We start from the raw sequence: 144,179 nt of genomic DNA, 5'->3' as shown, positions 1-144,179 counted from the left end.
CAGGAGTCGGGCTGGAGGGACGGCTTAGGTGTTTTGCTCACCCCTTAGGTGTGCTGTATACAGGGGACATTCTCAGCAGCTTGCCTTTGCTTCCTGACATCTTGCTTTTGTTCCACGCTCCTCAAAAGGGGCTCCTGTGTTCTCTGGTCTCTCTGTATCTATAGGGTTCAGAATTTGCCCAAACTGCCATGCACGCAGCCATTCCTAGTCCCATGCAGTTTCCCAGTATTCTGCCACTCCAGGAGAGGTGTGTTCAGGTGCAAATAAAGGGACCCAGGTCCCAGGCCTGTCTCATACGTAGCCTCTGTGTACATGCATGCTCAGTCGCTCAGTTGTGTCTGACTCTTTGCGACCCCATCGACTGTAGCCCCCCAGGTTCACCTGCCCTTGGAATTTTCCAGGCAAAAATACTGGAGTGGGTTGCCCTTTCCTTCTCCAAGGGATCTTCCCCACCCAGGGATTGAACTCGAGTCTATTGCATCATCTGCATTGGCAGGTAGACTATTTACCACTAATACCACATGGGAAGCCTCGTGATTACGTTGTTATATTCTATATAAGGCAGATCTTGATATTAACAGAAATCAGACCACTAATTATTTAAGGCAATGGAAGAATATCTTTAGAATAATTAAAGGAGATAACTTTCCATGGTGAATTCTTTAAAAGCAATAACAGTCACCTGAATCTTCAGACTCTGCATTGTTTAAAATACATATATTCTCACTTGTTCAAAATATATCAAATTTGGAAGTAGCTAACTGATTTCATATCCCACCTAAATCAGTAATTGTGTGATTTTAAGCAATCCTATGGGGCTTCCCCAGTGGCTCAAGCAGTAAAGAATACTCCCGCATTGCAGGAGACACAAGAGACGAAAGTTTCAGCCTTGGGTCAGGAAGATCCCCTGAAAGAGGAGATGGCAACCCACTCCAGTATTCTTGCCTGAGAAATCCCATGGACAGAGGAGGGTGGTGGGCTAAAGTTCATGGGGTCACAAAGAGTTGGACACCACTGACCCCGCAAGCAAGCAAGACTATATCATCGCTGAGACTCACTTTTGTTAGAGTTAATTGTGTGATAATATAATGTCTTTCATAAAGGCATGATGTGAGGATTATGAATATAATTTATTAAAAGCACAAAGCCTGACACAGTGAAACTGTTCTTCACATGGTAGTTATTTTATTTGTTCCATTGTATTTGGTATCGAAAGAACCAAAGTAAGAGCGAACGTAAAGGAATTATCATTCCACTCACATTGTACTATTTTCAATTTTGTGTATCAGTCAATTTGAAGCTTTTAAAGAATAGGGCTTATGCATCTTCCATAGAACCTAGATGCATAATGAGTATGGAAGTTATTCAATAAACTTTACTCATTTCCTATTTTGCTATTGGGCACTTACTGCGCTCATGTGCGTGTGTTAGTCAGTCAAGTCGGACTCTTTTGCGACCCCATGGACTGTAGCTCTCCAGGCTCCTCTGTCCATGGGATTCTCCAGACAAGAATCCTGGAGTGGGTTGCCATTCCCTTCTCCAGGGGATCTTCCCAACCCAGGACCAAACCTGGGTCTCCCACATTGCAGGCAGATTTTTTACCATCTGAGCCATCAAGGAAAAGTAAAGCTGAGTGTTTGGGTCTGTCTTGGGGCTTCACAGGTGGCACAGTAGTAAAGAGTCCACCTGCCAATTCAGGGACCTTAGAGACCTGGGGTCGGTCCTTTGGTCAGAAAGATTCCCCTGGAGGAGGAAACGGCAAGCCACTCCAGTATTCTTGCCTGGAGAATCCCATAAACAACGGAGCCTGGCAGGATACAGTCTATGGGGTCACACAGAGTCAGATAGGACTGAAGCAATTTACGCACGCGCGCGCACACACACACACACACACACACACACACACACGCGCACGCACACAGATCTTGTCTTGGTGTGTCACAGAAAGATTTGACCACTAGGGGGCAACAGCATACAGGGAAGAACATTAAAGACCTGACTTTCTCATATAAATTAGCTGGCCTGTGTAGGCTTAAAGAGCCTGTCAGCTTCCCTGTCGTTGGTAATGGCCTGAGTTACTTTCTAATGGTCACTATGAATGCATTTCACATCTGGTGTTAATGAAGAAAAGCCATAGTTTCCTTTTGGGACCACCTCAACAGGATAGAGTGATATTTGGGAATTACATTTTTTTTAATAGTGAAGAGTATTGCTAAATAAACAATATTCTCCAAAAATGCTCCCACAGCAGTTGGTACCTACCTCTCTTTCAGCTCAGACCAGCTTGTCCTCCATTTTTTTCTGTAGCTGTGTCGCAAGCTCCTGGTGACAATATACATATATATTTTTACCTTTATAGGCTTCCCTGGAGGCTCAGTCTTAAAGAACCCACCTGCCAATGCAGGAGATGTGCCTTTGATTCCAGGGTCAAGAAGATCCCCTGAAGGAGGAAATGACAACCAAGTCCAGTATTCTTGCCTGGGAAATCCCATGAACAGAGGAGCCTGGTGGGCTACCGTTCATCGGGTCACAGAAGAGTCAGACACAACTGAAGCCACACAATGACAGGCATGGAGCCCTCTATCAAGGTCACAGGCGCAAGGCCTTGTACCAGGCCATGGGTGTAGAGCCCCACAACAATGTCACCTCTGGAACTGACCAAGCCTCACTGTAACAACTGCCAAAATCTCCCCGCCTGCGATCCTTTCCAACCAGCTTCCTTGGCAAAAATACTTACCCTGGTGGTCACCATATAGTGCCTTAACCAATCACCTAATGCCACGCTTCCAGCAGGCATTTTCTTTGTCTTGAGACTATAAAATCTGGCTACTAGCCCATGAAAAGCGTTGGCTCTCCCACGAGCCTATCTGCTGTTCTAACAGCGTCTCCTGCTCTAGTAACCTCTACTCTCCCTTCAGGTGGCTCTCCCTGGTCTGTCAGGAGTGCTTGCAGTGTCTGCATTGGCTCTCTTCCTTGTTCTTAATGAACACACTCCCTCTGTAATGCTCTGTATCTTAAAATTCTTTTCCTGCCGTTCTTGGGCCACTAAAACAGCAGGCAATATTCCATTCCTCAGTTTCAGTCATATGCCAATGTCCTGATGAAACCTGCATCTAGTCACTGTCCAGAGAAATCCACCGATTAAGAGGCACCCTTGTTTGCCCAAGACTTTAAACCAAGTTGTCCCTTACTACCATTTCCAAACTCCTTTCATAGCTGCCTGTGTGTGTGTGCGTGCATGCTAAGTCACTTCAGTCGTGTCCGACTCCTTGCGATTCTATGGACTGTAGTCTACTAGGCTCCTCTGTCCATGGGATTCTCCAGGCAAGAATACTGGAGTGGGTTGCTATTTCCTAACCCAGGGGATCTTCCTGACCCAGGGATCAAACCCACGTCTCTTATATCTCCTGCATTGGCAGGTGGGGTCTTACCACTAGCACCACCTGGGTAGTCCTTTCATACCTGCCTATTTGCATTTTCTTCCCAATTCTCAAATGATTTTAATGTAGTTACTCTTTACTGCAAACTTTATGAATAGATGCAATAGGCATCACTCTGTCAAGTTTACAGATCTTTGCATTTTTACAGATCACTAGAGAGACAGTTAGAGAGTTTAACGACATTAGACCTAAATCAGTGTAGGAATTTATACCTAAGAGTTTGATGTTACTATTCTATCTTCTCTACCTCGTTGCTTTTACCTCTGTAGACATATAACAGATTTGTATGTGTGTGTGCTCAGTCGTGTCTGACTCTTTGCAACCTCATGGACTGTAGCCCACAAGTGTCCATGGGATTTCCAAGGCGAGAATACTGAAGTGGGTTGCCATTTCCTCCTCCAGGGAATCTTGCTAACCTAGGGATCAAATTCACGTCTCCTGCATCTTCTGCATTGACAGGTGGATTCTTTTACCATTGAGTCATGTGAGAAACCCTTAGAGACCATTGCTACTGCTGCTGCTGCTAAGTCGCTTCAGTCGTGTCCGACTCTGTGTGACCCCATAGACGGCAGCCCACCAGGCTCCCCCGTCCCTGGGATTCTCTAGGCAAGAACAATGGAGTGGGTTGCCATTTCCTTCTCCAATGCACGGAAGTGAAAAGTGAAAGTGAAGTCGCTCAGTCATGTCCAACTCTTTGTGACCCCATGGACTGCAGCCCACCAGGCTCCTCCATCCATGGGATTTTCCAGGCAAGAGTACTGGAGTGGGGTGCCATTGCCTTCTCCCTTAGAGACCACAGGGGCTGCTAAAAATTCTACAATGCAAAGGGCAGCCCCGGACAGCAAAAAATTATTTACCTCTACTGAAAAGTATCATTGTAGAGTATGGGACAAAAAAAAATATTTTTACCCTTCTTAGTGGATCATATCCTATAATCTGTGAGATTTGATGAGTGTCCTTCAGAAGGGGTGTGTGTGTGTATGTGTGTGTGGTGTGTGTTTGAGTGAACAGTTAACTACTGATTAACCAGGAGGATAAAGAGGTATGTTACCTAGGGCTAGACTGCATTGGATTTGGAATGTCACTGGCTTCTAGTTCCTTAATTTCGCTCTCTCTCTGTTTTTTTTCTGTTAAGTTCTCTCATAGAAAAGGTTGAAGATCTTAACCAATACTTTCATGTGCTTTGTCACTCAAGAATTTCTAAATACAATTAAGGTTAGAATAATTGTAGTTCTTGAGAGAGGGACAGGTATTGAGGGAAAAGTGGTGAGCCACATAGCAGAAGGTGAAGAGTCACATAGCAGAACTTAGAATAAGTAGACAGTTTCACCGACAAGCACAAACAGAAGGACTATGGATGGGGGGCCATACATACTGGAGGGGGTTGCCATTTCCTTCTCCAGGGGGTCTCCCTGACCCAGGGATTGAATCTGGGTCTCTTGCTTCCTTCAGGTGGCTTCTTTACCACTGAGTCACCGGGGAAGTTTTTGCAGAACTGCCTAGTTACAAAAAGGCTGAGAGCTCAGATTTTACCCTTGTTATCCTGATAACTATGAAAAATAGAGCTCCTTTTCATCCTCACCATGGAGCGAGTTGGGCCCCAGAGTGAACACGTGCAGAGTTCATTCAGGGAAGGACTTTGCTCCTTGGGTGCTTTGCCATTACACTCATATAGAAGTCAAATTTTAAGGGTTTATACATCTCCTGTATTGCAATTCTTTTTTTATTTTCCCTAACCTTTTAATAAAATCATTTATTTGTAAAGCTGTGTCAGGAAACCAAAGAAACAGTCCTGTCGGTCTCACCCTCTTTGGCAACCAGGAGCCAAGTAGAGAGGTCCAGTGACCATAGGGTCATCAGAGGCTGAGCTGGGAGAACAGGCCAATTGGGGAACGGTAACCTGGGAAAATCAAAAGGATTTAGTTCTTATGAATTGAGTTTTTTTTAAATTTTTTAACTAGGGACTTGAAAAACTGATTTAGTTATCAGAGTTTTTGTGGGTTTTTTTCTTTTTTTTTTTGCACTTTAACCTCATTCTCAGCACACAGCTTGGCTCCATTTTATTAACTTATTTATTCATTCATTCATTCACTCACACATTCATTCATTTATTATGTAGTTTTCATTTCCTGTAAAATTCCCATTTATGCTGCATGAATATTGGATGCTGTCTCTCCCCTCAGGCTGCTCTGACGTCTTTGTTCCTGCTTATCAACCAGGCATCTCATCCACTCTTCATCTAGTTTTTGGATTTAAATTTGTTCCATGACCTGACTTTTAGGTTATTCATCAACTCATGATTCAACATACTCACATTTCTGCTGATGTTTCTCCTTGACATAGGAAAAAAATAAAAGTAGAGTCTTATATCAGTGTGGCTGGTACAAGAGAGAAAGTAATACTTGTTGGCTGGCCAAATTCTTGGCTTTCTCAGCCTCCCGGAGACAAATGAAAAATACAGGGACAGAGTTTGGAGGAAGTAGAAAGGTAGCTTTAATTCTCAGCCAGCTGAGAGGTGAACTCAGTAGGATCACACCTCAAGAACTGTGTTTCCTCCTCCACCCCACTCCAACTAGGGGCTTATATAAGATGAGGGCTCACAGTCAGGAGTTAATGATGAGGAACAAAGGTGCAAGTCTCTTGATTTCTTCCTCTTGCACTGTTTCAGAGTTATAGGCTGGTGTCAGTAACCCAGTAGTTGAGTCTGGCAGTTTGGGTGGCTCTAAGTCCTTCTTAGGCTCTGAAGCCTAACTGAAGCAGAAGATATTAAGAAGAGGTGGCAAGAATACACAGAAGAACTATACAAAAAAGATCTTCACGAAGCAGATAATCATGATGGTGTGATCACTCACCTAGAGTCAGACATCCTGGAATGGGAAATCAAGTGCGCCTTAGGAAGCATCACTAAAAACAAAGCTAGTGGAAATGATGGAATTCCAGTTGAGCTATTTCAAATCCTAAAAGATGATGCTGTGAAAGTGCTGCACTCAATATGCCTGCAAATTCGGAAAACACAGCAGTGGCCCCAGGACTGGAAAAGGTCAGTTTTCATTGCAATCCCAAAGAAAGTCAATGTCAAAGAATGTCCAAACTACAGCACAATTCCACTCATCTCACACACTAGCAAAGTAATGCTCAAAATTCTCCAAGCCAGGCTTCAACAGTACATGAACCATGAACTTCCAGATGTTCAAGCTGGATTTAGGAAAAACAGAGGAACCAGAGATCAAATTGCCAACATCCACTGGATCATCGAAAAAGCAAGAGAGTTCCAGAAAAACATCTATTTCTGCTTTATTGTCTATGCCAAAGCCTTTGACTGTGTGGAACACAACAAACTGTGGAAAATTCTGAAAGAGATGGGAATACCAGACCGGTCATCTGACCTGCCTCTTGTGAAATCTGTATGCAGGTCAGGAAGCAACAGTTAGAACTGGACATGGAACAACAGACTGGTTCCAAATAGGGAAAGGAGTACGTCAAGGCTGTATATTGTCACCCTGCTTATTTAACTTATACGCAGAGTACATCATGAGAAACGCTGGGCTGGATGAAGCACCAGTTGGAATCAAATTGCTGGGAGAACAATCAATCACCTCAGATATGCAGATGACACCACCCCTATGGTAGAAAGCGAAGAAGAACTAAAGAGCCTCTTGATGAAAGTGAAAGAGGAGAGTGACAAAGTTGACTTAAAGCTCAACAATCAGAAAAGTAAGATTATGGCATCCGGTCCCATCACTTCATGGCAAATAGATGGGGAAACAGTGGCTAATTTTATTTTGGGGGGCTCCAAAATCACTGCAGATGGTGAGTGCAGCCATGAAATTAAAAGATGCTTGCTCCTTGGAAGAAAGTTATAACCAACCTAGACAGCCTATTAAAAAGCAGAGACAAACAAAGTACTTTGCCAACAAAGTAATAGTCTAGTCAAAGCTATGGTTTTTCCAGTAATCATGTATGGATGTGAGAGTTAGACCATAAAGAAAGTGGAGACCTGAAGAATTTATGCTTTTGAACTGTGATTTTGGAGAAGACTCTTGAGAGTCCCTTGGACTGCAAGGAGATCCAACCAGTCCATCCTACAGGAAATCAGTCCTGAATATTCATTGGAAGGACTGATGCTGAAGCTGAAACTCCAATACTTTGGCCACCTCATGCAAAGAACTGATTCATTTGCAAAGACCCTGATGCCGGGAGAAAGATTGAAGGCAGGAGGAGAAGGGGATGACAGAGGATGAGATAGTTGGATGACATCACTGACTCAATGGACATGAGTTTGAGTAAACTCTGGGAGTTGTTGATGGACAGGGAGACCTGTTGTGCTGCAGTCCATGGGGTTGCAAAGAGTTGGACACAACTGAGTGACTGAACTGACTGACTGAGGCCTTCTTTCTGATATGTAACTACAAAGGGATGGGTGTTGTAAAGGTAAACACCAGATACAGGATGTATTTAGCGTAGAGTCAAAGGAAAATAGGTGTAGCTCAGGGAGAGTTAGGCGGAAGAAAAGCAAACTTACTTACAGACTTGCAGAATTAGAGCAGTTAAAGTTAAAAAAAAAAAAACAAAAACAAAAACTAGGAATGTTCAGGCCTGCTCACTCTTCTCTTTGTTGTCAGAAAAGGAAAAGGAAAAAAAAAATTCACTCCTCTTTTTTTTCTTTTTCACTGCAACAGATTTACATTTCTAGATTGATCCAAGGTCTGGAAAGCAGACCTGAGGATCGAGGTGCACCAGGCATTAGGAGAAAGAAAGCCAAATATATGGAAGTCCAAAGAACAGATCTGGGGTTGAAGACCTTAAGGCAGTATGCTCTCACATCTGGCTGGTCATTACCTGTAAAATTTATAAAACCTACATGTCATGCCCCACCACAGATCTGATCAGTGAGAAGCATCCATATTGAGATTCAAGGATCTCAATTGATCTCAAGGATGTGTATTTTTGGAAAGCATCCCAGGTGATTCTGAAGACTGATCAAGTTTAAGAAATTGGGTTCTGTGGATTTCAGGTGAAGAGCTGCCTTGCAAGTATGACTACATTTGTGGATCCTGCGATACTGAGGTGAGGCTTACAGAGTTTGTGAGATGCAATATTGTTAGCCCCAGAGTTCTGACTGGGCCCAGCCTAATTTTTGTCATGCACTCTCCTGTACTCCAATCTTGGGCCAGGTCCTCACTGCCTGTGTTCCTGAATTTAGGTGGAGCACTGCTTTATTGTACAGATTCCATCAGTTTGGACTGGACCTTACTGTATTTCTCTTGGCTTACACTCATGGCATAAAAAAGAGATGAGAATAATTTGTTAGATTAGCCACAATTCCTATATATATTATTTTTCCATAAAATCCATGCCACAAAGAAGGAGTCATTTCTAGACCTGGGCAGCCTCTAACAGTTGGCATATGTGTTTCTGGTACTGAATTCTAGTACTGCTCCTTCTGAGTGCTTTGGCTCATCTCACTGCTTGCTGTTGGAGATTTTTAAGTTACACGATATTAGTGTATGATTTGCAGGGAATTGGCACAGTTATGCACAATGGGACCTCCTATTATAAAAGATCCTGCCCCCATAGAGTATGTCCCCTAATCTTACACTCAGGACTTCTTTTAAAAATTTAAACATCTCATTTGTTTTTCTGTTTACCACACCTTCCTGTTTTTTAACTATCATAAGATTAAGAACACTTTCCTGTTATTAAAAAAAAGTCAATGATTACAGTAATGTATGACTTAAAAGTACAGTCCTCCCACAGTCTCTTCTGATTTAGACATGTTTAATATTCTTCATTTGGGACCCTGTTGTATAAGTGTCATGTTGCCTGGAGAATCCCATGGACAGAGAAGCCTGGCAGGCTACAGTCCATAGAGTTGCAAAGAGTCAGACGCAAGTGAAGTGACTTAGCACGCATGCACATATACAATGTTTGGGATTCCCAGGTGACCCTAGTGGTAAAGAACCCATCCGTCAATGCAGGAGATATAAGAGATGTGAGTTAGATCTCTGGGTTAGGAAGATCGCCTGGAAGAGGGCATGGCAACCCACTCCAGCATTTTTGCCTGGAGAATTCCATGGACAGAAGAGCCTGGCAGGCTGCAGTCCATTAGGTCACAAAGAGTTGGTTGCAATTGAAGTGACTTAGCACTCACACGCATGTACATATGTTTACAAAAACACAGAGACTCATAATTTGAAAACGTAAAAATAAAAGCTAACATGATAAAAAGAAGACTTAGAGTAGGTATCATTGAATGGGTTCTAGGATGATATGTGTCAACAAGTAAAAGGATTAGCTTACCCGCAACATCTCAGTATTGTATCTTTGGAGTTTGGTATAAAAAACTAAGATTATATGAGATTACAAAGAAACTCAGGGATTCTGATAGTATTTTATATTTGGTGAATTAGTGTCTTTATAAAAGAAGCCCCAGAGAGCTTGTACCCACCAGTCTAGCAACCTGAAACAGGGCCCTCACACTACCTGGCTGGCCCCTGATCAAGAATTCCAGCCTCGAGAACTTTGAGAAGTACGATCTATTGTTTATAAGCCACCCAATCTGCTACTTTCTTGTAGCAACCAGAAGGGAGTAAGACACTTAATACAGTGGTCAGTGCCTGGTCCTTATTGTGTTTTTATATCATGTCCTTGCTCCACCACCGTCTTTAGTTACTCGTCATCCATGGGCAAAAATTAAAATTATCTAGTTTCATGTTCTCAATAATTTCAAACATCTGGCTATAATTAATCCAAGTCCCATTTTCATCCAATTTTCTCTAAGAATCTTCTATTTCACCCAGACTACACAATTTCCTCATTCTTAGGGAAAATATCTTTGTTCAAGATTTCCTACTCTTCAGAAAGGTCAGTCTAACTTTTCCCATATGTCTGAGTCCTACTTAGAATTTAACAGCTAGTTTGCATTGGACCCCAAACAAAAGGCCTTTTGACATCCCAAGACCAAAATATTCTTTTCTACCTTTGAAGGCTCATTTCATTCTTCTGGCCGTTAAAATATGCTGTCCTGCACTGTCAGAGAAATTTAAAGCTATGTTTTTATGTTGTAATCTTAGTTATGTTGAAAGTCCCCAAGGATAGAAATTTGGAGATGTCTTCTTTGTAATCTCTCATAGCATACAGAACAGTGCCTCTCATATTGCATTCAAATACATATTTAATTATTAATATACCCAACCAAAGTAGGTATAAGTGCTATTGAATTTCTAACTACTTGTTTATAACAGTATTTTTCCTATCTATGAAAAATGTGTTAGTATTCCTTCCAATCACTTATTTTTTTATTTTCATAATATCTTTGGATAGCATGTGAGTTTCTTTTTCAGTTGTTTTCGACAACTCCTAATTTTAAATGTTTAAGCACAATCTTTAAAGATGTTAAATGGTAATTCTGGCTAAAAATAATTCTCATCGAATGGGTCTGCTTTTGGACCAAAGTTTGAAAGGAAGAAAAATCCATGTTTTTTCCTTAGAGTTTCTTTTTAAAAGGATAATACACATTCCCAGAATTGTGGAGAAGTTATAGCACAGTTCAGTTTATTTGCCTGGAAGCCAAAAATTCAAAAGAACATATGTTTGGCAAGTTAGTGGGCTGTCAGAAGATGAGTTTAAGTAATCATAGGATAATTCTGTAGCTAAGTTTTTCAGGATTTGGACATTTTAGATGAGTGCCATTGGGACTGGGGGACTGCGGGAATGAGCAGAGCCTGTAATTGTGGTCATTTATTTTATATTTTATTACACTTACCATGATTATGTGTGCCTTTGCCACAGCAAATAGATGTCTGTTCTGTAATATTCCATTACTCAGTTGGAAAGTAGAAAGCTCCATATTTCCAGGTTTGTTCAGTAATGCACTATATCAGGGCCAACCACCCCAGCTCGTTCTGTCTTCAGAGATAATTACCATCATGAGACCATTGTATACATCACCAATTCAACACACTGAAAATGACTGAGCTGTTTTTCCAGCTATTCATACCTCACCTAATAACCTGAGAGAACCAAATAGAAATAAGGGGACTTGACTTTCTTGTTCAAGTCTTCAGAGAGTAACTTGGCATTTACTTGTTTCACTCTCAGAAGAAAAAAAAGGAAAAACCCCACAGCTTATTTTAAAATCTAATACAGACTCATAATAGATAATTTGGAAACAGAAGACTAGAGAACAAAGAAAAGAAAATTTTCTTGTATTTTCATCCATCTGTCATGATCCACTGAGAGCATTTTGTTGCATTTTCTGTTTGTTCTTGGAATATACATCATATTTTTAAATAAAATTAGAATCACACCACACTATTTTACAATTTTCTTTTAAATTTCACAATATGATGTTCATGTTATATCATTATATACATTATTTGTCTTCTATAGTGTCATTTAACATGTCATTTAAATATTTTTGTAAGTGCAAGCACTTTTCTTCTAAATACAGGACAATTTCTCAAGCTTGCTTTCTAATTCTCTCTAGTATCCAATCTAATGTATTCTGCCTCTTCTACACAGTAGTAGATATTATATTTTCCACCCCTAGAATTTTCCTTATTTGAGCTTTTCTCCTCCCATAAAGGTCTGGCCTAATTTCAAGATGTAATATTTTCTCAGATAACTTGATGAGCAAAAGTCAAATATTTACTAACATTTCTTCTATTTCACAATTTATCTGTTTCCTTGAAGGCTATTTGTTAACATCTTAATCAACTCCTTTCTTTGAATATCTGCCTTTTCATATGTAGCTAATTCTTTCCCACATGATGATCCTGTGTACTAAGCCATAAAATGACACATGATCTGAAAAAATAGTTTGATACAACTGCTGGTGACAAAAAGCATGTTAAGAGGTATACCCTAAATGTGAGAATATCTGCAAGGTCTGGTCTCTACTATAGAGACTGTCTATCAAATAGTATTCTGATAATAATGTTTTTCCTAAAAAATGGACAGGGTTAAAGTTTATAGAGGAGACCACTGAAATTGTTACAGCAGGAAGGTAGGTGAGTATGAGCAGAGAACTGGGGGCAGGGGCCAGAAGGCAGGAAAACAAGCATCTTGTAAAAAACAGGATTCCACAGGGCTTCGCATGGAGGCTCAGTGGTTAAGAATCTGCCAGCCAGTGCAGGAAACCCAGATTCGATTCCTGGGTAGGGAAGATGCCCTGGAGAAGGTAACAGCAACCCACTCCAGTATTCTTGCCTGGGAAATCTCATGGGCAGAGGAGCCTGGTGGGCTGCAACCCACGGAGTACCCGAAGAGTTGGATACAGCTTTGAGATTAAACAGCAACATAACAACAACAACACAGGCAGACAAGGGGAGCAGAAGAGGAAACCTCCAGACTGGCAAGAAATTGGGAGGTAGAGGTCTGAGTAGAAAACAAGGAAACGTGGGGAAAGGCAAGAATCTTCTGCATCCAAATGTAATGTCTTGCTCATGATATTCTCACTGCTGTGAAGTTCCTTAGAGATAAGAAGTACTCATCATACACTGATGCCTTGACATTTCTGATCCAAGCTAAATAGGGACAGAAATCCCCCCTTCTTTTTGGAGCTGGGAGGAAAAATCAGAGAAGTTGACCCCTGGGCTCCTCCTTCCCCAGTGAGTATTCCTCCCCTTCATTTGTACATCCCTCATAACAGCCTTGACAAAGAAACTCAGAACACGGCTCCTAACCTGCCTGCCAGCTCTTCCTCCTCCTAATCTTTGCTTGAATAAACTCTCACTTTACTTTCTTAACCTCTCTGCTTTGTCTCCGAATTGTTTCCCGATGAAGAAAGAATCTCAAATTCACTGGCAACAAAATCAATAAAAGGAAACATAATTGTTAATGCATGCTGCTAATTACATCAGCAAATTTTTGTGAAGTTTTTTATTAACATGGCTCGTAAATACGACATTAGGGATATTTCCAAGAGGCAGAGCTTCTTACAGAAGCAAGGTAGAAATCCATGGTTTATCATGTTAGGAGAATTTTTTTTTCTGGTTTCAATTCTGTCTTCTCTTAATCTCAAGACAGTGCTTTTTTATTTTTTAATTGGAAGATAATTGCTTTACAAAGTTGTGTTAGTTCCTGGTGTACAACGTGAATCAGCTATACGTACACATAAATTCCCTCCCTCTTGAGCTTCTTTCTTCCCTCCATCCCATTCCTCTAAATCAGCGCAGAGCACCAAGCTGAGCTCCCCGTGCTGTCGAACACGGGATATTCCCTCCCTTCCCTTGGAGGGAAGCTCCTCCGCAGGATCTTCTCAACCTACACATTAAACCCGCATCTCTTATGTCTCCCACATTGGCATCCAGGTCTTTACCACTAGTGCCACCTGGGAAGCCCAATTCTAACTTTAGGTGCAGGGCAAAAAATCTCATTAATGGCTATTTCTCATTGGCTGCAAATTTTTGTTTTGTTTTTAATGTTTTGGAGGAAAGGGGTCAGAGGGTGTGTGTTTTTGTGTGTGGGAGTGGGTGTGCTTGCACAACCTTAGGAGGCAGTAGAAGAGAGAAAGAGAGATGGGGGGATTGTTAAGAGATGCTCTAATAGGATCAATAAAAGACGCTTTGCATTGAAATCACCAGGAATGGTACCATCTAAAACAAGTGAATAAAGAGAATAAGAAGTGACTTGGCTAGCATTTGTAAGAGAATGAACACTCATCAAATTATAACCTTTGAGGGAGGGTGGATTTGATGCAGAGAACTGGAGAGGCATGTTATGCTGAGGCACTAGATGACTGCTGACAGTTTATGACTTAACAATGACAAAATTATTTTCAAATTCTATTAAAACTGATTTGAGAAAAACAAACATTATCTCTCTATGTTACCATAGTATTGTGTTATCATATTACAAGTTGTCAGGGCAAGAAATAATTGCTTTATTTGGAGACCAAGAATTTTTTAGTGGACTAGGATCCCAGAAAACCATTTTGCCTAGGTTTGGATGTTATTATACATAGTTTCTCTTACAGAACAAAGAACGGGAGATAAGGAGGTAAAGTTTGGAAAAAAAAAAAAAGGTGATAAGGTGTTGCAAATATTTCCTGGTTCTGCTAGGAGAAACACACTGATCGAAACCACCCCCCCCCCCCACCCCCTTGCCGGGCACCACAGAAACAATTTGCATGAGCTGTTCTATGATAGGAGGTCCTGGTAAGGAACACAGAACTAACAAGCCACAACCATTGGGAAGAGTTCGGGAAAAGTCAAAAGGAGACGCCACATATCCTACCATTTCCCAGAATCCTTCTCCCTGGCACCCATCCTGGCTGAGCAATGTATGTGCCACCAGGAAGGACCTTGAGTCAGAATAATTGGCCAAAGACATCCAGAAACTAACCCCATCGCCATAAAACCCAAGACTGTGACCCATGAGGCAGAGTAGTCTTCCTGGGTTCCCTTACGTCCTGCTCTCCACCCGGGTGCCCCTTCCCAATAAAGTCTCTTACTTTATCAGTACATGTGTCTCCTTAGACCATTCATATCTGAGTGTCAGACAAGAGCCCACTCCTGGGCTCTGGAAGGGGTCTCCTTTCTTACAACAGTTCCAGACAGACTTTGGTGGGAATGTGTTCATTTCTTTCTTGAAGCCATCCACAATTTGGCCTGGTCAGGATACTTTCTGTGGCATTAAAGAAGGGTATTTTAGCTTAAGGCTCAGGCCTGGAAGGTAGAATTCCCATAGATGGACCACTATATATACTTTAAGTTATAGGCAACCTTCCTTTCAGTTAAGTTCAGTCATTCAGTTGTGTCCGACTCTTTGTGGCCTCATGGACTACAGCACACCAGGATTCCCTGTCCGTCACCAACTCCCAGAGTTTACTCAAACTCATGTCCATCGAGTTGGTGATGCCATCCAGCCATCTCATCCTCTGTCGTTCCCTTCTTCCACTTTCAATCTTTCCCAGTAGCAGGGTCTTTTCAGTCAGTCGGTTCTTGGCATCAGGTGGCCAAATTATTGGAGCTTCAGCTTCAACATCAGTCCTTCCACTGAATATTCAGGAATGATTTCCTTTAGGATTGATGGGTTTGATCTCCTTGCAGCCCAAGGAACTCTCAAGAGTCTTCTCCAACACCACAGTTCAAAAGCATCTATTCTTTGATACTCAGCTTTCTTTGTAGTCCAACTCTCACATCCAAACATTACTACTGGAAAAACCATAGCTTTGACTAGACAGACTTTTGTTGGTAAAGTAATGTCTCTGCTTTTTAATAGGCTGTCTAGGTTGGTCATTGCTTTTCTTCCAAGGAGCAAGCATCTTTTAATTTCATGGCTTTAGTCACCATCTGCATTGATTTGGGAGCCCCCAAAAATAAAGCCCTTCACTGTTTCCATTGTTTCCCCATCGATTTGCCATGAAGTGATGGGACCAGATGCCATGATCTTAGTTTTTTGAATGTTGAGTTTTAAGCCAAGTTTTTCACTCTCCTCTTTCACTTTCATCAAGAGGCTCTTTAGTTCTTCTTCACTTTCTGACATAAGGGTGGTGTCATCTGCATATCTGATGTGATTGATATTTCTCCTAGCAATCTTGATTCCAGCTTGTGCTTCACCCAGCCCAGAATTCCTCATGATGTACTCTGCATAGAAGTTAAATAAGCAAGGTGACAATATACAGCCTTGATGTACTCCTTTCCCTATTTGGAACCAGTCTCTTGTTCCATGTCCAGTTCTAATTTTTGCTTCTTGACCTGCATACAGATTTCTCTGGAGGCAGGTAAGGTGGTCTGGTATTCCATCTCTTTCAGAATTTTCCACAGTTTATTGTGTTCCACACAGTCAAAGGCTTTGGCATAGTCAATAAAGCAGAAGTAGATGTTTTTCTGGAACTCTCTTCTTTTATTGATGATCCAACAGATGTTGGCAATTCCTTTAGTGAACAATTTACAGCAAAAGGTATGGAATACAAATGTTAAAGTAAAAGAAACAAAACCAATATGGAATCAGATTTGTTCTTCCCTATTACAATAGTAAGAAATATATATGTTGATCTTTATCCTTGGCCCCTGGCCAGACCTCTCCAAACCCCTGTAATTTCTTAAATAATAAGAGCAAAAGAAGCATCTTTAGTTGCATTTCCTTTTTGTCCCTAGTTCTTGAAATAGCTTTGGAGCTATAAATGTGAAATTTCAGCTATTTAATTCATAATAGGCCCATTTCAACCTTTATTATGTTAATAGGGTGACTTTTATAAAGCCTCTCAGGATACAGAGCTGGTTGCCAGGAGAATCAACCACATGATTAGAGGATTGGAGGTTTTAGTCCCACTCCCTGACACCTGGGGAAGAAAGAAGGGCTTGAAGTTGATTTAATCACTAGATCAAAAAATAGGCAGATGACCTGAATAGACCTTTTTCAAGAGAAGATATGTAAGTGCATGAAAATGTTCATCAAGGAGATGGAAATCAAAACCACTGTGAGATATCACCTCACACCTGTTAAGATGATTATTGTTGAAAAGAGAAGAAGTAACAAGTATTAGCAAGGGTATGGAAAAAATGGAAACCTTGTACATGTTCACAGGAATGTAAATTAGTGCAGCCTCTATGGAAGACAGCATGGAAGTAAGTTCCTCAAAGAATTAAAAACAAACTACCATATTATCCAGCAACTCCACTCTGGGAATATATCCACAGTAAATGAAACAATTATCTTGAAGAGATATCTGTATTTCCCTGCTCATTGCTGCATTATCAATAATAACCAAGTTATGGATATAATCTAAATGATCATCAATGAAATGGAAAAGCAAATCATACATATTATTATAATATATACATACATATGTATATATACCCAATGAAATATTACTCAGCCTTAAAAAGGGAAGAAATTTTGTCATTTGTGACATCTAAGAGGTTGGAGGACGTTAAACTTAGTGAGATAAGCCAGACTGAGAGCAAATACTACATTGTGTTACTTATATATGAAATCTAAACCCCCCAAAAGTCAAACTCAATGCAATAGAGAATAGAAAAATGGTTGCCAGGGTGGGAGAAATAGGGAGAGATTAGTAGAAGGGTACAAAGTTATAAGATGAATAATGTCTGATGGTCCAATATATAACCTGATGACTATAATTTATAGCTTTGTATTAGGTAGTTCTATTTGCTAAGAGAGTAGAATTTAAATGTTCTTACCAAAGATAATAATTATAATAATAATGAAGTAAATATGTGGGATGATGGGCAGGTTAATCAGCTCAATGAAGGCAACCCTTTTACAATGTATACGTACATATATCAACTCATCAAGTTGTATACCTTAAATATCTTATAATTTTGTCAATTACACCTCAATAAAGCTGGGTGAAAACACCCTTAATGACCAATGAGGTAATCATTCATGCCCATGTAATGAAGCTCTTTATAAAAACTTTAAAGGAATTCGGAAACCTTCTGGGTTGATAAACACATCAATGTCATGGAGGGTGGGGTGACACATTCAGAGAGGATATGGGAGCTCTGGGGTCCTTCCCTACACCTTGCCCTATGCATCTCTTCCTTTTGGCTGTTCTGAGTTATATCTTTTGGGAACTTCCCTGGTGGCCCACTGGTTAAGACTCCATGCTTCCACTGCAGAGGGCACAGTTTCAATCCTTGGCCAGGGAACTTCCCTGTGCAGCATGGTGAAAAAAAGGAAAAAATGAAGTACAAACTCTGAGTTCCATCATTTATAATAAACAGGTAATAATAAGTAAACTTCTTTCTCTGAGCCATTCCAAGAATTTCTTTGAACCTGAGGAGTGGTTAAACCGATGTCTATTTATAGCTGATTGGTCTAAAGTATGGGAAACCTCAACCTGTGGATGGGATCTGAAATGAGAGTCGTTTTGTGAACTGAGCCCTTAGTCTGTGGGATTTGAAGCTAACTCCAGGTAGATAGTGTCAGGATTGAATTGTAGGACACCCAGCTGCTGTCAGAGAATTGGTCAGTGTCAGAGGAAAAAAACCCATGTGTGGTGTTAGAAGTATTGTGAGATGAAGAAAGATTTTTTTTTCTGTGTAAATCTGCAAATATGCATTAGTTATCCACACATGGGCTCCCGGGTGGCTCAATGGTAAAGACTCTGCCCACAATGCAGGAGACACAGGAGATGTGGGTTTGATCCCTGGGTCGGGAGGATCCCATGGAGGAGGAAATGGCAACCAACTCCAGTAGTCTTGCCTGAAAAATACCCTGGCCAGAGAAGCCTGGCGGCTTAAGAGGAGTCAGACACAAGTTGGTGACTGAGCATGCATGCATACCTCCACACTGTAATAATCTCTATGGCTTGATGTAATCTCTTTAAGAGCATTCAGTCTGAAATACTGCCACTACTATCACTGCTAGGATGGTGTGTGTCAAGCTCTATGCGCCAGACACTGTTTTGAAAGCTTGACATATATTAAGTCATTTAATTTTCACAATAATCTAGTAAGATAGGTAACATTATTACATCTAAGACAGGCAAAGAGAAGTGCCATAAGCATAACTTGTATGTGGTGGAGCTGAAATAAGACACACAGTGGAAAAATTATTGATGTTAAAAAAAGAAAAAGAAATTTCACTAAATGTCACATCAATGTTAAAGGCAGTAAGTACAATAGGTGTTCAGTGGAGCAAGAAATCAGCGTGGGTTCTGTATGGTCAGAGAATGTGTCTTGGAAGGTACAGGATCATAAAAGATAAAAGTATCTTTTAAGTATACTCTGAGCTTACTGGAGCATAGTTAAGACAATGTCAAGCTCCATGATTTTTACCTAACCACATGTTTGCAGTGTGAGTTCAAAAACGAGGACAGAGGTGGACACCAGTGGTATTTGGTCACTTCCTGCATTTATCTATTCTGCTTTTTTCAGAGGCAATATTCTGTTTTGTGGTTTGGGTAATTTAAGAAAAATGTAGAGCAGAAATCAAGGTGAAATAGTTTAGGTTTGAACACTAGGAAATTGTTTATGACAATTGTTTTGTTTCTCTTCATTCTCTTTTTTTATTTTTTAAATTTATTTTGTAATTTTTAAAAAATTTTTTAATTGATGGATAATTGCTTTTTTTAAGCCACTAAATAAATCTGAAATAGCCACTAAATAAATCTGAAATAGCTTTACCCGGGTCTTTTATGATTACCTGAGATTAAAGTGACTGAGTCAACTTTGGAATACACTCAGTATGTGGACCATTTTCAGTCTTTACTGTTGTTACAATACTCTTTCTGTTTTATATTTTGTTTTGTTTTGTTTTTTTTTTTGGCTGGGAGGCATAATCCACAGCCCCTGCATTTGAAGGTGAAGACTTAACCACTAGACACCAGGGAGACACCAAGAATTATTATCCAATAATTCTTTTATTTAATTGTTGTGTTGTCTCTGTTGCATTATATAAAATGGCTGTTTCAAACTTTTTTCATTTCCCTCAAATCTCTTCTTCTGTCTCATTTCAGCTCCTGTGAGTAGCTGATAAAGACCATGATAAAGTCTGTAACTTCTTGCTGCTCTTGACTCTTATTATGATGGATGATTAGTTGTTCAGTTGTTAAGTCAGGTCTAACTCTTTGAGATCCCATGGACTGTAATATACCAGGCTTCCCTGTCCTTCCCTATCTCCTGGAGTTTGCTCAAACTCATGTCCATTGAGTCGGTGATGCCATGTTGGGTCCATCCAATCGGAAGTCCCTTGAATATTTTTGCATTTTATCTGGATATTTCCTTGGATTATCATATTTTCTGTCCCTCTTTGATCCTGCCCAAAATTCCTTCCAAAGATCAGGTTGACTGAAGCCCATCTTCTCCTTCTCCTACTAGGTCCTAAGCATCTCTCTGCCCAGCCTCTTCCCTCACTCCCTAGTCATTGACTTATCGCCTTCAGGCATGTTGAGGTCTTACCGCCTCAATACAAACTCTCCTTCATCCTAGATCTACTTATATTACCTAGATATCTTCCTCTTTCCTAGATCACAAATCTCCTAAATGAGCAATCTTTCCTCAGTTCAGTTCAGTCACTCAGTCGTGTCCGACTCTTTGCGACCCCATGGACTGCAGCACACCAGGCTTGCCTGTTCATCACTAACTCCCAGAGCTTGCTCGAACTCATATTCATTGAGTTGGTGATACAATCCAACCATCTCACCCTCTGTCGTCCCTTCTCCTCCTGCCTTCAATCTTTCCCAGCATCAGGGTTTTCTCCAATGAATCAATTCTTTACATCATATGGCCAAAGTATTGGAGTTGCAGTTTCAGCGTCCGTCCTTCCAATGAATATTCAGTACTGATTTCCTATAGGATGGACTGGTTGGATCTCCTTGCAGCCCAAGGGACTCTCAAGAGTCTTCTCCAACACCACAGTTCAAAAGCATCAATTCTTTGGCACTCAGCTTTCCTTATGGTCCAGCTCTCACATCCATACCTGACTCCTGGAAAAACCATAGCTTTGACTAGATGGACTTTTGTTGGTAAAACAATGTCTCTGCTTTTTAATATGCTGTCTAGATTTGTCACAGCTTTTCTTCCAAGGAGAAAACATCTTTTAGTTTCATGGCTGCAGTCACTATCTGCAGTGATTTTGAAGCTCAAGAAAAGAAAGTCTCTCACTGTTTCCATTGTTTCCCTATGTATTTGACATGAAGTGATGGGACCGAATGCTATGATCTTAGTTTTCTGAATGTTGACTTGTAAGCCAGCTTTTTCACTCTCCTCTTTCACTTTCATCAAGAGGCTCTTTAGTTCTTCACTTTCTGCCACAAGGGTGGTGTCATCTGCATATCTGAGGTTATTGATATTTCTCCCAGCAATCTTGATTCCAGCTTGTGCTTCATCCAGCCCAGCATTTTGCATGATGTACTCTGCATAGAACTTACATAAGCAAGGTGACAATATACAGACCTGATGTACTCCTTTCCCAATTTTGAACCAGTCCGTTGTTCCATGTTTGGTTCTAACTGTTGCTTGTTGACCTGCATACAGATTTCTCAAGAGGCAGGTCAGGCGATTGTTTACCATCTGAGCCACCAGGGAAGTCCAATAATAATAATAAAACCAAATCAAATACATGAATCTCTTTTACAATAACAAATGCACACTGCCTTTGGTGTATTTTAAAATTTGTCTCATTTTATATCCTCATTTGGAATGTTAAGTGACAGCAGAAAGTATATCCCATTCATCTCTGTTTTATCTGTGGTCCCTAGAATTTGCCCACATATAGTAGGCAATCAATAAACATTTACTAAATTTACAAAGATATTCACGAAGTTCTTGAGGTATACAATGCCAAAAGCTGTTCCAAATATAGGATGGTTGGTGGAGCAGTTGCAGACAACAGAGTAGAAAGGTTGCAAAAAGCAATCTTTGCATATTTGTGTATTTTTCCCTAGGTCCAGACGTTACTGTGACCTCTTCAGTAAGAAACAAGGGAAATTAATTTAAAAAATGGATACATTTCTACCCGTATAAACACTTTGTTCTTTTTTCATGTAACTCCATGGCTGATTCATGTCAATGTATGACAAAACCCACTGCAATGTTGTGAAGTAATTAGCCTCCAACTAATAAAAATAAATGAAAAAAAAAAAGAAATAACAACACTGATAAAATAAAAAATAAAAATAAAAACAAACAAACAAACAAAAAAAACACTTTGTTCTTTTTAAATCCCTTCATTTTCTTTGTGATTGGGGAGCCCTACATATTTAGATTAATGTTCAGTCTGGGTATACGTCCAGAAATATTATGGGATTAGTTCATGTATGAAACTTAAGAAATTTTTGTATATGATTATTACTACTATAATAATAATTAGTTAATAAAGAGAACATTGATTCAAGACCAACAGAGCTCTAAAAACCATTCAGTGTTTGACAGCCAACTAGAGGTGGTACTTGAAGAGTCAATGAGTGTGAGCCAAGAATTACAGAAACATAAACCTTAGGGAAACTAGCTTCCAACTTCATAAATTTCCTCTTTAAGTTTCAAAGTTGCTTTTTTTAAAAAAAATTATAAAATACCAGCACTTTCCATTTTATTTTGGAACTAAACTCTCAGAATCAAGCCACTGCTGTTCTCTGGGTTTTGGTTGGTTTAATCCTGCCTTTTCATTAGTGTGTCTGGCGCTGGCTCTAGCATTATTCCTAAAAGTGTGGGCTCGTCAACAAAATTCAGTTTTTTGTTTTTGTTGCCAACATGTTATTTGTATCCTCACTGAATACTTACTGGGTAAATGGAGTAGTCTCCATTCTCTGTGGTAATAGGAATTATTTTTGAAAGAGTCATTTGCTGTAAATGAATTTGCTGATGTGGTCTTATACCAGCAGTATGTAAAATTAGAAACATATTTTCAAAGAAACCTTTATATAAGGATATGATTTAAATCTTGGAAAGGTTTTAGATTGATATTTGATTTCTTAGACTAACACATGATGTATGGAGTATTTACCAGGGAAGAAATAAGGAACAGAAAGAAAAAAGGCCCACAAAAACCTTTTCTTTGACTTTTATTTTTTCTTTTAGCCTATACAGACACAAGAAAGTTCAGAATTTACTGCTAAGCACTTGTCCCACGAGTTCAAGTCAAATTAAATGAAGACTAGTTAAAAAGAGCACTTTGTAAAGTGATAATTAACTAAATAAATGAAAGGTATTATTATATTGCAGATCATTTAAAGTAATATTAGACAATATGGAGCAGTTTAGGAAAGATTTGAATTTATGAAAGATTGTAAAGTCTTCAATGCTAGGAAAGAAATTCTGCTTCATTTTTGCATCTATTCAGAAAAGTGGTATATTTTAAATGAAGATATACATGTGAATGTATTAATATAGGATTTTATATGTGTATATAAAATATATCAATATTTTATTATTATCAAATATTTAATTAATATTGCAAAATATAATATGCAGATATGATATATATGCAGAATCACAAGCATATGTTTCTATTGCTTTATGGAAACATAAAAAGTTAAATTCAGGAAAGTAAGAGAAAGAAGAAGCCCAGAATTCTGCAATGTGACACATTAGAAATATTCCCACAAAACAGAAATGTCTATGGATTGATGGCCTGATCTGAGAATATGGCCCTACAAAGATAATAGGATGAAGAAAACAGTTTGTTGACTTATCTGTTTTCAATAGATGTTCCTACGTAGTATGGTGGATGAAAGGCATTCCCACTCCAAAATAACACACCCAGACTCATTCAATAAAGTCAACTTCATATGTCCATTTCTTTAGAGAAAATTATAAAGCCAATTGTTAACACACTTTGGAGACCTAGTAAAGATTCACTTAAAGCATAGAATTGGCTCAGATGGTAAAGAATCTGCCTGCAATGCAGGAGACCTAGGTCGGGAAGATCCCCTGGAGAAGGGAATGTCAACCCCTTCTAGTATTCTTGCCTGGGAAATCCCATGGACAGAGGAGCCTGATGGGGGCAGAGGAACTTGTGTCTATGTGGTCACAAAAAATCAGACATGACTGAGCAATTAACATTTTCACTTTTGTCTGTTCATTAATCCTAACAGACCCTCCAATCCCAGGTCTCACCAATGGAGACACCCACTCTGCAGAAAGGAAAATTAAAAGCCATCTTATTTGACTGTGTTATTTTACAGGCTAGAGGACTGAGGTGGGGAGAGGTGAAGTGAATTGCCTAAAGTCACAGTCTGTTGTTCTAAAGCCAGAATGCAAATCTTCAAGTCCAAGTCAACTTCATTTTCCTCACTTCCTCACCATCTTTAGTGAATTTCTCAGGCTTTGAAAACGACCAATAAATACAGCTTAGGGATGTTGTGTTCTCGGAAATGGGTAAAATGTTTCAGGGCCAGCTCCCTAGAGGGTGTCATCCTGACAAAGGAAATAGATATAAGAGGCTTCTTAGAGGCCAAACCTCACTTTTTCCTGGCTGATGAGTTTGAGTGGGTGATGATGGCAATTGTAACAGAGTTGGGGCAACCTCCTTGCCAACGTTATTACAGCTTATCTTTGATATCAGGAACTGGTGTACGTTCTAGAACACTGACTTTGAAAATGAATCTATCAATGGACTTCACAAGCTCAGTACCTCTCCTGAAAATCTATGCCAAATTTTGTTAATTTTTTTTGCACTTATCAAGGGTAAAGTCCAGAGATTTCCTCATATCATCTAAGGATTTTGTGAACCGAAGAAGATATAAAAATTACTGACCTAGATTGTCAAAGAAACTAAATCTCACTCTAAAACTGCGAAGTTGATGCTTTTATGTTTCGTGTTTCCAGCCTCTTTTTTTTCTGTAATATTTTGCCTTCATTAACAATATTCTGTTCCAGTCATTCTCTGCTGTTTCAGTACTCTGTTCTTATGGTACTCCACCCCCCGCCCCCCCACTTTCAAAGACTGTCTTTAAGGAAAAAAAATTCAAAACTCTTTACTCCCCACTGTGATGTTTGTAACCATAAGGTTAGCATTCATCCACTCTCTCCTGTTTAGTTACTGGAGGTTTAAGGGTGTCCAGCCACTTTCTGCTTTGGTAATGAGAGGATGTCCTCGACATTCCTTGGCTATTTGCCATCCTCTTTGTCAGACCAACTTTAATGGTTCTGCTGCTGCTGCTGCTAAGTCGCTTCAGTCATGTCCAACTCTGTGTGACCCCATAGACGGCAGCCCACCAGGCTCCCCAGTCCCTGGGATTCTCCAGGCAAGAACACTGGAGTGGGTTGCCATTTCCTTCTCCAATGCATGAAAGTGAAAAGTGAAAGTGAAGTCGCTCAGTCGTGTCCGACTCTTTGTGACCCCATGGACTGCAGCCTACCAGGCTCCTCCATCCATGGGATTTTCCAGGCAAGAGGACTGGAGTGGGGTGCCATTGCCTTCTCCTTAATGGTTCTAGGTGGGATATAATTCTTTTCTTGTGTTTATCAATTTAATCTTCTAAAGAACATGGAGTTTTTTGTGAAATGATTACCAAAATCAAACTCATTAATATATCCAATCATCTTCCATAGTTATCATTCTCTGTGTGTGTGAGGTCTGCTATCTTGGCAAATCTAAAGTATACAATAATGATGTATTGTTAATCATTTCAAGAACAAAACTCCATGTTCTTGAGGAGACTTGCAAGGAGATTTGCAATACCAAGACAGAGACACAGATGTAGAGGACAGACATATGTGTACCAAAAGAGGGGTGGGAGAGGAGGATGGGGTGGATTGGGAGATTGGGATTGGCATGTATGTACTACAGTGTATAAAACAGACAGCTAATGAAAACCTTCTGGATACCACAAGGAACTCCACTCCATGCTCTGCGGTGACCTAAACGGGAAGAAAATCCAAAAAAGAGGGGACATCTGTATGTGCACAGTGGAGTCCTGCTGCTGGACAGCAGAAACTAACACAGCATTGTAAAGCAACTCTATTTCAAAAAGGATTTAAAAAAAAAAAAGCATACAAGGCATCAGGGTTCCCAGGTGGCCCTAGTGATAAAGAACCAGCCTGTAAATTCAGGAGACATAAGAGAAGCAGGTTCAATCCCTGGGTCAGGAAGATCCCTTGGAGGAGGCAGTGGCAACTCCCTCCAGTATTATTGCCAGGAGAATCCCACGGCAAAGAATCCTGACGGGCTACAGTCTATAGAGTCGGACATGACCGAAATGACTTAGCATACAGGCACACATTCATCAATATTAACTCTGACTACCATGTTTTACCTCAGATCTCCAGAATGTATTCATTTTATAGCTGACAGTACCATTTGATGAATTTTTCCCCTCTTCCCTTTCACCCCCATTCTCTGTTTTCTATCATTCTATTCTCTACTACTCTGAGTTTGACTTGCTTTTTTAAAGATTCCATTTATACTTGAAGAAAGGACTGCTGGGCTAGCCTAAAGAGAAAGGATTTGCTTTGGGAATTATAGGAAGTAAGGCTGAGCACCTACCAGAAGATAACTTATATCGGGTTTTCTATTCTATGAGGAATTTGAATAGTAGTATCTTTACAGATTTAGTATGGAACATGTTCTCTTTGTGGGGACTTATGGCAAAAAAAAAAAGATGCTCAGGAAAGTGACTTACCTGCAAGAGTGACCCTACAGGTGCAGATGGGTGGAGGGGACAGTGTAAGATTTGGAAAATAATTTAGGTGACCAGTGAATCAGGTATTCAGAACAAAACAGTAGGGAATTTAGGCAGAGGTTAGTTTTCAGATTTCAGCAGGAAGGTCACGAAGTAGTTGCTATTTGTGAGAATTCTTCATGGATGGTGAGGTTCTTCACACTGACTTGGGTTGAGTATAGAGCTCAAAACTTAAGGTGGGACTATGAGCCACATCAGGATCTCTCTCTACAAACACAATTGTGCACACACATACACACACTTGCACATTCACAAACTTGAATGGACACAGCCCTAGATCTAAGACACAGAATAATAGGCTAGGTCAACATTTTGGTCAGACTGGAGAAGGAATTATATCAATCGTACAACTTGTATCCAGAACTTTTTCCTGGGATTGCAAAGCTCTGCATTAACAAAAGGGTTGCAGAGGAAATGGCAACCCACTCCAGTATTCTTGCCTGGGAAATCCCATGGACAGAGGAACCTTGCAGACTCTCAAAGAGTCAGACACAACTTAGTGACTGAACAACAACAACAAATATTACAGAAGTTCAGGTGTGGTAATGGTAATTGAGAAGGGGATGGTAAACATGATATAAAAACTGCAGGTGATTGAAAGTCTAGCAGGTACCAGATTGAGGGCTTGGTTATAGGCAAGTTAGTATGGGATTTATCATCCAAATCAAGACATATCTGAGAGTGAAAGAGCAATAGTTAGGCTAGAACAACAGGAGTAAACTAGGGTTGTCCCAGGCAAGCTGAGATGGACGGTCACCTTGGGTATGGAATCCAGGCAAAAGAAGGAGTCCAAGTGAATTCTCAGATTTGATCAGCCCAAGGGAAACTTCCACTCAGCCTACAGGGAAGTTCAGTTCAGTTCAGTCACTCAGTCGTGTCCGACTCTTTGCGACCCCATGAATCGCAGCACACCAGGCCTCCCTGTCCATCACCAACTCCCGGAGTTTACTCAAACTCATGTCCATTGAGTCAGTGATGCCATCCAGACATCTCATCCTCTGTCGTCCCCTTCTCCTCCTGCCCCCAATGCCTCCCAGCATCAGGATCTTTTCCAATGAGTCAACTCTTTGCATGAGGTGGCCAAAGTATTGGAGTTTCAGCTTCAACATCAGTCCTTCCAATGAACACCCAGGACTGATCTCCTTTAGTACGGACTGGTTGGATCTCCTTGCAGCCCAAGGGACTCTCAAGAGTCTTCTCCAACACCACAGTTCAAAGGCATCAATTTTTCGGTGCTCAGCTTTCTTCACAGTCCAACTCTCACATCCATACATGACCACTGGAAAAACCATAGCCTTGACTAGATGAAACTTTGTTGGCAAAGTAATGTCTCTGCTTTTTAATATGCTATCTAGGTTCGTCATAATTTTCCTTCCAAGGAATAAGCGTCTTTTAATTTCATGGCTGCAATCACCATTTGCAGTGATTTTGGAGCCCCCCAAAATAAAGTCAGTCACTGTTTCCACTGTTTGCCCATCATATTTCCCATGAAGTGATGGGACCAGGTGCCATGATCTTAGTTTTCTGAATGTTGAGCTTTTTCACTCTCCTCTTTCACTTTCATCAAGAGGCTTTTTAGTTCCTCCTCACTTTCTGCCATAAGGGTGGTGTCATCTGCATATCTGAAGTTATTGATATTTTTCCCAGCAATCTTGATTCCAGCTTGTGCTTCTTCTAGCCCAGTGTTTCTCCTGATGTACTCTGCATATAAGCTAAATAAGCAAGGTGACAATATACAGCCTTGACATACTCCTTTTCCTATTTGGAACCAATCTGTTGTTTCATGTCCAGTTCTAACTGTTGCTTCCTGACCTGTATATAGGTTTCTCAAGAGGCAGGTCAGGTGGTCTGATATTCCTATCTCTTTAAGAATTTCCCACAGTTTATTATGATCCACACAGGCAAAGGCTTTGGCATAGTCAATAAAGCAGAAATAGATGTTTTTCTGGAACTCTCTTGCTTTATTTTTTTGGAACTCTCTTGCTTTTTTTACAATCCAGGGGATGTTGGCAATTTGATTTCTGGTTCCTCTGCCTTTTCTAAAACCAGTTTGAACATCTAGAAGTTCACTATTGAAGCCTGGCTTGGAGAATTTTAAGCATTACTTTGCTAGCATGTGAGATGAGTGCAGTTGTGCGGTAGTTTGAGAATTCTTTGGCATTGCCTTTCTTTGGGATTGGAATGAAAACTGACCTTTTCCAGTCCTGTGGCCATTGCTGAGCTTTCCAAATTTGCTGGCATACTGAATGCAGCACTTTCACAGCATCATCTTTCAGGATTTGAAGTAGCTCAACTGCAATTCCATCACTTCTATTAGCTTTGTTCATAGTGATGCTTTCTAAGGCCCACTTGACTTCATATTCAAGGATGTCTGGCTTTAAGTGAGTGAGCACATCTTCATGATTATCTGGGTCATGAAGATCTTTTTTGTACAGTTCTTCTGTGTATTCTTGCCACCTCTGCTTAATATCTTCTGCTTCTGTTAGGTCCATAGCATTTCTGTCCTTTATCAAGCCCATCTTTGCATTAAATGTTCCCTTGGTATCTCTAATTTTCTTGAAGAGATCTCTAGTCTTTCCCATTCTGTTGTTTTCCTCTATCGCTTTTACGTTGATCACTGAGGAAGGCTTTTTTATCTCTCCTGGCTATTCTTTGGAACTCTGCATTCAAATGGGAATATCTTTTCTTTTCTCCTTTGCTTTTCACTTCTCTTCTTTTCACAGCTATTTGTAAGCCCTCCTCAGACAACCATTTTGCTTTTTTGCATTTCTTTTCCATGGGGATGATCTTGATCCCTGTCTCCTGTACAATGTCACCAACCTCCATGCATAGTTCATCAGGCACTCTGTCTATCAGATTTAGTCCCTTAAATCTATTTCTCACTTCCACTGTATAATCATAAGGGATTTGAATAGGTCATACCTGAATGGTCTATTGGTTTTCCCTACTTTTTTCAATTTAAGTGTCAATTTGGCAATAAGGAGTTCATGATCTGAGCCACAGTGAGCTCCCGGTCTTGTTCTTGCTGACTGTATAGAACTCCTCCGTCTTTGGCTGCAAAGCATCTAATCAATCTGATTTTGGTGTTGACCATCTGGTGATGTCCATGTGTAGAGTCTTCTCTTGTGTTATTGGAAGAGGGTGTTTGCTATGACCAGTGCATTCTCTTGGCAAAACTCTATTAACCTTTGCCCTGCTTCATTCCATACTCCAAGGTCAAATTTGCCTGTTACTCCAGGTGTTTCTTGATTTTTGCATTCCAGTCCCCTATAATGAAAAGGACTACAGGGAAGTAGCTCTTTGCTTTCATTCACTCTTTGTATGATATGAGATTACAGGGTGTAATAAATCTTCTGTTGTTGTTGTTTAATCAGTAAGTCATGTCTGACTCTTTGCAACCCATGGACTGAAGCCTGTCTGATTCCTCTGTTCATGGGATTCTCCAGGTAAGAAGACTGGAGGAGGCTGCTGGTCTCTTCTCCAGGGGATTTTCCCCACCCAGGGATTGAACCCAGGTCTTCTGCATTGCAGGCAGATTCTTTACCACTGAGCCATCAAAGAAGGCCAAAAAATCTTCAAATACATGCTATTTTCTCCTTTTTCAGACTCATTTTGTTTTAACAATTTTTATGTCTAGTATGTGATGTCCTCAGTATGGTAATGCTCCAGGCTTTGGATGCATCAAAACTAGCTCAGGAAATATCTAAAAGACAGTTTCCCAAACCATATTCTAAGAAACATTGCTTGAAATAATGTGATGGTTTTAAAACTTGTCCTCAGATGATTCTCCTTCCATGAAGAGAAATCTAATTCTCCTCCCCTTAGTGACTTGTTTCTAATGATTAGAAGTTGGTGGAAATTGTTCTGTGTGATTTTTAAGGCTAGATTTTTGAACTTCCACCTCCTGAGGCTCTCTTGGGACACTTGTTTTTGTTCTGTTTTGGAACTGAGATGACTTGCTCTGAGGGGTGCCTAGTCATGTGGAGAGACCATATGACTGATCAGTTGCTGTCTGGTTTGGATCCTGTGCAAAGCCAGTGCTCACCTCCAGGCACATGAAAGGATGTATCTCCAGGTGTCTCAAGATCCAGCCACTGACAGATATCTCAAGAACAACCTAGCCCAGGCAAATTCCAGAAATAGGAGAAATATTTGTCTATGGTTTGAAAAGATTTGTCTATGGTAGTTTTACAAGTACTAAAACGTGTGGGGTGATAAGGTATGCATCAACTGGGCTTCCCAGGTGGCTCAGTGGTAAAAAGCCTGCTTGCCAATGCAATAGATGCAGGAGACATGTGTTCCACCCCTGGGTAGGAAGGATCCGCTGGAGGAGGGAAATGGCAACCCACTTCAGTAACCTTGCCTGGAAATCCCATGGACAGAGGAGCCTGGCGGGTTACAGTCCATGGGGTCACAAAAGAGTCAGACACAACTTAGCAACTGAACAACAAACAAATTACTAGAACAGATAGTAATCATTCTTCCACCAAAACTATCTCAGTGATAAATATCTTCTGGCAATTCTACAGTGTCTCGTCATGTCATCAGGGGTGGTATGGTTTCTGATACGTCTTACAGTAAGAATAGTTTGTCATTGCCTAACCCGTGAAGTCAACGAACATCCCCACCCCACTTCTTTTTATTTTATCCAACATTTTATTGATTTATTTATTCATTTTTATTTTTGGCTCTGCGGGTCTTCTTTGCTGTGCTGGTTGTGATGAGTCGCGGCTACTCTCTGGTCTCAGCGTGTGTGCTTCTCATTGAAGGGGCTCCTCTTGTGGCGGAACACTGGCTTTAGAGCACTCGGGCTTTGGTCCTTGAGGCACCTGGACTCAGTAGCTGCTGTTCCCCGGCTCTAAGGCGCAAGCTCTGTAGTTCTGGCTCACAGGCTCAGTTGCTCCACAGCTTGTGGGATCTTCCCAGATCACCAATCGAATCCATGTCACTTGCACTGGCAGGCACATTTTTTACCACTGAGCCACAAGGAAACCCTGCATCCCCACTTTTTCTGATAGAAATAGCTTTTAATATCTAAAAAAAATTCACAGTGTATCAGAGACTGTATTGAGAGTATCAAAAACCACCTAGAAAACTCTGTATTTCTACTAGATATTTTAAGTTGTTGCTGAAGTGTCTCACTAGGAGCTAAATTTTTGCTTTTAGGTGCATTGCTATCTTTCTAATTTTGCTAAAATGAATTCTGTGCAATTGAATAAAACCTTTTGCTCCAAGCTATCCAATGTCCTTTCTGGCCAGTAAAGATCATCATTTCAAGAATGGGCTAGACAATAAAAAAGAATGAAACAATGTCGTCTGCAGCAACATGGATGGGCCTAGAGATGATCATACTAAGTGAAGTAAGTCAGACAGAGAAAGACAAATATCATATGATATCACTTATATGTGGAATCCAAAAAGGAAAATGATATTTGAGAACTTGTGTACAAAACAGAAACAGAGTCACAGACTTAGAAAACAAATTTATGATTACCAAAAGGGAAAGGTGGAAGAGAGGGGTAAATTAGGAGGTTGAGGTTAACATATGCACATTGCCATATATAAAACAGATAACTAATAAAGACCTACTGTACTCAGGCACTACTCAGTACTTAGTGTACTAAGGCACTCTACTCAATACTCTGTAATAGCCTATATGGATAAAGAATCTGAAAAAGAATAGACACTTCTTTGCTATACACCTGAACTAACACAACAGTGTGAATCAACTATACTTCAATATGAAAACAAATGGGCTAGACAGAACCCAGGGATGATAAAACAGCTTATTAGGCTGGAATGGAATAAAACTCAGGTTTCTTGGTAAACTGAGCTCAAATTTTGTTGTTGTTTAGTAGCTGAGTTGTGTCTAACTTATTGTGATCTCATGGATAGTAGAATGCCAGGCTCCTCTGTTCTCCACTATCTCCGAGAGTTTGCTCAGATTCATGTCCATTGAGTTGGAGATGTTATTTAACCATCCTATCCTCTGTTGTCCCCTTCTCCTCTTGCCTTCAATCTTTCCCATCCTTTCCCATCATCAAAATGTTGGCGCTTCAGCATCACTCTTTCCTGTGAATATTCAGGGTTGATTTCCTTTAGGATTGACTAGTTTGTTCTCCTTGCAGTCCAAGGGACTCTCAAGAGTCTTCTCCAACACCACAATTTGAAAGCGCCAGTTCTTCGGTGCTCAGCCTTCTTTACAGTCAAACTCTCACATTCATTCATGATTATTGGAAAAACCATAGCTTTAATTATAGGGACCTTTCTCAGCAAAGTGATGTCACTCTGCTTTTCAATACACTGTCCAGGTTTGTCATATCTTTCCTTCCAAGGAGCAAGCGTCTCTTAATTTCATGGCTTCAGTCATGATCAGCGGTGAGTTTTTGGAGCCCAAGAAGATAAAATCTGTCACTGCTTCCACTTTTGCCATAAAATGATGAGACTGGATGCCACAATTTTAATTTTTTTTTTAATGTCGAGTTGTTTCAAGCCCCTTTGCCACGACAAGGCTGTGATCCATGAAAGAGGAGCTCAAATTACCTACCTTGTATCTCCTGAGTGTCTCATTCTGATCTAGAAGATCATGTTTGCTTAAATTCCATCTGAAGTTTTCCTGAAGTAAACATGAACGGGTTGAGAAAAACTAGTGCAACAGTAAAGAGCGCAGAGCCGAGATTAATATGCGCATAGGGCTTTGGGGTAAGACTTAAGTGTTACACCATTTACTCAGGGATCAAGTATTAATGGGACATGATAAAGAGAAGGAGAAAGTAATTATGACTCACTTTGTCATTTGGTACAAAACACATCCTCTGGTGTGCAAACAGGTCCCTGTTCACCTCCAGAAATGGTAGAAAAAATGGCTTTGGAAAAATCTGTTTTGCAAGATGAGTTTCTGAAGGGCCTAGTGGGTTTTTTTTTTTTTTTTTCACGATCCTCACCTCCAAACACAAGGTCATCAAGTTCTTTATTTTTTATCAGACTGTGGAGAATGCCAGCTTCTCTCAGTTCATGCTAACAAATCTCTTGCCCTGGCACTGGTCCATTTCTGCCTAAATGAATTCACGAGAAATGCTGTAACTGGAGACAAGGTTTGCAGCCAAAACAACATTTGACTGAGAGAGAGAACTAACTTTATTTCCCACTTTGGTATGAAGTGATACTGGGATTGTTCTTAAAAAGTGACTTAGTCTTGTTGATCCCAGCTTTCTTTTTCTTTTGTTGTTGTTGTTTTAATGTTTATTTATTTATTTGACTTTGCTGAGTCTTAGTTTCAGCATGTGGGGTCTTTTATTTGCAGCTTTTGGGATCTAGTTCTCTGACCAGAGGTCAAATCTGAGTCCTCTGCATTGGGACATGGAGTTTTAGCCACTGGGCCACCAGGGAAGTCTTGATCCCAGCTTTCTTATGAGGAATGGAATGTTTGAGTAGAGGTAGGTTTGGGTAGAAGGCCCATCTAATAAGATCTTCTGTAGCTCAGATCCCTGATGCATTCAGTTTCATTTGTGTTAGGGTTAAGAATGGTGTGTTGTGTAAGCAGGGTTGATTTTCACAGCTCAGTCTTTCCTTTGTCTGGTTCTGTTTTCTCCCTCTTCTTCAAATTAATCTTCTCACCACGAACATTATCCATTCACTGATAATGAATGGATGCCTCAGATAGCATCCCCAGCCTTCCTGTCCCTTATACCTTCCATTAGTTCAAATTCTAGATGTCTTCTCCTCATTTCCTCCCAGACTCCTCTCTCTCAGCCTTCACTCTCATATCCAAGTCATTAACAATCATTGCAATTGTTCCCTTTATGTGTTCCAGTTTCTTCCTCTCTGCATGCATGCATACTCAGTCACCTCAGTCCTGTCTGCCTCTTTGTGACCCCATGAACTGTAGCCCGCCAGACTTCTCTGTCCATGGAATTCCCCAGGCAAGAATACTAGAGTGGGTTGCCATTTCCTCCTCCAGGGGATCTTTTCCCCGACCCAGGGATCGAACCCACATCTCCTGTGTCTCTTGCATTGCAGGTGGATTCTTTACCCACTGAGCCACCTGGGAAGTCTAGTTTATCCTTACAAGAAGTTGTTCTGCCTGGACAGAAAGAATAAATAAACCAAGACCAGTGAAATTTCCGCCTCTTCCCTGCCATCTTCTCTTATATGCTGTGTGCTATTTAGCCATTGATTTCATGATATTCAGGTCTCCAGTTCTTGATTATAAATTCTCAAAGAAGAAACTGTTCTGTACTTGAGCAGTGGGGATGGGAGAACAAAATTCTCATGCTTATTTTATTTGCTGTGTGATCTTTGGCAAGGGACTGCTGTGTGATAAATGCAAGTTCATGTTAAGACCTATCTCATGATCTCAGCATGTCATCATGCAGTAAATGAATTGCTTTCTTCCTTTGCTCTACTTTTTTTTTTTTCTCAGAAATGCTCCCATTAGGAGCTTATGTGAGCCTTCTGCAGGTACTTTCTTTAGTGTCTGCTGTGTGTGTGTCTGTGACAGAGAGAGAGTGAGTGGAAATGTGAATATATAAAGAAGGTAATGATTAGTCACTTATGGAATGAATGAATGAAAGTAGTTAAAATAAATCAATGGGTTGTCATTTCTATTAGTAAATATAACAGAGAAACACATGCACTTACTAAGTGCATTATACTTAAGAAGGAAAAGCCAAAGTTTTAAAAAATTCAATGAGATTTTTTTGGTAGCTCCCATTTTTCATGTCCAACTCTTTGCAACCCCATGGACTGTAGCTTACTAGTACTGGAGTGGGTTGCCATTTCCTTCGACCTGGAGATCAAACCTGGATCTCCTGCATTGTAGGCAGACGCTTTACCGTCTGAACCACCAGGGAAGTCCCAATTTATTTCAGAATTTTCCAAGCTCCACATCTTCTTAGAAGGTGTAGTTTAAGGTCTTTAAATGTAAATAAAATAAAGCATGTTTCCAGGAAAATGCCCCTGTGTGAACAATTAGTTGTTCAAATTTTCAAGTGACTATGACTATTAATTCTTAGTTGATAGAGACTTTGTGAACACACTATACTCAATAGCGTAGATTTGCCAAGAGCAGGTTTATTTTTGTTTCCAGTGAAAGGCGTTGCCCATTTTGGCAAAAGTAGAACAAATTAATAAATCACTAATTTCTGTTATGTATTTACATACGGGTGACTCAGTGGTAAAAAACCCACCTGCAATGGAGGAGACATGGATTCAATCCCTGGGTCAGGAAGATCCCCTGGGGAAGGAAATGGCAATCCACTCCAGTATTCTTGCCTGGAAAATCCCATGGACAGAGGAGCCTGGTGGGCTACATACCACAGGGTTGCAAAAGTGTAAGACACAACTGAAAGACTAAACAGCAATATACTCTCCCAATAAATAGCCCAGTTATTCAAGCCTGCATTCCGATTTGCCAGTATTAAAAAAAAATGGCTGAAATACCAAAAGATGTTCTAATAAACTTGTATATCTACCTGCAAACTGTGAGAATATTCACATGTTTCTGCGTGGGTATGTTCTATAACTCTGTGAGAAAAAAATATTAGAAGCAATCCCAACAAAAGTGCATTAGTTAAATTGTTGTATATCCATCCAGTGGGGTGCTGGGCAGCAATGCAAATGCTTCAAAACTGTACCTATTAATTTAAAAGATTTTCATGGCAAATTTTTAAATGAAAAGGAAAGCTATAAATCTTAATATCATGATCTCATTTTGGAAAAAGTAACACACATACAAATGTGTAGAAAATTTCCTAAATGATTATACCCTGGAGTGAGAACTTGTCTCTCTTGTGAGGAAGTTAGAAATTTAAAACTAGGTTTTTTTCCTTTGTTGCTTCTTGGTACTTTCTGCTTATCTATACTCAGCATGAGTTAACATGATAATAAGGAGAAACACTTTCAGGATGGCTATTTGGCCATATATATTAAAGCCCAAGAATCATCATGCCCTCAGCATAAGAAAATTTTTATACTTTGGAATATAACGTATGAAAATGATTAGCAATGTATACAACGTATTCAAATATTGGACTAATTTCCCTGCCCTTCAGCAGTGGTATTTTTGGCAATATTAAGCAATATCATTTAAAAAATTTATGCCAATTTGATGGGTGATAAGAGGTGTTTATTTATATTTATATTTTATATATTAATTTTTAAGCAATGTGGAATTAATATATCAGACAGGCATTCTAAGTTGATTTTTTTCTATGTAATTAATTAGACTTACTAATTAGTAAACCTACTAATTATTACCATGTATTAGAGGACCATAAGCTGGTATGAAAATTTAACCTTATTATATACTAAATTTTATAGATATATTTCTGTCTATTTCTGGATTACCTAGTTTATCTCATTTAACAGTCTATTACTCTGCCTGGACAAGACCTTTAAGTATTGTAGCTTCATGATTTAACTCTGGTGAAAATTTGCCCCTCCTTGTCATCAATTTAATGAAAGTTTGTTTACTAAAATAGAGAACTATTAATCAAGAAGCTCAAGAACATGAATAGGAAGGACTATTTGGGGGCCCTTTACAAAGTGCTTTGTTTTGTTTTTGTTATTTTGGCTTTTTTTTTTTTTTGGTTATGCTGGATCTTCCCTGCAGCAGGCCACTTTCTCTAGTTGCATCTCGATCTTTTAGTTGCTTTGTAGTATGTGGGATCTTAGTTCCCTGACCAGAGATTGAATCCTCATCCCCTGAATTGGAAGATGGATTCTCAACCACTGGACCAGCAGGCAAGTCCCCCTTTACAAAGTTTTGACAGATAAATTGGTGGTATATTTCTCTAGATATCTGGGTAAGTGATTTCACTCTGACTTGTTTATATGCATAGACAGGTTTCATGTGCCCATCAGTACTTCTAATCAGCTTTTCTACTATAAATTTTCTTACTCCTTGCCACCCAGTTTCTTTCCTAGGGACAAGGAACAACAACGTAGAAACTTCATACAGCAACTTGAGTTCTGTGGGTCATATATCATTCTATTCATCCTACTCCCCTGACCCCATTCACAAGGGGTCACTGTTCCTGATAAATACCTTTCCTACATACAGTAAGGCACCTGCTAAGGTCTGTACCCAAGAGCTCTGGTAGGTCAAGCAACTCTGGCTGTGATTCATTAGATGATTATGCTGGAGACATTGGAGATTGTTTTTGTAAATCTCTGTGATCTATGAAGATAGTTCAAGACACTGTGCATGAAGGTCTCATCTCCCATTTCTGCATTCTTTTTATCCTTTCAAGTATTTTCTCCTAGAACTGTACCTTTTTAGAAAATTTTAGTTTTTGTTTTATAATGGAGTTGAGTTGACTTAGAATGTTGTATTACTTTCAGGTATACAGCAAAGAAATTCAGTTATACATACACATATATACTCTCCTTTTCATATTCTTTTCTCATGTAGGTAATTAGAGAATATTGAGTAGAGTTCCCTGTGGTATGCAGTAGGTCCTTGTTAATCATAGAACTGTAACTTTTTTCAAGTCCTGCCATCCTTGGACATCTTCCAAATGAAAACTACCCTGGTTGATTTTTTTCTATAGTCTCATCTCAGAATTTCTCTGTGCTTCCTTTGCCAGCTTGTCACCATAGCAGTGCTCTCTCTTTCAGACTTTCCATTGTGCCTTCCAGAATGACTGTTATTGTTTACAAAACCTGTGTCACTTTTAAAATCATTCAGCTTTAGCAAGGATAGTGCATATCTGTAGCTTTTTATTAGACAGTCTTCATTCAATTACCTCCTAAGAATGCAAGTAGTGTTTCGTTTTCCTAAGTTTCTCACTGTTCTTTGCATCTCTCCTCTTCTACATGTGTGACATCTTTTTTCCTATGAAGTTCTGTATTTGCTTAGCCTCCAAACTATTCCATTTTCATCTAGAAGTTAGTACACATTTCACAGGTTTTCCTCTTTCAAACCCTAGTTTCTGCCATAGTCCCAAGTAAACACATTCATAAGATCTGATAGAAGTATCTCAACTTATGTCTCAGTTCCTTGACATTCTGTTGTATTTATCTTCTCCTTATGTCATTCTCAGAAATAGCTTCATCCTCGACCTGTTTATTATCCTAAAATTTTCCGGTTTTGAAACATTAAAAGGTTTTTGATTTCTAATTTATTTTATTAAATTAATCATATGCTCTTTAGAAAAATTTTGAGAGATTTTAAGAATAAAAAAATATACAACTCACCAGTAAGCCCATGATATTGGTGATTTGTGTGTTACATATCTATCTCTGTATCTATCTATCTCCATATCTATCTATCTATCTATCATCCAGCTATCTATCTATCTATTTTTTGTCTATCATATGGACCTGATGCGAAGAGCTGACTCACTAGAAAAGACCCTGATGCTGGGAAAGATTGAGGGCAGAAGGAGAATGTCAACAGAGGATGAGGTGTTTGGATGACATTAGTGACTCAATGGACATGGGTTTGAGTAGACTCTGGGAGGTAGTGAAAGGCAGGGAAGTCTGACGTGCTGCGGTCCATAGGGTTGCAGAGAGTCAGACACAGCTGAGCAACTGAACAACAATAATATGCACGTTATCTAGCTAGCTAGTTCATCTAGTAGATAGTTATTGATCTATAATTCTCCCTCTTCAAACCCTTAGCCAGGGACTTCCCTGGTAGTCTAGTGGCTAAGAGTCCACCTTCCAGTGAGGGACACAAGTTCAATCCCTGGTCAAGGAACTAAGATTCCACATGCTGCGGGGTAACTAAGCCCGAGTGCCGCATCTAGAGAGGAGCCTGCGCACAGCAACTAGAGAAGCCTGTGCACTGCAATGAAAGACCCCGCATGCTGCAACAGAGACCCCACATGCCGAAGCTAAGATCCCACGCAGTCAAATACATAAATAAATATTTAAAAATTAATGAAAACCCTCAGCCACACAGCAACACTTAACACACAAGCTAATGCCAGTGTATATGTGTGTATATATATATATATATATATATGTATATGTATATATGTATATGTATATATATATATGTATATGTATATATGTATATGTGTATATATATATGTATATGTATATATGTATATGTATATATATATGTATATGTGTATATATATATATGTGTGTGTATGTATATATGTATATGTATATATGTATATGTATATATGCCGGGGTCCAGCCTCGACAGGATCCAGGGGGTACCCTCAGGATGGACGGCGTCGGCGAGAGAGAGAAGACACATGAGACTAGCCTTGATAGGGCCAAGTCTGTGTTTTACTTTTTGACAACCGGTCTTATACCCTTTCACAGAACGTTTTCAAAGTACAAGATGCTTACACATGATTACACAGGATTAGCATTACATCATTTTGATTTTTAGGAAAAGCAGGATTTTTTTGCTTTCTAATTCTATAGTAATTCTTAGCACATGATCTTCTGGCCTTGGGGCTATTAACATTTTATGCAGGTCAGGTGATTGTAAACCTATTTTCCGTTTTTATGGTGACCTTAACTGAAAGGTAACAGTCTCATAGGGAAATAGTACAGAGTAGAATTATATTCTTGTTAATACAAAAATTAATCTTTCTGCAAAAGTTGTCAGTTGCGTTTATCTAAGAAGTTTACCCCATACTGACTCTGCGACTTTGGTGAGGCAGCTTCTGCCTAGCACTCCTGACTGACAATTAACAACCATCTCATTGTTATCACACTAGGGCTAAGTTCTTATTTCTCTAGATCTTTAACTATATTAACAATGGTTTCTATAACACAACCTTAGCACATTAAAGGCAAAAATACAGCAAGCAAAAACACAGCAAGCAAATCACAACCCAATAACCACCTATAGAATAATTTTTCTTATGTTTTCTAATAGGACTCCTTTACCCCTTAAAAGGGCTCTATATCTATTAAGGCTTTTATATAATCAGGTTCTTTATGCTATTTGATGATTAGGATATTATAAGCAATCATGCATATTAGTACCAAGGGCATAAATGCATTTGGCTAACAAACTACCAGCAAAGGAGTTTAAATTAAAACACTCCTTTCACCCTGAATAATCTCATAAAATACCACCACCTGGGAAACTTATTGATTAAAGTTCTAAATTGATTCTTATTTGGGAAGAGATCGGGGAAGGCCTTCCTGCCTGTGTCAGAGAAATTAGGGAGTAGTCCATTGAGGCAGGCATCAGAAAGACAGATATCATCTTTAAGGTGAGTGCCGGGGGCAGCTTTTCGAAATCCCTGAAAACCTGGCCTGCCTTGCCTGTCAGGCTTTCTCCTCGTGACCTTGTCATGGGTGGGATCTCATGAGCTGGCCTTTTCGAAACCCCCGAAAACCTGATCCGCCTTGCCTGTCAGGTGTTCTCCCTTATGGCCTTGTCATGGGTACGGTCTCGTGTGTTGGCTCCCGGCATATATATATATTTTTTTCTATGTCTGCATGAATTGGCAAGTGAAACCCATTCTGGCTCAGACTGTTATGAATATGCACATGCCCTGAAAATATGTCTGTGTGGATGAATTCTCAAAGTCATCACATTGTGATTCAAGCCAATTTGAGCAAGAAGCAATACAGTTTCAGCCTTATTGCCTCTCCTCGTCTAAAGAGAAGACCTCTTTAACTCCCTATAGCTCTTAAATAATCGTGAATAATATGACCAACAACAGTGCAGCAACTGTCCTGCAAAACATGCAGGTTTCACTGTGTTCTGTGTATCTCCAGGGGACTTGTAGTTCCTGGAGCAGAAATATTAGATTCCTAAACTCACATGGCCATCTGATAGAGACATTCTTCTATATACTTTTTTGTTTGTTTGTTTTTTCATTACAGGTAGCTCTCTTTGCACATTAAGTGTGTTTCCTTTTCATGGCTTTCTTCACCTGTTATACGGAAATTAAAAATACATGTATTTTGTTGGGGGCAACATATGTCTCCTAAACGCCTAAATATACCCATGTCTACTGTGTCAGCAGGTGGATTCTTTACCACTGGGCCACCTGGGAATCCCAAAGTTTCAGTTATTGGAGGTAAATAAGTTCTAGAAATCTATTGTACAGAACAGTGCCTAGAGCTAATAATGCTGTATTATAAGCTTAAAATTTACTAAGAGCGTAGGTCTTAGGTTAAGTGGTTTTACCACACAAAATAATAATGATAGTGAAAGTAAAACAATAACTTAAAAAGAAGTGGGAGGAAGCCTTAGGAGAACTTAGATATATCTATGGCCTTGATAATGGTGATGGCTTCTTACTCCCAGACTAATCAGCTTATATACAGTGAGTTTGCACAGCCTTTTACTATCAATTGTACCTTAACAAAATGGTTTTAAAAAAGAGTTTGATGATTTAAATGTTAATCTCATCAAAATACCATCATAGAAACATCCAGAATAATATTTGATCAAATATCTGGGTAAGGTATCATGGCTTAGTCAGGTTGCATCATAACATTAATCATCATGAGTTATGTCAATTAAAAAGATGGTCAATGTGAGAATTGTCAGTTAAGTTTTATTTGGGGTGAAGTGAGGACTGCAGTCCAGGAGACAGCACCTCAGATAACTCTGAGAGACTGCTCCAAAGATGCAGTGAGGGAAGGTCAATATATAAGATTTCAGTGAAGGGGGTGCTCAATGTAATCAAGTACTTACTTTACAAAAGGTTTTCTGCTAGTCACGAGGAACTGATGTCACCATGAAGGGATTTAGTGCTTTTCTAGATATGAGGAGATGCAAGGATTGGGATCATAAAACTGGCTCCTGAAAATATCTAACTATCTAAAGACCTGTTCCACCACTTTCCCTAGAGCACAGAGTGCCTCACTGTCAACCCTGAATTCCAGGGTGATGTTGAAGGGGATGTTCAGGTCTGCAGCTGCAATAGCAGAGGGTTCAATCCCTGCAGGGGCAGATGACAAATGCCCTTGTTGTTCAGTCCCTGGCAAATGCTCTTGGCAAGCGCCAATTTGTAGTTGACAGTTAAATTCTAAATCTTAATTTCTTCAAGCTCTCTTTTCTCATTTCTTTAACATTCAGTTGCATTTATCTTTTCTTGAACCACACTCAGAAATGGTTTTATTCTTTACCTATTAAGCAGATCTGTTTAATACAATATTAATTTAATCTGTGAATAATTAGGTGATTTTCATTCATACATGTAGTGCCTAAGTGATCACACATTAATAAGAGCATGGGTTAGCAGCTTTGCTTGGTCAATCAGAAAGGATCATTCAATCATATATTTTTATCCTATCGACCTTCTGGATTGATAAGAGCACTTCTTATCAATCCAGAAACATGTGACACAGGACTAGAGTTTGTAGAATGACTCAGTTATAAATAAATTTGTTGAATGTTATTCCTGGAGAAGGAAATAGCAACCCACTCTAGTATTCTTGCCTGGAAAATCCCATGGACAGAGGAGCCTGGCAGGCTATAGTTCATGGGGTTGCAAGAGACGGTCACGACTGAGTGACTGAGCACACACACTCTCCTGGAACAATGTTTTTCCATGTAGTTTGTACGAAAGTAAGGTCAATGCCTTCAGTCTCGGGGAGGGGTTTTGGTTCTGGTTTATATCAGGTTAAAAGATGAACAAGTCTGAGAACATACTCAGAAGACATTTACTCAGAACTTGCAATCAGCTTTCACCTCCGGTTTTTAAGTTCATTCTAATTAACCTGTCACAGTTTTAGGCATTGTTACTTATGCGGGTATCCCTTCTTTGTCCAAGAAGTCCAAGATTTCTAATCCTGGGCTGATCTTCTTTGTCTGGCAAAGGATCCCTTGGAGAGCCTTCTTTGATATGCAGATAGAGGGCTAGCAGGAACACATTTTTTTCTGGGATTAGAGGATTAGTGTATAGCTAGTTCTGTTTTAAAAACAATAATAATAATTAAAAACCTGCAACACCCACTTGACATGCACAAATACATCTCTGTAGGTTTTTCTGGAAGGAAATAAATAAGTAAAATTTAAATTTAAAGCCCTGGATTCTCTGGAAGGAAAGAATCAAATTCCAATCTCTATGTTCAGCATATGGCCAGCAGGCTTGTGAAAAAGCCTCCTCCTGCCCTCAATCTTTACTAGCATCAGGGTCTTTACTAATGAATCAACTCTTTGTATCAGGTGTCCCAGTTATTGGAGCTTCAGCTTCAGCGTCAGTCTTTCCAATGAATATTCAGGATTGATTTCCTTTAGGATGGACTGGTTTGATTAGGGAACTCAGGGAATACTTCATGGTGAGTGTTGGACCATAAAGAAAGCTGAGCGCTGAAGAACTGATGCTTTTGAACTGTAGTGTTGGAGAAGACTCTTGAGAGTCCCTTGGACTGCAAGGAGATCAAACCAGTCCAACCTAAAGGAAATCAGTCCTGAATATCCATTGGAAGGACTGATGCTGAAGCTGAAACCCCAATATGTTGCCACCTGATGCAAAGAACTGACTTATTTGAAAAGCCCCTGATTCTGGGAAAGATTGAAGGCAGGAGAAAAAGGGAACCACAGAGGATGAGATGGTTGGATGGCATCACCAACTCAATGGACATGCGTTTGGGTAAACTCCGGGAGCTGGTGATGGACAGGGAGGCCTGGTGTGCTGCAGTCCATGGAGTCACACAGTCAGATACGACTGAGCCACTGAACTGAACTGATTCATGGTGAGAGGGGTATTGGCTGATTATAATAGTAAAGCCTAAGCAAGAAAATAAAATCCTCTGTAAATATAGTACCTGAAAAGAGATAACACAATCTCTTGGCTTTCTTATGTAAAGATATATTTACAGAGCTGAAAGCAAACGGCTTTCTTTCCTTTGAGCCACACTCTAGGTCACCACAAGTGGGAACATGATAAGTTAGAACAGGACACCTTTAAGGCTTTGGCTTTGTTCTGGTTTTGACAGACTAACAGCTTTTTTATCTCTTTTCTTCTAAGCCTCAGCTGCTCCTTACTTGTGGTTCAGGGGCTCTGCTTATTTTTTGAATGATCCTCCTTCAAATCCCTAATTAGGTATCAGTAGCTACTACTTTCCAAGCACTGTGTTGGGGTTTTGGAGGTGCAGTGATGACTAATGTGTATCCTAAAGGAGAGCTCAGTTTAGAGGAGAAAAGGTCTGTCTATGGTTTTTGGAAAATAATCTGATTTTTGTGTTTATTTTATGTAATTTTTAAATTACAAGAATAATAGTAAAAAAAAAAAAAACAATAATTTGAAAATACAAAAAAGAACAGTAGTAAAAACACTCACTTTCCCAGCATATACAGAAATGCCTCTCTAAATATTTGGGAATTTTTTTGCTTCTTTTTTTTTAAACTCCAAATAAGTTTTTAAAATTTTTATTTAGTTGTAACCATTTTGTATATACATTTATGGCCTCATTTTTATTCCAATATTATAATGTTAAGATTTCCCATAATATTAAATGTTGTTTTAAGTGGTTTAATAGTTCATTAATTAAGTATGTAAAAAAAGTTAAGTATGTCATTGACTATATACCTATCATTTTACTTTTGGATATTTAGTTTTAGTTTTATCCTTTATAGATACTGCAATTAGCATCTTGATGCATATATGAATTATATTTCAGGCAATTTTCTTAGAGTGATTCTCACTCTAAGAAATTATTTGTTTAAAATATAGAAAATATTTTAAAATCTTGAATTTGACGACCAAGCTGTCTAAACCTCTAAGCTTGTATTTTTGTTTGTTCTTTTCTAGAGATGTGATCTGATAAATTTTCAACATGTATGCAGTATACTTGCCTGAACAGTCCCATGGACAGAGGAGCCTGACGGGCTACAGTCCAAAGGGCGACAAAGAGTCGGACACGACTGAGTGAGTGAACAGCGTAGGTACAGCGTGTCTACAGAGCAGACACAAGGAATGCGTTCAGCCACCTTAAAACCTGAGTTCCTTATGCCCTACCACATACCTTTAATAGCATCTCTGGAAGCTATTTATTTACTCAGAGCCAAATCTGTGTAGTTCATTTCTGGGCACAGGGAAAACAAACGTGCCTCAGTGTTTGATGACCCTACAGTCTGTCTCTGGGTTAAAGGAATGGTACTTTTCTGTCTGTTCCAAAAGCAACTAACTGTAAGAGTGTAGAAGCTTAAGAATATTTTAATTAAATAAAAACACACTGAAGATCCTATACCCAGTGGTCCCAAGATCTGCCACACATGCTTAGAAAAGATCAGTGTCAGGTTTTTGATATTTTAATGACACTTCCTTCTCTAGGTTGTGATGAAGATGATACATTTGATATAAAGCAACTGGTGCATTCTAATCACCCAGGAAGTTTTTGCACCCTTCTCTCTTCCTACTAAGAAGACTTTGCATCCCCTTGAGTGGGGTCAAATAGGTGGTGACTAAATCATACTTTTTTCCCAGTTCCGATACTAACATCATTTGCTTTTCTTTTGATGTGATATTCTTTGAAATAATCAGTATGGAAAGCAGAAAGAATAGTGAGAATTCTGGACTGAAAGGATTTTTGTGAATTCGCTTTGAGGAAGAATACAGTCTTCCATGTGTACTATTTCTCTTTCACCCCAAAGTGAATAGGAACAAAGCTATAATGGTCCAGAGAGATGACACTGTGATGATAAGGTCCTCCTAGAGCTTCAGTGAGAACATGCCCACCTCAACTCTACCCAAGGGGACAGAGTTCAGGACATGATTTCTCATTCACATATCTTGATGGGCTTCCTACGTGGCGCTAGTGGTAAAGAACCCACCTGCCAATGCAGGAGATGCAGAAGACGTGGGTTCCATCCTTGGGTAGGGAGATCCCTTGGAGGAGGGCATGGCAATCTATTCCAGTGTTCTTGCCTGCAGAATCCCATGGAAGGAGAAGCCTGGTGGGCTAATCTTGATGGTTCTAAATAATTATTTTTGAAGATATTTTGAAGGCTTTGAATGACATAAGCATACAGAGAACACAGCACAACTATTATGATTATTTAATCAGATACAATCTTAAGAGTCTTAGTAACCTACCCATAATTGGGTCCTTATTTTCCCCATCATTCCACTCCCAGTTTTAGGTCCATCTACTCCTAAGAGGTAAGGATAAGATGTTTGAAACCTTGAACACCTCTCCAACCCATTTATCTGTGTCTGTTCCAGGAGTTTCTTTTTTGAGGTGTGCAGCAGGGATGGCGGAGCCTGGTAGGCTGCTGTCTATGGGGTTGCACAAAGTCGGACACGACTGAAGTGACTCAGCAGCAGCAGCAGCAGCAGGGTGGAGAATAAGAAGAAAGGGTATCCTACTATGATACAGATACTCTGCTCCAAAATACTCATCCAAAGCGCCAATGAAAAGCCAGAGCTCAAGACAGATGCTCCCTGGTGCATTGATCCTCACTGTTTCCTGCTTGGTGCTAGATCCTCTCACTATCGATCTGTTCCCAGCCAGCATGCCTAAAGGATTTTCTTTTTCTGGCATTCATCTCCCAGTGAACTGTGCTCCTGAGGGGCACACACTATTCTTTAAAATGATAATGAAACTATTACCTAGTCCATAGGAACAATGTGAAGATAAAAAGTGTTGATTCACATATGAAAGTTCAGTATATGTAATCTATTATTTTCTGAAATAGATCTCTAGTCTGAAATCTGAATCTATTTTTCGAATTAACAATTGGATATTCTGCGTCTGAGTTTCCCTGGTGGCTCAGACAGTAAAGCGTCTGCCTGCAGTGCAGGAGACATGGGTTCGATCCCTGGGTTGGGAAGATCCCCTGGAGAAAGAAATGGCAACCCATTCCAGTATTCTTGCCTGGAAAATCCCATGGATGGAGGAGCCTGGCAGGCTACCGTCCATGGGGTCGCAAAGAGTTGGACATGACTGAACTACTTTACTTTCACTAACATGTCTTAGTCACTTCGTAATTATTTCTTCTTCCATTTCCTGATGTCTTTCTGATTCCATTACTCTCTTTGCTGTATGAATAATCTTTTAGAAACGTGCAGTAACATATATTGCCCTCTGCTCAAACACCACCAAGATCTTCCCTTTGCACTTGAAATAAGATACTTAAAAGCCCAACATTATTTGGCCCTTGGCCCACATACCCAATTTCCTCTTTTCCCCTCTTTCGGTTCCTCCAGCTACGTCAGCTCACTTTTTTTCCTTGGATGTGTCAGCTGTGCTTCAGCTTGAATCCTTTTGCATTGTCTCTTCCTTCTGCCAAAATATTCTCCCCTCATATTTTTCCATACCTGGGTTCTCATCGTTATGTTACCTCCTGAATCAATTCCTGTAGGCTGGACTTTAAAATAGACCAGTGAGACTTCTGAGCCATCTGAGAAAGAAGGTAAAGCTAAGGCATATACAGACTAAAACAGCTTCTTTATAATTGATTAAAGTGAATAAGGTAAAGTGAAAGAAAGTGAAAGTGTTAGTCACTCAGTCATGTCTGACTCTTGTGACCCCATGAACTCTAGACCGCGAGGCTCCTCTGTCCATGGAATTTTCCAGGCAAGAATACTTGCGTGTGTAGCCATTCCCTTCTTCAGAGGATCGTCCTGATCTAGGGATTGAACCCACGTCTCCTTCACTGCAGGCAGATTCTTTACTGTCTGAGCCACCAGGGCAGCCCTGAAGGTAAAGGTGACATGTGGAATAAGCATGCTTGCCAGTGCTTATCCTGAGGATTCAGAAGACTCACCCCTGTCCCAGAAATTCCACAGGGCAAGCATCTTTTGAACCACATGAGGACTCATCTGCACAGCACCTGTACACTGAAGGTGTTGAGAACAGAGACTCCTAATCCTGATGGCTGACATATTCAATAACTAGATTCAAAAATTCCCTTATGGTGGGCTTCCCTGGTGACCTGATGGTCAAGAACCCACCTTACAATGCAGGGCATGTGGGTTCGATCACTGGTCGGGGAACTAGGATCCCACATGCCACAGAGCAACCAAGCCTGGGGATTGCAACTACTGAGTCCAAGGGCTCTGAAAGATCTCACAGGACACATGACATCTCACATCTCACAATTTACTGCAATTGAGATGCAGCACAGCCAAGTAAATAAGTTAAAAAAGAAAATCCCCTTATGGTTGCTAGCCAATAAGTGTATGATCATTTGGACATGTCTTTTTTCATTGCAATCACTAGTATAAGCATGTGCTTCAGAATCCATAAAATGATGTATATTTTTAGTGGACCAGAAATGGTTTTGTAATAATACTTCAGGATTTTTAAAAAATAGGAATTGTATATTTATTTCTCAACAGAAATATAACTGGGTGTTTAAATCAGTATAAGTCAGAAAGCATGTAAGTAAGTGATCAGACAACACAAGTTCAAATCCCACTTCTGCCCCTTACTAGATAGGTGACTTTGGGCAAGCTGCTTAATTAATCTTTTTATTCTATAAAGTAAGGAAAACTGAGTCTCAATCTCTTGAATTTTTAAACTTTTAAACCCCATTTTTTTTCTTATACAAAATAGAGGTAAGATATTTATTAAACAGGGATATTATAAAAATCAATATGATAATTAACATAAAGGACCTGGAATTTAGTAAGCGGCTCTAATAAGTGTTAGCTGTTTAATTAGCTATACAGTGTGAGAACTGGACATGCCAACTTGGACTCACTACCACCTGTGATAACTCCTGATATTTTTCTGGAAATTACATTCTTTGAGTCTTAAAGCCTTCCCCTAATCCCTCTTTCCTGGTTGTTATGGATGATATGAATACCCTTGGGGAGCTCAAAAGCCTTGAGCTTATAGAGTCACACATTCTTATTTCATGATAGTTTAAGTTCCCCGAGATCACTATTGTGGAAGAAGAGGCTAAGGATATTAGATAATGGAAAAGAGAATTTTACATAAATTCACACTGTAGGTGCTCCATGGTACCCTAAATGGGAAGGAAACTGCTATATCATGACCTACTTCTTTTTCATATTCTTGTCCCTTACAGGTTATTACAAAATATTGAGGAGAGTTCTCTGTCTGGTACAATAGGTCCTTGCTGGTTATCTATTTTATATATAGTAGAGTGTACTTATGAGTATATTTCTTATACAGGTAATAAATACACATATTTATCAATCTACATTGAAGCCGTTCTCCTGGTGGCTTCTGGGAATATAGAATTTTATTGGACATGGACGGCTTTTGAGTGGGGGACATGGGGAAGGACAGAGAAACAATAGCAGAGGATAAAGGGATCTTGGAGCCAGGCATCAGCCAGAACTTCCCCCTGCTGCGCCGTTGTCACAGAACCACAGCTCCAAGGTTGTGCAACACCTTTAATAAACACTTCCTGAAACGGAGACAAGAATGAACCCTGGGGTTTCGGTCTGTCTCACTTAAGAGGAGGAAGGGGCAGACCAGGAGGGCAGTCTGCTTGAGTGAGAAGAGTGGATCCCAGGCTCCTGGGAGCACCCAGCATGTGGCAACGGCTTCTTCTGACAGCTACCTTACTCCTTGCTCCACTTCCAGGTAGGCATTTAACTCCTTTACAGATTCTGTTAAATACCTGCCTGCTTTTCATCTTCTCCCAATAGTTTTTTTCACCAGCTTTACTAACAGTTTGGCAGGCTTCATCTGTTGTTTTGGGGGGCTCTGACCGATATAAATAGTATAAAGGAGAAACAAAGAGACTTCTTGACCACTATTTACACATCTGATCTAAGAATAGGGAAGTCAGAGGGGAGACTTCATTCACCATTATTTAACCAATGAATATGATCTTTGAGTCAAAGAATGGAAGGCCTCAAAATCAACCTTGTCATTTTTAGAGTAGTTAACGATGAGGCAGATTTGACTGGTTATTACAGTGCAGGAGGCTTCAGAAGGTATCTGTATTATTGTTGGGGCCGGTTTGACTCTATTCATTTTGATCACATTTTTGTATTTGTTGTTCAGTTGTTCAGTCATGTCCCCGACTCTTTGTGACCACATGGACTGCAGCAGGTCAGGCTTTCCTGTCCTTCACCATCTCCCAGGGTTTGCTCCAACTCATGTCCATTGAGTCAGTGAGGGCATCCAACCATCTCATTCTCTTTCGCCCCTTCTCCTCTTGCCTTCTTACCCCTTTTTATATTTAGTCCTCTCATTACTGGTGATAATAAAGACATTGAATTAGAAATAAATATAATGCATTAGAAATAAACATTTCATATTTATAAAGCACTATAATATTATTTGATCAAAACAATGTTGCCATTAAGCTTAAGTTGATCATTCACTTCCATTTTTCTGGTTAGATCAAACATTTGTTGATTGAAAAAAAGGCGCAATATGAAATTTGTGAATCAAGCTTAATTGGGACAAAATGAGGACTATAGTGTGGGAGACAGCCTCTCAGATAACTGAGGAATTGCTCTCAAGAGGTGGGGCAGGGAGATCAGCATATAAGTGATCTTGTTAAAGGGGATGCATGCAATCAACCATACATTTGGGCAGAAGGTTGATCACAAGAAAGTTGCTGCTGGATGTCTCCATTAATGATTTTAGTGCTTTTCTAGATATGGGAAAATGCAAGAAATTAGGCTTATAATATCTTCTCCTAAAAGTATCTAACTATCTGATGGTCTGTTCTGCTAGGTTCTCCCAGAGCCAAGTGTCTCATTTCTCAAGTTTGCCCTGAACTCTTGTTTCAAGCTGTGTATTGAAGATCAGTTACTACAGTGGCTAGTGACTTCGTTCTTGTAGTACCAGATGGCAAGCAACAATCTTTAGTTTAAGAATTCAAAAGTAGGGACTTCCCTGGTGGTACAGTGGCTAAGACTCTACACTCTCAACGTAGGGGACCCTGGTCAGGGAACTGGATCCCACATGCTAAAAGTAAGAAGTTGGGATGCTGCAACTAGAGATCCTGAGTGCTACAAATAGGACCTAGCACAGCCAAATAAATATATTTATAAATATATGTGCATGCATGCTAAGTTGCTTCAGTCCATGAGATTCTCCAGGCAAGAATACTGGAATGAGTTGCTGTGACCTCTTCCAGGGGATCTTCCTGACCCAGGGGTTGAGCCCAAGTCTCTTACATCTCTGGCATTGGCAGGCAGATTCTTTACCACTAGAACCACCTGGGAAGCCCTTGTATGTTAGGTTGGATAACACATTTCCTTTGATTATTTCTGCTTCTAGACCTTGTTGAAGTCAGCACATTAGCTTCAGTGCCTAAGACTCCTTCCCTGGTAAACATTTTCTTGGGTTTTAGAATGTTTGTTGGGACCTAGAAATGAGACTAACTTATCAACAAGAAGGATGAGGTTAGGAAGGGAAAGACTCTCTTACCCCTTGCACCCACTCAGTATTTGTCACTAAAAATGATTTTCCTTTTACCCTGGTTTCTGATTTCTTCTATAGACCTGGGAAGGTTTTATATTACATCTTTCAGTATACAACAGTGTTAGGCAAGGAAAAAAAAAAGAAGGAAAGAAATTTTAAAAAGAGGGCATATATTTATACATATAGCTGATTCACCTTGCTGTGAAGCAGAAGCTAACACATTATAAAGTAACTATGCTCCAATAAAAATTAATTTAAAAAAATAATTGTGCTAGATATTTAAATTATTGACTTAGAATTCCTATTTTTTAAAAATCAAACTTACTAGACACCTTCTTTTCCCACATTTTCTGAAAATACAATCACTAAAAACTCTCTGAGGCCCTTTGCTTGGTTGAAACATAAGAATTGTTTGTGTACTAGCCTTATCCAACAGCATAAAGTTCAAGCTGGATCCATTGACAGAATAGCATAGCTGAGACTGGGTGCCACCCACATTATAGCCTTTTTGATGAAATTGGGCGTACCAACCAGTTCTGTTCCCCTGTCTTTGCATTCACAACTATTGCCCCAAGAGAGACAATATTTTTAGAAGTTGTGTCTAAAAGTACGATATCTCTGAATGCTTGGTGGTGGGGGACCAAGGTTCTGAAGTGGCTTTTGTGAGGATGGGGAGGAGAGTCCTTACAGAAAGCTCACCTGCCCCCCATCTTCCATCTGGGACAGAAAGCTCCCTCTCTTCTTACCTTCCAATGTGTATTTTCAAGAGTGTTTCTATGGTCACTGAAATACCCTGATATCATTCCCATATTAATTTCTTTTCCAGCCAAATGTAAGAAGTAGAACAATTTTCACTTTCCCATCTCCCTTTTTTTTTTGTCTGCCCTCATCACCCAGAGAATAAACAAGAGCCACTCCCAGCATACTTTTGCCCAGTTCTTAAATATGTGAAATTTAAAAGATGAGATAAATCAGGCCAACTGTTTGTAATGAGCTTTACAATCCCTCAAGAAAAATAACTTATGAGATTTCCTTGTGGAAAGGGGGAAAAAATTTAAAGAATGTGGCAGGTGCTTGGGGGTGAAGAACTGAGACCAAGGAAAAAGGTCTTTATTTCATCAGAATACCCAGGGAATATAGTACCTTTTGAAATCACTTTACTTCAAATTAGCAATTTCTTATTGCTTTCATCAGGTAACTAGAAGACTAACAAGAATATCTGTATTTTAATCTTAATAACCAAAATGATAGACTTAATTAAGATGTGTTTTTTCCCTTAGTGTCTGTACTTTTTTTTTATTACATAAAGTTTAAAATCATCAGATAGTTTGATGGGGTACAGAGAATTCCAGAACTTAAGTCAATGTCATTGCATAAACCCTGATTTGGGGCTCAACATCATGTGTTTAGTTTGGAAAGATACTTCTTTAAACAGTATCTTTGAAAATAAAATGAAAATATCACTATTACATACAAAAGGGCTAAACTCCAAAATGCTCCATGCATATTAAAAAATAAAGTAGCCTTCCAGATTAATGTCAGTTTTATTAATCTTGTAAACAAGATTTAACTTTTTCTAGAGACAGAGAAGAGCTTCCCAGGCGGTGCTAGTGGTAAAGAACCAACCTGCAAGTGTAGGGGACAAGACGGGGCTTTGACCCCCGGGTTGGGAAGATCCCCGGGAGGAGGGTGTGGCAGTCCGCTTCAGTATTCTTGCTGGAGAATCCCATGGATAGAGGAGCCTGGCAGGCTACAGTCTATAGTGTGGAAAACACTCAGACATGACTGAAGTGACTTAGCATGCACACAAGTAAAGACAGAGAGAGGAAGTAAAAGAGAGACAGAAACAGGAAGGAAGAAGGAAGGGAGGGAAGATTCTAGATTAAAAAAGGTAGAGAGACACGAAAATTAAATAAAATACCTGATCCTACACTGGACCCTACAATGGAATGAATAAAATACCAAAAAGGATATGACTGGGTCAATTGAAAAAATTGAAATATAGATGGTAAAGTCTTGGGTCAGTGTTAAATTTCTTAAATTTGATTGCTGGGCTATGGTGGTATAAGAGAATATTCTTATACTTAGGAAATATTGAAGTTTGTAGGAGTAAAGAATTATGGTGTATCTAATGTAACTACTCATCCTCAAATGTTTAGAAAAAAAGTTGTGTGTATATGTATATGTACACACATGTATATAACATATTTATATACGTGAGAGACTGAGAATATGCAAAATTTCAGTAAGAACAACCTTAAAACATTGTTGTTTTACAACAATGTGGCTTACAAGAATACTTTATTTCTCCCTTATCAGGATGTTTCGAAAAGGGTGAATCTGTGAATCAGGTAAATCTGGGCAAAGGATATAAAGATGTTGTTTGTACTATTCCTATTCTTGCAACTCTCATGTACATTTGAATTTATTTCCAAATAAAAAGTGCTTAACAGTCCAAAAATAAAAGATTTAACTTTTCTAGAACTATTAAACACTGAAAATAATGATCCAATCCAAACCCAAATAACAATTTTCTTTTTTGATCCAGTTCTGCTAGTTAGAACTAATCTAGTTTGTGGGTTCTGTGGGGGAGAAAAAATCAAGTGTTGAAATGAATTGGTGGAAACATATTGTGTTTTGTCTCAGATTTGTGGACTCCCTGGATAGCAGTTAGTTGTGATCATTCCACAGGCTTCAGAGTAATTAGCCTGATGTTCTCCAGCTGGGAGGAGACTGCGGTATCTCCATCACACTTAAGTATGAATGAGCCAAATAGCATTTGGGTCCATTGGCTCTCTTTTCCTGCTGTATAATCAGTTATATCTCAAGTCTCATTCTTTCAGGGGCTTTCTGGGTTTCAGAAAAAGAAGGGCTGTTAAGGGAAATTCTATCTGTTTTCCTTAGAGCTGTCCTGTGTTCTAAGAGCATGAAGAGCTGGAAATCTGTTCACTTCAAACTGAAGAAAATACGAGAGGTTGCTGGAAGCTTTAGAAAAACTCAGCTAGTTTGGTTTATTCATTGATTTAATTTGGTTGTCCATTGGAAGTGTTTGGCCATCAAACAAAGAGTTGCAAAGACATTTCTCCACAGATTTACATATTTAGACTTCACATTTAAGAGTCAGTTGGTGATTTCTGATTTCATGAAATGTTAGAATTTGGATTATGAACTGGGTGCATGGAGATCAATGTGGACATCAGAGAAAACTTGTCTTGGGTGGATTTGCCTGTTTCCACTCACCACCTCTGGTGGGGAGCATGTGAGCATTATCACCCTCTGCTTTTATAAAATAAAATTAATTGAATAGTTATTTTTTTATGACCTGAGGGCAGCTTGGACTAATATTCCCCATCAGAATAATGTGTATTATGAATGAAAGCCATTTTTCATGCAGCATTTTTAGAAGAGTTACTTTGGTTGCAGCATTGGTGGAATGTATGGCTTCATGAGCTCCACGTTAATGGGACTAATTGTGTCTATTGGACACAATCACCAGATAGCACATGGGTGCCTTTGGTGTATTTATACACAGAGTAATGGGAGGCTATAGGGAATTGTGTTTCTACCATCATTTAATTTCTGAGCAGAGTAATGTCTCTGATTTTTAATAAGCTGTCTAGATTTGTCATAGATTTTCTTCCAAGGAACAAGCATATTAAAAAGCAGAGACATTACTTTGCTGACAAAGGTCCATATAGTCAAAGCTATGGTTTTTCTAGTCGTCATGTATGGATGTGAGAACTGGACCGTAAAGAAGAGTGAATGCCAGAGAACTGATGCCTTTGAATGTGGTGCTGGAGAAGATGCTCCAGAGTCCCTTGGACTGCAAGGAAATCAAACCTGCAAGGAGATCAATCCTAAAGGAAATAAGTCCTGAATATTCACTTGAAGGACTGATGCTGAAGTAGCCAATACTTTGGCCACCTGATGAGAAGAGCCGACTCATTAGAAACGACCCTGATGCTGGGAAAGATTGAAGGCAGGAGGAGAAGCGGACAACAGAGGACAAGATGGTTGGATGGCATCACTGACTCAATGGACATGAACTTGAACAAGCCTGGTGTTCTGCAGTCCTGGGGTCACAAAAAGTTGGATGTGACTTAGCGACTGAGGGACTGAACAACAACAACAATGACAGTTTTCACCAGATGGAAAGAAAATGATTGATTTAATATTCCTTTAAGATTTTGAACTTCAGTTATGAACTTTTAAAACTAATGCTATTATTTTCCTTTACCAAAAATTAACTAGATAAAAATAGAAGATGCCCAGACTGCTTGAACTGTCCTTAGAAATCATTTAATTTGACCACATTTTCTGAACAATTAAAAAACCCAAACTAAACCCAAAGTTAACGTAAGTGTTGATGTCATGGCTTTAAGTGTTTTGGGAATGTTTTTAAAGGTAAATCTTCAGTCAGTGAAAGAAAAGCCATTTTGTTACTTAAGCACTCCATTTTGAACCCAATGAGCTCTTTGACAATTTAATCACTTTTTCTATCCTTCAGAGTTAAATGCAAATGGCTGTAAGAATGGTCAGATGAATGAAAACCATCCTAAAATGATAAAACAAAATCAACATCATTAGGCAATTTTGGAAAGTTTCTACTTTAGTTTCTGAAGAAACTTTGAGAAAATAAACATTTTTGTTCTCTGTAGCATCGCTGGGACAGGTATACATTCATGCAAGTTGATTAATGAAAAATACTGTTTTCTTTGCTATAAGATCAACCACAGTCACATAAACTTGTATTATCATAGAATTTAGGTTTGCCTATTTTATTTATTTATTTTTATTATTATAATTTTTAAATTTCTGGCTGCCTTGGGTCTTTTTCCTAGTACACAGGCTCTCAGCACATGTGATCTTAGTTCCCAGGCCAGGGATGAAACCCTTGTCTCCTGCATTGGCAGGCTGATTCTTAACCACTGGATCACCAGGGAAGGCCCTAGATTTACCTATTTTAATAAGCTAAGAATACCCTCTAGTCATTTAAAGCCTTTGCAGTCACAGTTAGGACCTAACTCTGGGTTGGCCAGAAGTTTGAAACCAAGTTGTATACCTTTATTTCCCTGTGCCTACATTCTGTGATGAACCATATGGGCAAATAAAAAAGAAAATAGAAAATTCTTGTGTTAGCTTTGGGAAATCTGAATTTCTCCAAAAAAAACCAAAAAACATGAAAACTTCTAGAAGCAACATTGATATGAGATCTCAAGATGCAGATAGAAAGTTGAAGCCTTCCAATTCTCTTTCAACATAACTGCAGGCTCAAAAATTTCCCTTCCTGACCAGTCCTAGTGTTCCAATTGTCTCCTTCTCCAATTTTCTTTTTCTTTTTTGGTATTTGTTTGCAAAAACATGAAGGTTTGTCTGTACTGCAAAAGCTGGCCCAATCCATGGAGCTGGTACTGGAGACTTTTCCTACTGATTCAGTTTCTTTCACTAGTAAAAAAAATATTGCTGTTGGAAAACCCAACAGAGATATACTTGAATCTGAAATGGCATCCATTCATTATTTAATTTTTATAATACCGTGTAATTTCAGAGTGCTTCGATTTGATTATTCTGACACTGATTAGCTTTCTGGAGCATTAGTTTGATTCCTTCTCTCCTGTCCTGGTTTTTGTCTGTACTGTTTGCTCCATTCCTCTAGGGGATCTTAGCGACAAAGAGAAGTGGGGAAATTCCAAAGAAACATATTTACTAAGCTGAGAAATTATGCTAAACTTTCAGTGGAAAAAATATCTGAAGATATAGGTTAAAGATATGAGAAAAGGAGCGGGTTTCTGATTTTGTTGGTTGTTTCTAAGGGTGGCACTTGTATAACTCTCTCATATAACTCAGTTAAAGCCCCTGCATGTGGCATCATTCATCAGCAATGCCATCAGCAAGGCCATTACCAAGTAGCCTATGTTAGTTCTGCTTGGCTGAATCTTCTCCAACTTTTTTTTTTTTTTCAGTAAATTCTATAAAAGAGCTTCCAGGAATGAAAAACTATGAAGTTGTTTATCCCAAAAGACTTCATCCGCTACGTAAAAGAGAAGTCAAGGATCCAGGTCAACAGGTACAACTTTTGATTTAATAAAGAATTTTGAATATATGTATATATATATATATATAAGCACACACAAATATATGGGCTTCCCAGGTGTTTCAGAGGTGAAGAATCCACCTACCAATGCAGAAGATTCTGGTTCTAGCCCTGGGTTGGGAAGATCCCCGGAAGAGGAAATGGCACCCCACTCTAGTATTTTTGCCTGGGAAATTCCATGGACAGAAGAGCCTGGTGAGCTTTAGTCCATGGGGTTGCAAATAGTCAGATATGACTTAGCAACTGAGCATGCCCATGTATCTCTCTCTCTCTATAATATAGATATAGATATAGATATACACACTTCCCTGGTGGCTCAGAGGGTAAAGCGTCTGCCTGCAATATGGGAGATGTGGGTTCAATCCCCAGTACCCTTGCCTGGAAAATCCCATGGACGCAGAAACCTGGTAGGCTACAGCCCATGGGGTCACAAAGAGTCGGACATGACTGAGCAACTTCACTTTCACTTTCATATATATATAAATATATTTCATATATAAGTATATACATTTTTTCTAGATAGACATATACACATTTGTGTATGTTTTTGACCAATATCTTTATTAATCTTCATGATAACCCAACATTCTATTATTAGCTTTATTTTGATGCTAAAATTCTGACAGTTGAAATAAACTATCCAAGGTCACACAGAGAGTAAACTTTAATTACTTATGGCAATTCATAATTCAGTCTGTTACTTTTAAAGAATTTTATACAGTATTTTTTATCTCTATCTATCATCATCTTTAGATACACGGTGGTGGTGGTTTAGTCAGTAAGTTGTGTCCAACTCTTGCGACCCCATGGACCCCTGCCAGGCTCCACATAGAAACAAAACTGTGAACACTAAAATTTAAGTAAAAAAATAAAATATTGTGGGTGAATGCATGCATAGATATGTAGTAAATTAGTATTAATTACTGTAATTAAACACAAAACTTACCCTGCTTTTTTCAAAAGAAGTGGTTATTAAAGTTTGTAGAATTCTTAGCACTTGACGAAAAAACATTCTCAGTCAAAAAACGGAAGCTGAAACATGATGATTCACTCCACAGAAATTTTCTAATTACCTACACCTGCAATTCTTCTGCTGAGAGCCAGGAAAATACAAATATATGAGATGGAAATAACTTTTACATCTACCTACTGTAAGATGAAACTCATGGGAAGTTCCTATTCCCCAACTGGACAAAGTTCCTCACAGGTTATTCTTTCTGACGCAAGCACATGTATAACAACTGAAGTCAGAGAAGACTCTGTTTCCCAAAATAATAGTCTCTCAACAAAACATTTCTGCTAAATTTATATAGGACCCATATGTACTGGCTTTTGAGTCAATATTACTTTCTTCAAAAGCTCTCTGGCAGTATCTAAAAAAATGCCAGCTACCTTTCTTACTGAGTATTTTGAGGTGGAAACCAAGTTCTTGGAAATGATCTTGGTGATTTCTATATTGAGACTTTTGGTATTCCTTGTGCAAATAATTAATTAGCAACTACTTGAAACATTGAGAATTTCTAATGCCTGACTTAGGGGACCTACATAGATCTCAATCTGAACTGATCACTTCTAAAGGCAATCTGCCTGCAGTGCAGGAGACGCAGGAGACATGGGCTTGATCCTTGTGTCAAAATAATCCCCCAGAGGAGGAGATGGCAACCCAATTACAGTATTCTTGCCAGGAAAGTCTCACAGACAGAGGGGCCTCATGGGCTACGGTCTGTGACTTTGCAAAGAGTCAGACACAACTGAGCACTCACTCACTTAAGGTAAAATAGAGGACTCTTGTACTTATTATTATACAACTGTGCCCCCTGCTGGACCAGAGCACTAAGGCACGAGCATTACCTGTCAGGTGTGCCAAGAACATGGCCCCATCTCTCTGACTTCATCACACTTGTTCAAGTCACTTAAGATTTGAGCTGGAGTGAAGTAATCCTTTGAAAACTTTTCTGGAGGAGGCACTAATAGCCAAGGTAGAATTTTGAAGATTTTATTCATGATTGTATTCTTGATTGTATGTTACATACATGGCATAAAGAGGTTTGAATAAGCTTTTGTGGGATAAGTGAGCAAATAAGTAAACAAATAGATGAATGAATAAGTGGAATACATTTCCTATATACCTCCATAGATGCATATTCAGCAAATACTTAGTCAAGGTCCCTGATGTTGAAACTTACATTCTGAAGTTGATCACTATTCTTCCTAGGATTCTGCCTTCAGATCACATACTTCCTTAGAGGCCAAACCCATCCTGCTGTCAGCCTGTGACCCAGAGTAGGATATCTGGTTACCACACTGTGCTGTGCTTAGTCACTCAGGCGTGTCCCACTCTGCGTGACCCCGCGGACTGTAGCCCACCAGGCTCCTCTGTCCACGGGGATTCTCCAGGCAAGGGTACTGGAGTGGGTTGCCATGCCCTCCTCCAGGGGATCTTCCCTACCGGGATTGAACCCAGGTCTCCCGTATTGCAGGCGGATTCTTTACAAACTGAGCCTCCTGGGAAGCCTGGCACCACAATGCCTCCCCTACAGTGCAAACAATTTCAGACCTTAACTCGGTCCAACAGGGTTTCTAGAGCTAAGATTACCATATGTTGTGATCACAGTTGTGCTACTAGAATTAACTCCCTGGACTTCTGGAGTTTCCTTGGTGTGATCACTTGCCATCCCAGAAGCATCCAGAACCATGACCTTCCCAATCCACCCAGTAGTCCTTACCCATGGTGTTTCCTAGAGGGAAATTTTATTTATATATCCCTGGGCCCAGCTAATCTTACTCTGTGGGCTCCAAGTCATTTCCTTCTAGTAGAATCTCTCCAAATCAAGGTGCCCACTTCCTCTCCCAACTCCTAATTCAGACACACTTCTTACTAGCAGGCCTTGTCCTTCACCATGAACTTCTACTTGAGAAGTGCAGTTGCAATGTTGCCCAGTCCTCACCGTCTAGCGCTCAGTCAACTCAGTCGTGTCTGATTCTTTGCAACCCCATGGTTGGTAGCCCATCAGGCTCCTTTGTCCATGGGATTTTCCAGGCAAGAAAATGGAGTGGGTGCCATTTCCTTCTCTAGGGGATCTTCCTGACCCAGGGATCAAACCCGTGTCTACCGTGTCTTCTGCCTTGGCAGGTGATTCTTTACCACTGAACCACCAGGGAAGCCCTCTTTCTCATAGTCTCTGGTTTTCTTCTTTGCTGTTTCCTTTCATCCATACCCTTGATGCTAATGTCAGCTAAAACTTCCATTCCACAATTATCTTTTCTGAAATAACCTCCAACTAATATTGGGTTGGCCAAAAGGTTCTTTTGTGTTTATATCAGAAAAACCCAAACAAACATTTTGGTCAACCCAATATTTTAGCTTACTATCCACCACAAACCTTTCATGACAGAAAATAGATATTTGAGAAGGCTCTTTTGTATGGAAGGTCAAATCTAGCATTCTCCTGATATTTTCATTCTATCTGGCCTTTCTTAAACCTGAACAAAAAGTGGTGACAATAATTCCCCATGACATTTGTTTTCAACCTTCAAGCTTTTTGCAGCTCCTGTTATTCATGAAAATGAACTGAATAACAACAGCTTCCCCTCATTTAGACCCACAGTGTAGGATATTTATGGTCCTGGCTTTTTAACACCAGATGAGCCTTCAAAAGCTGATCGCTTAAAGGAAATTTGGGCTGAAATAACTGACTTTGGAGATGGCAAATCCCTGTACAATATTTTGAATGGATGGCCCTTTCTTTTTTTAAAAAAAGTTTTATTTATTTTATTTATTATTATTATTTTGGCTGCGCTCGGTCTTTGTTGCAGTGCACAGGTTTCTCACTGCAGTAGCTTCTCTTGTTGTAAAGCATGGGCTATAAGGCTTGTGAGCTTCAGGAGCTGTGACATCATGGGCTCAGTAGCTGTGACTCATGGGCATAGTTGCAGCTACAGCATATGGAAACTTCTCGAAGCAGGGATCGAACCTGCGTCCCCTGCATTGGCAGGTGGATTCTTATCCACTTTGCCACCAGGGAGGTCTAGATGGCTCTAACTTTCTGTTGTCCTTGGATGAGCTCAGGTCCTATTCCCTTTCTCAGGAGAGGGAAGAGACAGGAAAGCTTGACCTTAAGTGCAACACAGCAGTGGAAACAACTCTCAGCCATAAGTGGTGCTCCATTGCATTTGGTCTGCCGTATTGGATCTCTTTAATAATAACAGTGTCCTGGCACTTCCCAGAGAATTGGTAGATATTATATGCCACCATGGCTTATAACCCTGCTTTGTAGAACAAAGTAAGAATTCAGTACATGATAACATCTTTTTAAAATCCTTTGATAGACACCTCTCTACTCCTGTATATATAAATCTAAACTTAAAATAGTTCTTTTCTACACAGTGTACTGGAAGTGACATTGTCTTCTCTTTCTGAACACCTGAGACTGTATTTTCTTCCTGATGACCTCCTCCTGCCCTCAAGTACAAATTTGTGTTATTTTTCCCATATTCTGTCCTCCACTTAGCCTTGAGAAGACCTATAGACCACATTAGTGAGGACTTTCTTGGTGGTACAGTAAGAAGAATCTGCCTACCAACGCAGGAGATAGGGGTTCGTTCTATCCCTGGTTGGGATGGTTCCACATGCCATGTGCACCACAACTACTGATCCCATTCTCCAGAGCCCTTGGGCTGCAACTACTGAAGCCTAGGTGCCATAGAGCCCATGCTCCTCAACAAGAGAAATCACCCCAATGAGAATCTTGTGCACCGCAATGAAGAGTAGCCCCCACTCACCACAACTAGACAAAGCGTGCACAGCAACAAAGACACAGCACTATCAAGAAAAGACGTTAGTGAGAGGCTTGCAGCTCTTTGGGTCTGTGTGCGTACTAATTTTTCTTCTCAAACCACTTCCCCATGCCGCATCACCTGTTCAATTCATATCTTAGCTTTCATCATTTCCTCAGGAAAGCCTTTCCTGCCCTTAAGATATCAGACATCCTACCCTGCTTCCATATTTATGCCCCTTATCACAGGCAACTCACTTTTATTGTGTCTTTTTCACAAGGCTATAAGTTTTCTGATAGTAGGTACCAATTTTTCCTGCTTAGAAGCCCATTCCCAGAATCAAACAGTGTCTGGCATGTAAACTGCACTCAGTCTTTGTAGAATGAGCAACTGGATGGATGGATAGATGACTTGGCATAAAGATCTCAGATAATTTGTCTTTTCAATTGGCAGTCGTTTGATTTGTTCAAAGCAACAGAAGTAGACGTTTGGGATTACAGCAATTACTGGGGGAAAAAAGCAGGCATTGTTTCTAGTGATGAACATAGCCAAATGAATATGTGTATGTATGTTTTTAATTGCCAATAAATGTTTGTGTATTTTTGCAGGAAAATTTTGAAACTGAATTGAAGTATGAAATGACGGTTAATGGAAAAATTGCAGTGCTTTACTTGAAAAAAAACAAGTAAGTGCCTATACTTCTGATGTTATTCTCACTGACAACCAGTTAGCATATGGAAAGTGTGCTAATTGAGTCTGTTACTACCTTGGGGCTCCTGGAAATCTTGGATATTCAGCTTTTACTCTCAATTGACCCAATGGGTTCCTTGAATATTTGTTCCTACTGAAGTAGTAGAGACACATTGAGTAAAACCACAGTTGACTAGCGTTCTGATAGTTGGAGTCATAAAACACAATGCAAGCAGACATATATTTTAGCAATTTCTATGAAATAGCATAGAGTTTTAAATCTTCCCATGCATTATTGCATTTTGTCCTTTTAACACTGAAAGATTAGAAAAAAGACATATATGTGTTAAATTTTAGAGCCAAAATTCGAGTCAGTGGTAAAATCAAAATCGGGATCCCCTAATTGCAACACCAATTTGCTTTCTACCCACATCCACCAACCTTCCATCTTCTCAAACATTCCATTGTCTCTGATTCCTTCAGTCAGTTCATCTAAATTCAACATTGCTTTTCGAACTTCACTGCCTCAGCTCCCATCCAGATCTTGATCATCCTATGTCTACACTATTTCCAAAGTAGTTTTTCCTAGTCCTACTCCTTCAAGCTTTTTTAATCCCTAAACTGTTCAATATAGGAACAGTGAGATGCTTTTCCCCCCTCAAATATTTTACAAAAAGTCACAACTGACTAGAGTATGGAAATAGTTTGATGCAACGGAAATTATACAGGCTTTGAATTCAGGCAGACCTGGATAGATTCTTTGTCACTATTTAATCTCATCTGAAATATAAGGAAGGTAATACTTATCTTGTTCGACTGTTGAAATGATTAAACATTACACATAATTTATCTATTCCAGCAGCCAGGATAGAGACAGTATCTAATACATATTGGTTACTCCATTTTCTCCTTGCCCTGCCTCTTTAAAAAAAAATATTCAGACTCCTATTTGCTGGTGAGGCCTTGAAAGAATTTTAAGAAGCTCAGTGGAAATGTTGAAAGGTCCCTAACTGCCAAGTGCAAGTCAATTTTCAATACACTTTCCACTGCTGCAATTGTTAACTGTTACTGGTAACTGACAAGGACTGGGTGAAAAAGGCAGTCATCTGAAGCTGGTGGTGGGGTGAACCTTGCTCTTCTCAGTCATTTTTATCAACCTTACCCATTTCAGTTCTATTTCTTCCTCTAATCACCCCTCTGACAAGCATGCAAAGTTTGATGAGGAAACAGACATTTTTGCACACTACTAAGGAATTTTCCTGCCCTTCTCACTCCCTCCAGTTTAAGTACCTCTTTCATGTTGGATTTGTCTTGGGGGACTAGGAGGAAAAGCTCACCACATCCAGGAAAATCTCTCAGTTGAATCACTGGACTTCGCAGTTAGCATGAATAAAAATGACATTTCTTTTTCTCCCCCAGGAATCTCCTTGCACCAGGCTACACGGAAACATATTATAATTCCAGTGGAAAGGCAGTCACCACGAGCCCACAGATCATGGTAAAGCAGAGTATCCTAGATTCACTGTTAATTGGGGGTGTGACCCACATACCCAGAGGCAGTGTCTTTGCCAGACAAGTAGTGAAAGTGAAATATATGTTGCTTTTTTCAGCTGTAATAATTCATAATTTTTTAATTTTTTTTACTGGAGTAGAGTTGATTTAGAACATTGTAAAGTTGCACAGCAACTTTCAGGTGTATAACAGAAGTGATTCAGTCATTCATATACATGTATCTGTTGTTTTCCAGATTCTTTTCACATATAGGTTATTAAGTAGATTTATTAAGTAGAGATTATTAAGTAGAGTTCCCTGTGCTATAGTTGATTATTATTATATATATAGTAGTAGGTATAAGATGTGGTACATATATATAATGGAATATTACTCAACCATTAAAAGAATTAAATTATTCTAATTGCAGGATATGGATGGACCTAGAGATTAAGTGAAGTAAGGCAGACAAAGATAAATATCATATGATATCACTTTGTGGAATCTAAATAAAAATGATTCAAATGAACTTACAAAACAGAAGCAGTAGTAATTCTTAATAGATCCTCCAACATTTTTACAGTTGGACAAGAACAAACCCATCCCTTGACCACCTTGGTAAGGCTTTCCTGCCTTCAAGCACTCCCTATAGGAGAGCAGGCAGAAGGAGCCTCTTGTTTTCATTAGAAAAATAAAGAATTACGTGTGTCTGGTGTTTTCAGTCAACGCCAATCACCTCTCCGTGTCATGTAGCCTCTCAAACTCAATCCTATATCCTCAACGTTAGAATTGCAGAATTCTGTGTTTTCCCTAAATAATTTCCACTTTGGACTCTTATTCAGAGAAGACAGGATGGAGAGGTATGAGGGATGTTTTATCTTTGCCATCTTTTCTGAGAAAGCTCTTCAAGAATTCTCTTCCATAGCAATGCAGAGGTTTATGTTGGCCAACATGCTGCCTGTCCCAAAGTAGAAAGGTGAATTTGACTGGACATCCACATGAAAAAGCATTAAGGTTGAGCATTTGCTTCAAGTGGAGACAGAGTTGTTATGTTAATATTAATCCAGTTAGCCTGATGGCACTCTTTGGATAAATCAAGAAACAACAACACAATCTGAATAATCCATTCATTGGAAAGAGCTTGTTGGTGTTAGGAAAACTCAATGAACAATTAATTATCCAGGGAAAGAATGAATGTCTGGTATTTCAGGGACTCAGGTTTTAAACTTACAGCTATGAGTTTGTTTCTTCCCAGACCCTATTCATCCCTGGCTTTCTTCTTCTGCAACAATAAAATTTGCAACAAGGTATAGTTAATGCCTCCTAGGCATTTGGGATCATCAACTAAACGATGAAAATTTTATCCACAAAAGGCTGGTTAAAAAAATTTTTTTTACAGCTTTAATTGACTGTTGTTTAGCATAAAATGGTTTGAAAACAGTTTTGATCCCATTTCAAGATTTCAAATTCAAATTTAGTTGCTGGTCTAAAATACATGCACACTTGTCCTTTGTCAACCCCCTTTGCCCTTTTTCCTAGGATAACTGTTATTACCAAGGACACATCGTTAATGAAAAAGTTTCTGATGCTAGCATCAGCACATGTAGAGGTCTAAGGTAAGGAAGGCTTCATGATGGTTTGTATGTTCCTGTGATGATGATGATGATGATGATATGTGTGAATAATCTAAAGAATCTCAAATATAATGAATTGTACTATAGTTGAGTTTGAATTCTAAAGACACAAAAATTTTGAAATTTGAAGGAAACATGGCTTTTCTTGATAGCAGTTTATAAATTACATCCCTGAATTGCTTGCAGAGTTGTGTTTGTTTGCTTGCTTGCTTTCAAAATATAGGTTATGGAGTCCTAGTTTTAGGGTCAGAGCCTATAGGGAATGAAACCTCTCTTCACTCTAAACGCTTTCTAGTGTGTTCTATCCATTCCTATGTCATCCATTTCTTTCTGGATGTTTATGACTTGCCATGTATCTGTCTACAATAAGATATCTCTTCTGATGCCCAGACTTGATTTTCTCATTTCCTCTTCCATAACTCTATATCTCTCCACATCTGGAGATTTCAAGGAAATCGCAATCTTAATATACTACAAATGATTTTCTTCCTAATGTGGTATTTTTCCAGGGATTTCCATCTCAGTGAATGTTATAGTCAACCAACCGCTTGCCTAATCCGGAGACCTAGGTTCTTTGATGACTTCTTGCCTTTCAAATACACATTTTCAATTCATTCAATGAACCCTGTTGATTATATGTTCTAAATATTCCCTGAGATTATTCACTATAGTCTCTCTCTGCTGCCACATCCTAGTCCCAACTGCCATCATCCTTTATGCAGACCACTGCAAGAAACCACCGAAGTGGAGCTTCCCTGTTGGTCCAGTGCCTCAGATTCCCTGTTTCTAATGCAGGGCACCCAGGTTTGATCCTTGGTCAGTAAACTAGATCCCACAAGCCACAGCTAAAAATCTCATATGCCACAACTAAGACCTGGCACAGTCAAATCAACAAAGTGGATAAATATTGAAATCGTCTAACTTTTCTCTCTACACCCACTCTTCTAATTCCATGTACACTTAGTCCAGTCTCCCTACTACTGTATGTTCTTAGACTTTTCCTTCTTAGCAATTATCTGCTGTAATTGTATATATTACATATACATCATATAATTATGTGTATTTGTAGATCCAATGTGATCATTTGATTCACTTCTGTCTTCCTCATTTTAATATAAGCTCCTTGAGATAAGGGAGTATGACTCTTTTCCTTTTTACCTTTTGCCCTTGCTCCAATGTCTAGTGAATAATGGGTGCTCCCTAAATAATGGTTAAGTGAATCCTAGCTCAGGATTTCAGCAGAGAGAAGTGAGAAGAAAATGATAATATTCATTGACTGTGTGCTTTGCATCTTATCTCCTTCAGCCTTTACAACTGTACTCTTCAGTAGATATTATCATTCCCATTTTGTAGATGGAGAAACTGAGGTTATGTGACTTTAAGTCATAGACCCAGAATTTTAACCCTTGCTATAAGTCTCTTTCATTGTCAGTGTACCTCTAGAGCAGACAACGCATGGGAATTGGAAGACCATTGGACTGAGGGTCACAAAATTTCCTTATAGCACCAGCTCTGACAGAGCAGTCTGACTGCAGTAGTCACTTCTCCCCAACGGGTCCAATTTCCTCATAGAGAAAACAAGTTTAGGTGATCTCTAAGGGTGTCTTCAGCTGTAATGTTATACTATATTCTACTGCCCTGAGTTTGGAATCCTTTGGTGATAGTCATTTTTTAGAGTCTACAAGTCTTTAACACTCAAAACTGGAATATTTTTAGGAAGCTTAGACTCTTCTGTTTTTCAGGGGTTACTTCAGTCAGGGAGATCAAAAGTACTTCATCGAACCATTAAGCCTCACAAACCAGGATGAACAGGAACACGCACTCTTCAAGCACGATCCTGAAGAGCAGAAGACTAACAGCTCCTGTGGGATGACTGACACAATCTGGGCACCTGGGACTCATCTGAAGGCAATACCGTCTACCAGTCTGGCTGTATGCCTACTTTTATTTTTTATTTTCAGTGTTCTTATGTATCTCATCCTGGTTGCTCTGGGTTCCCGTCCTATTAAATCCAACTACTGAAACTTTATAGTCATTGTTGAAACTAGCAGGTTACAGAGACATTAAAACCTCATTATACATTGATGATTTATTTAATAGGTACATATGGATCTGGAGAAGGAAATGGCAACCCACTCCAGTATTGTTACCTGGGAAATCCCGTGGACAGAAGAGCCTGGTGGGCTACAGTTCATGGGGTCACAAAGAGTTGGACATGATTTAGCGAATAAACAACAAAAATGACTGTTATTAACAATCTGTTGTGTTCAAGGGTTAAAAAGATGCATAGATATAATGCTGGTCTCCTAGAAGCAGACAACTTTCACAATGCTGCATCATACAACAATGGGATAAAGTATTATTATTGCTTTGAGATAAAATACCCTGTTGTCTCCATGAATGAATTTATTCAACAGATCTTTCTTAAACTACTGCTGTAAGTCTTGGGGATATGGCAGTGAGCAAAATAAATATGGGATCTGCAGCTTAGAATATTCTGTTATACCTGGAATTCAGCTTCTGGTCACACAAGAAAATGAACGTGGCTTGTGTTGGAAGTGTTAGTTGCTCAGTTGTGTCCAGCTCTATTTGACCCTATGTACTATTGCCTGCCATGCTCTTCTGTCCATGGAATTCTCCAGGCAAAAATACTGGAGTGGGTAGTCAGTACCAGAGGATGAGTCCAACCCGGGGAATGAACTCGGGTTTCCCACTTTTCAGGCAGATTCTTTATCTTCTGAGTCACCATGAAGCCAGCATGGAAACTATAAAATGTATACACAAAAACTTTTTCATCATTACCTTCATTTTCTTCAGGATATATTTCACATCCAATCATCTCTTATACATGTTCTCAGAATCCGTAAGACCTGGACAGAAGAGGTCTGAATAAAATAGAATATCTGTTGGATTCAATTTTCTGTGGGTTTAAATTCTACCAGGCTTCCCAGGTGGTTCAGCAGTAAAGAATCCACCTGCTATTGCAGGAGACACGCGTTTGATCCCTGGGTTGGGAAGATCCCCTGGAGGAGAAAATGGCAACCCACTGCAGTATTCTTGCTTGAAAAACCCCATCGACAGAAGAGCCTGTTGGGCTGCAGTCCATGAGGTCACCAAAAGGACACGACTGAGAGACAGGGTACTGAGCACTACGTCCTACCAGTGCTATGATATCTAAGGGCCCAGGAGAATCACTCTGAGCCATAAATTTCCATGAACATTGATCTCCTGGTTAAGCTTGATACAGGTCCCTAGTCTTTCTGTCTCAATTCCTTGCTAATCATGTGCAAATATCCTCACTCTCATGACATTTTACTGTTTCATTTTGGTACTCCTCTTCAGGTCCTCTCACTGTTATCCCACCTCTGCTGGACCACTAAATATTAGAGGCCTCATGTAGCTCAATCCTGCATCCCATTCTTTGCTTTATCTACATATCCTTCCTGGATAATCTCATCCAGTGCTATGTCTTATTTAAATAGGAACTTTGCACTAATTACCATCAAATGCATATCTCTAGCTTTGGCCTTAAGAGGCCAGACTGTTACGAGTAACTGCCTACTTGTTGCATCTAACTCTTGTCTGAATTTTTCATCTGGCCTCTTATCAATTACTACTGATTAAAGAGTTCAAGGACTTCCCTGGTGGCCAGTGGTTAAGACTCCTTGCTCCCAAGACAAGGGGCATGGGTTCAACCCCTGGTCAGAGAATTAAGACACTGCATACTGCATACCATATACACACACACACACACACACACACACAGAGTTCAAGAACTCAGGTCAGTAACAAATCTACTGTGAAACATGGTTTTTACTTTGTTTTGTGGAGAGAAAGAAACTGAAATGAGGGAAGCTTGGAATGTGCAGAGATGCAGCTCTGTTTGAGAAGCAAAGGACAGACTAGGTGCTGTGGTGACTCCTGGCTTTGAACCCTTGGTAAAGGAGGGGCTACTTATTGGGATAGGAATACAAGGAAACCAAAACAAAACCAGGCCCTAAGAGAATGCTGAAGTTAACATGTCTATTTCATGGCAGACTAGTGGAGAAAGTCCACTGTTCAAAAAATCTGAAGACTTTAGTTTTATTTTTAGCATTTCTATTAATTATTGTGTGTGCGTATATAAGTGATAAGTGAAAGTCGCTCAGTCGTGTCTGACTTTTTGCCACCCCATGGACTATAGAGTCCATGGAATATTCCAGGCCAGAATACTGGACTGGGTAGCCTTTCCCTTTTCCGGGGGATCTTCCCAACCCAGGGATGAACCCAGGTCTACTGCATTGCAGGTGGATTCTTTACCAGATGAGCCAAAAGGGAAGCCTCATTTTAGAAAAGGCAGAGGAACCAGAACATTTCATGCAAAGATGGGCACAATAAAGGACAGAAATGGTATGGACCTCACAGAAGCAGAAGATATTAAGAAGAGGTGGCAAGAATACACAGAAGAACTATACAAAAAAGATCTTCATGACCCAGATAATCACGATGGTGTGATCACCAACCTAGAGCCAGACATTCTAGCATAGGAAGTCAAGTGGGTCTTAGGAAGCATCACCATGAACAAAGCTAGTGGAGGTGATGGAATTCAGTTGAGCTATTTCAAATCCTAAAAGATGATGCTGTGAAAGTGCTGCACTCAATATGCCAGCATATTTGGAAAACTCAGCAGTGGCCACAGGACTGGAAAAGATCAGTTTTCATTCCAATCCCAAAGAAAGGCAATGCCAAATAATGCTCAAACTACTGCACAATTGCACTTATCTCACATGATAGTCAAGAATGCTCAAAATTCTCCAAGCCAGGCTTCAATACTATGTGAACCGTGAACTTCTAGATGTTCAAGCTGGTTTTAGAAAAGGCAGAGGAACCAGAGATCAAATTGCCAACATCCACTGGATCATTGAAAAAGCAAGAAAGTTCCAGAAAAATATCTACTTCTGCTTTATTGACTATGCCAAAGCCTTTGACTGTATATCACAATAAACTGTGGAAAATTCTTAAAGAGATGGGAATACCAGACCACCTGACTTGCCTCTTGAGAAATCTGTATGTGGGTCAGGAAGCAACAGTTAGTCCTGGACATGGAACAACAGACTGGTTCCAAATAGGAAAAGGAGTACGTAAAGGCTGTATGTTGTCACTCTGCTTATTTAATTTATATGCAGAGTACATCATGCGAAATGCTGGGCTGGATGAAGCACAAGCTGGAATCAAGATTGCCAGGAGAAAAAAAAAAAAAAGATTGCCGGGAGAAATATCAATCACGTCAGAGATGTAGATGACACCACCCTTATGGCAGAAAGCAAGGAAGAGTCTCTTGATGAAAGTGAAAGAGGAGAGTGAAAAAGTTGGCTTAAAACCCTACATTTGGAAAATAACAACATGGTATCTGGTCCCATCACTTCATGGCAAATAGATGGTGAAACATTGGAAACAGTGACAGACTTTATTTTCTTGGGCTGCAAAATCACTGCAGGTGGTGATTGCAGCCATGAAATTAAAAGACATTTGCTCCTTGGAATAAAAACCAACCTAGACAGCATATTAAAAAGCAGAGACATTACTTTACCAACAAAAGTCCATCTAGTCAAAGCTATGATTTTTCCAGTGGTCATGTATAGATGTGAGAGTTGGATTATAAAGAAAGCAGAGTGCCAAAGAATTGATGCTTTTGAACTGTGGTATTGGAGAAGACTCTTGAGAGTACCCTGAACTGCAAGGAGATCCAACCAGTCCATCCTAAAGGAAATCAGTCCTGAATATTCAACAGAAGGACTGATGCTGTAGTTGAAGCTCCAATACCTTAGCCATCTGATGGGAAGAACTGACTCATTTGCAAAGATCCTGATGCTGGGAAAGATTTAAGGCAGGAGGAGAAGGGAACGACAGAGGATGACATAGTTGGATGGAGTCACTGGCTTGATGGGCATGAGTTTGAGCAAGCTCTGGGAGTTGGTGATGGACAGGGAAGCCTGGCATGCTGCAGTCCATGGGGTCACAGAGTCGGACACGACTGAGTGACTGAACTGAACTGATTAATTAGTTATGCAATCCTTTACACTCTGGTAAAAATGAAGGGCCCAGATTAGAATATCACCAATGTCTCTTTTACCTATGACATTCTGAGTCTAGTATAAGGTGATTTTGGTGGTTAGTTAGAGTCAAAATGGCAGTATTGTCTTCCTTCTTTCCCAGGTACCAACCAACTCTTATTAAATTACACATTTCAAATTTAAGAATGATTCTTGCAGAGAGAGACATTGCCTTAGTAATTTTCCTTTTTATTTATTTTTTTTTACAGACATCCAAAGACCAGAAAGCTTGGGAAAAAAAGAAATATGTAGAATATTATTTGGTCCTGGACCATGGTGAGGTAATTATATCAGATAAATGAGTCTTTTAAAATGCTATACTGCATAAGTTTATTATGCAAGATATTAAATAATGGATATGTTCTTAAAATAATGAATATGAGCTATTCTTTTTTATAAATTTAGAAATTTGACATGCATTTAGGCTGATATGATTTTGCCTTTTAAGGAATGAGTACCTAACGTAATATGCCTAAACTGATCTTTTTGCACTATAATGCTCCTTTCTTATTGTCTCAAGAACTCCAAACTTATTTTCTAATTAAATTCGTTAGTCACTTGTTTTATGTTAAATAGTTAAATCATTGGTAAATTGAAGTTTATGCTTATCAGGGAGTGGTAAATTTTTAAAAGAGCTAATAGAATTTTCTGAAAAAGGCACTTTTGGGTAATGTTCATTCTTAATCTTTTTTTAAAAAATTTGAAATAAAGCTTTATTTACAAAAGCATGTCATGGGCCACATTGGGTTCTTAGTTTGCAGATGCCTGACCTAAAAGCCAGAATCCAAAGTGAAAGTTAAAGCTATTCGTTTGGCAAAACTAGCCTATAAAAGAATTAGGACCACAAACTGAGAAAAATCATTTGTAGCATGTGTGACTGATAAAAGCCTAGATTCTTAACTTGGAAAAATGTTCATCACAAAGAAAAGAAGACAAGGACTCTGATAGAAAACTCTGTAAAGAATTTTTCATTTAGTTATATAACACATGGAGCTTTGGTTACAGTTTTGAATGCATTTTAATATATTGATTGTTCTAAACCTGAATTCCACATATGTGATCACAAAGGAAAACTTATGTTATGATAATATAAGTTAATTCATTTTTGACCTCTCTTTTTATATAAAGTTTGACCCCTTATTATATAAAGTTATATATATATATACTTATTACATAAAGTTTTGACCTTTCTTATTATACTAAATTCATTTACTGCTCATATTTCTTTAAATGAATAGACTCTTCCTTGCACTAATTCTACACAGTTTAAGAAGCCATGGTATTTAACTGAAAATACTTCAGGAATAGTTCCTTAGAGCTTTACACTGAGATAGTACTTTATGGGATGAAACATCATCTTCTAAAGTGCTTTCATTTAGCTAGAGAAATAAAGAAGTGTTTTGTTTTTAATGTTTAAGGGCTAGCTTTTATAATTGATCATTAACTATAATAAGTAAAATTAGTGAAATTGCTATTTTTAACCTTCTAATTTCATTCATTTCTATCAATGTCTGTATTTTGTCTGTGTTGTTTTTTAGTTTAAAAAATACAGTCAAGATCTAGAGGAAATAAGAAAGAAGGTATTTGAGATGGTCAATTACATCAACATGGTATGATATATTTTATTGAGTGTTGTTTTAACAATTTGTTAGGTGGTGTCACTGGTCATTTCATGAGACAGGGAAGAAAAACCAATGCTTCTAAGAATATGGCTAACTGTCTCTTGAAAACTGTCCATAACTTTGGCTACTTCATTGAATATTAATATTACATGATAGAGAAGTATGTCACCTACTTGCCACGTTATTCGTAGGTCCATCAAGATTTAGAAGGTGGTTTTGTTTCATGGTCTTTGTTTTTCTAAAGCCCAGTAAGAAAATGCTGACATACAAATCCCAATAGAAAACCAAATGGAAAAACCAACTAACCAACCAATGAGATAAGCCAAACTCTGGTACAATAGCAGCTTTTGATACATTATCTCATTTAAACCTTGAACAACTCTAACATATTATTAAATCTAATTTATAGCTAATGAATTAGCTTCTAAGACACAAAATAACTTGCCTAAAATCACAAAGTTAGATAACAATAGAGAGAAGATTTTATCTTAGATTGGTTAGATTTCCAAGCCTATTTTCATTGTACAACTGTTGATTCAGTCTTTAAACATGATTTTATCATCTAATTTCCATTAAAATTATATTTATATCCCTTCTATTCAAACCTTGTTAGTTGAACATATAGTTAGCCTACTTAGTTGAAATGGCGGAGTCACCTGTGGTCCTGCAATTACTGTAACAATAGAAATGAAATGAAGGCGGACTCAGTGACCAAGGTCATATCTCATTTTCTCACCACAGAGAGTATGCTGACTCCTCTTAAGAGACCTCAAGAAGTGGCCATGTTTATTGAGCACTTACTTTGTGCCAAGTATTTTTCTAGATTATGGAAATAAAAAGGGGAACAAAACTGACAAATATCTCTTTCTTCAAGGCATTATTCTTCCCTTCAGGAAGTTAGCATTCTTGTTCAAAGAGGCAAACAAGTCAAATAAAGAGTGTGTAAGATGATGATATGTACTATAAAGAATAATAAAACAGTCTTAAAAAAGAGAGAGAAAGAGAAAGGAAGAGAAAGATTTACGTGTATGCACTGTGGTTTGGTGGTTTTGTTTTGTTTTGTTTTTCTTCTTTTTTGGCTATGTTAATTCTTTGTTGCAGCACTTAGGTTCTTCGTCGTGGCATGCACCCTACTCTAGTTGCAATGCATGGGCCCTCTGGTTATGGTGTGAGGGCTTCGTTGCCCTGCAGCATGTGGGATCTTAGTTCCCTGATCAGGGATCAAACTCCAATCCCCCTACATTGGAAGATGGTTTCTTTACCAGAGAACCACCAGTGAAGTTCTGCAATGAGATGTCTTGGGTGCTGTGTTAATAGGGAAGTCATCTCAAATAGGGTAATATTTGAGCAGAGACTTGTAGAAAAGAGACAGATCTAACACTAGGAAGAAAAAATGACCTGAGTGTCGAACCTAGATTGCCTTGCTTGAGGAGTAAGTGGAAAGCCAGGGCCAAGAGAGGGAGATGACATCTAAAGGTAGTGGTGGCCAAAACTTGAAGGCCCTAGTGAGCCTGTGTAAGGACTTTGCTATTTTTTTTTTAATAAAACATAGTTGATTGACAATGTTGTATTAATTTCTGCTGTATAGCAGTGATTCAGTTATACATTTACGTACATTCTTTTATATTCTTTCTCATTATGTTATCACAGGATAAACCATTGCAAAGTATGTTCCTTGTGCTATACAGTAGGACCTTGTTGTTTATCCATCCTATAAATAATAGCTTGCATCAGCTCATCTCAAACTCCTAATCCATCCCCCCCACACCACCCTCTCCCCCTTGGCAACTACAGGTCAGTTCTCTATGTCTGAGAGTCTGTTTCTGTTTCATGAGTCAGTTCATTTATGTTATATTTTAGATCTCACAGATAAGTGATCACAGATGGTATTTAGGATTTTGTTTTTCTTAATGAGTGAGGAAGACATTAGAAAGCCTAACCTGAGATGTGATATGTTTAGATCTGGGTTCTTAAAAGATGACTTTGGCTGTTCTGTTGAAGATAAACTGAAGGAGCGCAAGAGCAGAAACAAGGCCAGGTAGAGGAATTGTGTCATAATTCAGGCTAAGAGATGGTGGTGGCTTGAGAGAAATCAGTGATGGGTGACCTACTGGGAAGGTCTGATCTCTGGATAGAGTGACTTGAGTTTATAAGGTGGATGGGATATGAGAAACATAAAAAAAGAAAGAAGTCAGGTGACATCAAGGGTTTTGACCTGAGCAACTTCAAGAATGTGAAGCAATGGTGGGGGAACAATGGGAATGTTTCAGAGAAGAGATTAGGCTTTCCATTTTGGACACATCAACTTTGAGGTATCTTTTTGTACAAAGACTTCTAGGTGGAAATCCTGAAGATTGGAGTTCAGGGCAAGGTCTGAGTGGAGATATAAATCTATACCTTTTTTTAAACTTGGGCATTATTTATTTATTTTTAATTTATTTTTTAATTTGATTCTAATTGCTTTACAATGCTGTGTTAATTTCTACAACAGTGTGAATTAGCTATATGTGTAGCACACATAGGTGGCATAAGATGGGTCAGCAAACTGTGCCATGTGGACCAACTGTGGCCTGTTGCCTCTTTATAAAATAAAGTTTTATTCAAACATAGCCATGCCCATTTGTTTACATTGTCTATGGTTGCTTTGATTGCAGCCAAGACCATGTGGCCTTAAAGCCTAAAATATTTTCTATCTGGATCTTTACAGAAAATATTTGTAAAATCACCAGGGAAATGGGTGTAGGTAAGCAGGAAAAAGACACAAAAATATATCCTTGAAACACTTCTTTGAGGATGAGTAAGAGGGGAGGAGGTGAGAGTGGAGGTGAGACCAAGGAGTAGACAATAAAGAAAAGAAAAGGAAAAGTTGTGGTTGTGGAAGCTACTTGAAACAAACATCTATCAAAGAAAGACATAATCAATGATGTGAGATGCTTCTGAAGACCAGGGACTGGCCATTGGCTTTAACAAAGGAGAAATTATTGATCTCCTGGATGAAGCAACAGACTGTGAAAATCATGACTTTAGGGAGTCCAGAGACCATGAGAGACATGAATTTAGAAACAGCAAATACAGATTTGTTTTTTCTGGAAGTTTTTGTTATAAATGGGAGCAGAGAAATGGGGCATAACTCAAAGGAGGAAAAATCACAAAGAGAAATTCTCCCCGCCACAATGAGGCATCCTTTTGATGCTGATGAGAATGATTGCACAGAAGGCTCAACACTGACAATGCAAAGAAGATGGGAGAATTGCTAGAGGAATCTCTTTGATATGGGCTGAGATGGCAGGTCCGGTGCATAAGTGAGGAAGCTGGCCTTGGGCTCACAGACCTGTCATTCATACAGTGAAGAAGGGGAAGTATAGGTTGTTTGAATAGGTGTAGACCAGTGTGGGTGGATGGGTGGAGCTTGTGGAAATTCTTCTGGTTGCATCTGTACTCTTCAATGAATCTGCTCAAAGTGAGGACTTGAAAGAAAGTGCCAGAATGTTTAAGAAAGAGAGGCATGTGCAGAAAGCTGTGAGAGTGAATGGACTTTGGAAATACAGCAGGTTTGCTGGAGGGTAGTTCAGACCACTTGAGGTTAGTAGTCATGTCTTCTGAGTGAAAGCAGTCAACATCATTTGCTTTCCCCTGTCTGAAACCAGAGCTTGACAGAGGAGAAACAGAAAGGACAGTTTGTTTTAACCAGGGCTGAAGTTTTGTCAGGTGGGTGAAATAAAAGGAAGAGAGAAATAAGAAAGTTGGAAAACAATCAAAGCAAGATTTTAATCTGGTTAGATTTTTACTTACCTTTTGATGATAACTGCATACCTCAACACTTTTCTTGTTTTCTTTTTTAAAAAATGTCTTCTCAAATTTCTTAGCAGGAAGTTTCCCCAAGAGAAAGTCTTAACTGCGGTTTCCCCCCAGCTTTATTGAGATATATTTGACATATTATATTGGACAGATTTAAGGCATTCAATATGTTGATTTGGTGTACTTATATATTGCAAAATGATTAGTTTTGCTAACCTGATGGGTTGGCTAACACCTCCATCATGTCACATGATTCCATCAGTTTTTTTTTTTTTGTGATGAGAACATTTAGAGATCTACCCTTTTTGCAATTTTGAAGCATAGAATACAGTATCATTAACTGTAATCCCCGTATTGTACATTAGATCCCCAGAACTTACTTATCTTCTAACTGGAAGTTTGTACTCTTTGACCAACACTGTGCAGTTTTACAAACTATAGTAGCAATATAAGTTTTTATCTGTAAAGTAAGTGTATTATCTCATAAGCTTAACTGGTTATTTCTAAAGGTATCCTATGTGTGCTGTAGATTCTTTGGTTCAATCCAGTTCGATAACAGAGTCCCTTACTTTATTGTAACTCATATATGCAGGACTTTTCCATGTAACCTTTCCCTTTTCTGATGTTCAAATCAGCACCAAGTCAAGCTTGCTAATTCTTTTTAAAACTTTATTTATTTTCCATAGCAAGATTTTTTTTAACTTTTTATTTTGTGTTGGAGTATAGCCAATGAACAATATGGTAATAGTTTCAGGGGGACAGTGAAGGGACTCAGCCATACCTATACATGTATCCATTCTCCTCCAAACTCCTCTCCCATTCAGGCTGCTACATAACCCTGAACAGAGTTCTCTGTGCTATACAGTAGGTCCTTGTTGGTTATCCATTTTAAATATAGCCAAGCTTGTTGATTCTGAAAAATTATGACTCTGAGAAAGTTACATAGCAATTGAGGAAATACATTTATAGTGAAGTCATAGTCATGAACTACTAGCAGGATATTATAATATTTCTTGAGGTTGCAAGCAGGAAAAATTTGTTTCAATAGACCCTTTGTCACAGAAAAAAGGAGTTTATAAACCTGAACTAAGAGTGCGTGTCTTGCCTACAAATGGGGATGCTAGCGTCTGGCAAAAGAGATGGTGACTTCCATTACACAAGTATGTTTGGAAATAAGGTTTTTACAGTGTAATTGTAAAGAAGTTTGAAAATCTGGAGTACATAGAAAATATTAAAAGATAATAGCACCATTATGAATAGTTGCTTTGCCATTTTTTTTCTTTTTTAACAGCTTTATAAAAAGCTCAATACTTACGTGGCCTTAATTGGAATGGAGCTCTGGAATGACGAGGATAAGATATATATATCTTCCAATGCAAGCGTCACTTTAGAAAATTTTTCTAAGTGGAGGGCAAATGTCCTCCTGAAGAGAAAGCACCATGATGTTGCTCAGCTACTCACGTATGTATAGATTTTCCCCCTTTTTTGCATTCTGTGGTATTTGGCATAGACATCTTTCAAAGTCTTGACAAAGTAAATGGTATCTCAAAGCATTACAGGTTTACACATAGGGCGCTAAAAGTTTAAAAAATATTCTTTTGGATCTTACGTTGCACATGGTCTTCTTTTCTTTTTTTTTTTTTTTAAAGAGAGAGAAGCTGTATGGGAGCAATGATTCATCAGAAGCTTTTTTGACTGTTACTTGGTCTATAACAGAACAGAAAGACAGGGTTTAGATAATGGGGGCTTCCCTGGTGTCTCCGCAGTAAAGAACCTGCCTGCCAGTGCAGGAGATGCAGTTTTGATCCCTGGGTTGGGAAGATCCCCTGGAGGAGGAAACAGCAACCCACTCCAGTATTCTTGCCTTGAAAATCCCAAGGATAGAGGAGCCTGGTGGGCTATAGTCCGTAAGGTCACAAAGAGTTGGATACGACTTAGTGACTGGACGACAGCAGCAGCAGCTACACAGGATATGAATATTGCAAAGCTGGTTCACTGGGGTTATCTTTGAAGGATAGCCACCCACAGTTTCTTCGTTTGGAAAGATGAGTTCCAGACTGAGGGACTCAGCACAAAACATACCTCATTTGAACAGCAGTATAGGAATTAAACTTAATGACTGAGCTACAAACATAAGAATATGGGAATTAAACTTTTACTAGAATGGCTCCAGGACCATGCTCAAATTGCAGTAGAATCTAGTGTTGTGAAATAATTAAGGTAGAGAGATATAAATCATGACCAGGATGACAGATTGTACAGATAAGGCATGGTAATCCAATATCAAGAGTAGATTTCCTGAATAGACAAGAATAAACAGGATAAAAGGACTAAAAAGATAATGGCAGAGGAAAGAACTGTGCTATCATGTGTAAATTGAAAGTCTTACCATTTCTCTGACAAATTGACAAAATACATCTATACTTGGGCATCATCAGGTAGGCATCTAATATGGACTCTAAGATTCCAAATGAACTCTCTCCACTGGAAAGAGAAAGCAAAATAGTGAACTCTATAATGGAGGTGAATTTTATTTTTTATAAATGAGCTAGGAGCAAAGATTAAATCCACAAAAATGTAGACTTGAATATAAAAATTTTCTAATATAATTTTAAAAGACAATACAAATGCCGTAAATCTTTAGAGTATCATGTGTGACACAAAGTATCATTTCAAAATAACAGATAACTCCATAAGGAATGGAAAGTGGAAGGAAGTTCTCTAATTTCTTCTTTTTTTATGGCAAAATGTACTCTCTCCATTCTTGATGTTGATAAGTGGGAAAACATAGGTTCAACTTTTTATGTAAATGCATCTACTAAGGGAATTTGGAAAATAATACATACTTTGCAAATTTCTGGAGACAGACCAGAGTGACCTTCTTGAACAGATAGCACAATAGGAATAACCAAAAAAGCACGTGGAATAATTACAAATTGGAAGGAAAACAAAATGGAATAAAATTTTAAAAAGAAACTAAAATGACTGAAGACCAAATATATTATCTATGTGAACAAATGCAAGTAGTTAAAATATCTCTTAAACAGGACAGATATTTCAATTGCATAAGTACTTCAATAATACAAAAGCTTTCAGAATGGGCCCAGATTCACAGTGCTAAAAGAAAATCAAAGCAAACATATATAAAAATATATGAGGAAAATATAAATTAAAATGAAAGATATTTTAAAAATGAAAGATATTTCACTTTAATATATATATTTATATGCATTTATAATTTAATTTATATTTATAAAGCAAAAATATTAACAGTGATTACATCCAGATGCCTGGATTTAGATGGTATGACAACCATCATATAAAAAAAAGTGTCATGAGTTTCTCTGCTAATCAGCATTCTAGAGGAATTGTCTATAGAAAAATGTCTATTATTAGAATCATGAGTGCCTGCCAAGTTGTTTCAGTTGTGTCCGACTTTTTGCAAACCCGTGGACCATAGCCCATTTCATGGGATTCTCTGTTCATGGGATTCTCCAGGCAAGAATACAGGAGTTGGTTGCCATTTCCTCCTCCAGGGGATCTTTCCCACCCAGGAATCGGAGTCTCTTATGTATCCTGTATTGGCAGTCAAATTATTTACCACGAGCCCCACCTGCGGAGAAGGCAATGGCACCCCACTCCAGTACTCTTGCCTGGAAAATCCCATGGATGGAGGAGCCTGGTAGGCTGCAGTCCATGGGGTCGCTAAGAGTCAGACACGACTGATGTGACTTAGCAGCAGCAGCAGCAGCCCCACCTGGGATGCCCAATTAGAATCATAAGTTGTATCAATTTCTTTCTTTTTCACAGGACAGTAGAATTTTCTGGAGCAACTGTGGGCCTCGCTTACATGTCTACAATGTGCTCTCCTGATTTTTCTGCTGGCATCATTAAGGTTTGTTTAAAGATAAAATTGTTGGTTCTACAGTTCAAGTCTGTCAAGGGCTGTTGTGCTGAATCTATGGAGAAAATATTGTTTTTCTCCTTTAATCTGTTGATGTGGGAAATAACATTGATGGAATTTCAAATATTGCCTCAATCTTGCACATTCACCATAAACCCAGCATGGTCATAATGTATTATATCTTGTATATATTACTAAATTCAACATGTTAACATATCATGAAGATTTTTGCATCTATATTCAGAAGGGATATTAGTCTGTAGTTGTCTTTTCCTATAATGTGTATTTTTCAGGTTTTACTCTTAGGGCAAATATCAGTATAAACTTGACCATATGTAATGATGTGCAATTTTCAATTTTCTGGAATATTTGAATAAAATCAGTTTGTTTTTTTCTGGAATATTTGAGTAAAATCAGTATTATTGTTGTTTAGTCACTAAGTCGTGTCTGACTCTTTTGCCACACCATAGACTATAGCCTGCCAGGCTTCTGTGTCCATGGGATTTCCCAGGCAAGAATAGTGGAGAAGGTTGCCATTTCCTCCTCCAGGGGATGTTTCCGACCCAGGGATCAAACCTACATCTCTTACATCTCCTGCATTGGCAGGTAGATTCTTTACCACTGAGCCACCAGGGAAGCCCCAAATCAGTACTATAACATAGTAAAATGTTCAGTACAATTCATCAGTAAAATCATACAGGCCTGATATTTTTTGTTGCAAGGTTTTTAAGCATGCAATCAATTCTTCAATAAATATAGAGCTATTCAGCTTATTTATCTTTTCTTAAGTAAGCCATGGTAGTTTGTGTTTCAAGGAAAGTTGTCCATTTCATTTAAGTTGGCATAAATTTGTTGATGATATTCCCTTACTATCTTTTTAATGTATGAAGCATTTATAGTGATTTCCCCTCTGTCATTCATGATATTAGTAATTTGTGTGTGTGTGGATCGGGGGAGGGTTTCCCCATGATCAATTTGGCTAGGGTGTATCAATTTTATTGATCTCAGAGAAACAGTTTTAGCTTTACTGATGCTCCTATGGTTTTTCTGATTTCTATTTCATTGATTTCAGTTCCTGTCTTGACTATTGATTCTTTTCTTGCTTTCTCTGTATTTAATTTGTTCTTTTTTTAGTTAAGTAAGGAAGAATTTTAAATCATGAACTTGATACTTTTATTCTTTTCAAATATGATAATTTAATGCTATTAATTTCTTACTATGCACTGCTTTAGCTGCACCTGAGATATTTGGGTATGTGTATTTTCATTTTTATTAACAAATTTTTTTCTAATCTTCATTTTTTTTTTCATTTAGTTTTATTAGTTGGAGGCTAATTACTTTACAATATTGTAGTGGTTTTTGCCATACACTGACATGAATCAGCCATGGATTTACATGTGTTCCCCATCCCGATCCCCCCTCCTGCCTCCCTCCCCATCCCATCCCTCTGGGTCTTCCCAGTGCACCAGCCCTGAGCACCCGTCTCATGCATCCAACCTGGGCTGGTGATCTGTTTCACCCTTGATAGTATACATGTTTCAATGCTGTTCTTTCAGAATGTCCCACCCTCACCTTCTCCCACAGAGTCCCAAAGTCTGTTCTGTACATCTGTGTCTCTTTTTCTGTTTTGCATATAGGGTTATCATTACCATCTTTTTAAATTCCATGTATATGTGTTAGTATACTGTATTGGTCTTCATCTTTCTGGCTTACTTCACTCTGTATAATGGGCTCCAGTTTCATCCATCTCATTAGAACTGATTTAAATGAATTCTTTTTAATGGCTGAGTAATATTCGATTGTGTATATGTACCATAGCTTCCTTATCCATTCGTCTGCTGATGGGCATCTAGGTTGCTTCCATGTCCTGGCTATTATAAACAGTGCTGTGATGAACACTGGGGTGCACATGTCTCTTTCAGATCTGGTTTCCTCAGTGTGTATGCCCAGGAGTGGTTTGCTGGGTCATATGGCAGTTCTATTTCCAGTTTTTTAAGGAATCTCCACACTGTTCTCCATAGTGGCTGTTCTAGTTTGCATTCCCACCAACAGTGTAAGAGGGTTCCCTTTTCTCCACACCCTCTCCAGCATTTATTGCTTGTAGACTTTTGGATAGCAGCCATCCTGACTGGCGTGTAATGGTACCTCATTGTGGTTTTGATTTGCATTTCTCTGATAATGAGTGATGTTGAGCATCTTTTCATGTGTTTGTTAGCCATCTGTATGTCTTCTTTGGAGAAATGTCTGTTTAGTTCTTTGACCCATTTTTTGATTGGGTCATTTATTTTTCTGGAATTGAGCTGCAGGAGCTGCTTGTATATTTCTGAGATTAACCCTTTGTCTGTTGCTTCGTTTGCTATTATTTTCTCCCAATCTGAGGGCTGTCTTTTCACCTTGCTTATAGTTTCCTTTGTTGTGCAAAAGCTTTTAAGTTTAATTAGGTCCCATTTCTTTATTTTTGCTTTTATTTCCAATATTCTGGGAGGTGGGTCATAGAGGATCCTGCTGTGATTTGTGTCGGAGAGTGTTTTGCCTATGTTCTCCTCTAGGAGTTTTATAGTTTCTGGTCTTACATTTAGATCTTTAATCCATTTTGAGTTTATTTTTGTGTATGGTGTTAGGAGGTGTTCTAGTTTCATTCTTTTACAAGTGGTTGACCAGTTTTCCCAGCACCACTTCTTAAAGAGGTTGTCTTTTTTCCATTGTATATCCTTGCCTCCTTTGTCGAAGATAAGGTGTCCATAGGTAAGTGGATTTATCTCTGGGCTTTCTGTTTTGTTCCATTGATCTATATTTCTGTCTTTGTGCCAGTACCATACTGTCTTGATGACTGTGGCTTTGTAGTAGAGCCTGAAGTCAGGCAGGTTGATTCCTCTAATCTTCATTTTTATTTCTTTTTGGGTTCACGTATTACTTAGATATTCAGGTCAGTTTAGATTTGATCCATTTATCATATTATGTTCCTCTTTTTCCTGAGTTATTCCTGTTGTAAAGTTTACTTTATCCAATATGAGTATAATACTTTGTGGACAGTTTACTTGATACAACATTTTCCTTCCTTTAATTTTTAACATATAGATTTCTTTCCATTTAAAGAAGATTTCTGCTAGACATTATACACATGGGTTTTTTTTTTTAATCTAGTCTGCCAATCTGTATTTTACATTGTATGCTTAAGTAATTTATATGTAATACATTACTGATACTGTTGAACTAAAATCTGTCATCTTGCTAGATGTTTCCTATACCATCTCTTCTATTTTTTCTGCCTTTTTAGAATTGAGTATTCAAAAAATAATTTCATTTACCTCCATTATTAGCTTTTTATTGACTTTTCTTTTTAATGGCTGCTGGGATTTATTATACTTATCTGTTTTACCTTTGTTATTGCTGTTGTTCTGTCACTCAGTTGTGTCTGACTCTTTGCAATCCCAAGGACTGCAGCACACCAGGCTTCCCTTTGTTTTTCCTCTGTTTCCTTGCATTGTTCACTTAAGAAGGCTTTATTACCTCTCCTTGCTATTCTCTGGAACTCTACATTCATTTGGGTATATCTTTCCCTTTCTCCTTTGCCTTTCACTTCTCTTCTTTTTTCAGCTATTTGTAAGGCCTCCTCAGACAATTATTTTGCTTCTTGCATTTCTTTTTCTTTGGGATGGTTTTGATCACTGCCTCCTGTACAATGTTATGAACCCCTGTCTATAGTTCTTCAGGCACTCTGTCTATCAGATCTAATCCCTTGAATCTATTTGTCATATCCATTGTATAATCATAAGGAATTTGATTTAGGTCATATCTGAATGGCTTAGTGGTTTTCCCTACTTTCCTCAACTTAAGTCTGGATTTTGCAATAAGGAGCTCATGATCTGAGTCACAGTCAGCTCTAGGTCCCATTTTTGCTGACTGTGTAGAACCTCTCCATCTTTGTCTGCAAAGAATATAATCAATCTGATTTTTGTATTCCACCATCTGATGAAGTCCATGTGTAGAGTCATCTCTTGTGTTGTTGGCAGAGGGTATTCTCTTGGCATTCTCTTGGCAAAACTCTGTTAGCCTTTGCTCTGCTTCATTTTGGAGAAGGAAATGGCAATCCATTTCAGTACTCTTGCCTGGAGAATCCCTTGGACAGAGGAGCCTGGCAGGTTAGAGTCCATGGGGTTGCAGAGTCAGACATGACTGAGCAACTCACACACACACACACACACACACACACACACACTGCTTCATTTTGTACTTCAAGGCCAAACTTGCCTGTTACTCCAGGTATCTCTTGACTCCCTACTTTTGTATTCCAATCCCCTATGATGAAAAAGACATCTTTTTTTGGTGTTAGTTCTAAAAGGTCTTGTAGGTCTTCATAGAACCGTTTGACTTCAGCTTCTTCAGCATTAGGGGCATAGGCTTGGATTACTGTGATGTTGAATGGTTTGCCTTGGAAATGAACCGAGATCATTCTGTCATTTTTGAGACTGCAGCCAAGTACTGCATTTCGGACTCTTGTTGACTGTGAAAGCTACTCCATTCTTCTAAAGGATTCTCACCCACAGTAGTAGATATAATGAGCATCTGAATTAAATTCGCCTATTCCCATCCAATTTAGTTCACTGATTTCCTAAAATGTTGATGTTCACTCTGCCATCTGTTTGACCACTTCCAGTTTATCTTGATTCATGGACCCAGCATTCCAGGCTCCTGCGCAATTTTGTTCTTTATAACATTGGACTTCACTTTCACCACCAGATGCATGCACAACTGCATCTGCACAAATGCACGATGCATTTCTGCTTCGGCCCAGCCTCTTCACTCTTTCTGAAGCTATTTCTCTGCTCTTCCCCAGTAGCATATTGGACACCTACAGAAGATGAGGTGGGGGGGCCTCATCTTCTGGCATCATATCTTTTGCCTTTTCATACTGTTCATGGGGTTCTCAAGGCAAGAATATTCAAGTGGTTTGTCATTTCCTTCTCCAGTAGACCACGTTGACAAGGTGAGGAGGCTGAAGCTAAAATCAGACTCTCTACTCCACTTGACAGTAAAAATATTTAATTATTTCCTGAATGATAATTCAGTTTGCAAACCAGAGGATCTGTCTCTCTATTCTTATCCTCAGGATCACGGTCCCAATGCACTTCAGGTTGCAGGAACCATGGCCCATGAAATGGGCCATAACTTCGGGATGTTTCATGACAACTACAATTGCAAGTGCCCGTCTATAGAATGTGTGATGGACGGATCATTAAGGTGAGCCTTTCTGGGGAGATGATACTTATTCTTGTTTTGGGTTCACTCTGGGCTATGCTACTCTTTTCTGTCATCTTCAGCAACCTGTTCAAACTTTCAAATTATTAAATAGTGGCATCACGACATGATCATGGATGTGGGTCTACACCAATCTACCTATACTGTCACACTCTTTGTGATGCCAAGGACTGTAGCCCACCAAGCTCCTCTGTCCTTGGAATTCTCCAGGCAAGAATACTGGAGTGAATTGCCATTTCCTTCTCCAAGGGATCTTCCCTACCCAGGTATCAAACCCAGGTCTCCTGCATTGCAGGCAGACTTTTTATCATCTGAGCCATTAAGGAAGCCCCATACCATCACACGGTACTATCTATATCATGTAATGTTTTTCATTAACTGAGACATAGTTTAAACATATTGTCTCTTTGCTGTTGGGGTGACATGTCACTCTATCCTCATCTTAGCTGCACAAGATCTGGGTTCAGAAGATCATTAGCATTTACCACAGTTTCAATGAATTCAGATTGGTTGCTCATAAGGGAAAAGTTTTAGAAGAAAAATCTAATTAAAGAAGAAGGAAATTAGAACACTTCCTAACACCATACACAAAAATAAACTAAAACTGGACTAAAGACCTAAATGTAAAGTGTAATACTATAGAACTCTTAGAGGAAAATATAGGTAGAACACTCCTGACATAAATCACAGCAGGATCTTTTTCTATCCACCTCCTAGAGGATTGAAAATAAAAACAAAAATAAACAAATGGGATCTAATTAAACTTAGAAGCTTTTGCACAGCAAAGGAAACCATAAAATGAAAAGACAGCCCTCAGAATGGGAAAAAGTATTTGCAAATGAAACAACTGACAAGGGATTAACCTCCAAAGATATACAAACAGCTCATGTAGCTTAACATCAAAAAAAAAAAAAACAGACAATCCAATCAAAAAATGGGCAGAAGATCTAAATACATATTTTTCCAAAGAAGACATACAGACAGCTAAAACGCACATGGAAAGGTGCTCGACTCACTCATTATCAGAGAAAAGCAAATCAAAACTACAATGCGGTGTCACCTCACACTGCTCAGAATGGCCAACATCAAAGAATCTACAAATAGGGCTTCCCTGGTGGTTCAGTGGCTAGAAGTCTGCTTTGCAATGCAGGCAACAGCAGTTCTGTCACTGGACCGGGAAGATCCCACATGCTATGGAGCAACTAAGGCCGTGCGCCACAAATACTAAGCCCCTCTAGAGTCTGCAAGCCACAGCTACTGACACCTAGAGACTGTGCTCCATAGCAAGAGAGGCCACAGCAATAAAGAATAGCCCCTACATGCCATAACTAGAGAAAATCCGCATCCAGCGGTGAAGACACAGCACAACCAAAAATAAATAAGTAAAACAATTATAAAAAAGAATGCATTTATTAAAAAAAATAACTACAAACAGTAAATGCTGAAGAGAGTATGAAGAAAAGGGAACCCTCCTCCACTGTTGGTGGGAACATAAATTGGTGCAGTCACTATGGAGAACAGTATGGAAGTTCCTTAAAACAATAAAATTAGAGCTATCATACCATCCAGCAATCCCTCTCTTGGGTATATATATGGAGAAAATCATAATTCAGAAACATACATGTACCCTAATGTTTATTGCACCATTATTTACAATAGCCAGGATATGGAAGCAACTTAAATGTCCATTGACAGAGGAGTGGATAAAGAAGATGTGGTTCATATGAAATATTACTTAACCATAAAAAGAATGAAATAATGGCATTTGCAGTAACATAGAGGGATCTAGAGATTGTCATATTGAGTGAAGTCAGACAAAGACAAATATATAATATCACTTATACATGGAATCTAAAAATAGGGTATAAATGAACTTGTCTATAAAACAGAAATAAAGTTACAGATGTAGAAAACAAACACGTTATCAGGGGTTTAGGTGGGGAATACATTGGGAGATCGTTTTTGACATATACACTCTACTATGTATAAAATAGATAACTGATAAGGACCTACTGTAGACCACAGGGAACTCCACTCAGTACTCTGTAATTGCCAATATGGGAATAGAATCTTAAAAAGAATGGACTTATATATAGAGCTGATTCACTTTGCTGTATGCCTGAAACTAACACAGCATTATGCATCAACCATACTCTATAACGGAATTTTTTTAAAAAAGAATGTTCCCACAGGAAGATGAGGAAGTCTTTGAAAAGAGATTACACACTCCTTTGTGTGTAATCTCTGAGGCAAAACTGCTCTGGAATTTTATCTTTAAAAACCCCACAATTCCTTTGATGTGTTCACTTTCTCTTGTATTTCCCTCTCTCAGTTCACCTAAGCTAAAGTTAAATCTCCCATGCCTTCCACAAAATAGAATATGGCTTGCAGGCCAGTTACATATCTTATGCTATCTCTTCCAGCTATCACTGCATTTTTTAAAATTTTTAAAAATTTTTATTTACAGTTGATTTACAATGCTGTATTCTTCTGTACAGCAAAGTGACTCATATATATATATATATATATATATATGTATATACATATGTATGTATATACATATGTATGTATATGCACATGAATGTATATATATTATTTTTCATATTCTTTTCCATTATGGTTTGTCACAGAATATTGAATATAGTTTCCTGTGCCGTACAGTAAGACCTTGTTTTTTATCCATTCTATATATGAGAGTTTGCCTCTGTTAATCCCAAAACCCCCATTCCTTCCCTCCTCTCCTCCCACCACTGCCTTTTGAAATCTCATCCTTATTTGTGGAATGAAGAGGGGCTATCAATTTAACTTTCTCTGAAGGAAAGTGAATTCTTAAACATATAAGTAAACATAATTTTAGTGCCTTTATGGTTTCACAACCAAAATGACCTAAGGCTGAATGAATGAGGTTATCAGGATAAATTAGAAGAATTTTCAGTTTATTAAACAGCAGCTTGGATGCTCTACTTTGAGATGTGGCCATACTTGCTCATTAAGCTGGAGGTGTATATACTTGCCCAGGTGAGCTAATACAGGCACAAAAAAAATGAGCTGATGATTTAGCAGCTGTTGAGTGGATTCCATTCATTCTTTCGGGTTGTGTTTTGAGTACATCACACTCAGCATCTGATATTTCTCCCTATCTACTCAGTGTGATTGTATTGGTTTCTCTTTCCTTACCTTTACAGCAAAAATGTACCTACAGACTTCAGTTCCTGCAGCCGGACCAGCTTTGAAAAGTTCTTTGAAGATAAATTATCCAATTGCCTCTTTAATGTTCCACTGCCTACAGAAATCATATCCACCCCGATCTGTGGGAACAAGTTGGTAGAAATGGGAGAAGACTGTGACTGTGGGACCCCTGAGGTACCACCAGCTCTTTTTAAAATGATCTAGTTTGTTTTTCAATTCCTTAAGAGATGAACTATAAAAGAACATGTGTGTGCATGCTAAGTCGCTTCAGTCATGTCCGACTCTTTGGGACCCCATGGATCGTAGCCTGCCAGATGTCTCTGTCCATATGATTCTCCAGGCAAGAATACTGGAGTGGATTGCCATGCCCTCCTCCAGGGGATCTTCCCCATCCAGGGATTGAACCAGAGTCTCTTACATCTCCTGCATTGGCAGCTGGTTCTTTACCACTGGCCCCACCTGGGAAGCCCAAATGAACCTTGCATTTCCTGTAATTTTGTAAATTTGTGTTTGTAGACAGTGGTCAGGTCAACCTTTCTCACAAAAAACCCTGAATTGCTTAAGATCTTCCTTGTTTCCTTCTCAACATTCCTTCCCCATCTTCTGTTTTATAAGTTCCACCCACCAGCTTGGGCTTCATATCCTCAACCCTCCTTTTTTGGGAGAAATACCTCACATTTCTTATGTGCCTGAGACTTACTTGGCAGTTACTTTAGACCTAGCCCTATGATAGGTCTCAGAGAGTGGAAATAGCTTGCTTAGGGTCACTGGGCTGGTAAATGGAGGAGCCAAGATCTGGATTCAGGTGTTAGGTATTAGGTGTGTTTGTTTTAGCAACCGTGGAGCCTCCCTGCCCTGGGATTCAATCATTTCTTACTGCTTTGGGACTCAGAAATTGTTATCGCTCGAAGTGCCTGGCTTGGTCCCACCCTCTTGACAGGGCGGCCAGGACTCTGAATGGGACCTTTGCCCCTATCTTATTAACATTCAAGTGAGTACCACGCCAAGCCCTTAAGGTGTGAGCCTTTAAGTAACTTGAAAACCGTGCATGCTTGCTCAGTGTCCAACTCTTCAACCCCATGGACTATAGCCCACCAGGCTCCTCTGTCCATGGGACTTTCCAGGCAAGGATACTGGAATGGGTTGCCATTTCCTCCTCCAGGGGATCTTCCCGACCCAGAGATCCAACTCTGTCTCCTGTGTCTCCTGCACCAGCAGGTGGATTCTTTACCACTGCACCACCCGAGAAGCCTAACTTCAAAATAGGATTACACATTTATCTTTTCTGTAGGAAAAAGGAAACTTTCCCAGATGATGTTTGTTTGAAATAAGGTTAAGAGTTTCAACACTAAAAATTTGTGACTCTAAATACATCCCACCTTTTGGCCAAATCTGAACAGCCGCAAGGGGAGTTTCCCGAGTAGGTTTTCCCCCCATGCCTCGTGTAGGTGCCTGATTTCCCAGAAACAAGGAGGAGAGAAGAAGACAAAGAATAGTGCCTTACAGAGAATTGAGTTAAATGTCAAACTTGAATAAAGAACTCTATTTTTAGATTTTCTGTACATGCTCTAAAGGTTAAACTTACTGCTGGATAGATACAAAACTGATGAGCTGAACTAATTATGTTCATTAGTTAGAAGAATTTGATTTTCAAAAACTATCCCTTTCTTTTGTTTTCTTTCATATTTCACCAAAAATAGACCATGCTCAGTATTAATCTGGTAAATTGGAGAAGTTAGAAAAGATATTTTAAAAAAAAAAGATGTAAATAGAATTCAGATAAACTCAATATTTCTAATGTTAAGCTTGTGTTTCTCCCCCCCAAATTATTTTCAGACCATATCAAAGGAATGTCTGTGTGATGAATAAATTATATTATGAATAGTGCCAAAATGAGACCAAAAGCTAACCTGGCATTTACATTTGTTTTTGGATTTCTTAGGAATGTACCAACATTTGCTGTGATGCAAAAACATGTAAAGTGAAAGAAAATATTCAATGTGCATTAGGAGAATGCTGTGAAAAGTGCCAGGTAAGATTATTATTTATGTATAACTTAATAATTATGTTTGCTTTTTGTTTTCTTTTCTGTACTAAAATCTTATCTTAGAGATTATGTTAAATGAAATAGGCAAAGTAATATTTTTCTGTCTGTAAAATAATGTTAGCTACCATCTCTCAAGTTCTCACTAAACACTTTGAAAACATGGGCTCTTTAATTCTCTGACAGCCCTTTGAGGTAGATATTATATTTAATTTTGTTTTTGAGGGAACAGAGTCTCAGAACTGAAAATGTACAAAATAATACAACCAATGGCAAACTCCAAATATGACCAGTTCTAAAGCCAATGTTTGGTTATTCCTACCTCCTGTTTCTTCTGATGCCATGGGATCTTCTTGGACCAAGTCCAGTAACTGTTTACATATATCCTTTGTCAACAAAAAATGAATCCGTTGATCTAAGAAAGAAATGGAGAATTTTATTCTAATCAAATTGAGGATCATAACTGGGGAAGAGCATCTCAGAATGCTCTGGAAACCAGTGAGCCCATTAGGAGTCAAAACACAGTTGTGTAAGTTTTTCAAGACAAGTACATTAAATAACATATTATCGATAATTTATACAATCCAGATCTAAGTGCCATCATGGTCCCTTACAAGCTCAAGAAGGACTGTTGTTTTTAAGGAGTTTTCTTGTTGGTGCTGGGAGGATGTTGCTCTTTGTGGCTGAGCAGGTGTTTCTGCCCATGGGGAGGTTTGGTTCATCCTGATGCAGATGTACAATGCACAGTCAGGGGAGAGAGGAGGCCATAGGGCAGAGATACTTTTTTATGTTTAAATTTTTCTTGTCTTGCCATAAAATATGAATTTTATTTCACAGTTTAATAATGGCTTAGTGGGAAAGTTTATTTTGAATAATATAGGGGTTCCTTCATCTTCATCCTTTGAAGTGACTTCCGGGTGAAATTCTTAGGAAAAAAGACTTAGGATGAGGATGCTCTGTCAATTTCTCTGTGGGGCTTTTTTGAACTTCTCTTCCAGTGAAGAGTTCAGCATGTTACATTCTACTATGGCACAGAATTCTGTATTATGATTATTTATCTGTTTTCTTAATTAGACTGATTGTTAAGGTCCAGGTTCTGATTCATGCTCACTTGACAAAGAATTGCATACATTTTAAATACATGGTAATCATGTGGAAAAGGAATATGCAGATGGCATGCTGGGTTATAGGTAGTGTTTGGGATAGATTTTTTTTTTTTTTTTTTTGCTTTTGGTTTTGTTTTGTTTTGATGTTGGAGGGAGAGGAAAGAAATAAAGAAAGCCAAAAGGAAGAAAATTGGAGAATGTAAGTAGTATTCAGCAAGTATTTATTAAGTCCCATTTGTTAGAGATTATGGGTGATAAAAAAAAAAAATGTAGCTTGTCTCTAACAAGCTGTGTGTGCAGTGCTTAGTCACTCAGCAGTGTCTGCTTCTTTGTAATCCTTTGGACTGTAGCCTGCCAGGCTCCTCCATCTGTCAGGGGAGTGTGTAATTTCCTCAGTTCTGTCTCACCACAACAACAATTTGAAATGGCTGACCAGTGTTACACCTCTGTTACAGCTCAGCTTATTCAGCAAGCAAAGGATAGTACACCCTCAAGGGGTGAGGGCAGGCCGACCCCAAAGGAGAGGCCTCAATCTGTCTTGACTTCCTCCTTTTATTCTTTTGTTTCCTCCCCGCTGAGCGTGCCCTATGCAAATTGGGCTAGCCAAGAAGCTGGTATGTTTGTTTCACCAGAAGTTCTCACTCCAGTCCACAGGGTTTCTGTTGTTCCATATTTGCAGGCTTTTCCCTTTCTTTTTTAGCCACTGCCATTTTGGACTCCTTTTTCCTATTCTAACTACCTAACACTACCCCCCTCAAGAGATGGGAGGCCCAATTCTTTGGGAATAGGGGCGTCAGAGTCTCTCTGGCTACTTTCTGCTGAGCTGGGACAGTGAGGTGCATTGGACCTCCCCCTCTTTCTAGTCTCAAGCCTCAGAGTCCTTATAGCGGTGTCCATCTAAGGGTGAGTGATATTTTTCATGGTTGGATGTAGTTTCATATATCCTTATTGAACTAGCACTGCATTTTGTAGCTTGTTGCCCGGGCAGAGACAAAATTGGTTAAACAATTGATAACACATGGAACAATCATAAGCAGCATCTATATGCTGATAACAGGGATTAGTAGGGGCATTAGCCAACTCCAAATCCCCCTTCGCCAAGAGAAAGAGCCCCAAAGAGAGATTGTAATCACCCTGAGAACCCTCCAGCTTGTTCTTTGAGCTCGTTCTTTTAGATCCCGTAGGATTTGAATGTTTTTCTTGAGGACTGTGAGACTTTAACTTAGCTGGAGGTATTTACCCAGAAACAACACATCTCATTCAAGATGGCTCAAGTCCCTTCTTGTTCAGCAATCAGGAAATCTATCTTCTGGATTTTTCTGTATTTTGGAGTATAACCCCCGCCAAGCTGTGTTGGCTCTTTAGAGCTATCCTGAGAAATCTTATCCCCAGAAACTTAATTTTGGGGGTGTTCATTAGAATGGCACTCATCTGTAGTCCCGAATAGGTATCTGAGATCTCCCAGGGTCTCACAGGTGTACTGAGTGTCCTCTTCTGTTTTCTTCCACAGCTTGACTCATGAGTAGTAAATCCAGGAGTTGTGTCCTGGTACCTTGACTGTTGTGGGGGTAGAAAGGATTACAGGATAGGGGGCCCTTCCATTTAGGCTGGAGTTGAGCCTTTGCGGACCCATCTTTCCAGACTTTAATTTGAACTTGAGTCTCTGAAGCATATTGTGGTAGGCCTTTAGAATCTTTTGGGTCCTGGTTGACAACCCACAAACGTATATCTTGTTGGAATTTCCCAAAGGCCATGGATTAAGGCTGGAGGGTCTGAACTTCTGGATCTAGGAAGAGGTCATTGACATAAACAAAAAGTCTCCCATACAGCATCTCATAAGGACTAAGACAAACCTGTTCCTTAGGGGCAGTATGGGTACAGAGGAGAGATATTGGTAAAGCCTCCTTCCAACCCAGGGAGGTCTCCTAGGTTATCTTTTTTTATCACTGATTTTAAGAATTGGTTGGCTCTTTCTACTTTTCCTGAAGACTGAGGGCTCCAGGCACAATGAAGGTAATAAGTAATGCCCAATGCTTTAGAGACCCCTTGGGTGACTTTAGAAGTAAATGATGTCCCATTGTCACTTGTAATGAGCTGGGCAGACCAAATCTTGAAATGATTTCATGGAATAGTTTTTTGTTTGTTTTTTTTTAACCACCTCCTCAGGCTTCTCAGTGCAGGTAGGAAAGCCTTCAATCCATCCTGTGAGTGTATCTATCATGACTAGTAGGTATTTATACCCTTGAGAAATTGGCATCTGGGGGAAGTCGATCTGCCAGTCCTCTCCTAGGTAGGTCCCACACCATTGGACAGGCTGGGCCAGGTGGGATCCTTGAGCTCCTTGGGGGTTGTTTAATTGGAAAGTGGGACCAGAGACCACTTGCCTTATAGTCGTTTGGAAGCCGGTTCCTCTGAAGGACCTTTCTATTAATCTTTGGAGGGCCTTCTCCTCTAAATGAGTGGTGGCATATAAGGAGTTAACCAACTACCACTGGAGGTTCCCAGGCAGGAAAAAGAGTCCCTCCTTTTGGAGCCACCCCATATGATCTTCCTAAAACAGCAGCATGTGCATGTAGCACCAGAAAGGCATACTTGGAGTCACTGTAAATGGCTACTCTTTTTCCTTTCCCCAGCTGTAGAGCTTGAGTCAGGGCTATGAGCTCAGCCAATTGTGCTGAAATACCTGGTGGCAAAGGGTTAGCCTCTATGGTCTCAAAATTGGAGACTATTGCAGATCCAGCTCTTCTTTTTCCATCCAAGACAAAGCTGCTTCCATCAGTGTACCAGATTTCCTCAGGATTGGTCAGAGGATCTTCCAACAATCCCTCTTGGGGTTTTGTCCAGTGATCCAAGGTTTCTAGGCAAGAGTGAAAAGGGAGAGAGCCCTCGAAGGTAGGCAGGAACATAGCTGGGTTAAGAACCTCACAAAGTGATATAGTCAGGCCTGGATTTTCCATCAGAACTACTTGATATCTGAGGATCCTTTGATCAGACATCCATAAATGGCCTCTCCCATTTAGGAGTTGTTTCATTTGGTGGCTGGTCAAAATAGCTAGTTTGCCCCCAAAAGAGAGTTTTAAAGCATCTTCTACCAGGACTGCAGTAGCTGCAAGATTTTGAAAGCAGGGAAAGATCTCTTCCCAATAAAGAAGTATGACACTCAAGGACCACCAGAAACTGGTGGGAAGATAATTGTCCGTCCCAGCAACAAAGAAGTGCTCGGATGAATCTTTTTGTTATTGCTTTTCCTGTAGCAACAAAAATGGCACAGGTTTGGGAGGAGACTGCTCCAGAGTAGGAGGTCAGGACAGAGTAGGTAGCCCCTGTATCAACCAAGAAATTCTTGGACCTACCTGCCACATCCAGTTGCACCCTTGGCTCCAGCTCCATGATGGTTATCTGTGACAGGTGGGCTGGCTGGAGCAGGCCATTTCAGTCCTGTTGAACCATCAAGAGGGAAGGCTTGGCACTTGACCTTGAGGCTCTTGGGTCCCAAGGGCAGAGTGCCGCCCAGTGTCCCAGTTGATGGCGTTTGTAGCAAGACGTTTTAGCAGACTTGTCACAGTTTGGACACTCTTTGGCCCAATGCCCTGCCTGCCTATAGATTAGGCATTTGCTTCGTGCCTTGTCCTTCAAGGACTCGGAGTTTGCCATAGGGCTTCCCTGGAAGGCGGCCAGCATCTGAGCATGCCTTATTTCTTTCCTTCTTTCCCTTTCCTGGGCCTTGGCCTCTCTCTCCTGTTCTCTGTTATAAAAGGAATTGATGGCTGTCTGGACAATCTCATCTAAAGAGGCAGCAGGGTCCTGGTGCTGTAGCTGTTGCAACTGTATCCTGATGTCTGATGTACACTGGGACAAGAATTTGTCCTTTAAGATCACCTGTTCCTTGTAAGAGTCTAAGTTAGTAAACTTTTGGAGGGCCTCTTTTAGACTTTCCAGAAAGGCGGTGGGGTTCTCGTTGGACTCCCGAGTTGTTGCTGAGACCGGGCACGGTCCCACAACTAATAGGCTTCCTTCTATTTCCTTGGGTGGACTTCCTTAGGGGTGAGCCTATCTGAAGCTTATCCTACTCAGTACTGTTGCAACCTGAGAGCTAGGTGTATCTGGGTCAGGGTGCAGATCCCCAGGCAGGTTGAGGTGTGACAACTTCCTGGAGATTGAATCCCTGGGCAGGTGGAGACATGACAACCTCCCAAGGACCAGATTCCTAGGCGGGTCAAGGTAGGTCGACCTCCTGGGACCCCGGGCTGGTGGATCCCCAAGCAGGCTGAGGCATGACAACCTCCCGGGGACAGATCCCTAGGCAGGTTGAGGCAGGTCGACCTCTTGGGACCCGCAGGCTGGAGTTGGGAATTCCCAATGACTCCAGTGTGACTAGTGCTGGTTAGGATTAAGGGGCTGTAATCTTAACTCATTGCTGTTTTGTCCACCACAGATGGGAATAGATACCATGATGTAAAGTAATCCAAGCCTGTGCCCTGAGACTGGGAACCTGAGGAAATAGCCATAAACCTTATCCTCTTATTTCTCTGAGGGAATGTAAGTCACTGATTTCCTCCCCTAAGTTAAGTTAAAGTTAAGTCGCTCAGTCGTGTCCAACTCTTTGCGACCCTGTGGACTGTATGGAGGACAGGCTCCTCCATCCATGGGATTCTCCAGGCAAGAATACTGGAGTGGGTTGCCATTTCCTTCTCCAGGGGATCTTCCCGACCCAGGGGTCAAACCCAGGTCTGCTGCATTGCAGGCAGACGCTTTAACTTCTGAGCCACCAGGGCAGTTTAGGGTGTCTCCAATGGTAAACATTTCATTGTCATAGACCCACTTTAGGTAATAACAGAAGTAGTGACAAAGGAGTGGGTTATCTGGTCCTGTTAGGGGCATTAAGAGCACTTTAATAATAAGCAAGGTGGAGCAATGTTGCCTGCAGTAGGGGCAGGTTTATGGTTGTAGGAATTAGTAAGTGGCTTAAGGACAAAATGATAAGAGGCAACAGATCAGATGTTCCATAAAAGTGGAGTGGAGATTTGATCCAGGGGTATGTCTGTAGCTTTAGGAGAAGGGTGGTAAGGGTTTGGGCCCAAACAACCTGCAGGGTTAACTCCCAAAGTGGCAAACATTGTCCCTGGAAGCCCAGTTGCCCTTGAAGGGATGCCACCAACAGATTAACTTCTAGCAGGCATTTGTGCCTGTCACCCACCCTAGCAGGTTCACTGAGAGGTGCTGTTGTTGCACATGTTGTGGGAAACATGGAAGATGAAGGTGTGAACCTCTAGAGGGATTGGATATTATACACTATTTCCCTCCCAAGGGCTAGTTGTTTTCTGGTTGTCCTGCCAGAAGATTATAGAGGCAACATTGTGGGCCTGGACAGGACTCATGAAAAGAATATGAAACAGGACTGAAGCAGGCAGGGCACAACTTTTGAAAGACTGATATAGCCCAAGGGCATAACACAAACCAATTAAAATCAAATGGGTCCAAGATGCAGACAAGTCAAAAATCAACTAAAAGCCTTCAATCTGCAAGCTAAATGACACACCTGAAGGCCCCATGACAGTTCCAAGGCACTATCAAAAGACCAAGGAGTGAGAGTTTCCCCAAATGTTGGAATGACCCTCCCACTCATTAGTGTATGAAATCACCCAGCCCGTAAAAACTAACCACACCACATTTCATGGGCACCGTATATACCCTCTGTGATGGCACACACTCGGTGGTCTGTGCTTCTCTGTGAATTCAAACAAATCTACCTCTTACTTATCGCTGTGTCTCTCACTGAACTTTTTTGCAATGAGACATCAAGAACCTGAGCTTCATTAGGTACTGAAACCAGGCACTGTGGGTTTTGGCTGGGCTCAAGTCCTGATTGGACACGACTGAGTAACTAAGCATAGCGCAGAGTCCATGCCACATGGGTTTGAGTCCCAATCTTAGGTAAACAGTTTCAAACACAACTTTCAGAAATGGAAAGATGATCACCTGCCCAATACTTTGTAAACAGAGGCATAGATGGAGAGAGGAGCTAAAGGACAGGAGGAAAAAGCAGTGGGAAAAACATGCCAAGGAACCCCTTTCATAACTTGCTGGAAAAACTGCTAAATGCCTGCCCTGTGCCCACAGTTTTCATTGGCCTGATCCTAGGCACAAAGGAGATTAAGGACCAAAGAACCCTCACCCACCTGGGCAACAGCTACTAGGGCACAGCAGATAGTGGAGCCTTCAGGACACACTTGGGAGTAGCCCCAGTCAGAGTCCCTCAGTTGCACCCACGGCCATTCATCTGTTCACAGGGGGTTCAAGGAAATAAGACACAAGAGACTGTAAAGGAATTAAGATTCTGTTAGCCATATGTCCATCCAGCCAAAGGGGCGAGGACCTCCTACCTAAACTGGAGGTCTTCTGGAATCTGAGACTGAGCATCATGAGCTTTCATCTGAGTTTGTTTTTGCTATCCCAGTTTCCAGCACACGGGCTTCTTGTCATTTCCACTGCACTGGGTTTCCTTCACGTTCAGCTTCCAGCATGTGAGCTTCCACTAAGTCAGCCTTCTGCTGTGCTTGCTATCTGCCTCGCTGAGGATGAGCTGAGGTTGTTTCAGCCAGGTTACATCTGGGTCACGGCACCAGATATGTCGGGGGATTGTGTAATTTTCTTGGTTCTGTCTCTCTGCAACAAAGATTTGAAATGGTGGATCAGTGTTACAGTTCAGTTACAGCTGTTTTATTTGGCAAGCAAAGGATAGTACACCCTCAAGGCGTGAGGGTGGGCTGACCTCAAAGGAGAGGCCTTAATCCGTCTTGGCTTCCCCTTTTTATACATTTGTTTCCTCCCCACTGAGCCTGCCCTATGAAAATTGGGCTAGCCAAGAAGTGGGTATGTTTTTTTTACCTGAAGTTCTCACTCCAGTCCATGGGTTTTCTTTTGAACCGTTTTTGCAGGCTTTTCCCTTTCTTTGTCTTTTAGACACCACCATTTTGGACTCCTTTTTCCTATTCTAACTACCTAACATGTCCATAGGATTTTTCATGCAAAAATACTGGAGTGGGTTGCCATTTTCCTCCTTCAGGGAATCTTCCTGACCCAGGGATCAAACCCGCAGCGCCTGTGTCTCTTGCATTGCACACACATACACACACACACATACAAAAGTGGTATTTTTCCTCAAAATATTTGCTGTTTCCTTAGGGTGAGGATATATTCATACATATGGATTAAAATACAATACATGATTAAATGCCAGGTAGATATTATAATGATATATGACCTTTGGGTAATATTACTTTCCACATATTTTTTCACTTAATTTTCATAATGGCTTATAAAGTTAAGATTAAACTCAATTGCTGAGGGTACACATCTAACCACTGGCAGAGCCAAGTGTGTATCTTTCATATCCAAAGTATGTGTCTTTCATATCCAAATTCTGGACTGTTTTCCTACTACGTGTGGAAAAGAGGAGCAGTGATCCACATTGAAGGGATCAGAGGAGTTTTCATGGAAAAATTAGGCTTTCAAATAGTTTGGGAAGTAGAGCAGATTTTATATAAACAGAAAGAAAAAAAAATTCCAAATGAGGAAAGAATAAACAGAAGGTAAAGCATGGTTTGTGTGACATCTGATAAGAAAGTTAGTCTGACTGGAGCAGAGGAGCTTTGCAGGGTCTCATAGGCCCCAGTTAAAATTTTGTAAAGATTTTTACAGAATATAAAATAGATATCTCTATTTATATCTATTTATAAAATATATATCTCTCACTAATGTAAAGATATTAAAAAGTGTCTTGATGATGTGAAGTGGTGGCGGTTTAGTCAGAGTCATATCTGACTCTTTGTGACCCCATGGACTATAGCCCGCAAGCCCTCTCTGTCTGCGGGATTTCTCAGGCAAGAACACTGGCGTGAGAACACACCTAGTTGCTTCAGCTAAGGAAGGAGTTGCTTCCAGTATCCACACAGGCCTCTTTAGGTCTGCCTGAATGGCAGGATTTCTTTGACTAACATTTCTCTGAGCAAATAAGAGCAAGATTTGCAGTAACAGATTTTAATGGAATTAACACAGCAAATGAACATTTTTGGTTTGTTTCTCCCTCTTAATAAATCACTCCATAGGAAGATGTGAGTGAAAAAAGAAATATCTAAAATTACATTAAAAGGAATTCAGGTTTAGGAAACTCGATGCCTGGGAAAATCTCAGAGCATGCTGACTGGGGCTTTGAAGCTTATCTTCCTTATTACAGAAGATTCACTTCACCAGTAAATTTCTGGAGCTGCTGATTTAAATCTCCTTGAAAAGCTTGAGAAAGATGCATTTAACAAAGGGAGAGTTAACTTCCTTCTTCGCATCTATAATATTGCTTGGTGTTCTAAAGTATTTTTTCATTGTTATTTTTATAGCAGTTGCTCTACAAATTCAGAAGTAGTGATTGCTTTAACGACTCAGGGTTCGGCCAAAGTCAGTAGAAGTGACATTATAGGAGATGGTTTTGGCTTATACAACTGTAAATTAAAATAGAACGATGCCTCTAGGTACGCATTGCTAGTTAAAGGCCACAGGGAAAATATAATTTGCATCAATTTGAGATACTATGGTAGGTCAGGTGGAAAAAGCTCATGTCTACATTTTTATTTCCCTACAGTTAAAAAAGGCTGGTGAGGTGTGCAGACCAGCAAAAGATGAGTGTGACCTGCCCGACCTGTGTGATGGCAAATCTCCTCTTTGCCCCAGTGATCGGTACCAAATCAATGGCTTCCCTTGCCAGAATGGGACGGGCTACTGCTGGATGGGAACGTGCCCCACCCTGGAGAAGCAGTGCACTGACCTCTGGGGACCAGGTAGGAGGACAAGCCCAGGGTCACTGGCACGTCTGCCTCTTTCCATGTCCACACGCAGGAAAACCCTATCATCCCAAGGGACAGTGTTTCGTCGTGGCTGAAGTAGCATTCTGTCCCATCCGTCTGTCTTTCCTTTATGGTTTCCTTTGCTGTGCAAAAGCTTTTACCTTTAATTAGGTTTCATTTGTTTATTTCGTTTCTATTTTCATCACTCTAGGAGGGGGGTCAAAAAGATCCTGTGATTTATGTCATAGTGTGAACTGCCTGTATTTTCCTTTAAGAGTTTTAAATATCTGGTCTTACATTTAGGTCTGTAATCCATTTTGAGTTTATTTTTGTGTGTGGTGTTAGGAAGTGTTCTAATTTCATTCTTTTGCATGTAGCTGTCCAGTTTTCCCAGCACTACTTACTGAAGAGACTGTCTTTTCTCCACTGTGTATTCTTACCTCTTTGGTCATAGATTAGGTGACCATAGGTGTGTGAGTTTATCTCCGGACTTTCTATTCTGCTCCACTGATTAATCTTTCATTCTGATCTTTTGCTGTGAGTGTATAGGTATGCAAGATTTCTGTGTATTAGTTTTGTATCCTGCAACTTTCCCAAATTCATTGATGAGCTCTAGTAGTTTTCAAATTCATTGATGAGCTCAAATTCATTGATGAGTAGTTTTCTGGTAGCATCTTTAGGATTTTCTATATAGAATCATGTCATCTGCAAATAGTGACAGTTTTTTGTATTTCTTTCCATTATGGTTTATTACAGGATATTGAATGTAGTTCCCTGAGCTATACGATGGGACCTTATTTCTTAACCATCCTATAGTAATTTGTATCTCCTAGTCCTAGATTCCATAGGCTTTTTATTATTTTTAACTTCATTATTGTTTTTTCAAAGGCTGGATTCATATTTTCCAGGTCTTCGTATTGATCTTTAAGGTTGGGGAGAGAGAAGGAGTAGAGGCATTAGAAAAAGAAGGATAGAGTCATTTGACTCAATAGAACTTGATTTGAAGTCTGATTTTTCATCTCTGTGGCTTTAACCAATACTACCCTCTGTATCTTTATTAACAAAATGAGAATGCTAATAAGAATGGGCAATATTTTTACACCATGTTCTACTGACCAGGCACTCTTCTCAGTGGCTCACATAGATTAACTCATTTAATCTTCTTAATAGTGGACTTCCTTGGTGGTTCGATGGTTAAGACTCTGTCTTCCAATGCAGAGGGTGTGGGTTCGATCCCTGGTAGGGAAACTAAGATCTCACATGACTCCAGGAGTGATCAAACATTTAAATAAATAAAGTTTGTTTTTTAAAAAAGACATAATCCTAAAAACTTAAAAAAAAATTCCTCATAATAACATTACAAGGGCATACTATCATAGAGTCATCATTTTCACACAGAGCAAATTGAAAGTTTAAGGCAATTAACCATATCATACAGCTCTTAACCACTGATTGCCCATCTGATGAAGATTGCATGAGAAATTAAACTTGTGATGCATATTACTTCCTGGCAGAGTAGAAGTCTGATTAAGCATAGGGTGTACCTGTCACATGTATACCCTCCAACAGGACAGCATTCCAGGATCTGCCTGTGGGCTGCTGCTAAGATAACTATGGCTCTTCTAGCTAAGTCTTCAATCTTGCAGATGTTTCCAAATATTTAGATAGCCATCATTCAAAAATAGGCCATCCAAAATATTATTTTAACTCCAGACATCTCTCTTGATATCATATCAAACTATATTTCCAAGAAGAGGTATGATGCTAAAATCGTATTCTTCATACTGTCTTTCTGTTTCATGAATCCTTTGTAGCACTGAACTACTTACTTCTCTTCTTTCCATCTATGACCTTACTGACCTTGCTTGATCCTAGGATCCCAGGTTGCAGATAAGTCATGTTTTAGAAAAAATGAAGGTGGATCAACTTATGGATACTGTCGAAAAGTGAACAACACACGCATTCCCTGTAAAGCAAAGTAAGTGGCCTTGCTATTTGAACTTCCTGCTCATTTTCACACATGTTGATTTATCCCATTTAAAGAGAAAGTAATTTGGACATCATTTATTTGATAAACATTCATTGAGTGGCTATTACTTGCTTTATTTTAGGCTAGACACTGAGTTAAAAAGGTAAATAGGGAATGATTCCCATTTTTCAGTCTCTCATAATGCGTGCTTCAAAGGACACCAAGTATAGCTGCTGTTAAATAGAATGAACGTTTGAGAAGGAATATACAAGAGTAAATGGGCCTCGCTGGAAATGTGTGAACTGATTCTCCAGTATGCTTCAGATGCTTTTCCATCTACTGCATTTCATGATGATTCTATGGTAGAAGTACATATCTTCTCAGAGGAATAAGCAACACAACGATTGTACAGGTGGTTTTTGAACTTGCCATGGCATTCCATAAAGAAAAAGTACAGTAAGGGAAAAGACTGACAACTGACCTAAAGAATTTGTTTTCCATAAAAAAACTGATAGTCTGAAAAAAGAAAAGATAAAATACTGTAATCAGTGAACTTGAGATCTTTCTATATATTTCCCTTGGATCCTACAGTTCTAAGATGATTTTTAAAAATTAAATGATAATAGATGAAATACCTGTTCCAAACTTTGCATGGGCAAACTAATGTGTAACAAGACACTTAATGAAAAAGATCAGCATTTCTCCAAGTTTTTTCTGTTGAAATAACACTAATATTTCTTGATGATAGTTATTACCAAACAAGCTATGTTGGACAGAAGATCATCTCTTGGGGAGTTTGAGCCTCAAAGATGGTCATGCCTTGTGGGATCTCCTTTATAGGAAATCAGGGGAAAATATATTAATAAAAGGCTATGTGTGTGTGGGAGTAGAGTGAGTGGGTAGCAATATTTAGTATGAGAGGTTGTGATAGGGAAAAGAGGCTAGGGTAATTCCATCTTTCCTCTGTAAAGTGTACACACACCCTTGTTCTGTATAAATGCTTGTGTGAATACTGGATAATTTCTGCAACCAAAGGCATAAGCATTTCATTTCTTCCCACAGACTGGCCTTCTGATCACTTCTTAATAATTTTTGCTTGTAGTGAGAAGTAAGCCTGAAATTCCCTGGGTCCTAGAGCCTTCCTAGGGCTTCCTTGGTGGCTCAGAGGATCAAGAGTCTGCCTGTGATGCAGGAGACCTGGGTTCAGTCTCTGGGTTGGGAAGATGCCCTGGAGAAGGAAATGGCAACCCACTCCAGTATTCTTGCCTGGAGGATTCCACAGATAGAGAAACCTGGTAGGCTACAGTCCATGGGGTTGCAGAGTCAGATATGACTGAGCAACTTTCACCTTTTTAGAGCCTTCCTGTTAAAGCTCTACCTAAATTATTCAAGAAAAACACCTTCTCAAGTCTGGAAAGAATGCATGCCTTTCTCTGCTCCTCACTGGTATTTTTTTCTAAAAGCCACCAGAGTAATCAGAAGAATCTGATTCTAACACTCTCAGAAGACTTTTTTCACAACTTTCCTCTAAATTTTGCATAAAAGCAATTGATTCCAATTTTGTTGGCATTGACTTTCTTCCCCTTGCTAGTGAATGTAAGGCTTTAGTGAGCCCCTAGCAGTTTCATCTGAATTTGCAGGGGTTCTTTCAGGAACTCACATGATGCCTTGGAGTGTCATCCAAGGCTCAGCCTTATACTGATACAGCTATAGTCAGGAGAATTATTCTGCTGCAATTCATGCAATAAATAACCTTAGCTGAAACAAGACAGAAACTGACTTCCTAGGTGCCCTCCTTGATGTTAAGAACTGATTGTTGAAGCTGAAGCTCCAATACTTTGGTCACCTAATGCAAAGAACTGACTCACTGGAAAAGACCCTGATGCTGGGAAAGATGGAAGGGAAAAGGGAAAGGGGTGGCAGAGGGTGAGATGGTCGAACCGCATCACCTACTCAGTGGACACAGATTTGAGCAAACTATGGGAGATAGTGCAGGACAAGGGAGCCTAGCGTGCTGCAGTCCATGGGGTCCCAAAGAGTCAGACACAACTTCGTGACTGAACATCAACAACAACACATACCCTCACATAAGGCCACTTTCAAGAATCTGAAGTTAAGGTTCTGCATCCTTCCCACTGGCCAGAATTTAGGTAACTGGCCAAAATTAGGGAATCTGGGAGACAAGGGGTTTTTTGTTCTTGTCGTTTGTTTTTTTAGCAACACCGGGCCTTGGAAACCATTGAATATGGTGGTTCTGTTACTTAAGAATAAGGGGGAAATTGGTACAAAGGAGAACTAGGAGTCTCTGCCTTAGGGAAAAATGCCATTAGTTAAATATTGATAGTCCAGGAGGCGATTTACGTTTGCATAAAACGGCAGTTTGGATCCTGGTGCTTCAACAGCAGCAAATTTTGGCTTTTCCTCAGAGATGCCATGTGTGGGAAGTTGTTCTGTAATGGTGGCTCAGATTATCTGCCCTGGAAGGGACGTATAGTCACAACCCTGACATGTAGACTATTTGATCCTGAAGACAGCAGTGAAGAAATTGGCATGGTAATCAATGGAACCAAATGTGGAGATAAGAAGGTGAGTTGAAATTGCGGCTTTTACTCAGAACGTTCTTTCCGTTTGGTTTTTGTTTTGTTTATTTTCTTCTCGGGCCTCTCTGTGTTTCATGGAGCACAATTTTCAAAGTAATGTTTACGCCATTCATGTGTACATGACTGTGTTGTTCCCTTCAGTGTTATTTAATAAGTAACTAATATGTGCTTAGCACAAGGATGTTAAATTCGGGCAAGTTTTATTGCCCCTAAATTGGTAGGTTCTCAGCAAATGATAGCCACTGATAATAATAAATATAATCATAGCAATACTACTTATTTTTACACAAAATTTTATTTTAATCTTAGAGATGATATGATATTAACTTGTTTTCCATAGTATTTTTGCTTGGAATGAGTACCTTGTATCATGTGCAATGCTTAGCTCAGTGCTAACTATCAGTCTGTAGAGCTGGACTAAAGAGGTGGATTAAGAGAATAATCCATGAGGGAATGAAGTAAGGAAATTTTCTTTAGAGAGGACTTCCTAAATATTTTATTACAAAAATTACCTAGATTCCATCTTCCTATTTTCAAAGGGATGCTGTGATTTCTCTAATAAAAAGCAAGTTTGATAACAATATGTGCATGTATGCTTAGTCGCTTCAGTCTTTTCCAATTCTTTGTGACCTTGTGGACTGTAACCCACCAGGCTCCTCTGTCCATGGGATTTCCCAGGCAAAAATACTGGAGTGGGTTGCCATTTCCCCCTCCAGGGGATCTTCCAGATCCAGGGACTGAACCCACGTCTCCTGCATCTCCTGCATTGCAGGCAGATTCTTTATCCACTGAGCCACCTGGGAAGCTCTTGATAGCATTAATAGTAGCTAAAAATAGAAGATTAACTCCTGAAGAGTCATCAGTGTGCATAAGTGATATCTTTGGACATTCATGTCGGCTTTGTGTTTTTCACATCACTTTCAGGTTTGCATTAACGCAGAATGTGTGGACCTGGAAAGAACTTACAAATCAGCAAATTGCTCCTCTAAGTGCAAAGGACATGCTGTAAGTCTTGACAGTGTTTCCCAAAGCATACCAAATCTTATGTCATTTTAGGTCAAACAGTTTGGGTGATATTAATGTGATATTTCAGTGTTGAATGATTCAAACAACTAAGTTTATCTAACTCTTCGGTACTTTGATTCAATGAAAACTTCCTTCAAAGAACCTGGTACTAAAATTCCTGTTTTTTGTTTTGTTTTTTAACTTTTTATTTTATATTAGCATATAGCCAATTAACAAATGATGTTCTGATAGTTTCAGGCAAATATCAAAGGGACTCGGTCACACACACACACACACACACACGTATCCATTCTCCCCAAACTCTCCTCCCATCCAGCCTGCCACATAACACTGAGCAGAGTTTCCTATGCTGTAGGTAGGTCTTTGTTGGTTATCCATTTTAAATATAGCAATGTATACATGTCCATCCCAAACTCCCTAACTATCCAGTCCCCCCAAGAACCATAATTTCATTCTCTAAGCCTGTGAGTCTCTTTCTGTTTTGTAAGTTCATTTGTATCAATTCTTTTAGATTCCACATATAAGTATGTCATATGATATTTCTCCTTCTCTGCCTGACTTACTTCACTCAGGATGACGTTTCTCTAAGTTCATCCATGTTGCTGCAGATGGCATTATGAAATTCCTATTATTGATGCTTAAAATATGTAGGTAGTTGAAAGGCTGCAGAGGAGGGGGCTATTCTTTTTTTTTTCTGAAATGTACTTAATTATGGACGAATAAGCCCGTGTGTTGCGCGTCAGTCCAATGAGAAAACTAACAGAACCATTGCTTCTCTAGGTGTGTGACCATGAGCTTCAGTGTCAGTGTAAAGAAGGATGGGCCCCTCCTGACTGCTCTCGTTCTTCCACGGTCTTCAGTACGTAAACTATACATGTCTAACCAGAGAAAACTGCTCACCTCTTCCAAGCGTTTATTTCCTATTATGTAAGATTCCATGCCTTTTTCTCTCTCTCCTTGGAATTCCTGTTCTGTAGGTAATGAATCCATGATATTAACTCCAAAGTCTCTCCAACAACTTTTAAATCATATTTCCCACCTTCTTATGTTTTTATATTTTACCAAAATTCTTGAAATTTTATATTTGTCATTTCATTTTAATTTTCTGAGTTTTCTTGCTTTACAATTGTCCCGTTTTCATAACAGCCTTGACTGAATGTATACTAGGTATAATATCCTCATAAAACTTTCTAAGAATATGACTTATTATTTTTGCAGGTTCAGTCTCTTCTCCAGATTACCTCTATTTCTTTTGAGTTTTTTTTTTTTCACCCTCTCTTATATTTCATTTTTCTATTTTTACTTCAGGATATATGATCCTTCATTGAATGTGGGATTAGGTTGACTTGAATTAGCTTACAGGGGTTTCTTGGCATGTGTTCATGCTTGTTGGACCTTACCTCTCCTGATGGGAGATCTGGCTGAGAGCTCCATCAGTAGGCAGATCTCCCTATAGACCTCAGACATTCAATGTGGAAATAGCCAGAGTAGAGAGCCTCACCTCCAGTTGCCATGGTGATGAATATCTTGCCCTGAGGACAGAGCTCTTCATTATAATTTACTTTTAGAAACAGCTGCTCTTCCTCAGAACCCCTTCCTAGTGCTTTACAACCTTTAAGCCATTTGGCATAAATAGAATTGTTATATTTTAGCAACTCGTGTGGGTCAGTAGTGATAACACATTGAAATTTTTGTTTAAATTCTTTTTATAGCTAGTAATAATGATAGAATCTTTTCTTAATTTTTTTTTTGGCCATTGGTATTTTCTCTTTTATGAAATATTTGTTCATGCCATTTTGTGTATTTTTCTATTGGGTGTCTCCCCGACCCCCTGTTAACTTGTTTAAGTTTTAATATGCTTGATATAAGCTATTTTTCAGTTATATGTGCTACAAATAACTCCCTTCATTCTGTGTTTTCTCACTCTCTTTGTGATGTCATGTGATTAAAGAAGCTTTTAATTGTAATGTAGTCAATTTGTTTATCATTTCCTTGATGATTAGTTTTTTTTTTCCTTTTTGTGTCCTTTTTAAGGAATTTGTTTCTATCCTGAAGTTATGAATGTATATCCGTATATGATCTTCTGAAAAGGATTATTGTATTGCTTTTTCAAATTTAAATCTGTAATGTATCTAGAATTATTTTGTGTATGATGCAAGTATTCAATTTCACTTTTATCCCAGATAGGTATTCAATTGTCACACCATCATTTATGTAATAGATCTGTGCTATGCTAAATCATTTCAGTAGTATCCAACTCTTTGTGACCCCATGGATTGTAATCCACCAGGCTCCTCTGTCCATGAGATTCTCCAGGCAAGAATACTGGAGTGGGTTGCCATGCCCTTCTCCAGAGGATCTTCCTGGCCCAGGGATCAATCCCTTGTCTCTTGTGTCTCCTGAACTGGCAAGTGGGTTCCTTACCACTAGCACCACCTGGGAAACCCATGTAATAGATCATCCTTCCTTAATGCTTTATAGTGCCAATTTTCTTTCTTTCTTTTTTTTTAAATTTATTTATTTATTTTATTATTATTATTATTATTTTATTAGTTGGAGGCTAATTACTTCACAACATTTCAGTGGATTTTGTCATACATTGATATGGCCAGTTTTCTAATAAAGCATGTGTGTCTGCATGTGTGTCTTTCTGGGATATTTCTACTTTTCTGGGGGTTCTATTTGACTATCCATATGCCAGTATAAGGCCTTCCTAGGTGACTCAGTGATAAAGAATCCTCCTGCCATTGCAGGAGATGTGTGTCCCTGGATTGGGAAGATCCTCTGGAGGAGGAAATGACAACTCACTCCAGTATTCTTGCCTGGAGGATCCCATGGACAGAGGAGCCTGGCAGGCTACAGTCCATGGGGTCACAAAGAGTCTGACATGACTGACCACACACATGCCAATATAATATCCTTTTATTATTGTATCTTTAAGATAAGTTTGTTATCTTAGAGGCAGTCCTTTAATTTTGTTCTTCAAGAATGTGTTGGCTATTAGCTTTTGTACTTCCACATATATTTTACCTCTCAAGTTACACACACAATTCCTGTTGGAATTTAAAGTTAGTCCAAACTGTATCTATAGATTCACTTGGGGAAGAATGAGCATATATAAAATATTGAATTCCAAACCCATTACATGAAATAAGTATCCATTTACTTAGCATTTTTTAATTTTGCCAAATAATATTCAATGATTTTCACTATAGAATTTTTATATACAATATATATTGTTTAACTGGATTTATAAGAAATTAATTTATATTGTATATTTTGAATGGTATTTTTTTAAAAAATATTTTAACTATGACTAGAATATAGAACTTCAACTAATTTTTATATATTTATTTTTATATGAAGCACCTCTGCTAACCTGTCAATAATTTTAGTAACTTATAAATTCTTTTACATTTTCTACATATTCAATCATACTCTTTGAGAAAAATGACAGTTTTGCTACTTCCTCTCTAATATTCACGATTTTAATTTCTTGTACTTTTTTTCCTTGTGCAATGTTGAACAGAAGTAGCAAGAGACAGCAAGCCTCTTTATTTCTTTCCCAATCTTAGGAAAAACTTTCAGTATTTTGCCCTGTTATCTAAAGTTATTCTTTCATATTAGATCCTCTTCATCTAAGAAAATTCACTTCTATTCCTAGTTTAATAGAAGACTCTTGAGTCCCTTGGACCGAAAGGAAATCCAACCAGTCCATCCTAAAGGAGATCAGTGCTGGGTGTTCATTGGAAGAACTGATGTTGAAGCTGAAACTCCAATACTTTGGCCACCTGATGTGAAGAGCGGACTCATTTGAAAAGACCCTGATGCTGGGAAAGATTGAGGGCAGGAGGAGAAGGGGACGACAGAGGATGAGATGGCTGGATGGCATCACCGACTTGATGGACATGGGTTTGGGTGGACTCCAGGAGTTTGTGATGGACAGGGAGGCCTGGTGTGCTGCGGTTCATGGGGCCACAAAGAGTTGGACATGAATGAGCAACTGAACAGAACTGAACTGAAGAATTGTGTCAAATAATTTTTATTTACTGGTTAAGATTTTTAACTCTACTCTGTTGGTATTGCTAAATAAACTGATTGATATTTGAACATTTATCTAATTTTGCATTCCTTGCATAAACCCAACATGGAAATATTTAATAGCTGTTATAGATTCTGATGGGTGATGTTTGCCATTACTCTGTGTTCATGGGTGATGCCTATAATTTTCTCATAGCATCCTTGCTAAATCTGAGTACAAGATTATGCTAGTCATGTTAAACAAAGTGGAGTGTTTTCATTTACTTAAATTCCCTGGAAGAATCTGTATAAGAATGGAAGACTCTCCTTAAACATCTGGTTAGAACTTGTCAGTAAGCCAAGTGGGCCTATATAGTTCTGCACAATATTTTAATTAAAGATCCATCTTTAGTAGTTATAAGAACCTTCAGGTTTTTTATATCTTCTTATACAAGTTTTATTATATTTTACTAGACATTTCCCTCATTCAGTTGAATTTCAATGTTTTAGTTTAAAATTCCTCATAACAAAGGTTTAATCTCAAAAATATACAAGCAACTCCTACAGCTCAATTCCAGAAAAATAAATGACTCAATCAAAAAATGAGCCAAAGAAGTAAACAGACATTTCTCCAAAGAAGACATACAGATGGCTAACAAACACATGAAAAGATGCTCAACATCACTCATTATCAGAGAAATGCAAATCAAAACCTCAATGAGGTACCATTACACGCCAGTCAGGATGGCTGCCATCCAAAAGTCTACAAGCAATAAATGCTGGAGAGGGTGTGGAGAAAAGGGAACCCTCTTACACTGTTGGTGGGAATGCAAACTAGTACAGCCACTATGGAGAACAGTGTGGAGATTTCTTAAAAAACTGGAAATAGAAGTGCCATATGACCCAGCAATCCCACTCCTGGGCATACACACTGAGGAAAACCAGATCTGAAAGAGACACGTGCACCCCAATGTTCATCACAGCACTGTTTATAATAGCCAGGACATGGAAGCAACCTAGATGCCCATTAGCAGACGAATGGATAAGGAAGCTGTGGTACATATACACAATGGAATATTACTCAGCCATTAAAAAGAATTCATTTAAATCAGTTCTAATGAGATGGATGAAACTGGAGCCCATTATACAGAGTGAAGTAAGCCAGAAAGATAAACACCAATACAGTATACTAATGCATACATATGGAATTTAAAAAGATGGTAACAATAACCCTATATGCAAAACAGAAAAAGAGACACAGATGTACAGAACAGACTTTTGGACTCTGTGGGAGAAGGCGAGGGTGGGATGTTCAGAGAGAACAGCATCAAAACATGTATTATCAAGGGTGAAACAGATCACCAGCCCAGGTTGGATGCATGAGACAAGTGCTCGGGTCTGGTGCACTGGGAAGACCCAGAGAGATTGGCTGGAGAGGGAGGTGGGAGCGGGGATTGGGATGGGGAATACATGTAAATCCATGGCTGATTCATGTCAATGTATGGCAAAAACCACTACAATATTGTAAAGTAATAAGCCTCCAACTAATAAAAATAAATGGGAAAAAATTAAAATTCCTCATAATACTTACTTATCTTTGCAATATCTATAGGATCTGTAGCATGATTTTTATCTTTTTTTGTGTTATCCTAACAAAATTTTAAAACTTTAATTATTCTTTATGGTTTGTTTTTTCTTTTTCAAACTTTTTTTTTTTTGCTATTTCAATTTCTGCTTTATACAATCCCCTTTCCTTAAGCTTATTTCATCTTAAAAAAAAATTCTTGAAAGAAATCTTTGCCTCATTACTTTTCAATTTGTAGCCCATATGGCAACTGATATTTTCATAATCATTTGATTCAAATCATTTTCAATTTTCCATTTGCTTTATTCTTTGGCCCTTGAAATGTTTACATGTATATTTCTTAATGTATATGCATATACAGATTATCTAGCTATTGTTAACATTATATGCAGCATAATTCCATAGGGATCAGAAGATCTACAGTATTGGGAATGTGTTGAAATTTATTGACACTTTCTATGACTCAGCCTATGCCCATATTGTAGGTGTTCTGTCTGTGCACAAAAAAATATGTATTATGCAGTTATGTGCAGTGTTTTCCATGTTTTTTAATCCATGTTTGTTAGTTGTGTGTAATATATTAATCCTTATTGATATCTTGTTTGTTTGTTGTATCAGTTACAGAGCCACAAGTATTAAAATCCCCACTATAATCATGAACTTGGCTATCACTTCTGGTTCTATTCAGTTCATTTCAGTTCAGTCCAGTCACTCAGTCATGTCTGACTTTTTGAGACCCCATGGACTGAAGGCTTCTCTGTTTATCACCAACTCCCAGAGCTTGCTCAAACTCATGTCCATCGAGTTGGTGATGCCATTCGACCATCTCACCCTCTGTCATCCCCTTTTCCTGCCTTCAATCTTTCCCAGCATCAGGATCTTTTCCAATGAGTCAGCCCTTTGCATCAGTTGACCAAAGTGTTGGAGCTTCAGCTTCAGCTTCAGTCCTTCCAATGAATATTCAGGACTCATTTGCTTTAGGATTGACTGATTGGATCTCCTTGCAGTCCAAGGGACTCTCAGGACTCTCAAGAGTCTTCTCCAGCATCACAGTTCAAAAGCATTAATTCTTCAGCACTCCACTTTCTTTATGGTCCAACTCACACATTCATACATGACTACTGGAACAATCATAGCTTTGACTAGACAGACCTTTGTCAGTAAAGTAATGTCTCTGCTTTTTAATATGCTGTCTAGGTTTGTCACAGCTTTTCTTCCAAAGAGCAAGCATCTTTTAATTTCATGGCTGCAGTCACCATCTGCAGTGATTTTGCAGCCCAAGAAAATTCTGGGTCTATAAATGCCTATATATTTTGAGACCTTGATATCCTCTTCAAAAAAACTTAGAATTGTATGTCTTCCCAGTGTATTAACACTCTTGTCATTATGAAATGCTTGTGTGTATCTTTAGTTTTCTTGCCTTTTAAAGTCTACAGATCCTGGAGAAGAATAGAGCTGTATCATATTTATTTTGGTCTATATTGTTTTGCTTTAACTTTTTTCTTACTTTTATTTTCATCCTTTCTGAAACCTCATGTTTTACATCTGCCTCTCATTTTAAAAATACAAATATGTTTAAAAATTTTAGATTGATAATAATTTTTTTTAAAACGTGATCCATTCAAATTAAATGTAATTACTGATATACTTGGGTGTATTCTTCCTATCTGGTCTCTTCCTTTTTCTCTTCTTTCTTATCTTATGGGCATCATAAGGATTTTAATCACTCCAGTTTTCTTTTTATTAATTTGGAGATTATGCATTGCATTTATTTTGTATTCTTTTAGTGGCCATCATAAAAATTTCCACTTTATTATTTTTAATATATACTTTACTTTTTAGAGCAGTTTGTAACTCCACAGGAAAACTGAGTAGAAAGTACAAAGGTTTCCCATATATCCTGCCCCACATGTGCACAGTCATCCTCACCACTAACATCCCCCACCAGAGTGGGATGTTTGTTACAGTTAAGGAACCTACATGGAGGCACGATTATCACCCAAAGTCTACAGTTTACATTAAGGTTCAGTCTTGGTTTATTTGCTCTTCATTCTTTTGTGCATTTCTGGGCTTCCATCCAGAATCATTTTCCTTTCTGTCTTTCTGGGTTCCTGCTGTCTCACTCCAAACTAATTTTCTCTCACTCCAGAGTAATTTCCCCCTATTCTTTAGCACTTCTGTGTTTTTAGGAAGCTTTTTTTTTTTTTTTAGTTCAATTTGCTGTTTTTAGTGAGAGAGCTGGTTCCAATTTCCTAGACCTACGTTTCCAGAAATAGAAAAGGCTGTGTTTTCTGTTCAGACACTGCCATCTTCAACTATAAAGCTCCTTCCTGTTATAATACTCTCCATCTGTTATGCCCCAGCTTTATCCCTAGATCACGACCTTTCAAATTATGGGTGTCTTTATGAGTTCGTCTTTATTTCCTCTGGACCATGTCACTCTTTTGAAATTAGCTACAATGTTGTTCTTAGTGCAAGTACATTTAAAAAAAGTTCTGAACATATCTATACTATTTCTAACACAAATGCCTTGGAATTGTATTTCCTTTGGTTTTTTGGATAAAAATTTTTATGGGGGGTAGAGACTATTCAGTATTTGAACAATTATTATCTTGCCTCGAATCCTACTTCTGAGGTCTCTACCTTTCTGCATCCATGTGTGTTCACATTTGTGAGCTTTTCTTGCATTTATGCAAAAAAAAAAAAAAGCATTCTTATTATTGGTTTAGTGATCTCTGTAATAAGAGAGCAGTCAGTAGCTGTTGGCATTGTTCTTCAAACTTGTACCCCCTGGTCTTTGTGGTTTCAGATTATCATGAGAAATTAATATATGAAATAACAAAAGATTAAAGTTGCATTCATTAACTAGGCTGTATATAAAATAGAAAACATCTTATAACCCACCAAATATAATTCTAATATAGAGCAAACATCAGAAGAACACTCACTTATGTCCCATCTATCTATCAGTTATCAATTATCCATCTTTCTCTTTTTTATGTCTCAGCTTCTTATTTGCTCCTGAGAGGAATAGGAATTCAAGACTTCAGGTTACTTTTACTTGCTTTATTCCAAGGCTGAATTTTCAAAAATGTTTCTCTCCTCTTCTGCCATCCCCCTTACTTCATATACTTTCTGATCTTCCAGCCTTTTGTTTTCAATTTATTCCTTCTAAGAATTCTCAGTTATTTTGATGCTTTACCAATCTCATGTAAAATGTTCTGCATAGATATCTTCTTTAGCCCCTTTCATGTAAATAACATTATGATAATCATTATTAAGATACATTTTCATTTTACTGGCTATGAGAGATTTTCCAGGGAATGCATGTTCTTTGGAAAAAGGATCGATGATGTTTGCGATAAAGAAATCAGGACCAGTGTGATGTGTGTTTGTGAATTGATCGTATTTTCATGAGGCCCTTGTTCTCCTTGCTGCAGACTTCTCCACTGTGGTTGGGGTGCTCTTCCCTGTGACCGTCATATTTGTGGTGGTTGCTATGGTAATCCGATGCCGAAGCTCCAGAGAAAAGCAGAAGTTAACCCAGAGGTAGGCCCTGCTTTGGGGACAGCTAATTCACTGTAAATGTAAGGACCCAAATTATCAAATTTCATTTCATTTTAGTTTGCTTCAAATACTCAGAAATAAGTACAGATACATTATTCTCAGCCCAGATGCTTGGTATTCTGTTTACTGGGACATTTTTCACAGGAAAACCTGCTTTTTTTCTTCTGTTCATCTCTGTTTATAATTCATAATAAGAAGAACTCTCATTATTAAAGACTTTAACACTCATTAGACAAATACAGTCTTTAAAATGTATTGATGACAGCTTTATGGCAAGCACCTTGCTTAGCCCTTTTGCATATATTATGTCATTTAATCTTCATAAGAACATTTAATCTTCACAAGGAAATAAGGTTTACTTGTTAGTATTTCCACTTTATAGATGAAAAGGTATTATATATTTATCCTCACAGTAACCCTGCAAGGTTAGTGACTTCACATTTTTACTGATGTGGAAACAGAAACTCAGGGAGGTAAGCAATTATGTTTAAAGTCTTACAACCTAAGTAATGGAATCTAGATTTGCACCTACATCAGTCAGTCTTTCAAACATAATCTTGACACTGCAGTATCTTTCTAGCATTTTCAAAAGACTGACTTATTCACTCAGAATGGGCTTCTGATAAATATTGAATGAATAAAATAAATCTCTATTTATTTAAAAGGCATAATTTAGATAAAAGTTGGACTCAAGACCATCATTACTAGATATCATGGCTCGGTAGAGAATCACAAAGAAAATCAGTGGTGATGATTATGAATTACATAAACGGGAAATCCAGAGGATGTCCTAGGGAGCAGATGAAAAGCCCGTCACTTACCAAGAAGGACACAAAAGGGCAAAGGAAACGAGCAGACTTCTCTCAAATCTCCCTCTTGTGGTAAAGACACTGCTAAGTCACTGTAAATGCTATGCTTTCACATACAGGCCACTGTCTACCACTGATGCCGGCCCACACAGTCAGAAGAGGAAACCACAGATGGCGAAGACTGTTCAATCCCAAGAGGTGAACCATAGTCTGTAGTGTGTTTGCTGGGGAACCCAGCTTATGATCCTCTCTCTCTCTTTAATTGTCATTTCTAGTCAGCAATGTTTTACAAATCTATCTCACTAGTGTGTAGTACTAGTATGTAGCAAGGACCACAGACTTTGTAACTACACTTTCAGAAAGTTCGCCTTTGCCTTTTGTTAAATGCAAAAGAATCTCTCTAAAATGTAGAGGCCACTTTGCTGTGGTTTACAAAAGGCAAAGAGAATAAGGGAAAAAAAGAAAGGCAGATGCCAGCTTCCTCTCCCTCTCTTTGTCTCTCTCTGTGTGATTCTAGGTCGATTCCTTATTCCTTTTGCAATATCCTGATAATGACAATAATTTGTATACTTGTGGCTTCCCATGTGGTGCTAGTGGTAAAGAATCTGCCTGCCAATGCGGGAGACACCAGACGAGGTTTCGATCCCTGGGTGAGGAAGATCCCCTGGAAGAGGGCATGGCAGCCCACTCCAGTATTCTTGCCTGGAGAGTCCCATGGACAAAAAAGAGTCTGGCAGGCAACAGTTCAAAGAGTCAGACATGACTTAATGACTATAACAGCAACAACTTGTACACTTGTATGACAATACATGTAATATGTATAATCCTTAATGCCCTAGTTGTGTCCTGCAAGTTTAGAAATTTAGATAGCAATTGCTTAAGGATAATGACATTGATTACAATGTTTTTGATGGAAACATAACCATCTCTGATAGCTCTGTACCCAGCAGAGTGCAGAGACTGGGTCACTATGATTGTTCCTCTAGTCTCTTGGTGCCAGCTTATTTCTGAGCTCACATTATCAGAAAAGATGCTTATTTGGAAGCTGAAATTAGGAAACTTATTATTTCATTTTTAAAAATTTATATATTTTTATCAAATGAAAGATTCTTTAAATCCTATAGTGCTTTACAATTTTCAAAGTTTCATATAACTATTTTATGGACATATGATGAACATAACTTTCTATGTCTGTTGGCATTGAGTTTATTTCTGAACTGTATGTCCACATCTAAATGAAAGCAGGAAACATATGTGCATGCATGCTAAGTCACTTTTGTCATGTCTGACTCTTTGCGACTCCATGGACCTTAGCCTGTTTGGCTCTTCTGTCCATGGGATTCTCTAGGCAAGAATACTGTAAGGGGTTGCCATGCCCTTCTCCAGGGGATCTTCCCAACTGAGGGACTGAACCTGCATCTCTTGCATCTCCTGCACTGGCAGGCAAATTCTTTACCCTTAGCACCACCTGAGAAGACTTGGGAAGCCCATATGTAAATATACAGGTTTAGATTATTCCTAGTTTTCCATATCTGAAAATGATTTAGTGAAAGTCGCTCAGTTGTGTCCGACTCTTTGTGACCCCATGGACTGTACAGTCCCTGGAATTCTCCAGGCAAGAACACTGGAGTGGGTAGCCTTTCCCTTCCCCAGGGGATCTTTCCAATCCAGGGATCAAACCAAGGTCTCCCACATTGTAGGTGGATTCTTTACCAGCTGAGCTACATAAGCCTTTCTTTTAAGCACACTTATTTTCAAGGCCCCATTTTTTAATTAATTTTTTTTTTTTTACCTTCTTGCTGCTGCTGCTAAGTCACTTCAGTTGTGTTTGACTCTCTGCAACCCCATAGACAGAAGCCCACCAGGCTCCCTCGTCCCTGGGATTCTCCAGGCAAGAACACTGGAGTGGGTTGCCATTTCCTTCTCCAATGCATGAAAGTGAAAAGTGAAAATGAAGTCGCTCAGTCGTATCCAACTCTTAGCGACCCCATGGACTGTAGCCTACCAGGCTCCTCTGTCCATGGGATTTTCCAGGCAAGAGTACTGGAGTGGGGTGCCATTGCCTTCTCCTACCTTCTTGCTAGCTACCTACAAATCCAAGTTTTCCTCCACCACTGATTTCTACATCTGTATCATTCTATTTTCTTGTAAGTATCAGATGGTCACTGGCAATGTTTGAAAGAACTGTTGTGCCCAATGTGAATGATGTCTTCCAAACTCTGGGTTCCATTTTAGGATACTCTAAACCCACACCAGTGTTCTTGCCTGGAGAATCCCAGGGACAGGGGAGCCTAGTGGGCTGCCGTCTATGGGGTCGCACAGAGTCTGACACAACTGAAGCGACTTAGCAGCAGCAGCAGCAGCAAGCTAACTTGAGAGATGGTAGCCCAAAGGAATATTGGAGAAATCAAGGCCTCCTCACTATCTATAAATTAGTATGGCTATTATTTTTGACTGTTAAAAATAGTTCTGTTGTGTAATTGTTAAAAAGGGATACATAATTCTGCTGTAGAAGATGAATTGTCTCCTTCAAAGGATAGTCTCTAGATGCATAGTTTGGAGGGCATAAAACTGTGTTATAAATTAGATTTTGCTTCCTTATTCTAGATAGAATAAGGCTTCTACTAGTCACAGTTTTCTAGAGGAGGAAGTGTATGAAAAAGAGTCCATAAAGACAAATCCAGAATAAAAACCAACACCCATGAAGAGGTAGAGTCATTCACTCAACTGGGTGCTGAGAATCTTGCCTCCTACTTGGGACTCTATTGTGAGTAAATGAGAAGGAACTAAAATTTAAGGTCATTTTTTCAATGATTTTTACATTTTTTGCTGGGAAAGCAAGTCGTATGCACATGGAACACCTGTGTTGTGTGTGCTTCGTTGCTCAGTCATGTCTGACTGTTTGTGACCCTCTGTCCATGGGGATTCTCCAGGCAAGAATAGTGAGCTGGGTTACCATGCCCTCCTCCAAGGGATCTTCCTAACTCAAAGACTGAACCCAGGTCTCCCACATTGCAGGCGGATTCTTTACCGTCTGAGCCACTAGGGAAGCCCCTGGAACACCTAGCTCCTCATATGTGATGGGTGCCAAAGTAGATGATACTACAGAGAAAAGTATGGTGAAGGGATAAGGAATGGGGTACAAATGGTGCAGTAAGAGGAAAATCCGCTAAGTGGTTGGAATCTGTACTGGACCCTGAGAGTCAGGTAGAAATTAAAATAAGTGGCCGAGACTTCCCTAGTGGTCCAGGGGTTGGGACTTCACCTTCCAATGTAGGGGTACAGGTTCAGTCCCTGATTGGGGTCCTAGGATCCCACATGCCTCATGACCAAAGAAACAAAACATAAAAACAAAACAAACAAACAAAAAAAAGAAGCAATATTGTAACAAATTCAGTAGTCTCTAAAAATGGTCCACATCAAAAAAAAAATTTTTTTTTAAAAAGTAAGTGACAAGGAGGTAAGGAAAGACTAAAATAAGGAAATGAGTAAAGACGAGAATTGAATAGCATTTTTAATGCCGACCGTTATTTTTGTTTCTATTATAGCATAGAAACATAAGACTTTCTTCTACTGTTTTCAAGGATAATCCAGTGTCTAAACCTAAGATTAGTGACACATAGTCAAACTTTACAATCTTGTAGCAATCAAGGACAGAAATTCTAACCATGTCTTCCAAGAGGATGTTCAATGAGGACAGTATCTCTATAACTGTGCAATAGGCTTTAGCATCTGTCCACCCTCTAGTTTGGACAATAACCAAGAGAAAGAAGATGTAAGGGTCTTTACTAGAAAGTGATGACCCCAATATTCTTTGTTTTCTCAGAAATATTACCCAGGGATCATGAAAAGGAAAAAAAAATTACCCACAGAAAAACACTCAGCATGACATCACTGTTCTCCTGATCCCCACCTTCTTTCCTATAAGTACCCATATGGATAGTTGGATCCCAGTGTGATGTTTTTCTCTTTTTCTTTCTCTACCCTCCCATGTTTCCACTCCTTCATTGTGAAGTATCACAGAATCTATAGAAAACGATGTGTGACTACAAATAATTCATTTTAACTTCCTAATAGTTAAAGGTTATAGAATGTCTACATTTTTAGGAAAAATTCATTATTTAAGAGTTTTCTCTTTCTTTAGGACTCCAATCCAAAAATCTGAAGTAACACCTAAGCAAGTGTTGCCGGGTAAATGATCAGCTTGGAAGACTGGACAATCTGGATGGAAGAGAAATGTACTTACTTCCACACTATTTTTTGCCATCTATACCCAGCAAGGCTACTATTTCTTGATTATACTTTAATGACACAACATTTCAAGAGAGACATACTCTTAATAATCTTTGTATGAATTAAAATTTTCTCTTCTCCATACTTACAGGAAAGAGGATGATTCTAAAGAATGAGCTATGATTCTCTGATATCTCTAATTAGGTGAATTTCCTAATCTTTTCCACACCCCATTTTTTACCATGATGCTGGCTAATATTTGTTAAAGGACTTATGCACCTTTATTTTCTCACTCACTAGGAATTAATTCACCCTCTAATGAAGATAAGAAATCACAGGAAACTAGGAGAAAATTGCACAGTCATCATTAGATAGCAACATCTTAACTGTTTGAACCATGAAACTGTCAAATTAGAACCTTTAGTTACAAAAAAAAATTATATAAATCTTCTCTGGTTTATATATCTTTTTCCTACATTATCTTCAGTAGTCCTTATTAGCTGTGTAATTGGAAGTTCACTATAATTGATTAAGAATTTATTAATTAAATTTTTATAGAAATTTGTTTAATTCAGTTACTGGCAAGCATAAAGTGAACATTACTAAGTAGAAAAGTTTTAGTTAAATAAATTAATAACATAAACCAGAAATAAATTACTAACATAAACCAGAGTTTGTAAATTGGTGATTTGCAGGATGTTTTTGGACTACAGATTTATTTTATTTGGCCTGAATGATTTTGGCCAAAAAAGTATTTTCAAATGTTTTGAATGTAATGCCAATATTTAAAAATTGAGAAATCTTGCATAAACATCCAGATCACCAGCATTTTAAAAGTAATCAAATGGTTTGTCAACACTGCAATCACATTGCCCACAGTAACCATTAGCTTAGTTGACTAGGGATGGAACGGAGTTGGTAGATTTCCTACTAAAACTTTCTTCCCTTTCAGAACTCAATTTTTTTTTTTTCAGTTTCTCATATTAAAAAAAAAAAATCTCTGTGATAACCTCTATGGAAAAAGAACCTAGAAAGGAATAGATATATGTTGTTGTTCAGTCATTCAGTCGTGTCCAACTGTTTGCGACATAATGGACTGTAGTATGCCAGGCTTCCCTGTCTTTTACCATCTTCCAGAATTGCTCAAACTCATATAAATTGAGTCGGTGATGCTATCCAACCATCTCAGTGTGTATAATTAGATCACTTATACTGTATACCTAAAATTAACACAACATTGTAAATCAACTATATTCCAATATAAAGTTTAAACAAAATTAATGGTAATCCTAACTCCATCTCCTGATTAAATTTCTGTCACACTAAATCAATCATGATAATCTCATTTCCTTACCAGCAGTGGTTGATTGATTTGGAGGTGTGGGTACCATTACTGCAGGTGGAGGAGGTAGAGTTACAGGTGCATCCACAGTTGGAGGGCTGAGATTGCATGTCCCACTGCTATCTGGTTCCCTTGGCCACAAACATCTCCTGAAGCCAGGAGGCCAGTAATGTATAGAACTGCCTCTCCTGATTCTTCCTGGTTCTCTGAAGCTGTAGGCTCAGCTGGAGGGATCCAGGATGGCAGGCACTGCATCTGCTATTTCCCTGGTTTCGCCTCTTCTGTCTTCTAGTCCACCCACCTTTTAGAAAGACAGCTATGTGGAATGCTCTGGACAAAGACACCTTTGAGTTATGGATGTTTCACTGTTTGTAGATTGAAGGAAATAGACAAAGGGAACATCTCACATTGTCATGATGCTGACATCACTCTTGAAAAGCATTTATTAAGGATTTTTATATGCAGAGTTTCCTAAAACAAAAACTGTGTTTTTCTTAGTGGTTTAATTCCATTTAATCATTTACTCTTTTTTTTTTTAATTATTGTCTTCTTATCCTTCTTTTTGAGGTAGCTGCATTGAAGCAGGCTTTGGACCAAGGAATGTTAAAAACAAAACAAACACGGCACCTTTTTTTGCTGATGGGACAAGTCTAGAGATATGTTAGGGAACTTCTAAGAAAGGTATCCTAGTTCTTTCAGGACATGATAGACTTGATAAGATAGAGCAGAAAGATGAAAAGAAAACAACCTGGTCTTTTAATGCTGTCATAGAAGGGTAGATTAATAACTGCCTGAGTCATCGTGCACTTTCTTGGGACCTCTGTTTATGACCAATAAAATTTGTCAAGTTAGATTTCCTCTTACTTGCCACAGAGGCCATCCTGATTAATAAAGTAACTGCTTCTATTATTAGGATACATGCTTTCCTCTTCATCATCACTGCCACATACTGCTTTCAGGAAAAGATCTTGCTTTGCCAATGACAAATTTAGACATTGCTTAACAATTAGCCCTGGATTTAAAAACCTCTAAATCCCTAAGCAGGAGAAAATTATGGTATGCAATTTACTATGAAAGCATCTCTTGTTAAAATTTAACTCTTGGGACTTCCCTGGCCGTCCGGTGGTTAAGATTTCACCTTGCAATGCAGGAGGTGCAGGTTCAATCTCTGGTCTGGGAGCTAAAATGCCAGATCCCCCATAGCTAAAAAGCTAAAACATAAGACAAGTAATATTGTAACAAATTCAATAAAGACTTTTAAAAATAGTTCATATGAAAAAAAACTTTAAAAAAAATTTAGCTCTTTTCTCTATCACACATAGTGTTGAAGTCCATACTCTTTATTTATTTATTTATTTTATTTTTTGGTTATCCATTTTATTTTATTTTTTCATTTTTTCTTTTTTCTTTTTCATCTCTTTTTTATTTTTTTCCCAATTATTTTTATTAGTTGGAGGCTAAGTACTTTACAATATTGTAGTGGTTTTTGCCATACATTGACATGAATCAGTCATTGATTTACATGTGTTCCCCATCCTGAACCCCCCCTCCCACCTCCCTCCCCATCCCATCCCTCTGGGTCATGCCAGTGCACCAGCCCTGAGCACTTGTCTCATGCATCCAACCTGGACTGGTGGTCTGTTTCACACTTGATAATATACATGTTTTGATGTTGTTCTCTCAGAACATCCCACCCTCGCCTTCTCCCATAGAGTCCAAAAGTCTGTTCTATATATCTATGTCTCTTTTTCTGTCTTGCATATAGGGTTATCGTTACCATCTTTTTAAATTCCATATATATGCGTTAGTATACTATATTGGTCTTTATCTTTCTGGCTTACTTCACTCTGTATAATGGGCTCCAGTTTCATCCATCTCATTAGAACTGGTTCAAATGAATTCTTTTTAATGGCTGAGTAATATTCCAGGTGTATATGTACCATAGTTTCCTTATCCATTCGTCTGCTGGGCATCTAGGTTGCTTCCATGTCCTGGCTATTATAAATAGTGCTGCGATGAACATTGGGGTGCATGTGTCTCTTTCAGATCTGGTTTCCTCGGTGTGTATGCTCAGGAGTAGTATTGCTGGGTCATATGGCACTTCTATTTCCAGTTTTTTAAGGAATCTCCACACTGTTCTCCATAGCGGCTGTTCTAGTTTGCATTCCCACCAACAGTGTAAGAGGGTTCCCTTTTCTCCACACCCTCTCCAGCATCTATTGCTTGTAGACTTTTGGATAGCAGCCATCCTAACTGGCATGTTATGGTACCTCACTGTGGTTTTGATTTGCATTTCTCTGATACTGAGTGATGTTGAGCATCTTTTCATGTGTTTGTTAGCCATCTGTATGTCTTCTTTGGAGAAATGTCTGTTTACTTCTTTGGCTCATTTTTTGATTGGGTCATTTATTTTTCTGGAATTGAGCTGCAGGAGCTGCTTGTATATTTTTGAGATTAATCCTTTGTCTGTTTCTTCATTTGCTATTATTTTCTCCCATTATAAAGGCTGTCTTTTCACCTTGCTTATAGATTCCTTTGTTGTGCAAAAGCTTTTAAGTTTAATTAGGTCCCATTTGTTTATTTTTGCTTTTATTTCCAATATTCTGGGAGGTGGATCATAGAGGATCTTGCTGTGGTTTATGTCGGAGAGTGTTTTGCCTATGTTCTCCTCTGGGGGTTTTATAGTTTCTGATCTTACATTTAGATCTTTAATCCATTTTGAGTTTATTTTTGTGTATGGTGTTAGAAAGTGTTCTAGTTTCATTCTTTTACAAGTGGTTGACCAGTTTCCCCAGCACCACTTGTTAAAGAGGTTGTCTTTTTTCCATTGTATATTCTTGCCTCCTTTCTCAAAGATAAGGTGTCCATAGGTAAGTGGATTTATCTCTGGGCTTTCTATTTTGTTCCATTGATCTATATTTCTGTCTTTGTCCCAGTACCATACTGTCTTGATGACTGTGGCTTTGTAGTAGAGCCTGAAGTCAGGCAGGTTAATTCCTCTTCTTTCTCATGATTGCTTTGGCTATTCAAGGTTTTTTGTATTTCCATACAAATTGTGAAATTATTTGTTCTAGTTCTGTGAAGAATACCATTGGTAATTTGCTAGGGATTGCATTGAATCTATAGATTGCTTTGCATAGTATACTCATTTTCACAATATTGATTCTTCCAATCCATGAACTCGGTATATTTCTCCAACAATTTGTGTCCTCTTTGATTTCTTTCATCAGTGTTTTATAGTTTTCTATGTATAGGTCCTTTGTTCCTTTAAGTAGATATACTCCTAAGTATTTTATTCTTTTTGTTGCAATAGTGAGTGGTATTGTTTCCTTAATTTCTCTTTCTGTTTTTTCATTGTTAGTGTATAGGAATGCAAGGGATTTCTGTGTGTTAATTTTGTATCCTGCAACTTTACTATACTCATTGATTAGCTCTTGTAATTTTCTGGTAGAGTCTTTAGGGTTTTCTATGTAGAGGATCATGTCATCTGCAAGCAGTGAGAGTTTTACTTCTTCTTTTCCAATCTGGGTTCCTTTTACATCTTTTTCTGCTCTGATTGCTGTGGCCAAAACTATGTTGAATAGTAGTGGTGAGAGTGGGCACCCTTGTCTTGTTCCTGACTTGAGGGGAAATGCTTTCCATTTTTCACCATTGAAGGTGATGCTTGCTGTGGGTTTGTCATATACAGCTTTTATTATGTTGAGGTATGTTCCTTCTATTCCTGCTCTGGAGGGTTTTTATCATAAATGGGTGTTGAATTTTGTAAAGGGCTTTCTCTGCATCTATTGAGATAATCATATGGTTTTATCTTTCAATTTGTTAATGTGGTGTATTACATTGATTGATTTGTGGATATTAAAGAATCCTTGCATTCCTGGGATAAAGCCCACTTGGTCATGATGTATGATCTTTTTAATATGTTGTTGGGTGCTGTTTGCTAGAATTTTGTTATGGATTTTTGCATCTATGTTCATCAGTGATATTGGCCTGTAGTTTTCTTTTTTTGTGGCAGCTTTGTCTGGTTTTGGAATTAGGGTGATGGTGGCCTCATAGAATGAGTTTGGAAGTTTACCTTCTGCAATTTTCTGGAAGAGTTTGAGTAAGATAGGTGTTAGCTCGTCTCTAAATTTTTGGTAGAATTCAGCTGTGAAGCCATCAGGTCCTGGGCTTTTGTTTGCTGGAAGATTTCTGATTACAGTTTCGATTTCCATGCTTGTAATGGGTCTGTTAAGATCTTCTGTTTCTTCCTAGTTCAGTTTTGGAAAGTTATACTTTTCTAAGAATTTGTCTATTTCTTCCAAGTTGTCTATTTTATTGGCATAGAGCTGCTGGTAGTAGTCTCTTATGATCCTTGGTATTTCAGTATTATCTGTTGTGATCTCTCCATTTTCATTTCTAATTTTGTTGATTTGGTTCTTCTCCCTTTGTTTCTTAGTGAGTCTGGCTAACGGTTTGTCAATTTTGTTTATCTTTTCAAAAAACCAGCTTTTAGCTTTGTTGATTTTTGCTATGATCTCTTTTGTTTCTTTTGCATTTATTTCTGCCCTAGTTTTTAAAATTTCTTTCCTTCTACTAACCCTGGAGTTCTTCATTTCTTCCTTCTCTAGTTGCTTTAGGTGTAGAGTTAGGTTATTTATTTGACTTTTTTTCTTGTTTCTTGAGGTAAGCCTGTATTGCTATGAACTTTCCCCTTAGCACTGCTTTACAGTGTCCCATAGGTTTGGGGTTGTTGTGTTTTCATTTTCATCCATTTCTATGCATATTTTGATTTCTTTTTTTATTTCTTCTATGATTTGTTGGTTATTCAGAAGCATGTTATTTAGCCTCTATATGTTGGAATTTTTAATAGTTTTTTTTTCCTGTAATTGAGATCTAATCTTACTGCATTGTGGTCAGAAAAGATAAATGGAATGATTTCTTTTTTTTTTTTTTTGTATTTACCAAGGCTAGATTTATGACCCAGGATGTGATCTATTCTGGAGAAGGTTCTGTGTGCACTTGAGAAAAAGGTGAAATTGATCGTTTTGGGGTGGAATGTCCTATAGATATCAATTAGGTCTAGCTGGTCCATTGTGTCATTTAAAGTTTGTATTTCCTTGTTAAATTTTCTGTTTAGTTGATCTATCCATAGGTGTGAGTGGGGTATTAAAGTCTCCCACTATTATTGTGTTATTGTTAATTTCCCCTTTCATACTTGTTAGCATTTGCCTTACATATTGCTGTGCTCCTATGTTGGGTGCATATATATTTGTCATCATTATATCTTCTTCTTGGATTGATCCTTTGATCATTATGTAGTGTCCTTCTTTGTCTCTTTTCACAACCTTTATTTTGAAGTCTATTTTATCTGATATGAGTATTGCAACTCCTGCTTTCTTTTGGTCACCATTTGCGTGAAAAATTTTTTCCAGCCCTTCACTTTCAGTCTGTATGTATCCCTTGTTTTGAGGTGGGTCTCTTGTAGACAGCATATATAGGGATTTGTTTTTGTATCCATTCAGCCAGTCTTTGTCTTTTGGTTGGGGCATTCAACCCATTTACATTTAAGGTAATTATTGATAGATATGGTCCCGTTGCCATTTGCTTTGTTGTTTTGGGTTCACTTTTATACAACCTTTCTGTCTTTCCTGTCTAGAGAAGATCCTTTAGCATTTGTTGAAGAGCTGGTTTGGTGGTGCTGAATTCTCTCAGCTTTTGCTTGTCTGTAAAGCTTTTGAATTCTCCTTCATATCTGAATGAGATCCTTGCTGGGTACAGTAATCTGGGTTGTAGGTTATTCTCTTTCATTACTTGAAGTATGTCCTGCCATTCCCTTCTGGCCTGAAGAGTTTCTATTGATAGATCAGCTGTTATCCTTATGGGAATCCCTTTGTGTGTTATTTGTTGTTTCTCCCTTGCTGCTTTTAATATTTGTTCTTTGTGTTTGATCTTTGTTAATTTGATTAATATGTGTCTTGGGGTGTTTCACCTTGGGTTTATCCTGTTTGGGACTCTCTGGGTTTCTTGGACCTGTGTGACTATTTCCTTCCCATTTTAGGGAAGTTTTCAGCTATTATCTCCTCGAGTATTTTCTCATGGCCTTTCTTTTTGTCTTCTTCTTCTTGGACTCTTATGATTCAAATGTTGGGGCGTTTCACATTGTCCTAGAGGTCCCTGAGGTTGTCCTTATTTCTTTTGATTCTTTTTTCCTCTCTGCTTCGTTTATTTCCACCATTTTATCTTCTACCTCACTTATCCTATCTTCTGCCTCTGTTATTCTACTGTTAGTTCCCTCCAGAGAGTTTTTGATATAATTTATTGCATTATTCATTTTTAATTGACTCTTTTTTATTTCTTCTAGATCCTTGTTAAACATTTCTTGCATCTTCTGAATCCTTGTCTCCAGGCTATTTATCTGTAACTCCATTTTGTTTTCAAGATTTTGGATCATTTTTATTATCATTATTCTAAATTCTTTTTCAGGTGGATTCCCTATCTCCTTCTCTTTTGTTTGGCTTGGTGGGCATTTTCCATGTTCCTTTACCTGCTGGGTATTTCTCTGCCTTTTCATCTTGTTTAGATTGCTGTGTTTGGGGTGGCCTTTCTGTATTCTGGTGGTCTGTGGTTCCTTCCTATTGTGGAGGTTTCTCCCAGTGGTTGGGGTTGGACAATTGGCTTGTCAGGTTTCCTGGTTGAGGAAGCTTGCATCAGTGTTCTTGTGCATGGAGCTGGATTTCTTCTCTCTGGAGTGCAATGGAGTGTCCAGTAGTGAGTTTTCAGATGGGTCTGTGTGTTTGGTGTGACTTTGGGCAGCCTGTATGTTGACGCTCAGGGCTATGTTCCTGCGTTGCTGGAGAATTTGTGTGGTATGTCTTGCTCTGGAACTTATTGGCTCTTGGGTGGTGGTTGGTTTCAATGTAGGTATGGAGGCTTTTGGATGGTCTCTTATTACTTAATGTTCCCTGTAGTCAGGAGTTCTCTGGTGTTCTCAGGTTTTGGGCTTAAGCCTCTTGCCTCTGGATTTCAGTCTTATTCTTCCAGTAGCCTCAAGACTTCTCCAACTATACAGCACTGATAATAAAACTTCTGTGTTAATGGTGAAAAGAGTCTGCACAGTGAGGGATACCCAGAGAGGTTCACAGAGTTACATGAAGAAGAGGAGAGGGAGGAAGGAGATAGAGATGAGCAGGAGGAGGAAAAGGGGGACTTGCGGGGAGAGACAGATCTACGCAGTACTCTGTTCCCTAAGTGTGCTCTGTAGCCCAGAACACCCACAGAGATTCACAGAATTGGATTGAGAAGAGAAGGGGGAGGGAGGAAATAGGGGGTGATCTGGGGGAGAAAAAGGAGAGTCAAAAGGGGGAGAGAGTAATCATCACACTCCTGAGTAAAAATGGGTACTGAAAGTTGGATTCTTAAATGCCCAAAATTGATATCAAATACTGAAAAACAAAGATTAAAAATCTTGAGTAGAGGTTAGACTCTTGAAAATATAATATTAAAAACAAAAACACAAAAAATTTAAGAAATATATATGAAGTTCGCTTTAAAAATAGGGTCTTTTTTTTTTTGCAAGGTTATAATGGGTTATGAAAATGAAAATTAAGGAGTAATAGAGGAATAATAGAGGGCTTTAAAAAATAAAAGAAAAAAAATATTTTTAAAAATAGTAGTAAAAATATATCTAGGAATTTCTCTGGAGCTGTTGTAGGTAGTGTGGGTTCTGTTCAGTTTCAGATAGCTCCTTGTTCCAGCTTACACTTCTCGATATCTATAGACCCCTTTGGTGTAGTCGGTGTTAACTACAGGGATTTTAATCTGTTGCACCTGTCACTTCTGAAGCGGTTCCCTTTGTTTATTTGGCTTCTGTTTGCTGGTCTCTTCAGTGTCTAATTTCCGCCCTGACACAGGCGGGCGGAGGTGGTCTCTTGTTTAGATTCGCTTGTTCAGTCGTGCTGTGGGGAGGGAGGGGCGCTGCAGACAAATGTCACTGGCGTGTGTGGGGAGCACTCGCAGTGTTCCGGCCACACTGGGTTTGTCCCTGCTCACAGCATGTGTGCTTTCCCCATCTACACTGCTCAGGCTCCAGGCTGCTCTATAGGGAGCGGGCCCTGAGTTGCTTGCGGTTCCAGTTTTCAGATACTCCACAAAAGCGCAGACTCGGTTGGGCTGCATTTTGTGCCTTCCCCGGCCGAGCAGCTCAGGCAGCCAGGAGCTTGACGGGCGCAGTCTCCCAGGGTGGGGTGCGGCTTATCCCCTCCGTGGTCCCAGTCTCAGTTTCTGCGCCCGCCGGTCGGGTGCGCCTTGTGTCTGTTCTGGGGAGCTGGTCTCTAGCCGTGACCCTCCTGGCAGATGTCAACTGTCCAGAATCTCAGGAAGTCTTTGGTTAGAAACTGGAAGCCTGTTTGCAGTTTGGTAGGGGATGCCATCTCTGGGGCCAAGTTTGCCCCTTTCCCCTCCCCGCTTCTTCCTGCCTCTGGCGGGGGATGGACCTGTCCGCAGCCAGCTAGCTATTCTCTGGAATTTCTCAGTCCTTCCTTTTTTTTTTTCACCCGGTCTCAGTCCGTTCTCAGAACACGCTCCATCACCTAGTTCCCAGAACTCAGATTGCGCAGTGGTCACGTCATCATCGACCATGGAATTTCTCAGTCCTTCCTTTGTTCTGCAAACGAGCGGGCCAGCAGTGTTGTTCGGTTAGGGCTTTTCGCAGGTTAATTTTCTCTCTCTCTCTCTTGCTATCCCACAGTTTAAGTTGCTATCTCAGGATAGCTCCCTCCAATTGCCGTCAGGGCATTCGGGCCTGGTCCTTACCCTAAGCAATGCCGCCCGCTTCTCTCCATTCAGTCCCCACTTGCTGGTGGTGGACGTGAGCGTCTGGGGTACTTTTCTGCTGGTAGTTGCTTTTAGGCATGTAATCTGTGGGTTTTATTTATTTTTCCTCCTCTGAGATTCAAAAACTTCCCCCAGACCCACCAGTAAGAGGGTTTCCTGGTGTTTAAAAACTGCCTCTATTAAGACTCTCTTCATGGGGCGGGTCTCCATCCCTAACTCTTTTGTCTCTCTTTTTATCTTTTATATTTTGTCCTACCTCCTTTTGAAGACAGTGGGCTGCTTTTCTGGGTACCTGATGTCCTCTGCTAGCGATCAGAAGTTGTTTTGTGGAGTTTGCTCAGCGTTCAAATGTTCTTTCAGTGAATTTGTAGGGGAGAAAGTGGTCTCCCCGTCCTATTCCTCCACCATCTTGTACTTTCATCCATACTCTTTTTTTTAAATAAAATTTTAAAAATGTATTGTGGTAAGAACATTTGACATAACGTCTGTCCTCTTGACAGATATTTAAATGTACAATAAAATAGTTATCTATTAATATAAGTATAATATTATATAGCAGCTCTCTATTTTTATTCATCTTTCAAAATGGAAATTTCATACCTATTGATTAGCAATTTGCCATTCCCCATCCACCCCTAGTACCTGGCAACCACAATTTTGTGCTTTCCTTCCATAAGTTTGCCTATTTTATATACCTCATATAGATGGAATCATGCAATATTTGTCCTTCTGTGATTCATTTATTTTATTTAACATAATTTCCTCCAAATTCACCCATGCTATTGCCTATGACAGGATTTCCTTCCTTTTTAAAGATTAAGTAATATTCCATTGTATGTATATACCTTATTTTTAAAAATTCATTCATTTATTAATGGGCATTTGCATTGTTTCACATTTTGGGTATTATGAAGCATCCTGCAATGAACAAGGAATTGCAGATAACTCTTTGAGATCCTGATTTCACTTCTTTTGTATAAATATCCAGAGATGGAAGTGCTGAAACATATGGTAGTTCCATTTTTAATTTCTCTGAGAAATCTTTGTACTGTTTTCCATAGTGGTGTCCCAATTTACAGTCCCAGTAACAGTGCAGTTTCCCTTTTCTCCACACCCTTGCCAACTCACATTGTCTCCGGCCTTTTCAATACTAGCCCTCCTAACAGGTATGAGGTGATATTTCATTGTGATTTTGATTTGCATTTCCCTGATGATCAGTGAAGTCTTAACCACTGCACTGCCAGGGAAGTCCCCTAATATCATTTAAATATATTTTCTGTTTAAAACCACTGGAGACAAACTCTGGGTGTCCACATCCTCATGCACACTATCATTGTGTTCAGACTTTCTCATTTCCTAACCCAGTCATGCTTTTTACATTTTGCTTCTTGGTGACTATGCTTTTAAGTGATAATTTTACTCACTTTAGTCTTAGTATTTGAGAACCTTGTTTTAAAGCAAAGTTCTTGCTAGTCTTTTCTTAGTAAGAACCATAACTCAGGTTGTTTTCTTAGCCTTACCAAGCATTCATGTGAACTTAGTGTCGAAATCCTAATGGGGAAATAAAGAAAGCCCGTAAGTTTGTCTAAATTAAAAACAGGATGATAATCTGACTATAGATAATTGTCTCCATCTGGTCATCCTAGTAACTTCTGAGGAATGGGCTCTCAGCCCCTCGACTGCAAAAAAATTGTTGCATTTCTCATAGAGAAGGGGCTTCCCTGGTGGCTGAGATGTTAAAGAATCTGCCTGCAATATAGGAATCCTGGGTTCGATCCCTGGGTTGAGAAGATCTCCAGAGAAGGGAATGGCCACCCACTCCAGTGTTCTTGCCTGGAGAATTCTATGATAAGAGGAGCCTGGCAGGAGGGCTACAGTCCATGGGGTTGCAAAGAGTCGGACATGACTGAGTGACTAACACTTTCATAGACAAGGACCCTGAGTCACAGGCCAAGTGTTACGACTCAGCTCATAACATTTTCCCGTCTAAGTCAAAGCGCCGTCACCAGTCTGGCTTTGTAAACTCAACTACTGTGAAGTAGCTCACTGTGATTTGTGTGTCTCTGGGGACTCGTTGTAACTATAACTGGAATGGTGTCCACAGGAGTCAGTTCTAGGCAGACATTCCTTTGGTCCTATTTTCCAATAGCAGGCTGAGCAGATCTAGTGGAAAGCTGAAGTGTCAGATGGGAAACTGGAGAAAGTCAAGAGAAAATTGAATGAAAATGTACAGAAAAGAATCAGGAAAAATTTTTAAAAAACGAATTTATGCTTTTGAATTGTGGTGCTGGTATGGACTCTTGAGAGTCCCTTGGACAGCAAGGAGATCAGACTCAGTAAATCCTAAATAAAATCAACCCTGAATATTCATTGGAAGGGCTGATGCTGAAACTCCAATACTTTGGCCACCTGATGCAAAGAACCAACTCATTGGAAAAGACCCTGATGCTGGGAAAGATTGAAGGCAGAGGGAGAAGGGGACAACAGAGGATGAGATGGTTGGATGGCATCACCAGTTCAATGAACATGAGTTTGAGCAAACTCCAGGAGATGGTGAAGGACAGGGAAGCCTGGCATGCTGCAGTCCATGGGGTCACAAAAAGAGGATGCAACTTAGTGACTGAACAACAATAACAACAAAAATGCTATGTGGGGGAAATATACAACACACAGGGATAAAAGCAGAGACAGTTCCCCTGGTTCTACAATTAACTAAGCTTTTAGACTTAGTAAATCACTTGAACTCTGTGGGCATTTTAAATTTCCACACCTATGAAATGCAATGAACAATTCATAAATTGCCAATATCTAAATAGGATTTTCTAAGACATGTGTTTTTCTTCTTCTTTTTTTTTTTTGGGGGGGGGGGGGACATGTGTTTTTCTATGAAGACATAAAAAGAAAAAGAGAAAAGAAGAGAAATGTCCATTGTGTAGAAGGGCAGATAATGTCCATATGTCAAGTATCTACCCATAAGATAATTGCATTCTTGGCTTTGTCAAAGGTGTGGCCCTCTCTGTACAGGCTACTGTTTCACATGTTTTTGAGAAGGAAGTGGGGCCGAGTTACTTATTATTTGTAGATATTTCATCAGTAAAACTCTATTTTTCTTTGTGCTTATTCTGCCTATGAAGTGCTTTTAGAATTCGCTTCATATCCTCATTCATATTCCTCTTCTTCCAGTACATCTAAATCTCAGCCAAAACTTCTGGGTTAAACTGAACACTGTCCTAGTTTCGGGGCTGCCATGTGAAATGACCCTGAAATGATAGTTGGGGGAAATCAACAAGCACTGAATGCATAAAACGTTTATAAAAAAGCAAAATTAAAACTTACTGTAAATTTGATGATTTTTTTTTAAAGGTTAGAATACCATAGGGTAGTGTAAAAATCTACAGTTGTAGAATGCAATATGATTTATACAAGTCTGTGTATATATGTGTGCACAGATGTCTTCATTTAATTCTTCTAACATTCTCTTCATTGGGGCTTCCCTGGTAGCTCAGATGGTGAAGAATCTGCCTACAATGCAGGAGACCTGGGTTCAACCCCTGGGTCATGAATAATCTCTGGAGAAGGAAATGGCAACCCATTCCAGTATTCTTGCCTGGAGAATCCCATGGACAGAAGAGCCTGGTGGACTACAGCCCATGGGGTCACAAAGAATCAGACATAACTAAGCAACTAAGCATGCAAGCATGCATTTTACAGATGAGAAAACAAAGATAAAATGAGAATAGATTATTTTTCTCTAGATTACTAAGCTAAGAAGTGTTGAAATCGGGACTCAAACCCAACTCTTCTGACTCTAAGATTTTAGTTCCTTCTACACGAACTGTCTATAGCAAAACTATCTTGCATAGGAAAGCACATTTAATGTTACAGTACTAAGTATGGAAATTTCATTTTATCTCCAGCTATCATTTCTTTTCTACAATATTACTAGTGAAAATTTATCTGATGTTGAAGTCAAATCTTATGTCTCTTGGCTGTCCACTACTTCTGAAAATAACCTTTTACTTTTTCTCTCCATTCTGGCCACTAGTGATTAGCAAAGGGTCTGGAAAATGTTATATACTCAACAAGTCCTTAACAGAAGTCTTCTGTCCAGATTCTAGATTTATGCATTATGCAACTTACACTTACCTGTGTTTTTTGTTCTTTAATTAAAACATTTAGAAAAATGTCAGTTTATTTATATTATGCTGACCTTGAGGATAGAAAGATTGACCTCTTTCCATGCTGTCCCAGGGCTCACAGCCTCATTCTAAAAAATGACATAAATAAATGTGGAAATACAATCTTTGCTAAAATAACAGCATAAGGGAGCTCATGGGAAATATTTGTCAAAGAAGAGAATGAGAAGTTTCTCAGGAAGCTGCCATTTAAACCTTAAAATAGTAGCTTTGTCAGGCCTATAAAGGAAATAAAAAGAAAGGGACATTCTAGGAAGATAATGAAATTCAATGATAGCATGTAAAAAGTCATGGTTCAGCAACTTTATCAAGGTTAGACTGAAATAAAGCATTTTATTTACTTATTTTTTAATCTTTTTATATATTTATATATATTGCACACACAAATTGAGCAGGTTTCAAAAAGCATAAAAGGAACAAGAGAATTAGAAAGCCAAACAAGATATTTCAATGGTTGCCCAGGGAAAGGATGGAGGGAAGGGATAGTTAGGGATTTGGGGATGGACATGGACACACTGCTATATTTAGAATGGGTGACCAAAAAGGACCTACTGTATAGCACAGGGAACTCTGTTCAATGTTAAGTGGCAGTCTGGGTGGGAGGGGATTTTGGGGGAGACTGGATACATGAGTATATATGGCTGAGTCCTTTCTCTGTTTACCTGAAACTCTCACAACATTGTGTGTTACTTGGCTATATCTCAATACAAAATAAAAAAGTTAAAAAAAAAATAAAAATCTCACCAAGGGAAAAAAAGGAAGAATGTTCCAGAAACCATAAAGCCATGGGTAAGATGAGATCAGTGAAATATAAAACATAACAGCCTACATGGTTGATAAGTATGTGCTCCAATTTCTCTTCCAAAACAGAAAAGCAAACAAACAAGAGAAGTAAACAAGATTAATAGGAGATTTATAGCATCCATAAAGTAAAATTAATGTACTATCAACAAGGATAATAAAATTACATAAACAGAACAAAGCCAGCCAGCTAAGTTCAGTTCAGTTGCTCAGTCCTTTGTGACTGCATGGACTGCAGCATGCCAGGCTTCCCTGTCCATCACCAACTTCCAGAGCTAGTTCAAACTCATGTCCATCAGGTCGGTGATGCCACAGCCATCTTGTCCTCTGTTGTCCCCTTCTCTTCCTGTCTTTAATCTTTCCCAGTATCAGGGTCTTTTCTAATGAGTCACCCTTCTCAGCAGGGGGCCAAAGTACTGGGGCATCAGCTTCAGCATCAGTCCTTCCAATGAATATTCAGGATTGATTTCCTTCAGGATGGACTGGTTGGATCTCTTTGCAGTCAAAGGGACTCTCAAGAGTCTTCTCCAGCACCACAGTTCAAAAGCATCAATTCTTTGGCGCTTAGCCTTCTTTATGGTCCAATTCTCACATCCATACATGACTACTGGGAAAACAAACCAGCCAACCAAATAAAAAAAATCAGTGATTCAGAAGGAACACAATTCTTCCTGCTTGGCTAGGGGTGTGGGAGGGATGAATCTGCAGAATAAATAGGCTAGTGCCATACAAATGCTTCCCTGGCAGGTCAGCAGTCAAGAATCCACCTGCAATGCAGGAGATGCAGTTTGGATCCCTGGGTAGGGAAGATCCCCTGAAGAAGGGCATGACAGCCTACTTCAGTAGTCTTGCCTGGAGAAGCCCATGGACAGAGGATCTTGGTGGGCTGCAATCCACTGGGCCACAAAGAGTCGGACATGACTGATGCTACTGAGTACACAGCATGGACTATAAAAATTCATAGAAACAACTTGTAAAGAATCAAGAACAAGCAATATTTGTATCTGAGATGCTTGTATTTATCTTGCTAATTGCTGAAAAAGAAGTTTGTATAAGGATATCAAGTATAAGCAACAAAATATATGCAACTATGCATGTGTGCATGTGTGCTGGGTTACTTCAGTCTGTGAACCAATGAACTGCAGCCCACCAGACTTCTCTCTTCATGGGTTTCTCCAGACAAGAATACTGCAGTGGGCTGTCATGCCATCCTCCAGGGAATCTTCCTGACCCAGGAATCTAACTCCTACATTGCAGGCAGATTCTTTACCACTAAACAGCCAGGGACGCCTACATGCAACTATAGCAGAAACCAAAGCAATTGGGATGATCTGATTAGCTGTAGCAAACACTCATGGTTCACTCATTTTATTTTGGTTCATTCCCATGACTGAAGAGAAGAGACAAAGATTTTATTTTCTAGAGCAGTTTTAGATTCATAGTAAAATTGAGTGGAAGGTACAGAGATTTACCATATACCCCCTGCCCCTCACATGCACAACCTTCCCCGTTATCAACATTCCCCATTGGAGCTGTACATTTGTCATAGTAGATGAAACCACATTGACATATCATGACAGTTCAAAAGCCTTAATTCGCATTAGGGTCCATTTTTAGTGTTATGTGTTCTAGGGATTGGACAAACACACAATGATGCCATATATCCACCATTAGAGTACTAGACAAAGTATTTGTATGGTTGTTATTGTTTAGTCTCTAAGTCATGTCCGACTCTTTTGGAACCCCATGGACTGTAGCCCCCAGGCTCCTCTTTCCATGGGACTTCCCAGGCAAGAATACTGGAGTGGGTTGCTGGGTTGCCATTTCCTTCTTCAAGCAATCTTCCTGACCCAGGGATCAAACTGAGCCAGGGATCAAACCTGCATCTCCTGCATTGGCAGGCAGATTCTTGACCACTGAGCCACCTGGGAAGCATTTGTAAGGTACTTGCCTTTTTTTTCTGCAGATTCTTTCCTCCCACACACTAGCCCCTGGAAACCATTGATCCTTTTATTGTCTCCAAAGTTTTCTTTTTTCCAGAATGTCATACAGTTGAAATCAAAAGGCTTGTAACTTTTCTCGTATTGGCTTCTGTCACGTGGCCATATGCATTTGCTTCTTCCATGTCTTTTCATTCTCAGTAGTTCATTTATTTTTACTGTTGAATAAAATTCCATTTCTAGATATACTGCTATTTATTTATCCATTCAACTACTAAAGGATATCTTAGTTACTTCCAATTTATGGCAGTTATGAGAAAGCTGCCTAATTGTTCATATCCAGGTATTTTCACAACCTTAAGTTTTCATTCATTTGGCTAAATACCAAGGAATGTGATTGCTGGACTGTATGGTTATGCTAAACTGTCTTCCAAAGTGGTTGAAACATTTTGCTTTCCCACTAGCATATAATGAGAGCTCCTATTGCTTTACATCCTCCCCAGCATTTGATGCTGTCAGTGCTCTGGATTTTGGCCATTCTAATAGGTGTGTAGTGATATTTCCAGTTCATTTCAGTCACTCAGTCGTGTCTGAATTGTTGCGACCCCATGGACTGCAGCACGCCAGGCTTCCCTGCCCATCACCAACACCCAGAGCTTGCTCAAACTCATGTCCATCAAGTTGGTGATGCTGTTCAACCATCTCACCCTCTGCCGCCCCTTTCCCTTTTGCCTTCCATCTTTCCCAGCATCAAGGTCTTTTCCAGTGAGTCAGTTCTTTGCATCAGGTGGCCAAAGTATTGGAGCTTCAGCTTCAGCATCAGTCCTTCCAATGAATATTCAGGACTGATTTCCTTTAGGATGGACTGGTTGGATTTCCTTGCAGTCCGAGGGACTCTCAAGAGTCTTCAACACCATAGTTCAAAAGCATCACTTCTTCAGTGCTCAGCTTTATTTATTGTCCAACTCAAACATCCATACATGACTACTGGAAAAAACATAGCTTGGACTAGACAGTCTAGAAGAGAGTGAAAAAGCTGGCTTAAAACTCAACATTCAAAAACTGTGGTATCTTATTGTTGATTAAATTTGCAAATCCTAATGATATATGTATGATGTTGAGTATTTTCATATGCTTATTTGCCAGACATGGTCTTTTGAACTCATCCAGGCACCTTTTATTTTGTTGTAACTGAAGATAATGCCATAATCAAACTCACATTTGAGTCTTCTAATTTCTCTTGAGATGGTAAATCTTCCACATGCAGTGGCTCAAGTGACCTCAAATAATACCTCCATTAGCAATGTGTGGGTCCCACAACTAAAGATACATGAGCTGTTTGGTTTAGGCTTCTGCTTTTTTCTTGAAACACTAAATAGAGAAGCAAATAGGAAAAAAGACGTGACACTAATACGAATCGGTTTTATAACTAGAAAGGGGTTTTGAGGGACTCATTCAACAGAATGATCTAATTCTAAGCAAATTTAGTGAGGAAAGAAAATATGCCTATCTTGCTTATATTTAAAAATCATCTAGGGATTTAGAGCAAAGAGCTGATGTGGCCCAGCTGACTATTTCTTTAGTACAAGAAGAACTTAAGACAACTGGAAGACTTCCTTGGATAATGTGGGAGTGACTGTGGGCTTGTTTTTAGTTTTCTGTGTGTGGTTTTGGCTTGGATCAGGAGGCAGCTTGGGCAAGTCTGTGAGAGGGTAAATAAGAGAGGAACAGGATGTATCGTGCTCCTCTGGCTGTTTGCTAGCTTTGCCTTGACTACGCAGTGTTGTCTACTATACCTACCACAGCTGGGATAAGTCCTGGCAGACTCAGGGATAAAATCAGGGCAAAAGAGAAACCATGAACAGTAAGGATTCAGAGGAAATGAGACTAATCCCTGAAAGTTGTTTTCTCACTCCACCAGCTCTAAACTGACAGAGGAAGTTAACAACTAACGACTTTTTCTTACTAGTGCTATTTCTCTAGGTGCAAAAGGTGAAGATCTGAGAACTGTCTGTGAGTGTTGAGTAATTGACTTGTTTCCTGGTCTTTGAGGTTTTTCAGCCTGCGGGAGACTCATAAGCTTCCCACTTTCTAGCTTTTCTAGCTGACAATATCTGAGGCTGTCCATTTCTACATGTATTGCTTAGTAGAATAAGCAACAGAGTCATGTAAAAATGAGATAGCTGACCCCAAAATAACACATTAAGAAAGCAAACATTTCTGAAGGTAAATGATATGTTGGACTACAGATTTCAACCTAGACAGAAATATTAGAAGAAAGGGGACAAAAATAATAATAAACATACTATTAATAATAGGCAGGAGGGAAGATAGTTCAAATATGAAACTAGAACAGGAAAACATAAATAAATGAATCAGGGGAAATATGAAACATAGGTAAACTTAATGGTTGAAATACTGAATAACATAGATAGAATAGAGAAACAAATCAGTAAATTGCAGAGATCAATAAAGAATTTTTCCAGAAAGAACTAAAAAGTAACAAAAGATATCTTTTTTTAAAAAAAGAAAGAGCCAATATTGTAAAATAATTAGCCTCCAACTAATAAAAATAAATGGAAAAAAAAAAAAAAGGAAGAGCCAAAAATTATGGAGGGCAGAAGTAGGAATGTTAAAATTCAAATAATAGAAATCCCCCAAAGACAGAAAATTCAAAAAAGTAGAAATAAAGAAATAACTTGAATAATGGAAATGAATTTCCCAGAGTTAAGAAAGAGAAAAGAGCATGGTGTGAGAAAAACCATGGAGAATGAAAAGAAGAAGAGAAGCAAAACATTAAAAAAAAAATTGTGTCCCTATCTAGTTATAGAAAATTTAGGAACATTAAAACAAAGAAAAAAAAATCCAATGAGTCCAAGAGAAATAGTATATCACACAGAAAACAACCAAGATTATATTGATACCATATTTTCCAACAGCTGTAATAGATGCAAGAAGGAAATACAATAGCAATTTTAAAATATTGAAGGAAAAGAACTTAGAACTATGATTTTATGCACAACTGAACTCTTTATTCAATTATCAGAGTTTGATTCAAAAATATTCTCAAGCATTAGAGGTTATAAAAATTAATGACATAAAGACCCACTTTAAAGCCTTTTATATAAATTAATAAATAAGAAAAAAGAAAATCCAGAGTATACCACAAGAGATGTATAAAACAGAGATGATCAAATACCTCGATAAAATGTATGTATCCTAAAACAAAATTATTATAGCTCCCCCCAAAAAGTGTATTCATAATTTCCCTGTATTGAAAATCTAGGTAATTCTATCCAAGAAAACTTTCTGCTTTGATGGACGTCTTCTATATCATTACCCTGCAACACAGGAGTCACCAGCAACACAGTTATTGAGTACTTGAAATATGACTTCTGTGACAGAGGAACTGAATGTCTAAATTGTATTTAGTTTAATTAATGTTAACCTTAACAGTCACGTGTGGCTAGTGACTATTTTTTAGACAGTGTAACTCTAGGTAGTACTTTCACAGCATCATGTTTTATGACTTAAAATAGCTCAACTAGAATTCTATCACCTCTGCTATCTTTGTTCGTAGTGATGCCTCCTAAGGCCCACTTGACTTCACATGCATTCCACAATGTCTAGCTCTAGGTTGGTGATCACACCATCGTGGTAATCTGAGTCACGAAGGTCTTTTTTGTACAGTTCTTCTGTGTATTCTGGCCACCTCTTCTTAATATCTTCTGCTTCTATTAGGTCCATACCATTTCTGTCCTTTATTGTGCCCATCTTTGCATGAAATGTTCCGTTGGTATCTCTAATTTTCATGATGAGATCTCTAGACTTTCCCGTTCTATTGTCTTCCTCTATTTCTTTGCATTGATTGCTGAGGAAGGCTTTCTTATGTCTCCTTGATATTCTTTGGAACTCTGCATTCAAATGGGTATATCTTTCCTTTTCTCCTTTGCTTTTCACTTCTCTTCTTTTCACAGCTATTTGTAAGGTCTCCTCAGACAGCCATTTTGACTTTTTGCATTTCTTTTTCTTGGAGATGGTCTTGATCCCTGTCTCTTGTACAAAGTCACAAACCTCCATTCATAGTTCATTAGGCACTCTGTCTATCAGATCTAATCCCTTGAATCTATTTGTCACTTCCACTGTATAGTCATAAAGGATTTGATTTAGGTTATACCTGAATGGTCTAGTGGTTTTCCCTATTTTCTTCAGTTTAAGTCTGAATTTGGCAATAAGGAGTTCATGATCTGAGCCATAGTCTGCTCCTGGTCTTGTTTTTGATGACTGTATAGAGCTTCTCCACCTTTGGCTGCAAAGAATTTAATCAATCTGATTTCAGTGTTGGCCATCTGGTGCTGTCCATGTGTAGAGTCTTCTCTTGTGTTGTTGGAAGAGGGTGTTTGCTATGACCAGTGTATTGTCTTGGCAAAACACTGTTAGCCTTTGCCCTGCTTCATTCCGTACTCCAAGGTAAAACTTGCCTGTTACTCCAGGCATTTCTTGACTCCCTACTTTTGCATTCCAGTCGCTGTAATGAAAAGGACATCTTTTTTTGAGTGTTAATTTGTTAATTCTAGAAGGTCTTGTAGTTCTTCAAAGAACCGTTCAACTTCTTCAGCATCACTGGTCAGGACACAGACTTGGATTACTGTGATATTGAATGGTTTGCCTTGGAAATGAACAATGATCATTCTGTTGTTTTTGAGATTGCATCCAAGTACTGCATTTTGGACTCTTTTGTTGACTATGATGGCTACTCCATTTCTTTGAAGGGATTCTTGCCTACAACAGTAGATATAATGATTATCTGAGTTAAATTCACCCATTCCAGTCCATTTTAGCTCGCTGATTCCTAAATCATCAATGCTTACTCTTGCCATCTCCTGTTTGACCACTTCCACTTTGCCTTGATTCATGATCATGGTAAATATATGGGGAAACAGTGGAAACAGTGACAGACTTTA

General features: G+C 39.1%; 1 protein-coding gene and 1 non-coding gene across 2 annotated transcripts; one reads left to right on the top strand and one right to left on the bottom strand.

Moving 5' to 3' along the window:
- The first annotated feature begins 49,861 nt into the window (after window positions 1-49,861).
- ADAM28 (ADAM metallopeptidase domain 28) lies at window positions 49,862-122,269 on the top strand. Its single transcript, XM_043927715.1, has 21 exons — window positions 49,862-49,980; window positions 57,744-57,847; window positions 63,259-63,335; window positions 64,760-64,838; window positions 66,371-66,447; window positions 68,208-68,397; window positions 72,767-72,838; window positions 74,096-74,167; window positions 79,269-79,438; window positions 81,788-81,872; window positions 86,992-87,122; window positions 90,326-90,503; window positions 92,272-92,361; window positions 102,115-102,310; window positions 104,192-104,294; window positions 106,712-106,871; window positions 107,810-107,890; window positions 108,692-108,770; window positions 116,957-117,065; window positions 118,012-118,090; window positions 122,037-122,269. The coding sequence occupies exons 1-21, from the start codon at window positions 49,929-49,931 to the stop codon at window positions 122,055-122,057; spliced, it is 2,205 nt and encodes a 734-aa protein (XP_043783650.1). The 5' UTR covers window positions 49,862-49,928; the 3' UTR covers window positions 122,058-122,269.
- Window positions 122,270-131,999: 9,730 nt separating this feature from the next.
- LOC122673103 lies at window positions 132,000-132,082 on the bottom strand. The gene has a single exon (XR_006334593.1).
- Window positions 132,083-144,179: the final 12,097 nt, after the last annotated feature.

This window comes from Cervus elaphus, chromosome 16 (assembly GCF_910594005.1).
Source record: "Cervus elaphus chromosome 16, mCerEla1.1, whole genome shotgun sequence".
Lineage (NCBI taxonomy): Eukaryota > Metazoa > Chordata > Mammalia > Artiodactyla > Cervidae > Cervus > Cervus elaphus.
Note: the sequence above shows the minus strand (reverse complement) of the source record. Positions and strands in the feature narration are given on the sequence as shown.

Coding starts and splice junctions, on each gene's coding strand:
- ADAM28 (XM_043927715.1), top strand. CDS start 49,929: ATGTGGCAACGGCTTCTTCTGACAGCTACCTTACTCCTTGCTCCACTT. Junction 64,839..66,370: donor CCACGAGCCCACAGATCATG/GTAAAGCAGAGT, acceptor CCTTTTTCCTAG/GATAACTGTTATTACCAAGG. Junction 107,891..108,691: donor CTAAGTGCAAAGGACATGCT/GTAAGTCTTGAC, acceptor TTGCTTCTCTAG/GTGTGTGACCATGAGCTTCA.